The 123737-nt window shown below is 33.7% G+C and overlaps 3 protein-coding genes across 3 annotated transcripts; 2 read left to right on the top strand and 1 right to left on the bottom strand.

Annotated features, from left to right (window-relative positions):
• The first annotated feature begins 20868 nt into the window (after positions 1 to 20868).
• Positions 20869 to 86602, top strand: LOC147067215 (uncharacterized). The gene is made up of 20 exons (XM_085954925.1): positions 20869 to 21025; positions 25325 to 25840; positions 28082 to 28418; positions 31122 to 31327; positions 32818 to 34294; positions 35472 to 35735; positions 37185 to 37908; positions 44545 to 44764; positions 48051 to 48387; positions 49136 to 49341; positions 49678 to 51148; positions 56730 to 56993; positions 60757 to 61489; positions 65213 to 65324; positions 71102 to 71438; positions 73007 to 73212; positions 79693 to 80755; positions 83663 to 83923; positions 85126 to 85440; positions 86591 to 86602. The coding sequence occupies exons 2-20, from the start codon at positions 25500 to 25502 to the stop codon at positions 86600 to 86602; spliced, it is 8886 nt and encodes a 2961-aa protein (XP_085811051.1). The 5' UTR covers positions 20869 to 21025; positions 25325 to 25499.
• A 290-nt stretch (positions 86603 to 86892) lies between these two features.
• LOC147067216 (U3 small nucleolar ribonucleoprotein IMP4) lies at positions 86893 to 94482 on the bottom strand. Its single transcript, XM_085954501.1, has 5 exons — positions 94195 to 94482; positions 93387 to 93549; positions 92155 to 92287; positions 88304 to 88564; positions 86893 to 87131 (listed from the first exon to the last, which is right to left on the bottom strand). Exons 1-5 carry the CDS (start codon positions 94379 to 94381, stop codon positions 86937 to 86939), a joined length of 939 nt encoding a protein of 312 aa, XP_085810627.1. The 5' UTR covers positions 94382 to 94482; the 3' UTR covers positions 86893 to 86936.
• Positions 94483 to 96683: 2201 nt separating this feature from the next.
• Positions 96684 to 120786, top strand: LOC147067217 (ubiquitin thioesterase trabid-like). The gene is made up of 16 exons (XM_085954503.1): positions 96684 to 96914; positions 98892 to 99477; positions 100671 to 100841; positions 101480 to 101648; positions 102182 to 102354; positions 102970 to 103180; positions 105646 to 105753; positions 106555 to 106702; positions 107883 to 108079; positions 111542 to 111670; positions 111773 to 111914; positions 112523 to 112767; positions 114413 to 114557; positions 115599 to 115707; positions 115826 to 115986; positions 120150 to 120786. Exons 2-16 carry the CDS (start codon positions 99328 to 99330, stop codon positions 120232 to 120234), a joined length of 2343 nt encoding a protein of 780 aa, XP_085810629.1. The 5' UTR covers positions 96684 to 96914; positions 98892 to 99327; the 3' UTR covers positions 120235 to 120786.
• The last annotated feature ends 2951 nt before the right edge of the window (positions 120787 to 123737 follow it).

Consider the following 123737-nt stretch of genomic DNA (forward strand, 5'->3'; position numbering starts at 1 on the left):
AAAATAATGCTCTTAAAATAAATGCTGCAAAATATTTGATGGAACATCTTTGTCAAAGATATTTTATTTTGTAGTCAAATATCGACCCGGTTCTGGTTGAAACTAAGATTTAGCAATAGGTATGTATAATAATTATTAAACAGATTGAATGTGATTCGAAATGATTTGAAAGAATATTGCATATATGCATTGATGTGTTAGTCTTATTTTGACGTGGCGATGTTTCTAATCTTATTAATACCGTGTATTATTTGTATTGTAAATATGAATAAATAATAATAAATATTACTTCACAAAACTAATTTATGGTATTATTGGTCGATACGATATAGGTAGGTATAATACGCCCGAGGCTGTTTCCATGGATAAATTTAAACCCTTGTTGATACATCCTGTTTATTGATATCAGTCGTACGAGGGGTCCAGTCGTCAGAAAATTTAATAGGTCGCCTTAATACAGTTCAAATCAGTCATATAATTATTAAATTATCCAAAAATCTAGAAAACATGTATAGTTTTCACAATTATTGAGTAAGTATAACATTTTACATCATACAGAAACAAATAAACCACTGCAATCTTCAATAATATCTAATTATTTTTATTGTTATAAGGAAAGCGATACAATGTTATTTTTAGTACATTGTGAGTTAGAGTTTAATTTTTTTTATCGGGTGTGGCCTAGTTGGTCAGTGCATCGGGCACTGAGTCAAATTGTATTAAAATTTAAATTCATTTTTTTTTTAGTTTTACGCGAAACTCGACGCAACCGCAAAAAATCAATGTTATCTTATTTAATAAATGTGGAATTCACAAAAGTCAATGCACTGAACATTATTATTATGGAAAATAATTTAAAGTACAATTAAATTGGTAGCGCCTCAGCATATTTGTCGCTTTGTATGAATCTCGTGACCAGTCAATCGTAATAATGTATTTTTGCCCAAAATGTTGAGAATGAACCATTTGTTATTTAATATACATAATTTGCAACACCTCAGAAACATGTTATTATCTATGTGAACAATATTTTTAAAAAAATGTAATAGGTAGGACTATTTATGAGGTGTTGCAAATTGTGTAAATACTCTTGCATTAAATAATATACAGGGCATCCGTATTATTTAATTATTTATTGACGAATGCGACCAATATTTATTTCTACCTAATTATAATTTGAAATTTAGCACCGGTTATTCGTTTTATGATATTTACCAACTTTGAGTGTTGATATTTGATTTTTTGGAAGAAATCTGTGTATATTGGGAAACTATTTTTTGTTGCATTTCTCATTTCAGTAAGTTGGTGTCGCGTTTATTCTCCGTGCGCGAAATTCAGTTAAGTAGTTTTTTTTTTATTTCGGTAAAATTTAATAACAAATTATTAATTAACTATATAGATATTTTTTCCTCTTAAAGCAGTAGCACTACACATAATTAATTTATGAATAAAATAATAACTTTGGACAGTGTATGCAGAAATAAAATAATTAATTCAGAATATTGCCCACTAATATAAACATAGGTGGATTACAATACGTAAATCGAGTATTTCAAGTTGATATTAATTATTTGGTATTTACATTTTGTATCGTAAACATAATAATATATCTACTGTGAAAATACTACCTAATGAAGATGTGATCTACGTAGGTACCACAGAACAGATTAATAAATCGAATTCCGATATGCTATATCTACCCACTACACTACATTTTTAAGCAGAGTTTTGAATGTGTGAGTGTCCTATGAAAATGAAATACACATTATACGTGCAGTAGTGTATGTTGCAACCTTTAAATACACCAATATCGAATGAGTATCAGTGCATACACCGAGAGCAGTTGTCAGAACGAAGGACAAGGTTAGAATGACGTACGTATTCTTGACACGTTTTAAGTTTATCCCATATTATTCCACACTCGAGATCGTTTGCCTGTTACTCCACACCCGTTAGGTATTTCAGTTCCCATTAATTCTGTGTTCCCTGGTAGGTATATATATCTAATATAAAGTTGATAAATAAGTATGTACATACTTCATTTGGTTAGTATGTATGTGTCCAAGTGGATGGCGTTATCGAAAATTGTACCAACATAATTAAATACGTAGTAGCGGCTCCAACCATCTGTATGAATATACAAAACTATATATATATATATATATTGTTTTAAATTGTCCAGACCAAGGGTCGACAACCTTTTTATGTTTATCGGCCGCATTCAACTTTAAGTATTAAAACATTAGAACCTTATATATTTTATAAAAAATAGGGAGTGCAAAAAATACTTGTCAATAGGTACAATTATTTCAATCTTTAATAATAGGTACGAAAAATAAAAGATAAGAAACGAACATGATGTATTTTGAAACTGAATGATTTTTTTTATTGAAAACAAAATACAGTAGTCTGTCTCCGTCAATAGTAAATATGACTTTTGTGACTATTTCCCCACTGTTAAATCAATATTCACTCAAAACTATAGGTGAAAATTTGAATTGAGCCATGGAGTTGTTTATCAGTCAGTCTAGAAGAAAGTTTCTTATTTCCAAAACTCATGGTAGAAAATACTACTTGTATACTTAATATTGTAAAGCCCAAACATTCTATATATATGTTTTTTAGTACCTATGCCATTGATTTTTACAATAAAATTATTAAAAATCTTGTATAAAATTCTGTCTGTAATGTGCTTTTTGTATTTTTCTCCCAACTGTAGATACATAATTGCAACATAACACGAAGTAGATTCTGTTTAATCATGTTACCTATTTATCTAAAAAGATATTGCTGATTTTTTTTACATCATTTACCGGGGTCGATCCACTGCTAGATGAATGGCTCCCCTTGCCCTTGCCCTTGCTACCTCCACTCTTTCACCCATTCAGCGGATTTTAGGGCGCTACAACTGCAAGCCACTTTTATAGTGCCCATGATGCCACCGTAAGAAGTATACTAATTTACATATACATACTCTTTGTCGCAAAAATTTACAACTCCTGTAAATTTTCTCAATACACCGCTAACAGTCGAAGCTATTTTTGGATATGGCCAAAATTATACTAATGCTTAAATGCTTTGGAGCACAAGACAACGAATTGAGTGAATCATTTTAATGGTATCAAAAAATAAGTAAAAAACTTGTAGAGTCAATGAAACGCGTCTTACGTTGTAAATAAATGTATTGTCAACAGCAAACATTCCGCAAGGAGCAAATTCAGGTTTTTTGTGAAGTATGTGCATTAGAAACTGATCCACCTGAAAAATATGAAATCGTTAACTAATTGAGTTTCCACATTTAACTGCAGATATTTTTAATCAATCGACTATATTGTCACCTTTTTAGAAATTTTGAGATCTCTTGTTTCAACTGACAATTTGCTTAACAATACAGTAGTTCTTTTGGCCTAAAATGAAAACAGAAAGCTAACATTACAACGCGCGTAACAACATCGTATAATTTCACTTTAATAATAAAGCAGAATAATTTGGAAAATCTTAAAAATGTCAGATGTCCAATTAAGTCATTTTTATAAAAATAATATAAATTACATAAAATATTGATTTTTCAATATAAATAAGCATATAATAATACGAAATCTCTCCCCGGAAAAGGGCAATCTCGAAACTCGAGAAATTAATTTTCCGAAATTTCGAGAATAACGAGAATGAACGGAATTTCATAAATTTCTCTATCCAATTTTTTTGGGTGGAAGATCTAGAAAATGAAAAACAATCGGCAAGAGGTAATTTCGTAACAATGTCGATTTCTCGTAAATCTCGGAAATTATCGAGAAATAAAAAGCTCCAATTTTCGAGAATACAAATATTCTTTATTTCAATAGTTCTCGAATTTTGAAAAATTTAAAAAAAAAAAGTGAAATCACAAGCTCTAATCATCACCACAGTTCTAACCAATTACGATTTATTCATTTAGAGTTTAATTGAGCTTAAAGTTTTAATAAATAAAGAAATCGGTGTATGTACTTATGTATTCGCGTTATAAGTTATACTTATTTGGCGTAATAAAACAAAAACAAAACTTGTGGTAAACTAGATTCTTTGACTAGCTCTTAATTATCTTGTTAAATTACACACTCAAGAAAAAGGACCGCTTATTGGAACGCCGTTGGTTTATTTCTATACACTTTAATTTATATTACTAAATTATATAATGGTTTCTCGTTGTTTTTATTTTTAAAGTACCAAATGTCAACCTGATGTGTAATCGTTTGTTTACGTAAGGAATTAAGGAAGTAAGTAAGTAAGTAAGTAAGGAAGGTAGTACGTTCGGCTGATAACCGAACAATCGTTGGTTCGAATCCAATCGAGTGCGTTTTTTTTTCGTGTGAAAAAATAAATTGTGTTACATGTCATACGCCAAAAATACACTCTGATCTGATTTCCCAAACGCGCCAAAAGAAGTATAACTTCAAAAATGTGATAGAAATGGGGTGACAAAAGCTGGTTAAGAAGTTAAATAGTATGAGTCAAAGTGATGTAGGTATGTCAATACTAATTTTATTATTTGATGAATAGATATTGTATTAGAAACAACTACTTTATAATGTTATTCATTGTTTTTCAGAACGTATTTCCGTCTTTTAAGTATATACATATAACACGGCCAGTTTCTTGAATAAAGCAATAATAATTTAAATTAAAATATGAAACAATCAACAAAAATTGTCTCTATAGGTACTTGAAATATGTAGGGACATTCTTCAAAATTATGTTGCTTAATAATATAAACGATTAATTAACTTATTTTTGCATTCGTGGAATGTGTTAAACAGAAGGCAAACGTTAAATATATAAACTAAGCAATGATACATATATACTTGTAAAAAAATTAATTTTTCGATTGATATACTCTCAGAGAAAGTAGATAGTAACGTACTCATTACATTAAAAATGCAACCGTCACACAGGCAATGATTTGAACAGAAAGGTTATCCGAAATCATGTCAACTATGTCACAAAGCTTGTCATAAATTCCATGAATAATTACTGAAAATCTTTACATTCGGATTAACATTACATTTTAACAATTTTGATTTATTTATGACTTTTGCGATTTCACTTTTCGACGATATATTAAGACAATGTTGACTCTGACACAATTTGAAAAGCTCATTGTTTATTTCTTCAAAATTTTCCAACACTAATCGCACCATGGACGATAAAAAAATAAAAGTATTCGAAATTAAAACATTTGGCATAAACATTAGCACTCCTAATAAAAATCCTGGTTTATTAAGCAACATAATGACTTGTATTGCACATGAACTAAAGAATATTAGATGAAAGAGTAGTGAAAATAAAATTAGACACAAATGAAACATAATATTCTTCTTGTAATGTTTTACAATATATAATTGCGCCAATTCAGCGTCAATTTTATTGATTAAATTCAAAATTACGTTGAATTTATCGTTTCGTACAAAATTTAGTATGCTAATGTAAAACGATGAAAAGAAATGTATTAAAGCGGTTGTCCAATGAAGGAAAACGAGAAGAGGAGAATTGTTAAAAACATTTAATAAAATAGCCTTATTCATTGATAGTGCCACTAAGCTAAGGCTGTATATAATGTTCCAGATAATAATGCATAGTAATAGTCGTTTATCCAAAACAGACTCTGAGATTATACCGTTATTCTTTATAATGAAGGGCGAGCAAAATAATGTTTGAATAAAAAATCGCAATAGTTAGAGAATTTTGATACAATTCGACGCATAAGTGAAATACATAATATAATTGTCATCAACAGAAAGAACACGATCAAATATAATACAAAAAGTGGTGTATTTAGCGATGTGAAAGAGTAAATAAGTGCCTAGCAATGTAAAGTGACCCACATAATAATTATAATATGTACAGCGAAGGACGTATTTTCAAATATGCATTTTTAAATGTCTTTTATTGGTGGTACTTTAATGTTAACTCTGAGAATACATCATTTTATGAAAAGCTTTTAGTGTCACTAATGACGAAAGAGCTTTCTTAAAAGCAATTATATTCATGAACACAATACATAATGATTCTTTGCACTAACGGACTCAATAAAACTTTATTTCAAAAAATTGAACCTAATTTACATTGGTCATAAAAATACCACTCCCTCTATAATTTTTCAAATGCATTTTAGATGCAAGAAAATTGTCATCGTCGCAACATTGGTTAAAACCTTAACTATTATATGTCATAGTAAAAGTGCGGAATTGTACATAGGTATTATATTGTATGAAAAAATGGCTAATTTCAGAAAATATTTGAATAGTCATTGTATCAAAAAATCTCTAAAACCGATGCTATTTTTTAAACATACCACTAGCTTCGTGCCATTATGTTTAGTTATTCGGAAAGATGGATCGACTGAATCAAAATTCAGTGTCATTTTTACATGTATTTATGCATTAGTAGTTGTCGACTTATACAAGGTATAAATGAGAACTCTGCCATTCTGGGCAGTGTTGACCTGTGTGTCCCTGATAACTATCTTAGAAATAGAGACCACCAGTTGTTTATTCTCCCAAGGTACAGAACCAACCTGCCACTGGTAATGCCAATTGGGAGAGTGATAACTATGTTCAACGAAATTGCTTCGGGTGTTGATATATTCCACCTACGTGAGAATGAGTTTAGGTGGATGTTGTTTTATAAAATCTTAAAATAGGGTCTGCTTAACTCATCCGGTGTACTTCCTTGTACCTATCTAATTCATCTACTGATATATCTCTTTTTTTATGTAATACTGTTATATTTATATATCTTTCTTTCTAAATGTCATGTTGTGAACGTCTTAAACTTATAATTTGTAATGTCCACAATATGTTAAAAAAAATAAATGAATTGAATTGAATTGAATTGAATTGAATTATATCACAATTCAAAGAAATGAAACAGTCGTGAAAATTATCTATTCTTCAATATTTCTCTACTTCACTCAATGGTTAAAATTATCATGCAGTATTATTTGTTTTGTACATTATGCTATATTTTATTGTCTTTTTTAAAAAGAGACAATACTAAATCCATGATTGACATTTTAATCTCAATTGACAGCGATTTCAAATTCTTTGGCGTTGTTAAAAATTATAAAATACAAACGCTAGCACACTCTCTCGTGTTTATTGTTTTCTATTGCATTGCTCTTGTTTCCTTTGTATTAAATGGACATGTTTGGAAAGATCAACATAATATAATGGCTTTGAAAATTACAACTAATGTTCCGATTGTATTGGCTACCAGTACTTTTCTCTGCATGATGTGTTGGATTCGTATGGGATCTGATAATATATCAAAACTGAATGATTATGTGCTTATGACAATGTTGAAAAAGCAGCAGATATCAACCATATAATGTCATGATTGAAGGTTGCGTGGAAATAAATGAAGAGGCATTCTTGAAAATGGTCGTAAAAATATACGACAAAATTTGTGATTTCACGGATGAAATTTCTACAAATATTTCAGTGAGCATATTAATATTACTGATGTTCAGTTTCTTTAGTGTCGTAATAAATGTGTTTCACATATTTTATGTATCAACATCGCACAGCGACGAAAGTATCCATAACAATACATCACATTTTATTCAATACTAGCTGAAGATGGTTGTACTAATTCAGAAACCTTTGCGGGTGTTACCACAACAACTGACGAAGGTTTCATCGCAATCGGATGAACGGTATAGGAACCATGCATATAAAAGAAGATATAATGATGATGATGAAGAAGAAGAAGATGGCTGTACTATTCAGAAACCTTTGCGGGTGTGCGTACAACAACTGACGAAAGTTTTGTCGCAATCGGATGAATGATGTAGGAACCATACGAATAAAAAAAATATAATGAAGAAGAAGATGCTGATTTTTCTAATTCAGAAACCTTCGCCGGTGTGCATACAACCACTTACCAAAATTTCATCGCAATCGGATGAATGGTATAGGAACGCATACGGGACAGACAGGTAGACATACAGACATTCATTTTTATATATAAGCCTATACTCTTCGCGCAAGTGCAAGCAATAAGTTGACAAAGTTTTATCGCAATCGGATGAGCGGTATGGCAGCGCATAACATACGAACAAACAAACAAATATTGATTTTTATATATTAGATTGGTCGTTCCAAAGTACGATGCTCTTTTTTACTATTTTCATACTGTCTAATAGCTCACATTTATGTTATAAATAGCTCACATTTATGTAATCAATATTCACATTATTAAATATTACAAAATATATTCTATTTCATAAAGATACAAAAAAATCAGCTTGGCTTGTATTTTCAGGCAAAGCAAACAGCAGTAATTTTAAGCAAGTTGTCGATGGGCCGAAAGGAAGATGACATTCTTCAAGATGAGGTACATACCTTACTAATTATAAATATACATGTGGGTCTATTCTATACTTATCGACCGCTAAAGTGATAAAGTGATAAATATTGTCAAACTTAGGGTAGGTTTGTATCAAAGTATTAGCACTTATTGTAAGAATTACAATAACTTGGTTGTAATTGTTGCAATAAGTGCTATATTTTAACAGCACCTCTCTCGCTGCTGTTAAAATATGACACCTATTGCAATAGTTATAACCAAGTTATTATAATTGTTATGCTAATACGTTGATATAACCTACCCTAAGTTTGATAATATTTATCACGTTATGACTTTAGCGGTTGATAAGTATAGAATAAACCTTTTGATAACCCTATTTGTCTACGAATATAAGTTCATACATGAGTCAAATCTCGTATTAGTGCGGTGGCATCGCTAAACAATTTCAAACTTTTGTATAAAAGAATTGAATTTGGCATGATGAATAAGCATATTCTATGAGTCATTTTAAATTTTATTGAACCTCTTAATTTTTTTTCCAGGTGCACTTAAATTACAAAATGGCTGAGAAAATTTAAATGGTCTTTAATTGTAGTCTGATTTATTAATATCTTTAAAGTGAGTCTTAGAATATGGCTATCCATCATGAAAAAGCACACTTGGTCGAATTTTTCGAGCTATGCCGCCTGATGGAAAAAGAAACTGCTAAAGCATTAAATTTTATCACGGAAATGTTGACATGGTGCGATAGAAGATATTTGTACGTTTATGGTCAACTACGCTTAAACTACGAGCGATTTGATCCACTAGCAGCAATCCTGAAAAAACTGATTTGCCTTCTGTTTCAGATTCAACGGATAAGTTTACATTTGTTTCACAGAAAACCGCAGTTTTCTCTTTGTGGACTGTTTGAGATTAACAACCAATTTCTATACACGGTTATACATTACATTATACATTCTACGGTTCATTTGTTGCTTATTGAACTTTATTTGTATTATGATTGATATTATTCAATTACAGATGACAGGAGCAGGAGTCGCTTTATTGATCATCTTTATTCAATTTACAATCACTTCAACACCACTTTTTAATGTTACCAACTAACAAAAAATAATATAGGTAATATAATTTTTATCTTGCAACAGTACAGTATTTACCCATGGCTAGTACAAACAAACATTGAACAAATGTTTAACAATGTTTTATATTTTAGACTCAGTTAACATAATCGATGTTGACTAATAGCGCCTGTACACGTGCATGGATTTACTGGCACTAATAGTGTGTAAATTAAACTATCGCGATAATAACTGTTTACACGCAACGGTCCTCACTGTATCGGCAATATCATTTTTCAAGCGTAAGCGAGACGTGTTGTTGTAGGATGTTATTTAACAGTTTGTAAAAAATTAGTAAACATCAAAATGCTCTACGCGGCGTAGTTCGTATTTTCCTCGCATATTCGCCACTATCGTTCTACTGCACATGCGCATATTATGTCGTATTACAAGCAACTATCGCGGGAAAATTCAGAAACCGCTAAACTTTTTTGATTCATGCATGCAATTTTGCAACTTGCACGATAATACGTGTTTACTATTGCATTTTATTGTTATAGTCATGACAATACGTACTGCCACCAGTAAATTCATGTATGTATATGGGCTATATTGGTGTTACGCAAATCATTTGTAAATTCACATTCATTCATTAAAATACTTCTTTCAGATGGCAATATATTTCTTGTTTTGGCTCCATATTCACCAATAATAAGGACCGCTCTTATATAGCTCCTTTACCCTATGATAAATCCAGACCTATTTGACAATCATTATATGTATATACATAATGAATTACTTCTATGCACGCGTAGATCGGTTTTTCTCATTTTATTGGTCACAGAAAATTTTTATCTCAGGATATCGTCATACTAGGCAGTCGATAAAATTAATTTAGACCGTTGTAATAAGCGAACTTTTCCAGATAGTAAGTATATAAATAAAGATATTTTAAAATCCAATTTTTTATATCTTTCTTTCAAGAGTACGGGAAACTGTGGGAAAATCTCGTGTAAATATCATTTCAATATCCATCTAATATTGAGTGTTGACTATTTAAATATACTATTATTTTGTAAGTGAGTAGGTATATATTTATTTATAAATGACACATGCAGCTTAGAATACTGAATAACATACTTACTTAATAACCATATACCTTAAAATCTTAATATATCTACGTATGACAGTGGCGAGTGGGTGTTAATATTCGACATAAATAGTGCACACTAAACTTTGATAGTCATTTTTATTTGTTTTTATTAAATTAAGAATACAATTTGCAGATGGTGCTGGTTAGTTTTTGAAATTCAATTAAACCCTACCTAAACCAAATCATAATAGTTTATGTATGCTATGGACGATCCGTCAAAATAGTGCACAATTTCGTTGAATTAAGAATACACACCCATTACAGATAGTGATGGTTAGTTTTTTTGAAATTCAATAAGCCCTGCCTAAACCAAATCACAATCGATAAAAATATTCTTCTATCTACAAAATATCTAAAATTATGTTTAGTTTAATGGCATAATTTTAGATATTTTATAGATAAAGGAATATTTTTTAGTGTAATATCACTATGGCTTGGATTAGGCAGGGTTTTGTTGAATCTTAAAAACTAACAAACACTCACTATCTACACATTGTATTCTTAGTTCAAAGCAAACAAATACGTTTGACTGTCAAAATTTAAAATGCACTATTTATTTTATGTCGGATCTTAACAGCCAACCTCCTTACCCTTCACCACTAATGTAAAATGTATTATTATAATACATGAAAATGTCAATAGTAGTAAAAAATGTAATATAGCTTTAAGATGGTTTTTTTTCTCAAACCTAAGTATAATTATTGTAACTATAATTCCATAAAAAATAATATCGGTTGCGTACATAAATGTACTTCATGTAACTATGTATATTTTCCCGGGTATTTTATAATGTTTTTCTTCATTAAAAAAAACAGAAGATCTTTGATTCTGTAGAATTGTCTCACCAAGTGCACAGGAAATAAATCGATATAATTATCCAACTATGTGTTGTGTAATTCACAATGAGTTAGGTAGGTACTCATAACTAGTTTAACAAGTATGTAAGTATATAAGTAACCTTCTGTTTGGAAAATATAATTAATAATGCAAAAATGATGTTCTTATTAATTGTGTTTTAATAATGAATTATGTCGCAACCATTAGTTTGCAATAGTATTGTATTAATATAAATCTGTAATAATAAACTTTGTATTGATAAATGTTAAATTAACAAAAATATGTTTTTGTTTTTAATTAGGAACCTATGTGTACCTTATATGGAGGTTACGAGAAATATAGTTATGTTGAAATACACAAATTTAATATTATATTGAAAGATGATTCAAATACTGAACATATTATATTATTCGTCATTCGGATGCATAATAATTATTCTATTATTCATAATACTATAATGGTTGCAATAATTAATATTCCAATTAAAAGAATTTAATACTTATTAGAACTGGTACTACTGGTAGAGTTGGGTTTCGGGAATTTCCCGACGGAATAATCGAGATTTTTTCGAGATTTTCCATCCCGAATCTCGAGAAATTTTTAACATTTCGGGAAATTCCGGATCTCGAGAATCTATTCTCGGGATTCGGGATCTAGACAAAATGCCGCCCCTAGGCAGCGCCAAAATGCCATCCCATTTTTATACAGTTTTTTATCATCTTTCTATGACATATATACCAATAAATCTAATTTAATTACCACCTCTACTTCAATAAACAATATTGTGGGTCCACGCTTTTCAGATACATTTAAATATACACCTGACAACTTTCAAAACTCGCGAGTGACTGGCAAAAATATTTGGATAAATTAATTAGCTAACTATGTACCTACCTATAATTCAAATATAATTCTCAAATCTGCACGTCAAGGATGTGACGTCCAAGGAGAACGAAAATAAACTAGACATCGCAAACCCGACAAAAAATACAATCGTGTTAACATTCTATGTTAATTAATAGGTATATTTTGTTTCCAACCAGCGAGCTGATTTTTTTAATGGAGAGATATTTTCGTGATTACTAAGTTTATGTACCTATTTCTTTATATGCATAATAATTCTTCTCGATTTGCCGCCCTTCGAGTAACTGCCGCCCCCAAGCGACGCTGAATCTGCCTACCCCCACGGGACGTCACTGCATCGCACAGTGGTAAAACAAATCCCTGGTACGCCAATAAAATGGTTGATAGGGAAACAGTTGTAATAATAAATCGCTTCAAAGATGATCACTTCAATCTTTCAACATCCTTGGCTCACTTAGGTATAACAAATGATCCTAAATATAAATGCGGTAGCGATAATTAATATATATATCATGTTTATCAATGTCCGCTTTATTATAGTCGAAGTCGTAGGCTTCTTGAAAATGGAAGAAGTCAAAATTATCATATTCCACATGGTCTTGAGATGTTCATAGCTCAGCCAAATATCAAAGCATTTTTGTATATTCAATTATTTCCGAGAGAATGTAACCTTCATGTATAAATTGTAATACCACATGGTTGAATCTACAATGCTGTATTATATACCTACCTATTATGAATAACATGTTCTTTAATATAATATCTTGTATAACTAATGTAATCTTAGCTGAGACTTGCAGCTTAATTAAAAAAAAAAAAAAAAAACAACAACAACATCCACCGCATATGATGGTTATATTTATATTATAACATAACATAGATATAAGTAACTTAAATGAATGTGATAGGTAGGTAGTATGGAAAGATATTGCTATAATATTTGAAGTGGTTATAATATAATATCTAAATACTTGCTTTTATTTTTTATTTCATATGTTATTAGAACAATATAAATTATGAACTAACTTTATTTTAAATATTATTTTCAGGCTCAGAAATCCGCAATTCTTGTTGGTACACTCACGGTGGAAAGAACAGATAATATTATTCTTGAAAAGGTATTAAATTGATGCACTGGTTATCAGTCATGTTTATAGTTAACAGAAATATCAATGAAAATATTTGTTTTGTTTACGTGGCAATGAAAAGATGAATTCACTTCTAAAGATCAAGGATTTATATACTACGGAATATTATACTATAAATACTGAAAATATGTAATTCATTTATAATATTTTAATTGGTTGCATAGTCTCGTGCCATGTGACATTTTCTTTCAGATATATTATTCATGTAAAACTTAGTCAGTTAAAAATATTAATTTTAGGGGAGAGCACTTTCATTATGCATCATTTAAATACTCCACAAAAAATAAGTATATTGGAAGTAAATTAAACACACCCAGAACTATAATTATAAAACACTATTTTACAACGTTTTTATTAGCTCGTATTCTTATTTGTCCGGTACAAATCTTGCAATCTATTTTTAACTAACTTCCCGACTAGCTAGATATTTGTAACTTTTAGAATATATCAGAAAACGATGCCAATGCATTCTTTTAATACTTTTAGCCATCTTCAAGTAGAATTGAATTCATTTTCAGTTAATTATGTTTTGTATGAAAAGTTACTTCGGAAGAAATCCGTAATCCAGTCCACTATTATTGGTTGCTAAGTGGGTGGTCCTAGCAACTAAATTATTAATATATACGTGCGTTACTATGGAAATCAAAATGACATTTCAGTATTCTATATTTGTTTGTTTGTTTGTTTTTTATTTACTTCATATCAAGTACAAGTTTGAGTATATTGAGCATAATAATTCAACTGAAAATTTAAAAACGTTGTATATAAAAAGTTCTTTTTATCTTGTAATTATTTAACTATTATAACGAGTGAAACAATATAAAGCCAATTTATTCTCAACACAAATATATAAAAAAAAGTTGGTTATATTTTACTGGTGAGGTAAGTAGTAAACTTCATATTCGCCAAAAGATAATATAGATATATATACTTAATACAGTAAAAACGTTGAAACCCATAATCTGATTTAAGAAACATACCTTTTTATCGAATATTTTAGGGTTACCTAATTGGGCAATATCGTAATTTAAATTATTCAAAGTATCTTTCTTTCAGTTACGAAAGATTCCAAGTACATGATCCATCGACGCCCAAAATTTTCCCCATGCGGAATGGTTGAGATCGACAATTCCTTGCTTTTCACGGTAAAGGTGGCTTCATAATAATATACCTAAATTAATTCACATTAACGTCGACAAGTTTTAATACTGTACATGGGGTTAATATAAATTTGTATAGTCGATATGTGACAATACGTTTGTAGCGAAATCGTTTAATTACTCAATCGAAAAGAATTGTGCAGCCATACTTACGGGATTTGAGTAGATGTTACTAGTATGTCAATAATATGACAACGTACACACTTAGATAACAACAAACGAAATCGATGAAATTGTTTAAATTCATATTTTTTTACAGATGACTGGGGCAGCTGCTACGTATCTGGTAATACTGGCTCAGTTTGCTATGACACCAAATATCGGATGAAAATCAAGAGATCTTAACTATACAATTCACATAATTATATTTCTATATTACTTGCTTAGTTTTGTAGTTAAATTTTAACTGAGTTATTGTATAAAAAAATGAAAACAATAAAGAATCACCAACTACAGGGAATATTTATGGGGAAATAGAGGAACACAGATGACCTAGTTGAAGGTGGACATCCTAGCTGGGAATATTGAGACTGGAGTCTTGACCGTAATTCGAAGAATCGAATAACCATCTAATCCACATTGTGCAGAACGGAGACACCTTGGCCAAACTAAACGCTAACGTACTTGGGGTACTTACTATGGTACATAAAGATAAAAAAGAAAAATTAATTTAGAGATGCAAGGACTTATGTTAATTATGTGGATATAAGATAGTAATATGGTAATATATCGGTATACTATAAGTATATATTTTCTAGAACATTTAAGTAATATACGCAATGTCGCATAATATTCATAGCTTTTTAAAACCATCAATAAATATGGTTGATAATTAATCGCACTCGCAATCTAATATATAAAAATTAATATTTGTTTGTTTGTTTGTTTGTTCGTATTGTATGCGCTGCCATACCGTTCATCCGATTGCGATAAAACTTTGTTAACTTATTGCTTACACTTTCGCGAAGAGTATAGGCTATATCTTATATATAAAAATGAATGTCTGTCTGTCTGTATGCCTGTCTGTCTGACAGTCTTTCTGTCTGTACTGTATGCGTTCCTATACCATTCATCCGATTGCGATGAAATTTTGGTATGTGGTTGTATGCACACCCGCAAAGATTACTAAATTAGATAAATCATCATCTTCTTCATCATTCTATTTTCTTTTATTCGTATGGTTCCTATACCATTCATCCGATTGCGACAAAACTTTCGTCAGTTATTGTACGCACACCCGCAAAGGTTTCTAAATTAGAAAAACCATCTTTTTCTACTTCTTCTTCATTATATCTTCTTTTATTTGTATGGTTCCTATACAATTCATCCCATTGCGATGAAACCTTCGTCAGTTGTTGTGGTAACACCCGCAAAGGTTTCTGAATAAGTACAACCATTTTCTTCTTCTTCTTCTTCATCATCATTCTATCTTCTTTTATTTGTACGGTCACTATACCATTCATCCGATTGTGATGAAACTATCGTTAGTGGTTGTTCCAACACCTGCGAAGGTTTCTCAATTAGTACAACCATCTTCTTCTTCTTCTTCATTATATCTTCTTTTATTCGTATGGTTCCTATACCATTTATCCGATTGCGATGAAACCTTCGTCAGTTGTTGTGGTAACACCCGCAAAAGTTTCTGAATAAGTACAACCATTTTCTTCTTCTTCTTCTTCATCATCATTCTATCTTCTTTTATTTGTACGGTCACTATACCATTCATCCGATTGTGATGAAACTATCGTTAGTGGTTGTGCCAACACCTGCGAAGGTTTCTCAATTAGTACAACCATCTTCTTCTTCTTCTTCATTATATCTTATTTTATTAGTTCCTACACTATTCATCCGATTGCGATGAAACTTTCGTCAGTTGTTGTGGTAACACCCGCAAAGGTTTCTGAATTAGAAAATCATCTTCTTCTTCAATTCGTATGCGTTCCTATACCATTCACCCGATTGCGATGAAACTTTTGTCAGTTGTTGTGCGCATACCTGCGAAGGTTTCTAAATTAGTATTATATAAAATACAACGTTTGTTGTTTGTTTGTTCCATGCAATTTTGATTTTTTTTACTGCATATTAATAACATTACAACGTTTGCATGTCTTTTGTTTGACCTTTACTCCTATTAGAATTATTTTCATATTGCCATATTGTATAATACAGATATTTTAATATTAAAAAAATAATAACCTCTTATTATTTTTTAAACATCTAAGATAAATATAGCCACGAAGCGACCCTGTGCGAATCCGGGTACTTCAGCTAGTTATTAATAAAAATTACTGAAAATAATGTATTAAAATGGTTTTAAAACAGTTTTCAATAAAATCTATTTACTGTACATACAAGCAAATTAATTCAATTAGAACAATTAAAATATGTTACTCGTACATAAAATAAAAATCAATGCACATTTTTAAAACCACAAGTAGTAAACATTGACGTTTAACTGGTCAAATGTGTAAAATTTTTGAAGAAAAATTTATTATATAGAGATGGAGCCTAAATGTATGAAAATGGTGGCAAAAAAAAGTAACTATAATTTTACGATTGCTTACTCATTTAGCAGGATAATGAAACACTACCTAAACAATCTGCTGTAACCAATGAAACTATCACCACAATAATGCATCGGTAAGGGATATGAATATACGTATTATTAAAATCATCGGTGTTTAAAAACCTGTAAAAACGGCTTGTGCTGAAAGTTCATAAAAGGATAATTTATTATAATTTAGTACCTACCTATGTCAAGTCACCCCGCTATTGTTTGGGAGGAGGAAAGACAAGCCTTATTTCGGAGCCTTCTTTCTGAACTGTTATAATTAGTTATTTATTAATTATTCTTACTGTATAATATTGTAGATATATTTGGTGGTTTTGTCAACTATACAGAATTTGTTTACACGAATACCTACCCCAATTAAAATCCCGCTTCGCGACTTTCTGTCTAGTCACTAATGGAAAGTTAGCCGGTGGAAACAGTTTACAATTTCTACATACATTTAGTGTAGTTTTGTAAACTCTAGTTAAATGACCATAATAAACTCTATTTCATATTAATGCTATATGGATGTTGTCAACTAATTAAAATACATATTATGCAACAAAAATTATTATTTCGTAGGCAACTGAAAATCTGTTAATTTAACATTGTAATTCGTGTTATACTGTATTATAGGTTTTACATGAAGATGACATTCATCTATTGAACGCCTTTCCTAATAGGTACTTTTAAATGCTTTTATGTTGAAAATAGTGTGATATTTCCACTATTGTATACAGATTCAAGAATATCAAGGAAAAGTGAGACAAATTAATACAATGAGTTAAACATACTATCTGTCATGTTTAATGTTTATTTATTAGAAAAAAAATCCTAGAACAGGGATGGCAAACGTTTTTTTCTGAAAGTGTGTCAAATGATATGCATTTTTAAGTAATGTGTTAGATAAATATAATAAAAATTCGTAATATGTTGATTGTAAAGTTATACTAAAAAAAAGATTTGATAAAATAATTATATTTTCAAAGTGTACATACCTATAGGTGTGTTTTTAATGTGATATTTGTTGATGTTTATCTGATTTATATTATAATTTATATATTCGCGTTTTATAATTGGATACTTAATCATACACATGCTTCAATTAAAGCATTACCAAGGCGATGTTTTATTTTCAAATTTACATCAATCATCGACGAATATATTGCCAATCATGTCCCAAATATGGTCAAAATACCACTTGCTATTTTTTCCAATGTACCTACGTGTAATGAGTTCCATTCATTTAAAAGTACATTCAAAAAAATATTATTTTTGTATTCACAAACATAATATAATTGCAAAGGGTATATCGATAAAAATAGTATTTAAAATTGTCACGCAAATCTGTTTGGACGCCGATCAAACAATCCAGTATTGCCAGGTAAGGGACATTTAAAAAAGAACAGTAGATTTTAGGTCCATATAAAAAAAACTACTTAACTTTTACAACATTCTAACTTTGTTCCATAAAAAAGGTCTATGGATCTTATAAGGTTTGCCATCTCTGCGTTAGTACAGAAGCAGTAATATTTGTCTACTGTACTTACTAATTAATATATCTGGAGAAAAAATACCGCGTTGACTTACAATAAATACCTCATTAGTTTTTTTAATATCATAAGGACGCATCTCAATGTCACTATATCAACATTTTTCCCTTTTTCTTGAAAATACAGAATTATTGATTCGATAATATCCACGTGCTTAGACTATCTCTATAAAGAATCAAAGTAATTAAAAGTACTAACACTTCCAGTGGTGTCCTAAAATTTTCTAGAATCGCAGAGCATATAATATATTAAAATTATACCTACCTACCTAACAATAAATTATTAATAGTAATACATAATAGCCGAGCGTGTCGGTTAATGTCGTGGGTCTGGAAAAAAAAACATTTTTTATGTGTTTTGGACCCAGAGTATGGATAAAATAGGTTGAGCAAGTGGTTAACATTCATTTCTCGTAAAAACGAAAATCTGTTAAAATAGGTGTCCCAATAAGGGTTCTGGATTTAGTTTTTCCTTGCAGCAAGTCGGTGTGTAACATATTATTGCACCGTCTTGATGGAACCACATGTCTTCAAGATCCAAATAAATCAATGCCAGCCAAAATAAATCAGTTATAATCATCCATGGAACCATTCACTGTAACCGCACTTACAGAACTACGGCCCGGCCCATCCACTCCGCCAGCCTAATTTTGCTATTTACATAGTCATAGAGTTGAAAAAGTGTTTCATCACTAAAGACGATTTTCTTAACAAAATTGTCATTCACCAGCTGAAGTTCCATCAACCAATTAACCAATTATTCTCTTCGTTTAAATGATCTGCTGGTTTGAAATCTTGGGTCAATTGGATCTTGTAGGCATGCAATTTCTGATCTTCGCAAAAAAACGCTGTAATGAAACGTGTAATTCTTGTGAACGATGAAAAATTGATGTCCCTTGGGTTTCAAAAACACTTCCTCTCACTGCGTCTCTGTTTTCAAGTGATCACCCGCTTCATGGACGCATGGGTGACTTATTTTCCAGAATCAAATCAGTTTCCTCAATTTTTTAATTAATCTTCGAATGTATGACTCATTTGGACCGTTATTTTGACCGAAAATTCCACGAAGTTTCCGAACCATTTCAGCAAAACTTTCCCTACTTTTATAATGAGCTATAACAATATAATAACGCATTGTAACTTCGTGTAGCGTTCCATATTTACTAATCTTAAAATTGTCAGTTAGTACATCATAATATAATATTTTTAGAGCTGCCAACCTTATGCTTCAAATACACTCTATGACGATCGGTCATATATATGTCGAAAAACCTGTTTCTTATGTTGGCGTCCTGTGTCACAGGGTGTCACAGAGTGTAAATACGATGTCATAGCTCTCATACAATATGTATTTATAATATGTCGGAGTGGCATAGATTTGATCATAGACACTAAAACGCTCTTAGCATATATGTGCCCGATCGTCATATAGTCTATTTGAACCTTTATAAAGAATGGCGCGAAATTTAAATCCAACGTTCTAATTAATTGGGACGCGCGTTACAACCTCCATCAGCGGAGGCTCATATTATCTATAAATGATCGAACATATTTAAAAAAATATACAGGTACAGCATAAATAAAACTAGTTCACTCGCTCTCGTCTATAATTTTACATTATGGTTGTCACATTGACGTGAAATCTTAGACTATAGATACGTGAAATACACACCGTTACCTCGTTTATTACGTCTTGTTAATAAATATGAAAATACTTTTTTTGAATTACCTTCAGTTAATACAATTAATGTGAATAATCTTTTATCTCTCTTCAGTAGGCATGCCAGTATTATCTCAATCTATTAACCGAAATTTTACTACACATATTATTGGATATAACTATAGAAAACTCGATTAACTCAAAACTAATTAATCTGCATTTAAGTACTTGGGATGACATACTATAATAAATAATTAATTTATCTTATTCATGTCGCTTTTGTTAAATACTCGTAATTGAAAATAAAATTAAACGGTAAATAATCGCATACTTAGAATTCTTAGAGACAGGTATATTGTTAAAGCGTAACCGATTTTAACCATCGTTACGGTGCTTCCTTGCTGTTAAATAAAAATATATAAATAGTAAATATCACGCAATTTCTACGTCACTGACGACTGATTAAAAATGACCGGTTATCCTTGAATTCGTTATACTCGGTTTTACCAACTGTCGAAAAAATTTATTGTTCTTATATTCTAGTTTTTTCTCTCAGTGAGTCGGTTGACTGACGATAGTCAACAACAAAGTGATATTATTTTACAGTTTTAGTATCATTTATATATTTCCTTTGATATCTTGTTTGGCATATTATAAGGTTTCAAATAATATACCTAGTTGGTGTGTATAGATGTATGTATCTTATCTGTTACATTTACATACCTTCATTAATTTTGTTTGGGTTCAAAAATCGCTCAACTGTTTTGAAAAATAATGAAAAGTGCGAGTGTTTTGTGTATTAAGCCGAGTTCAGATCCAATATACATGACGTGCCCGCTAACAAATAAAATTATACCATGGTTCATATTTTTTGCCGCTACAGTTACTACCTACCAACATGAATGTTCAGACTATTGTAAAAATTGTGCTCGTCTACAATCTTGTAAACATTGCTATCCAATTAAATATAGTTTGGATAATCCATATAGTACAAATTTGCGCGCTTTAATAAACAACAAAATTCAACAATAGCTTGCAGATGCTATACATATAATATAATAGCTTACTAATAGCTTTTCAGATGAAACAACAGTTAATGTTTTCCAAAATATGGTAATTTGTATAAAAACTTTTCGAATGTATTTATACAAATGTTTGTGAACAGTTTTTATACAGCTTTTAAACACATTTTGTTTAAATGTTAATTTGTTTACGGAAAGATGTACCTAGGACTCTGGACATTATTTATAGCGATTGTGTGATGTGTTTTGTGTTTGACACGGATAGCCCATTATCTATCTATCAGATTGAAGAAGTCTCTCTCGACCAAGCGTATTGTTGCTAATAACTTATTAGCAAAGTTATGAATTAAAAAGACATTATACATTATCACAAACATTGCGAAAAGTTATAAATGATTAGCCTAGCGATTGTAATCCCGGGATTAAGAATGTAAGGATTCCGAAATTTAGTTTTATACAATATTAATTTGTCAAAAATAGCATAATAATAATGTTTGTCAGCTAAAAAATCTTGATTCAATTAGGCTGCTAATTTATTCTATAAAAAATAAATGAATTGATAAAAATTCACTTTTCTCCTAATTTACTTAGCTATACGATGTTGGAAAATTATACATCGGTAACTATAAAAAAATACGTTACGGGCCTTACGATACTTTCAGCCATGCGGAATGTAGAGATCGTTGGTTTAATAAGATATAACGAAGGAAAGTTTTAAATGGATTCACGATCCTCAACAGTACAGCAACAAAGAAGAAACAAAAAACAAAAAAATAATTAAAAACTTATAACATTATTTTTTCGTTATCATAATTCTTCGTATTATTACGTGCGTAGACACTAAAAAATTACAAAATGTAGGTTGGTTTTGTCTAGTCAGAAATTATAAATTTTCCGTTTAAAAATAATAATTTAATTAAAAACAGCGTTTTATTATGTACCTACTGATTAAGTATTATTTCACCATTGATAAGATAAGTCCAACTTTATCAGCTGACTAATGTACGCTTTTTACGCTCTTCACCAATAAACTGTAAATATTGACCTGATTACTAATTGTGTCGCTATAGTTCACAAACCATATATACGCATACAAATGACAGAACACCATAGCAAATTTATTTTCTAATAATCTAAAACAATGTATCGATATGAAAATTTATGAATCCTAATAAAATGTCAAACATTGAACGCACGAACAAGAAAAATAATTGATTTAATTCGACACGCCAACGCCAGGAATTATAGGAAAAACTAATTTTTGATATTTATTTGAAAGCCCGTACTTTATTTTTTCCGATCCGGGAAAAACACTTTTCGATTGTCACCAGGACCAGAGTATGTAGATGTTGTGTTGGACATTGACAAGAATAGCCAAAAAGACTGTCGAATTTGAATTTAAACAGAAAAAAATGAATATTGGGTAAGTAAAGGAATTAAGTCCATCTGTGGAGGGAAAACATCATTAACATTCCCAAACTTATTTAGCCCGCCACCGTTGTTTTTTTTACAAAAAATGGAAACCCCCTGGAAATCTACTTCACTACTAACTGCAACAACAAATGCATTCGGTAATTGTGCCGCAGAGGTGGACACGAGCTTTTATATATATATATATATATTTTTTTTTACGAAAACAGTTTATTCCATGTAGACTATTATAATAAATACCTTTTTCATAGAAGATAAATAACTAACTTTATCACATAGATAAATAACATTATCACAAACTAAGCTGACTATATGAGGTAATATTAGGTTGGTGTAGGTTAGATTAGGTTAGGTTATGTTAGGTTAGGTTAGGTTTGGTTTGGTCTAAAAAGAAAGTTGTAAAATCTTATGTCCACCTCTGCTGCACTGTATTCATTCTGCACCTTGCATTTTTTTATATAGGTACCTATGTTTAAATTATAAAATTATTTATTAAAATCGACCACAGTAATATTTTCATTAAACACAGAAAATTAAGAAACGAAATTACAAATACATTAAAAATAATTTTACTGAGAATTATGCCCTGCTACTAATTTATTAATGTTTGGTTTTATTTACGTTAGCAGCGTTCCTGGTTAATAGATTTGTGACCATGTAAAACCCCATGTTTCGTTAAATATTATATATAAAGCGTAAAAAAAACGCTTGTGCTATAGCCGATAATCCAGGATAAAGTGTCGGTATCTGCCTCTGCAACCAAAACTTTTTATAGACGTCTTTAAATTTCAATTCCTTATTGAAATTTGTTATTACTTCTATAAGTTATTCTTATAATTTTAGATAATTTTCTGTAGTTCTACTCGAAAAAGGGTCTCTAAGCCAATCAATCGATCAATATGTATTGGGAATATTATCAAATTGTTGATTGAAGTTAATATAGAAAGAATCCAAGTGATGACAATACGTAATAATGTTTTCTATTATTGATAAATTCTGAAACAGGCTGAATACCCCTCGTCTACATATCACCTATTTATAGTAACGTACCGTAAACAAGCAATAGTATGCACATATTCCTGTCGACACAATCGTCATGTTATTTGCTTGTTAAGTTTATAGAATATTGGTCAATATGATTCTTTTCTTCTGCGTTCCTTTTCCTAATCACTCTCTTATATTTTATAGTCGACACCCCCCGCCCCCCATTGCTTCTTGCAAGTGCCTTACTAGGTTAATACCGTTCCCCGATATAGCTCACTTTGGGAAACACTGATATAATACGTTCAACTTTGAAACCGCGATAAAAGTCATATTACATTTATTTTATCATGTTATCAACATTATAATATAATATTATAATACCTACTAATATTCTTGATTTGTTTGTTTTGGGTATTTTACTTAGAAGACGGCAGCAATCTTTTATCACAATTTACCGACTATGTGTTTGTACAATATTTGATATTCAAAATAACAGTCAATGTACCTAATTTAATATTCGCATATTTACAATATTTTATTTTTTAGCATTAAATCTGCTGGTAATCGTTCATGATAATTTATATAATGTATTAACTTCTATTTGCCACATATTACAACTGTTTTACGCACGTGTTTTGCTCATATAACGAGTTTAATAAGTTATTAAGAAATTTTGTTTCTGTAATATTGTAAGACGTATTGTTAATTGTGTATGGTGGGGATAGACAAAGAGGTACAGTAAAAACAATACAATGATTCAGTTGGTCGATGGTGTGCGTACGGATATATAGCCCTACTAGTGCTACTTATTACCTGGCAGTCGGTGTGCCCGTAGCGCTAACAACGGTATACGTATTCGCACGCATAAAATCCACGAACCGAATCATTGTTTTGTTTTTACTGTAGGTATGTATTGCATTGATAAAATTACAAGTTACAATTTTTTTGAGAAGAGGGGGCGGGTTTTTTATTATAAAAATCATCTACTAGAAAAAATCTAGATGTTTTCAAATTATCTATGTTCACTCTCAAATATTATGAATTATTCGTTGAATAAAAAAAAATAGTTATTTAATAATATGTTCAATCAATGCAAATTCCATAAAAATATTACCTTTTAAGTATCCGGAATAGTACGTTCATTTACATTAATATTGAAGGCCCGCATAGTCTTTCCGATGTAGATCCGGTCGCAGTCATTGCATGGTAATTCATAAATGTTTTAAAGGTTTATTTTTGTCATATTTGAAAGTATTTTACCTAGTTATTAATGCCAGTTATAATTATCTTATAGTAAAGTATTAATTTGTGAATGATAAAAGTGATTCCCACAAACGTTAGCCTTCGTTGGCGTTAATATTCATTTGGATAAGATTATGTTTGATATTTCGTTAGTTTTGAAGATTCTGCATTCAGTATCGACTTTTTTGTACACTGTAGGTACGTGCACAATTGAAACAATAAACAATATTCACACATATTTATGTATACACAAAAATAAACCATTTATTGTATTATATGTCATGGCTCTATCTTCAATAATAATTATATTTAGTTAAAGGTTGTGTTTCAACAAAAAAGACATGGGCGACCATAGAATCATTCAATACGTTCGACCTGTATGTCTCTAAACCTGCCACTATATTATGTGACTATGGAGTGTTTGGTGTTAGTGAAGAATTGGAGTCACGGAACATAATCAATAAATTTGACAATTTAAACGCGTGAAGATGGAGAGCGACGATTCCGAAGCTGAAACGCTGCTCAAAGTACAGACCAAGCCGGTCACCATTGACATGGAGATGAAAAACATTCATCCGACTAGTAAAGTGCCAATAAATGACACAGTATTTATAAAAAATGAAATTTCGAAAAATGATGGTGACAACAAGAAATGGTCAAGAATATCTGCACCGTTGGTCAAAGAGAGCTGTTTTGATCACGATCGCGAAGAAATGAACGTAGACGAGGCTGACGGTGTATTAATCGAAGAAATCGATTCGGAGAGTGCCATTTATAACACAGAACTTTTAAAATGTGTGAAGCAAGACCTGTTCAAATCTGCCATGCAGTAAGTATCCCTTATTATTTTAATAATATAACTAGCTACCCGCAAGATCTCCCACTGTGGTGAGGTGTTAGATTTGTTAGTTGCTAATAAAAAAAAATGAAATAGGTATCGTGGAAACTTAAAATGTTTGTGTTAATAACTATTACACAAAAGTGGAATTATATATATATAAGTATAGGTATCTGTTAAAAATCAATATTTAAATAAGTTAATAAAGTTTAGCTTGCCCAATTTACACGCATTTTTGTTAGATGGCAATTCTTAGATTTATTTAGAGAAAGATGAATATAATTAATGTATAATGTCATTTCACAAATAATATACATTTTAAAATTTCTGGGGGCACCCAAGTTATTCTGCTGAACCGATAATACTATTACATGCCTACACGTAGGTCCAATCACATCAATATAATAATTGCAAATGCTGCTGTAGTACATTCAGTGCTGGAAATAGGCTGGAGCGCACCGGAGCGTCGTTACGGTTAATGAAATCCAAAAAAAATTCGCTCCGCTCGTGGAAAAAATAATTTGCCTATCTGAACTAGATAGGCCATATAACAAAAAATCTTACATTTTTATATAAAATCTACATAAAATTAGATAACTGTGTTAGGTAATATTTTTGGAAAATTATCGAGCCCTCCGGTTCGTTAAATTTTCCATTTCGAGCGCTGAGTACATTTGAATTTATTTGAAGCAGGACTTTTTGTTAGATCAATTTTGTCAATTTTGTTAGATAAGCAATAATTCTTAGATAAGCTATGAACATTAATTGTCATAGGTGAGTAGACCGATATAATACATTTTTACAATTCTCAGAGCACCCAAATTGTTCCGATAAGTTTCATAATTAGTAGCAATCAATATACGAAAATTCGTTTTAAAAATGACATTAGAGAATAAATTCTCATAGTGACAGAAGATGGGATAGGTATTCGTTTGTTTTTTAATCTTTTATAAAATGAATGGATAGTATGGAAGTGACAGTATTTGAGGACCTTCTTTTTCTTTTTAAAATTTTGTATAAAATGAGTGGACTTCAGAATAAGGCATTTTGAATTTCGAATGGATACTCATCAATAAAGAAACATACATCGGAAAATACCCCTTACCCGTTTAATATATTTTTGATGGGACTTGTGTTTCTCGAAGACCTCATGGCCCTTGGTCGTAAGTATGAATGGAAAAAATAAATATATTATAGTATTATACCGTGGTCTTCTTCAAATTGGCATGATCAGCAGTGCGAAATGAGAAAAAAATATATCTATGCGGATAGATAGGGAGCTAAATATCCACACTTGTGTATCCTACTGTAATGAAAATGGACTATGGAGGCTTTAGAAATATTTTTTTTTGTGGTTTCAAAAATTCTGTGAAGAGGGCTGGATCGTAATTATTTAGATCTTATCTCGACTGGTTGGGGAAGTCTGCTGCCATGGATCTGTAGTTTTTTTTGTAATTCAACGTCCAAAAACATATAATTTGCATATTATATTGAAATATTTTAAATTTTATAATATAGTAAAATTTCAGAAATATAGCCGTCATTTTGTTGGGGTATAATTTTTAAGTGGGTCACCTTCCCAATGGTCGACAACGGGTGTGGACATGACGTATGTCAATTGGTTACATGTAAATTGTTAGTACGCTGTTCGCCATAATACAATTCACCGTACCGGGAACAGATGGTCGTATAGCATTGAGATTTAAAAAAAATGTAAAACATCGTGTCGTGGAACATTTCTTTGAGAATTCTATATAAATATATACCATTTGATTTTATTTCTAATTCACCCACCAACCAATTTTCTTCTGTCTTTCTCTTGTATTCCAGTTGTTTTTATTGCGTATGTTTAACGTATTTTGTGAAAAATCACGCGTTCATTTTGTTACAGTTTGAGTTTGATTTACTATATAGGATAGGCATTTATTTAAATTCACATACATTTAATGCACCTACATAATATTTCCTAATAGTTCGAAAATCATTCTGAGTTACTAAACTGGTCGGCATCTTGGTATTAAGAGGTATGCAGCCTGACTGTTTAGTATGGAATAGTTTTCAACCAATGAGATTTTATATAGAGTTTTTCCAAACTAATCGTGGGCAATGTATGATTCTCGTTTGTAAGAACGTTTCCATTAACGCAGCGAAAAAATTAAGCCTCATTGGATTAAACACATATTTTAATGTACCTAACACATATTTTTAATACACAATTTAATATAATTACAGCAATCTTGATTGTGGAGCGAGTCCCAATGCGACTTGTCACCTGCGACGAATATCCGTTTGTCACATGGCTGCTTACTATGGATCTCACCAAGTCCTTCGACTGCTGCTGCGACGAGGAGCAAATCCCTTCCGCAGAGATAGCTTGGGGCGAACCCCGTTGCATTTTGCTGCTTGGCGCGGAAGGTCCAGCTGCCTGCTCATATTACTTAATCACGCTCTCAATGATCCAGTAAGAAGAAAAAAAAATATAGAAGCAGCGGAAGGCGCTCCCGATTTGCCTGATCCACTCTGGCTCGATTCGCCACATCTTCATAATTGCGTCGGAACAACATTCATGGTAAATTTAAAAAAATATATAAATAATTTCTTCTCTAATGTCTAAATAATGCTATTAATAGTCATTTGTGGTGTGGTATGCTTGGGGACGAGCGCGCACACAAGGAGACAGAAAAAAATACAAATTACGTAGATAAATGAACTATATAATATAATATCTTCATCTTTGTCAAACCTCATGACTGAGATCTTAACCCGGATGATCTGGCTGCCTTCTCAACGCGTTGCCCCCCCCCCCCCCTCCTTTCGGCATTCCACAACACGCAAGGCAACCGTCTGAAACATCCAATGTTTGCTTTAATATTTGGACGCGGCATGTCTAAAAGACAAGACACACGTACTGACACTAATGATCCTAATAATAATTACGACCGTTAGGTCACGCGCTTTCGATAACGACTCGTGGATGCGACCAGTCGCAATAACTCGTAAGTAAGCACCTTTATTGATGGGGAGTATCTGGGTATGGGGAATGTACCTATAAAGTGGTGAGTCTACGGTTAAAGCGATGATACGCTAATAAATAAAAAGGATTCCAAGTTATACACATTTATATTTTTATAAAAATCGATGTTTTTTTAAATAAATATAAAAAATATTAAAACGATGAATTAGTCAAAAATCTACGCGACGAAAAATTGAAAACTTAATAAACTAAATTTTAATAATAAATATGACCATAAGATAGGTATAATGTAATAATAAGATGTGACCCTGCAACGAATTCACATTTTATTATATTTTTTTACAATAATTGTAAGTTTATCTTTGAATTAAAAAAAATAAAAAATCTTTTTAATCTTTTCAGATACGTATTTATTAATTAATACAGTTGAAACTGTAAATTATCAAAAAAAAATCGCAAATTGCAAGCTTCGTATTTTTCCGCTAGGTTCTCTACTGGGATGCCTCTCCCCCTCTGCTACATTATGTTAACCCCGCCCTCGACGCCTTAAAAAACAATAATTAATTATTATGGATATTATTTTTAATGAACCCTCTGCCATACCATTCTTCTGTGTGCGCGCCTGATTTCCTTCACCTTCGCGGTCAATAATAATAATGACTGATGTGTTTATGTTTATTGAAATATGATTTTCTAGCCATTTTTGAATTTTGTGAAAATCTGGTATTTTTGTCATCTAGCTTATTTTCTTAATCTACCTAGCATATCTAATATATAAAAATTAATATTTGTGTGTTTGTTTGTTCGTATTGAATGCGCAGCCATACCGTTCATCCGATTGCGATAAAACTTTGTAAACTTATTGCTTGCACTTGCGCAAAGAGTATAGGCTATATTTATATATAAAAATGAATGTCTGTCTGTGTGTCTGTCCCGTATGCGTTCCTATACCATTCATCCGATTGCGATGAAATTTTGGTAAGTGGTTGTATGCACACCCATAAAGGTTTCTGAATTAGAAAAATCATCATCTTCTTCTTCTTCTTTTTCTATTCTATATTTTTCTATTCGAATGGTTCCTATACCATTCATCCGATTGCAATGAAATTTTGGTAAGTGGTTGTATGCACACCCATGAAGGTTTCTGAATTAGAAAAATCATCATTTTCTTCTTCTTCTTCATTCTATCTTCATTTATTCGTATGGTTCCTATACCATTCATCCGATTGCGATGAAACCTTCGTCAGTTGTTGTGTTAACACCCGCAAAGGTTTCTGAATTAGTGCAACCATCTTCTTCTTCTATTCTATCTTCTTCTATTCGTATGCGTTCCTATACCATTCGTCCGATTGCAATGAAACTTTGGTGAGTTGTCGTGCGCACGCCTGCGAAGGTTTCTGAATTAGTATAACCATCATTTTCTTCTTCTATTCGAATGCGTACCTACACCATTCATCCGATTGCAATGAAACTTTGGTGAGTTGTCGTGCGCATGCCCACAAAGATTTCTGAATTAGAAAATCATCTTCTACTTCTATTCGTATGCGTTCCTATACCATTCATCCGATTGCAATGACATTTTGATCAAGTGTTGTGCCCTTGCACGCAAAGGTTTCCGAATTAGTACAATCATCTTTTTCTTCTTCTATTTGTATGCGTTCTTATGCCATTCATCCGATTATGATGAAATTTTGACCAGTTGTTGTGCGCACGCCCGCGAAGGTTTTTGAATTAGTACATCCATCTTCTTCTTCTTCTATTCGTATGCGTTCCTATACCATTAATCCGATTGCAATGAAACTTTGGTGAGTTGTCATGCGCATGCCCACAAAGATTTCTGAATTAGAAAATCATCTTCTTCTACTATTCGTATGCGTTCCTATACCATTCATCCGATTGCGATGAAACTTTTGTCAGTTGTTGTGCGCACACCTGCGAAGGTGAAGGCGAAGGTGAAGGAAAATTATATAAAATACAAAGTTTGTTGTTTGTTTGTTCGATCTAATTTTGTTTTTTTTTTTTTTACTACATATTAATAACATTAATAACGTTTTCATATTTTGGATTCGATTTTACTTTAGTGTTCTTATGTTTGACCTTTACTCCTATTAGAATTATTTTCATATTGCCATATTCTATTACACAGATATTTTAATATTAAAAAAATAATTACCTTTTATTATTTTTCAAATATCTAAGATAAATATAACCACGAAGCGACCCTGTGCGAAGCCGGGTACTTCAGCTAGTCTTTTATAAAAATTTTCGCTTTATGTTCTATTTATTTATTTATTATAGGTTAGTAATATACCAAGTAATCAAACAGCTCTTCAGTTGGCCCTGTCTCAGTTGAACTTGACGTGCGCTCGCCACTTGTTGGAGGCAGGGGCCAGGATCTGCACTTGCAAAGTGATGGCAAAACAGGCCGATGCTCAGTATTGTTCATCCACTATGGACGCTTGTGGATCAGCTCTACAAGACGATAATCTCCCAGAAGACAAGAGGTTTCCATGCATTCATTACTTGTAGTGTTCATAGTCCTGAAAATTTCAATACAGGCATGCTGCACGATTTGTTGAAAATTCTATATTGAAAATGTTGGCACCCCGGGATGCTTGAATATTTGGTTGAGTTATTTCAGAAAATGTTCATTTAAAAAAATATAAATATGTCGAACTTTTTCCAAGTGGTCCCTTATGTGGTTTCCTTATCAAAATTACGATTATTTGTGATTGTTTCACTTCTATTACTAATCAGACTACTGATGCATTACACTACTATCATAGGGTCCCATGTTGTAGTGCGAAAAAGAAAAAAAGGGGGTTAAATATAGTATTTTTCTTTGACTGTTATGTTGTTATTCTTATTAGTGATATATAAATTACAGATTATATTAGTTGTTTTTTTTACAATTTTCGCTAGAGGAAGTGAAAATTTAATATAATATGACAGGCGAGGGTTTTTTGAAAAGAATACAAATATTAAATAATATTATGTATGTATATTATGTAATAGCTTATGTGTTTTTTATAGCAATTAATATGTAATGTGTCAAATAATGTACCAAGGCAACGTTCCACTATTATGCATATTTAAAATGGCTATTCTACACCCACGATGGCCGCGTGGCTTAAGCGCCGGTATATAGTGTCGAGGGTCCTAGGTTCAAATCCTGGGTCTGGCAAGTACACACATTGTTTTTCAATTTGTGTATGAGTCAGAGGTATGGACCTAATAGGTTGAGCAAGTGGCTGACATCCATTTCTCGTAAAAATAAAATCTGTTAATACAAACCTCCACTCTGTGGAGGCCCATATGATCCTATTAGGAACGGATATGGTCAAAAAAAAAAATCAAGTCAATTTTTCTCAAATCAAGATTCATTCTCATTCAATTTTTTCTTCTCGGCTATCTTAAATGAACATAAATACAATAAAAACCTTTTAAGTTATTATAATATAATATACTTAATATTATACACCCTCAGTAACAATAGGCATAGTCGTAAAATATTTAATTTCCACGGAAAATACTCACGGTAGTTTTTGTATTCATATTCTTTTCATTATTTGGCGTTTGTCACCCCTAAACAGTCTGTGTCGTGCCTATCCCCAGAAGGTGTCACACTTGTATATTATACTGTTATAATATGCGGTAACATTATTTAAATCCAAGCGCTAGTCATATGTATAAATAATATTATGCGAGTGGGTATCTAACGATTGGATTATATAAATTGGATTATGTCAGCTTATAATGTCGTGGGTCCTAGGCTCGAATCCCAGGTCTGGAAAATTCACATGTTATCTTTCAATGTGTGTTTGGACCCAGAGTATGGACCTAATAGGACTGAGGAAGTGGCCCACATCCATTTCTCGTAAATCTATTAATAAAACATCCACTATGTGGATGTCCATAATCCTCTTAGGATCGAACATGGTGATATAATATTATGTTTATTATGTATTATTAAGAACTGAAAATTATATTACAGATATGCGGAGGCAGTTAAAATGCTTATAGAGTATGGCAAAAGGAAGACCAAAATTCCGAAGCGGCGACTTTGCATAGGATATTACAAACCCGAAGGAAAGAAACGCACGGCACTCCACAAGGCTGCTTCAATAGAGGACGGGGAGGTGACAAAACTTCTTCTAGATGTTGGCTTCAGTTCTCAGCAGATGGACGATTCCAATGAAGCCCCCATTTACTACGCTGTGACTCATAAAAACATTACGCCACTTCAATATTTGACGGAGGCATCTGACATAAATAGCGACGTACTACATTCCATTTTGAAACTTGCTGTTAGAAACAATTGGATTCCTGGAGTCCACATAATTTTGAATGCTCTTACAAAGATGAGCGTGAGCATTGATAAAACATTTCAAAATGGAGACACGGCTCTACATTTCGCCGCAGGGATAGGTAACGAGGAGATAGTAAATTTAATGGTCGCCACGTTTAGAGCTCAGCATCTGTCGATAGATATAAGAAATCTGTCTGGGTACACCCCGTTGCACAAAGCGGTGATGGCCGGGGCCGCGTCTTGCGTCCGAGTTTTGCTGCATCAGGGCGCCGCGTTTGACATTGAACTCAACAACGGGCGTAATGTGCTACACGTGGCCGCCAGAAGAGGAGATCACGAAGTACTCGCCGAACTGCTTGAAACAACGAAACTATTCGAGAAGAGTTCAGAATTTATTAGCAAGAAAGACGATGATGGACTGTCTCCTTTGCATTGGGCATCGTTTGCAAATAGTTACAAATGCTTAAAACTTATTTTCGAAGCGGGTGCTAATCTTTACACTCTCGGATCGGAGGGTTGTTTTCACGGCTGTACAGTTCTGCACATGGCTGCGATGAACAATAGTGTTAACGTGATCCGAATGATCTTCACAATAAACCCATCGACAATACAATGTATAGATGGCGAAGGACTGTTACCATTCCACAGGGCCATAATAAATGGCCACCGCGAGACTACCACCCTGTTTCTTCTGAGACAAGCGGACCTTTCTGACGTTATATCCGTGCGTGGCAAGCGACGTTCTGCAGTGGAAATAATATCAAAGAATTGGCGACATCCGAGAGAATACCTTGAACAACTCTTCGATATGCATATTGTTAAAAATGAATACAGCCTAGACGACTCGAGATGTGTGGTGACGCTAAACTACTCGTTGCTTATTCCTCATAATACAGAAAAAAGTCCAAGGCGAATGAAAATACTTGAGAAAATGTTTGGGGGTGAATTGGGATTCGATGAACTCCTATTGCATCCTCTCGTAGAGAGTTTTTTACATTTGGAATGGAAGAGATTAAGGAAGTTTTTCACAGGGATAGTTGCAATGTACGCCCTTTTCTTGTTTTTTATTACATGTTTAGTTATTGATAGGTATGATGGCAATACATTTTCCATCGTTTGGGAAATACTCTCATGGATTAATATTATCTTTATAGTTTTAATGGTGAGTTCATATTTTTCTAGATTATATGTAAATTAATTTAAATAACATATTACACGTAATATATCGAGATCGATGCTAAAATTTAATTAAAAACTATGTAATATAATGTAAATACCATCCAAAATATTAATCGACTTTACTTATGACTACATTCTTAACTCAACAAACCTATATTTAAATTAGCTGTTTATTCAAAAAATCCATTAATCATATTTAAAATGTAATGTACTAAATATTATATAGCATAGTTACGATATGCCAAGCTTTTTCTATTCCCGATCTCCCCTCCTGGGAAATGATTAATTAATATTCGCACCCCCTGCTACAGTACATAATATCAGCATAAGTCAATTAACGTTTATTTTTTGAACAGCAGATTTTAACTCAGTGCATAAAACACTACCATAAATATTCAGCAAATAATAAAGAAAAAATAAATAGTAAAATCAATCCCAACTGTAAACATAAAATTCAATGAGTTACTTCGTTGTTTCTGTTGCACATCCATAATTTTGGCGCGTGATTTTTTTTTAAATTAGTAATAACTATGTCCTTGCTTTTTCATACAAGGTGGTTGTTAGTAATTTTGAAAAATCAAAAACACCCAGGCTTTGGGAAAAACACATAAATATTAATAGTATGTCCTCACCGGGATCGAACCCAGAACTCTCGGGTGGAAGGCCAGCGCCTTACACACTGCACCACGCGAGCTGGAGAGAATTTGCTGCCATTTGAAACTCTTCAAGACATAGATTCCTAGATATTATCTTGATTGACTAACTAAAGACTATTGAATTCACACACACCAGAACGTTATTTTTAATGAAATGAGGTTACGGAATGTTTTTGCACTAACTCTTCGGAACATACCCAATTCTTATTGCTTTCAAATTACATTTCAAGACCTTCAGTCTTCATCGTCTAGCATTTTTGATAAGTCGTATTCTTGTAATAAATCAGAAGTTAAAAATAATATATATATATACCTACCTACCTTTTCCTATTCTCGCCGAATATATTATGTTTACTGTACATTCTTTCCAATTTTGTCGAACGCCCTGAAATGTTAAATCGGGGGGGGGGTTTGAAGGTTGGTAATCAATGACATATAGTATTAGATATGAGTGATAATATTCAGACAAAACGGGAGACATACTAATGGCATTGTACTTTGCAGGAATGTTTACTAATAAGTGAATCGAAATCGATACGGTACCTGGGAGAGTTGGAGTGCGTTGCGAAAGTGACCTCACTGGTACTTGCAATAGTGCTCCTAATAGACTGTAGCGTCCTTAAAAGTGACCACGAAAGAGATGCCTCCCGCGCAATGTCTTCCCTCGCCGTCCTCGCCGCCTGGACCCAATTGGGAATTCAATTCTCCAGACTTATCGACGGATTCTACTTTCAAATGTTTACTAGAGTGGCTGCCAGGGTGGCAAAGGTGATTTAATTACTTATTATAGTACTCCTGCCCTTGTGCTCAACCGTTAACTACTCTTACTAGTTAACCCTTCGCGCGAGCTAACCTAGAGCTATTTCTCGCATAATTCCCCACTTCGCTTTTAACCTAACCTAACCTAACCTAAGCTAAACTGACCACGTATTTGCCCATATATTTGCAAAATGGCGAACATTTTGAATATTTTTGCACGACTGACGAAATCCTTCACTAAAATTAATTTTCATTTTCCAAAATTTCAAGCATAGTAGAATGGTGTTAGATTCTTGTAGCAGTGCAGTCGACTCATTTAGGTATTGGTATCGTTACATTCAAATGCCACTAACACTGTTGCAAAGTGGTTTCGCCGTTGCCGCAATGCTGAAGAATCTGTCCTTGCTCTACCACAATTTTGCTATCTTGTTATGTATTTCTCTTCATTGGCTTCGGCGCTACTTCCCGTAAAAGGATTTGGTCTTATATATTGACTCTTTTCCTTTGTCAAGGCCAATCGTCCTCCACACAGACACTCTACCACATTCTTGGCCTCCGACTAAGTCGCTTCCGCAGAGACAACAACCTGGTCAGGATCTTTGGAGCCCTGTCATAATTCGCTCAATATGGCCCACCTAGTACAGTCCTTAACTGGGTATAGATATCAACCAAACGCCAACTTGAAACAGCTTCTTTATTTATGCAATGTTCGGCTGCGGGATAGCGAATCTAATAAATGACGATTAAAAAGACGACTACAGCGTATACAGAAATGAATAATAATGTAAATTTATAAATGCAGCTGGCCTGCTATAAGGACAGGGTCCGACAAGCCAGGTAAGCGGCAAGTGACGATCAATCTCTAATCATTGCCCCTTCCCGCTTTTCCTTTTACCTAAAGACGCCGTGTCGCCGAATTGCCTTGTGCTATTCTCCTAATAGCTGACTGGCAGCACATTTTGTCTTAGCAGGTAATCCGTTACATTATTATTTGATCCAATCCAGCGCTCGAATTGGAAAATTTTACGAACCAGAGCGCGTGATAATTTTACAAAAATATCAGCATAGTTATCTAATTTTATATGTATTTTATAAAAATAAGTTTGTTTGATTTTTCGTTATATGGCCTACCTAGCTCAGACGGTCAATTTATTTTTCTCACGAGACGGAGCGATAATTTTGAGGATTTTATGAACCGGAACGGCGCTCCGGTGCGCTCCTGTCCATTTCGAGCCCTGGTGGATTCAAATTAATGTTCACACCAACATAAAAAAATACAACTATATCTGAATTGTTTCGTATTAAATGTAAGGTAGTTATAGGACCGATAGAAGTCGGTTCCGGCCTAATCCTCGAAGCGGAGTCATTTAGTTAGATGATATAAAGTATTGAACCACATATTATTATCATCGGTACAAAAATTAAATCAATAACAAGATAATTTATGTATATTTTTAGGTTATGGTTCTATTTGGCTGGTTTCCCATCGTTGGATTTGGACTGGCTTTTTGGATATTGTTCAAAGGAGATGCACCATTCCAGACATGGACGGATTCCATTGTGAAAACTATTGTCATGATGACTTCCGAATTCGATTACTCAGATATATTTAAAAACAAGGACATGGATCCGTTTTGGATTGGCCGCATTATTTTCTTAGCATACATTGCTTCGGTCTCCATAGTTCTAATAAACCTTCTCATGGCGTTGGCGATCAGCGGCACTAAAGATTTGGAAATGGAAGGTAAAACCCAGAGATTGTTACAGCAAGTTCACTTCTTGGGAACTCTAGACGGCTTTGCGTTCAATATTGTTTGGAAAGTACTACCGACATTTATTTCCAAACACATTTCCAAGATACAATTCAGTCAACTCACATTATATCCAGGAAGAACGGGAGTTTGGAAATGGAAACACAACAACATAAGCGAAGAATCTGCGGTGAAAATTTTTAATCATTTGTCCTCAAAAGATGGCACAAAACAAAACTGTGTAACGTCAGTTGGTGTAGAACAAATTAACCTTTGGAAAAAGGAGATTTTAACTGAATGTGGCCATGCATTCAGTGGCCACATGGAGGCATTGAATAAACGTTTGGATGATATGACTAAGCTTCTGAAAAAGCGCAATGGTAATTCCTTCGGGCAATTTGAAAAAAGTGGCCGACCACGAAAAGGGAAAAAAACTAAGAAAATAAACTGAATTAGTGTAATGTCATTACAACTAAAAAATTACTCCTCTGCAGCTAAAACCAACCTTTTACATTTGAGAACATATTAAATACTCTTTACAAAACAGTGACCTTTCTTTTATTGTGGTGATTTATTCATTCATAGTCCTAACATTACGATTATATAGGTACATATTTTACCCATAGAGATAATCAATTATTACTAATAGGTACCTAAGGTATATTTATAATATTAATCAATTTGCGTTTACGTGGTAGATTTCCAATATAATGAATGGCTTTATAACAAAGCTTTTCTTAAATCTACGATAATTGAGTTATTTAAAGTACAGTAAAGTTTTTCCGGAATATGAGCCCATCTTTAGAGTCATCTTACTGCTCGACATGGCTATCAACATAAATAACTTAACTATCGTAGAATTACTTAACAAAAAGAACAGCTTTGTTTTAAAACCACCTTTATAATACTTTTAATTAAATCAAGTTTTAATTAAAGAAACTAATAAATAATTAGGTAGGTGTTGCCGTCAGCTTATTAGCATTGAAACAGGTGAGATACCTCTTGGATACCAAGTTGCAACTCTGAGGGTCAGACCGATTTTAAAAGCACTTCCCTTTCAGCCAACATTTGGAGACACTCATATTAGATGTGACATTGTGACGGCATCTTGCAATTTATTCATGTTATATCGAATACTGCTGCGATATTACTATTCTACCAATCTGTCTTACCTAAATCTTCGTCTTACTAAAAATCATTTCATGTCCGTCGAACTACAACTTTCTAGTAAATAAATGATAATAATAATAATAAATAAAGTAAATGTAACTACACCACTCTTGTGTAAAAGAAATAACATAGATTAACACTGTGCAAGCTCTTTTTCTGTTGTATCTTGGGAATCGCAAGCGTTCAGTTTTTATTTATTAATATAAAGTAACTAGCTGACCCGGCAAACGTTGTTCTGCCATATAAATTATTTATAGTGAATATGTTGGTTGTTAAATAAAAAATAACGAATGTATCGTAAGTGTGTAGGGATGGGATCTATGACAGAAAGAGGAATAGAGCGCTGTAGACGATGACCGCCGATAAAAACAAAAAAACATCAACCATTCATTTTCTCAATTCAAAATGAGTAATGATGTTCATAATGAATGAATTACCTGTGACAGGATCTCGTTGTTTAATGTTTATGCAATATCCGTCTTGTCCCTTCCACAAAATTAGCGGATATTGGAGAGCGTCCTATGAACGGTGTGTGTCAGCGATGAACTCCAGATTATTGTTTCTTCTTCGAATCACGATTTCTCGCGTCGATGTGCGGTCGCCAACCATGATTCCAGCAATGTCGTCAACAACAGTCGCATTGAATCGACGTACGTGCTCTCCAGCTGGTGTTTTATCAGGATTGATGACAATAGCGTGATTGTCACTTTGCAATTCGTGCATGTGTGCTTTGAAGAATTTCAATAATTCATTGTGCTCATTCAACAGGGCGTCCAGTTCGCCGACGATGCGCCTGGCATTAGGCGAATTGAGGCTATTGTAGCCGCAACGTGCATCCACATGATTGATGTCCTCACCGCCGCGCCCATGAAGTAGATTTGTAAAAATGTATGTGGTTCGTTTGGCATTGGCAGCAATGAGCCTACTTTGTGGTATACTTGGCCTTTGATTTTGAACGTAGAATGGAATTGTTGACCATTTGCCGCAGTATTGTGAACTATTTCTGTTGCTCCGGACGAAGTCATTTGGAAGCATGAATTGAATGTGCGAATGTACTTCAGGAACAGGTTTGAATCTAGAACCGTGCCGATGAGCAAGCCGTTCAATGGTTCTGGTGGTATCCCAATTTCTGGTAGTTGCACTTTTCCTGATGCGCAACATATCCCGGCTGACTCATGTTTGAATTTGAGCGCATGGCAATGGGGACATTCTTTGTCCATAGCACTAATCAGCACTTTCGGATGAGCGGAATATTCAATATCTGGCTCGTACTCGAATGCGAGACGAAGGAACGAAGCGGATGTAAATGTTCGATGTACTTGCTGGCGTTGTCGGTCATTTGCTCTGCGTGTGTTAACTACGAACCGGCGCGCTTGGCTCCGTTCCAATTGTCGTTGTTGATTTCGTTCAGCTCGTGCCTCTTGTGATTGAGATGCACGCAATTGAGACATGCTTACACGCACGTTTTTGTTATCTTGTTGGATTTGTTCGTCTATTCTTTCTGCTCTACTATTTCGCATGTTTATTGCTTTATTCGTTCGACGGCCTAAATGGCCCCCCTTGCGTCTTGCTGGCATTGTGTACTGTAATACACGCACATAAAAATAGATAAATTAAAATAAATCGTACAAAATTTTGCACGCACTGCGTTGTGATATGCCGAATGAAATGTCAAAATGACGTGACGCTTCTCTTGAATTCTTCTCGGACGTAGCGCCATCTGTCATTCAACAACATAAATAATTTCGTTCTGTTTGAAATACGAACGACGGTTAAATTTGTTCATACAAAAATAATAAAATCGCGATTAAAAAATGGGAGGGTGGGGGTAGGAGGGTAAAAATTTGGGGTTATAGGTAATTTTTTATGCCAAATAATAAAAAAAAACAAAAAAAAAATTGTCAAAAAAATAAAAGAAAATTTTTCTGGATAGAGATACCCTAATCACCTAGCGGTATGAAATATACTTGTTGACCTATTCTCATACCTAAAAAATATACATTAAAAAAATCATAAAAATCGGTCGAGCCATTTCGGAGGAGTTCGACCACAAACATCGTGACACGAGATTTTTATATATATAGAGATAAAAACAGAACTGAATTGTAGGTACGTTGTTACGTAGGTACATATTTCAACAAATAACAATTTACAGTAGTTACCTACTTATTAGTTAAATTACTTCTCACCATCTGAATGATATATTCAAAAATGATCCCCTGTTGTCCAGTGGCGCACTTAGGATTTAATATTGGGGGGAGCCAAGTAGGAGGGTTAAATATATTCTTCGTGCAAATGAAAGAAAACATTTAAGTAGTAGGGTTTTAAAATTTTATTTACAGAACAAGATCAAGTTTTCTTTTCTTTTTACAAATCTCTTGAATTACTTCGGCCGTGGTTACTTTAATCTTTCTGTGTATAAAAAGTAATACCTGTCCATTTTAATCTTGACTGCGTCATGGTAGACATTAGGTATGTTTTTAAAAGGCGTAAGGTTGAAAATGATCTTTCACTGACGCATGTTGTGACGGAAAGTGTTCCAAATATTTAAAGTAAATTAAAGGTGTTGGGGTAGGTACCTAAATCGTTTTGTCGCATTTTGAAATGGCATCAACAGCAATTCTGCGTGGAGTGACTGCATTTGATTTATCGAACTTTTTATACCATAATTTCAAATCGGCGTTCAAGATTACTAGATTTGTAGAAGGCATATAATATCACGGTCATAAAATTCGCACAGCTCACGAAATTCTTCCAATGCACTTTCTGTTGGAACATCTTTTCCGTTTGGAAGAAGAGTTAAAAACTGCTTCAGTACTTTGCGATGTCGCATGAAACGTTCATTGAGCTGATTTAATATTTGGTCAATAAATAGAACAAAGTTAGTTCTTCTGAAATACTCTTCACTGAATCAGCTGGAACATTACACCTCACTGTTTGTTTCCGTGTAGCTCGTGGTTTTTTTTTTATTTCAACGTTCAAGTTATTGGCTTTTGCACACGCTTCATCATAAATAACTTTAAATGAAGATTATGTTGTTTTTCGAACGGTATTATTTAGTACACCCACAACATCATCAACAAAAGTTAGGGCAGTTAAAAGGTCACTGTCTTATTTTTGCAATATGACAACAGTGTTGTCCATAATAAACCAAGTGTCTAGTAAGTACCACCACCTAAAGATAGGTCCATAAGCTTAGAATAGCACATCGTCGTATGAGGAGACGCATGCTAGGACGTTAGGTGTAAATGCGTGACGAAAAACGATATAATTGGTTAAGAGAACAAATCTGAGGTATACGATGTAATAAAGTTTGCTAAAACAAACAGTTGAAATTGTCCCTCTGAGGCGGACGAAACCGGTCCTAATCTATTGATTAAAAGTGGAATAAGTACTACAAAAAAAATGCGTTTTCTTAGATTAAAACAACAATCAAACTTAAATTATTAACGTGAAGCCTAGTCGTTCGGTGGTAAGTACTCAAGGGGTAAAATAGTTACGTTTGTCAGGTTAATCCAAAAGCCACTAGATGACCAAAATAATAAAGGCAACGCAACGCATACGACCGAATAGAATGGAATCGAATTCATCCAACAGGGAATTGGCCAAGAATGATGAAGGTTGATAATAGAATATGTTAGACCAAGAGACTTGTTAAACAAGTTAAACCCACCAGTCAACTATCGTGAGGAGCAACCATCCACTTTAAAGAGCAATTACAAAGAACGATTCAGCTACCAACTCAATCGTGTTAGCAGTTGATTTGATTGGCCCATAATACACGCTTAGTTGGTGGTGTGAACAATTATAAGTAAAGAAACAAATGAAATGTAGACTATATTCTAGAATTTCAAGTTAAAAGTTGGTGATTGTATTTACTAGAATATTATTTTTGTTTTGTATTATTATTGTCTGTTAAAATAATAAATATAGTCATTATGTAAATGTCAAAACTGTGTTGTTAGGTATGTCAAACGCAACCCAGGACAAGCTCGCGCGTATAGCTCGCGTGGCCACTCATGGAAGCTCAAGGTTACGAGGATATTTTCGTATGTTTCCGGTAATCTTGAACACGATCGTGCCCAAAAAATAGGAATTGTTCCAATTCCCTCACAACTGCTCACGAGTTCAGTGAACGACTTAAAAGTGACTTTTCAATATCGGGGGCAATCGTGGCAGACAGTCAGTTGGCCTGAGAATCTATCGATGTAATTTGAGCTTAAGAGTCGTTCGGAAGATATGTCTGTCAAGAACTGTCAACTTACTCAAATATAGTACGTTTAACAAAAAACTTTATTTTTAAAATCAATATAATCGAGTTCTACCACGTAAAGGCCAATTCGATTAACTTAGTCATGTTAGGTGTCCTTTGTTTTAATGACCAGAATATGGTTACTCTCATTTAATACACTATAATATTACGTAGATGCATACCTATCTTTCATCAAAAACTTCGGAAGTAAAATATGTCTCACTGTAATGTGGTGACCTAAACCACTATCGTAATGCATCCTTTTCCGCAATATTCTCAACCTGTGTGGTAACGAGAACGAATAAACTATGTTTGCATAATAAGTTTCCCTTCTGGGAAACCTTATAGTATGTACAATAAAATGTGTGATTGGTAGAAATTGTGCGATCTATTATAACTTGGGAGCTTAAAAAAATAGATTTAATTTAAAACCATCTCGAAATTTATCTGTAACGGCGAACGTTAAAACAAAATATGTCGTCACCTCAATACTACACCTAGATAACTTCGATGTTACATTATTTATTTTAAAATTAATTAATATCTACTGTGTATATATCCTCATGGATTTCGTCATCGTAACCGAACCTCCCTTGATGCTACAAAAGCGATCTACATGCTGCAACTCTCACATGATACGAGACGGGGCGGGGCCGATGGTCTGAGGAAATTGTGAGACTTTGTAACTTCGTTGCTGGAGCGTTATTAAGCACACACTGTTATGACTGAGGGTGGAAGAATCCAATGATCAACAGGAACCAGCAGCAAAGAAGTATTTTTATTTTAAAAATGGATGACACAACATAGGACATTTAACAATAATTATTATATAAATTAGATGTTTAATTAAAATTCATTGATATCTCCATACAATTTTCTTATAAAAGCTATTTTTTCTAATGACTGTATCGATCTGAAACATTCACTGATAAGATTTCTCATAGGCGGTTTTCAGAAAATTAATTTTATAAAAAATGAGTATCGTCGGTTTACTTGTCGAGATAATGAAATTTAAATATTGCATTAGTACATTTCATCGTTTCGCGAGAGTTGGGTCTCTTTCGATAGGTCAGGGCGGAGCCCCACTGATGCAATATAAAAGAATTAATAAAGAGACTACATATCAATATAATATGGCCGTGATCAATATCATACTGCATCATAAAATCAAATTTGACATGCCTACACATTTTTTTTTATAGTGCCTACTATAATAGTAGACATAATTATCGTAACTTTGGAAAACACTGCTTTATGCGGTATGGTTGATAAAAATAATCTAATTACTATTTGATAGCTCGTTATTAGTGACATTGCGCAAAGTAAATACTTTCATAAGTTTACCTATATAATAAAATGTTTGATTCGCATTAAAGTTCAGTTTTCTGTTAAAATAATATTAATTTGTGATAACGAATTATTAAGTCTATGAAAAGGGACAAGGCTACTAGTGATTAATAGTAATTAAATTGAATGCAATATGCAATAATTGAACTACAAAATTTGACAATGGATAGCGAAGTCAGTGAAGATGAGCAAACAGAATTTCTCCCCAAAATTAACTACCAACACGACAGCATTGACATTGAAATGGGAAACGTGACTAAAAACACTGGCACTCATTCAACAATCATTACTAATGCAGATCTTGCAAAGTTTGCTAAAAGTGACGGTATTATGATAAGCATTGTAGATACAGATAGTCTGAAGAAAAATGTATCATTCGGTGAGGAAACTTTCGAAGAAGAAGAAATACAGTCAAACGTCGAAATTATCAACATGGTAGAAATGAATTCGGAAACTGCCACTTACAACACGGAACTTTTCAAGTGTGTCGAGCAGGACCGTCTAAAATCCGCTACTTGGTAAGGATGCATAAATTTGATCAAGACGTTCATTTTTTTCTGATACTCGTGCCATTATGCAGTGCTCCATCATTTGAGTTTATTCTAGACAGATTCCTAGATGAGAGTTTTGGTAGTTTTTTTGTTTTAAAGCCCGATTAGTAAAAGTTTTAGGCTGGGGACTCAAGGTTAATAAATAAACTTGATGATATTCATAAGTAGGCTTCTTCTTAGGTATTTAAATTTTTTTTGAGTGGTCCTACAACAAAATATCAATGTTAGCACCTATTTTTAAATATTTTTGGATTATTACATATTCTAGGTTTAAGCACATAATTATTGACAAATATTTCGTTTCATTTTTGGAAAAACACACTAATGAAAAGGTGCCAGATGAATCGACAATCAGAAAAAAATATATGAGAAGTTTGAACGAATTGCAAATCTCTGAAATAAAAAAAAAAATCGGTCTACAACAAGAATCTATGGATATCAATTAATTGAAGTTAAACAACAGACGTTAAAGGACGATACATTGCCAATGTTATCATTGGTATTTTGGATGTAGTTGAAAACCTCTACAAACAAAAATTTCTTTTGAATGTGGCTGAACTAGAAAAAACCAATCATTCTACAATAGCTAGACTTTTCGATGACTCCGTGAAAATATTGGGTGAACATTTTGATAATGACAGAATATTATTGTTTGTTTTTGATACCGCCCCTTACATAGTGAAAGCTGCAAAAGCTATTAAAGTATTTTATTTTATCCAAAGTTATTACGTGCTACCTGTATCGTTCACGGATTGCACAAATTCGCTGAAGAAATCAGAGGAATTTTTCAAGAAGTAAATCGTCTTGTATCCAGTATGAAGAACGTTTTTTTAAAGGCACCATCACGAATTCAATTTTTCAAACTAAAAGAACCAAGCTTTTCACTACCCCCTCAACCCGTGATAACAAGGTGGGTAACTTGACTTAGTGCAGTAAATTACTATACTGCGAATTTGGAAAAATTACAAGAAATTATGGAGATTCTTGATGAGGAAGATTCTAACTCTATTTCGATAGCAAAATAAATAATGGGAAATCATAAATTGGCATTCATCCTTTCAAATTATGGTCATCTGGTAAACACAATTGAAATGTTAGAAATTAGAATCATCTATAAAGTCACTAGTGGTGCAAATTAATATTTTAAACAATACTGTTGCTAAAATAAGAAATGTTCCTGGACCAATTGGAATCAAACGCTGCAGAGCATTAAAGCTGTTTTGGAAAATCCATCAGATGTCTCAGATGTTTCATTTTTTTCTACTTCAGAAATAGTTTCATTTACATACGCAATAATAACATCGGTAGAAGTGAAAAGAAGTTTAGCTATGTATAAAAATTTGCTAAGATCAAATCGTCAAAGATTCACTTTCGAAAATTTGAAGCATTAATTTATTATTTATTGTAATAAAGCGTTTTCTGTTTCTGAATAAATATTAAATTAAACTGTTGACATAAATATATATGATTTATTGTAATACTTACTTAAATTTTTAGCACCGATTTTTGTTTTTTAGCACATAAATATGAAATTTTAATAACATATTTTCCAATTATACCTACATATTTTAGGTAAGTTATTCATTTTTAGAACCTAAAAATTCCAAGCCTACATAAGTGAATAGTACATAATATCATCAAAACTGATTGCAAATATTTATTTGTTTTTTTTTTGTATGATTTTACCCAGGCTTTGACTGCGACTCGCTGTCATATGGCCTATACTCATCTAGAAAAAGATCCGCCGATCAGGTCCTCACTCCAATTATGTTAAAAAACTTTACAATTTTGCCAAGCTCGACGGTCGACATTCTCAAAGATATCCGCAATTCTCAGCTGTACTCTGTGACTTTCATATTTAGGGCACTGTAGGTACCTTTGAACATGATCTTAGTTGCCCATAGTTATCGCTTGGAAGACATTTTATAGAAACCGGTTAGATACATCTCTTGAAATTTTCGTTTTAGTATGTTATCACGCCACAGATTAATCACTTATAGTAGTATCAGGTCAGAAAATAATTATCGCCTGAAAACTTGGTGGGTATGGAGATTTCACAATTTTCATTTTTTGGAAACATACTCTGCGTACTAATTAGAAATTTTAAAGAGTTCAAAATCTAAAACCATTTTTAATTTCTGGGTCGTACCAAAAGAGGCAACAGGTAAGAATTGTCAGGCTGGTCAGGTTTGGCGACCTTTCTTCTAGAATCTAGACACTTGACTGGTATTTGGTACATTTGTAATGCTCATGGCCATGTGTAAGTCCTCATCGCTATAAATTCTATTCCCACTGACCCAAAGAAACTATCCGACATTGACGCATGCTTGAATGCAGTGACGTCCCGTGGGGGTAGGCAGATTGATTGTCGCTTGGGGACGGCAGTTACTCAAATGGCGGCAAATCGAGGAGAATCATTAGGTATATATAGAAAGCTACCTAAACTTAGTAATAACGGAAATATCTTTCCATTAAAAAAATCAGATCACTGGTTGGAAACAAAATAATATATCTATTAATTAGATAAGTACTATACAATTTTCAACAGGACTTTATTTTTTTGTCGGGTTCACGATGTCTAGTTAAATTCCGTTGTCCTTGGACGTTACGTTCTTCACAGTCACTCGCGAGTTATGGAAATTGTCAGGTGTATTTTTAAATGTACCTATCTGAAACCGTAGACTTGTAATATTGTGTATTGAAGCAGAGATGCATTTCAGTTAGATTTAGTAGTATAGGTACCTATATTTTGTTAGTAATGTATCCATACAACACAATTCTTAGATATTGGAGTCATGAAAGGATGATTAAAAGTACTGTATAAAAAAATGTGGCGGCATTTTGTCTAGTGACGTCACTGCTTGAATGCTCACGTTTGAACTAGACTGCAAACATAGTTTTAGCAATCAGAAATTGTTCAACTACCAATAAACTGTTTTGGTTTAAACTTTTTTTACCCAAATATTATGACTACCCAAATATATGACTGCCCAAAACTAGTAGGTATGCGCATCTCCGTTGGATGCATTCACCCATCCATTATCTTTTCAAACAAATCTGTAGTATCAGTATAGTAGGTAAGTGTTTATTGCAATGTATAATATCTAGTAATGTGGAACCTTTCAGCTTTCTAAAGGAAATGAACTGTTTTATATGAACCCAGTGAAATATAGTCGTAAACCGTACAAAACGCTAAAAATGTGAACTTTTATCATAAAGACTGGGTACATTTTGTAATCTGATTGAATTACAGTAATCTTGATTCTGGAGCAAGCCCTGACGCGACCTGCTATCTCCGAAGGATATCCGTCTGTCACATGGCTGCATACTTTGGATCTGAACAAGTCCTCGGCCTGATCCTGGAGCGAGGGGCGAACCCGTTCCGCAGAGACTGCTTGGGCCGCACCCCGTTGCATTTCGCCGCGTGGCGCGGAGTCTCCACCTGCCTGCTGATGCTTCTCAACCACGCTTTCGATGATCCAGCGGATAGAATAAAATTCATAGAGGCTGCGGAAGGCGGGGCCGATATAACTGATCCACTTTGGCTGGACTCACCGCATCTGCATAACTGCGTCGGCACTACATTCACCGTCAGTATAACAAAAATATTATTTTGAAAAAGTTAAATATTTTCTTTTTAATAACATTAAATACCATTGACGAGTTTGAACTAAAAACGAGTATTTAACTATTCTTATTAGAATCATTGGCATGTAGAATGTACCTATCGTTAAACACTTGATAGCGGGTCTAAAATGTTTTCAGCATGGTCGAATTGGTAACTACAAAAGGGTTAATAGTATCTGTATTAATAATGCTGAATATATTGTAAAATAAAATATAAATATATGCCTGCTGTTGAAGCTCTTGCATCAGTTAATAATTAATAAAATATACTGTTGTTTTCGATTGTATGCGATTGTTCATACACTGCTCTCGAATGCGGTCCACCCCGGTTCTCTTATTCGTGATTTGACTTAAATTAAAAAAAATATAGTTCAGATCCTAACAATTGACTTTGGGATCTAATTAATGAAAATTTAACATAATATTTGGTTCAACTTACCTGTGTAATTCGGCCTATTCCACGATGAATGTGTAAATTGACAACCACTTAAAATCCTATGCAAGATTAGCAGTTAAGTATTATACCCAATCAGAACGATTTAAATTAGAAAACAGTACGCAGTGCAATTCTCCGTCGACGACATCCACTCTTCTTTAATAATTTATATAACTCATTCTTGTTGTTTCAAATCAATGCTAATTCATATTACGATTTTCTCTTGGATCACAATATTATTTGCATTAGGGACTTTTTCTAAATCTTTCTTATAGGTGAGCAAGGTGAGATGTAATCAAACAGCCCTTCAACTCGCCCTGTCTCAACTACACTTGGAATGTGCCCGTCATTTATTGGATGCAGGAGCCAGAATTTGTACTTGCGAAGCGATGGCAGACCTGCCCGATGCCTATTTTTGCCCGTCCACTATGGACGCTTGTGGATCAGCACTACATGATAAAGATATAAAGGCAGATGAAAGGTTGACAATGATAATACATTTATTAATTAATAAGTACATTTGTATGATTGCCAAACATTTCAAAATTGCATAACCACATTATTTTTTACAATACTTCACCTAGCCAATTCCACTATAACAGTTTTCTGAGTTATCTCTTTCCAGCTGGACACATTGACCGTTGCTACCACTTGTGTAAAAAGTAAATGTTTTAGAAAAACACAACTTGTTAATTATTGTTTTGTATGGAATAGTTGCCATATATATTCACAAATTAAAAACTTGACTATGCTGGTTGTGGATATAGACATTAGACTAGACAATAGTTACTCTAACAGCTTATAATTATATTTTCAGGTATGTGGAGGCAATCAAAATGCTTATAGAGCATGGCCAAAAACAGACCAGAATTCTGAATAGGAGCTTCTGCGAGGGATATTACAAACGGATAGGAAAGAAACGCACAGCACTCCACAAAACTGCTCTATTAGATAACGGAGAGGCGACGAGATTACTTCTTGATGTTGGCTTCAATTCTCAACAGCTTGATCTATTGAATAATCCCCCAATACACTATGCAGTTACACATAAAAACATTATTCCACTTCAGCATTTTACCGAGGCTTCCGGCATCGATACACTAAAGTCCTCACTGAAACTTTCAATAATAAACAATTGGATGCCCGGAGTTATTTTACTTTTAAATGCTCTAAATACAATGAATGCAAATATCGACACAACGTATGAAAATGGAAACACCGTTTTACATTATGCCTCGCGGGTAGGTAACCAGTCAATTGTGAATGTGTTGATTGACACCTTCCGTTCTCAACATCTTTCGATAGATACAAAGAACGACTTGGGATTCACCCCGTTGCATGGAGCGGTACGCTCTGGTGCCGCCACGTGCGTCAGAGTTCTGCTGTACCAAGGAGCCGCGTTCGACGTAGAGCTCTACAATGGGCGGAACGTGCTACATGAGGCCGCCATGAGAGGAGACCATGATGTTCTCGCCGAGCTCCTCGAAACCACTAAACTGTTTGAGAAAGGTGCAGAGTTCGTAAGCAGAAAAGACTATGACGGCCTGTCCCCTATACATTGGGCTTCTTTCGCAAACAGTTACAAGTGCTTGAAACTACTGTTCAACGCTGGGGCTAATCTTTACACTCTCGGTTCGGAAGGTATCTATTCCGGTTTCACAATTCTGCACATGGCTGCGATCAACAATAGCGTTAACGTAATCCGAATGATCTTCACAATAAACCCATCCATAATAAAATGTACGGATTGCGAAGGACTGTTACCATTTCACAGGGCCATAATAAACGGTCACCGCGAAACTTCCACATTGTTTCTTCTGAGAGGAGCAGATCTTTCAGACATTATATCAGTGAGTGGCAAGCAACGTTCTGCGGTGGAAATAATATCAAAAAATTGGCGGCATCCAAGAGAGTACCTCGAAGACCTGTTCGATATGCATATTATTAAGAATGAATTCAACCTAGACGACTCGAGATGTGTGGTGACGCTAAACTATTCGCTGTTTATTCCTCAAAACGCAGAGAACAGTCCAAGGCGAATGAAAATTCTTGAGAAAATGTTTGGAGGTGAATTAGGGCTCGACCGACTCCTACTGCATCCCTTCGTAGAGAGTTTTTTGCATTTGGAGTGGAAGAGACTGAGGAAGTTTTTCACCATAATTGTTGCAGTGTACGCACTTTTCTTGTTTTTTATTACATGCTTAGTTATTGATATGTATGACGACGATACATCTTCCGTTGTTTGGAAAGTGTGTTCATGGATAAATATCATCTTTATAGTATTAATGGTGAGTTGTTATTTCTAGCTACTATATAAATGAGATTAAATTAGGTATATAATTAACTTATTGCAGATATTCCAATTTAATCAATTCAATCGATTTAATTTTAAACTGTCTATGCAGTGTTCACCTAAGGCTGCGCGCACACGGCAAAGCGAAGTTTCGGATTCATCCGCCAAACGACGTTTGCGTTTTATTTGCGAGCCGATTGCGTTTTATTTACGAGCCGATTGCGTTTTAAATGCGTTAATATTTCGACAATGCTGTCCAAGAGAAAACACGGTTTTCAAGGGGATTCATAAACGCCTTTTTTTGAAACTGCACCCTGCTGCGAGAGTATTTATCTTTCATTACAGTGGCGTACAAGGATAAATAAATCAATATAAAATCAGTACATAATATTGCATTATACCTACATTTATTTTCCCACTATTGCTTCTTTTGGAGCTGGACTGTTTTATATTGAAAGCGTTTTGAAAATTACCTATTGTTGAGCCTATTATATACCATCATCATCAATACTATCGACCGAAAGCCATAATATATTATAGTAAAAAAAATACGAAATCTAACATAAATTTGGATATTTTATAGATATGATAATACAATTTATCTATTACAGTTTGGTTTAGGCATAGCTTGATGAATTAAAAAAATGAACTTACAATATGTGTGATACGTATTTTTAATCTAAAGTTAAAAAAATAAGTAAGAATGAAAAAATGTGCACAATTTTGTCATGTCGCCTAAAATATACCAATACTATTATGGTTTGGTAAGACAGGGCTTAATTGATTTTTAAAATCCAACCAATACCATCTGTAAATTGTAGTCGTATTTCAATAAGAACATATACAATTTATGGCGGACGACATAAAATCAGTACATAATATTGCATTATACCTACATTTATTTTCCCACTATTGCTTCTTTTGGAGCTGGACTGTTTTATATCGAAAGCGTTTTGAAAATTACCTATTGTTGAGCCTATTATATACCATCATCATCAATACTATCGACCGAGGGTACTTGATGGAGTTTGAATTTAAATTCTAATTGATTTAAGTTTTGTACTATTATTATTTATTAATAAAATAAAAAAAGATTATAAGTTAATACACGAAGAAAGGGTAAAAACCTTATTACCTAGATACCTACTAAGTAAAGGATTAAGTACAAAAACATAATATTTTGAATAATTTGAATATTTGCAGTATTTATATAAACCTGTTGTAAATACTATTAAATACATTCGGTAGGTAAGCAGTTTTACAAAATATAATAAAAAGTTGTGACACAGCACAGCTATGAGAAGAAGTATTTCACGAGAAGAAAGGCTCGCCATATCTTTACGTTAAACTAAACTATTATTATTTATTTTGTAGTATGTACTTATTTAATTAATTTTTTTATTAGTTGACACTGTCATCTTCTATAGATACACTAAAATGGAAACGGGTACTAATAATAATATATTGAAGTGAGAATAATGAATACCTACCTACTACTATTGATTAGTACTACTACTAACACGAAATTACCTGATATAGTCTCATTACAATAGCTATCTTTTTAATATGTAGCTATTTAATTCTAAGCAATAATATTCTATTGGAAATATGAACAGATTTTAAGGGGAGATATTTCAAATGTTTATGAATAATATGTTTTAAATGTTTATTTAATAAAAGATACAATAGGTATAATAATATATTACATTGTTCTAACAAATTATATACAAAAAACCTATAAAATATTTTAATTAAATTATATCTGTTTTCCCCATTGCATTAACGCCACTGTGAAATTCTTGATGACACTAATTAAGAAAGAAGGAAGATTTTTTTAATTTTTTCGGACTAAAGTAATAAATTATCTCATACAATATGTGCCTTATTGTGTTCGACAAACAAGAATTTATTTATTGCACTATCCGAAGAATTTGTCGCCAGTGGCGAACTAAGAAAAATAAAATATAAAAATATAATATGTAAACATTACCTACATAATTATTAAGTATTTCTTTTTACCATTTTACCTATATTTATTTTTTCCACTATTGCTTGATTTGGAATAGAATTCTGTTATATTATATCGAAAGCGTTTTTTAATTTGATGATATTTTCATAGTGTAGAAATTATTTTTAATGACTTTCATGCGGATTTTTGTTAGCTATACGCAAATGCAGACATAGTCCAAATAAGCATTAAGCATTCAAGTGAATCTTTCTGGTTGCAAACAATTCATCATGACTTCGACAACAATAACAATACAGAACATGATAAAACAGAACAGCCAGGTTTTCTCCAGGTGTTCTGTTTTGTCACTGTCCTGTTTTGTCATGGAACCATTTTTTTAATGAAAAATACCCACTCATCCGGTCATGAGTTTGTCATTGGTAAATAAAATTTATTAGGCCTTTCTGAACATAATTATGTGGTTAATCAGTAATATTTCTTAATACGCGCCCCCATAAATTTCAGCTTTCAAAAGTTCGGTCCTGGCCTAAATGGGAAGATTTAAAAGAACATGTGGTAGGTAGTATATTCATGGCACGTATTGTATGACATAATTAATTACTCCATTGCTTCAGTGGCGTTCATGCAATGTAGAGCAACACATATAATTTAATTAAAATATTTTATAGATTTTACTGTAGCGGGTGAATAGATAAATTATCTAAATTTTGTTATCAATTAATCGCAAATAATATATTATAACACGAAAATAATAATTAATATAAATATACATGTACCTACACAAGTACACAGGAACATACCTATCGATAGTAGTAGGAAGGTATTCATTATTCTCACTTCAATATGTTATTATTGGCACCCGTTTCCATTTTAGTGTATCTATAGAAGATAAAAGTGTCAACTAATAAAAAAAAAAATTAAAGAAGTACATACTTACTACAAAATAAATAATAATGGTTTAGTTTACCTTATAGTTATGGCGAGCCTTCACGCTTAAAAACAGATTAAATTTAATAAAAATATTTTATAGATTCGATACCTACATAAAGATTCTACAATCATAAAAAGGAGGCATGATTCTATTAAAGATACATACTTATTTAATATCGAATATAACCAAATGCACACCTACTTGTATTCTTCCCAAAAGAATGGTGTTATTTTAAATATGTATTTCATAATAATATGAATAGGTAGGTGGGTAATTCAATACGTATCTATAGGTACTTATATAAATATTTTCGGTATAGGTATATAGGTATTCATCAAAAATTATTTAAATTTGCATATTACGAACTATACCTTAACATTGTTTATTCGTTTTTTTTATTTAGTGAGTAGTTACAGTGTGGTGACATCTCTCATTAGTTAATATTATTAAACTCCCAACATATTGCACAACGAGAAAACTATTGTTTACGAGAAATGACATTTTAATACGCTTACCTACCGAATGTATTAATCGTATTTACAACGGGTTTTTTTAGAAACACTGCAAATATTCAAATTATTCAAAATATTATGTTTTTATACTTCATCATTTACTTAGTAGGTATCTAGGTAATAAGGTTTTTACCCTTTCTTCGTGTATTAAGTTATAATCTTTTTTTATTGTAGCTAGAATTTGATGTCAATGTGTATTTGCCATTGGCGAGTGCGCAAAATGTTGAAAGGCAAAAGCCTGATCGCAAAAAATACTCAAGTGGAATAGTACAAAACTTAAATTAATTAGAATTTAAATTCAAACTCCATCAAGTACCCTCGGTTGATAGTATTAATCAGACAAAGTTTATGATGATACATACAAGGCTCAATAATAGGTAATTTTAAAAACGCTTTCGATATAAAATAGTCCAGTTCCAAAAGAAGCAATAGTGGGAAAATAAATGTAGGTACAGTGGCGAAGGGTGCAGGTAAGCTGTTAAGGTCCGCCATAAATAGTGCACATTAACCTTTTTCAGTCAATTGTATATGTTCTTATTGAAATACGACTACAATTTACAGATGGTATTGGTTGGATTTTAAAAATCAATTAAGCCCTGTCTTACCAAACCATAATAGTATTGGTATATTTTAGGCGATATGACAAAATTGTGCACATTTTTTCATTCTTACTTATTTTTTTAACTTTAGATTAAAAATACGTATCACACATATTGTAAGTTCATTTTTTTAATTCATCAAGCTATGCCTAAACCAAACTGTAATAGATAAATTGTATTATCCTATCTATAAAATATCCAAATTTATGTTAGATTTCGTATTTTTTTTACTATAATATATTATGGCTTTCGGTCGATAGTATTGATGATGATGGTATATAATAGGCTCAACAATAGGTAATTTTCAAAACGCTTTCAATATAAAACAGTCCAGCTCCAAAAGAAGCAATAGTGGGAAAATAAATGTAGGTATAATGCAATATTATGTACTGATTTTATATTGATTTATTTATCCTTGTACGCCACTGTAATGAAAGATAAATACTCTCGCAGCAGGGTGCAGTTTCAAAAAAAGGCGTTTATGAATCCCCTTGAAAACCGTGTTTTCTCTTGGACAGCATTGTCGAAATATTAACGCATTTAAAACGCAATCGGCTCGTAAATAAAACGCAATCGGCTCGCAAATAAAACGCAAACGTCGTTTGGCGGATGAATCCGAAACTTCGCTTTGCCGTGTGCGCGCAGCCTAAGTTAAAAAAAAAAAAAACTATATTATAGAAAATTGCCTGTCATAATTTTAGCCAAATTTACTCATGGCTACATAGTATATTATAAAACGCAACTTAAGCCGGGTCGCACATCTAAGTTCGTCTCGACTGCATCACGTCGAATATGTCGATGTGATTGTACTTCCGCACACAGCTCGAATGCGACAGTTATGTGTGAAAAAACAGCTGGTATCGCAAGCAACAAATTTCACCCGACATAATGGCGCAGGTATACAAATATCCAACTGCGTCATTCATTTTGAGTAGCCGCAAGATATCACTGTCCCGGTATGCCATCACCCATGTGCCCGGAATGCAACATTGCACCCAGTTTTGATTTACCACTATATCCCAGTGGAAACTATTTTCAATGTGCAACTGGGCTAAAACGACACTTTGTATTACTTCTCGTTTTATTAGCTAAAAATATTTATCTGTTTGAATGATGTCTATTATGTAGTAATCTTTTCAGTGATTCTCATCCAGGACCGTTTATCGATAGTTCGAGAGAATTTTAGTATAAGTTTAGTCTTGTAGGGAATAGAAAGCAGTGACTGCATGATAATCAGCTAGATCTTCTGTCTCCTTACGCATATTGAGGATGATCGCATTTTCTGGACTGTTGGGATATCCTCTTTATGTTTAAAGGTTTAAATACCCAGGCTTTGAGAAAAACACATAAATGTTGTGTCCTCACCGGCAATCGAACCCAGAACTCTCGGGTGGAAGGCAAGCGCCTTACGCACTGCACCCTGCACCACGAGAGCCGCCTCCAAGTGAGGTTACAATAAATTCTCTTGAGCCTGGGTTTTTGCGTGATGTGTTTCAACTACCTCGTATAATTGGTGTCCTCGTGTTATGTTGTCTTGGTAAAATAAAACAAATTATACTTTGCAGGAATGTTCACTAATAAGAGAATCGAAATCGAAACAATACCTTGGAGAGTTGGAGTGTATTGCCAAAGTGATCTCGATTTTACTTGCGTTGATGTTTTTACTCGACTGTACCGCCCTGAAGAGCGACCACAGGCGACAGTTGTCCAGAGCCTTAGCTTCTCTCGCCGTTCTTGCTGCTTGGAGCCAATTGGGAATTCAATTCTCTAGGCTTGTCGGTGGATTCTACCTTCAAATGTTTACTAGAGTGGCCACCAGGGTTGCACAGGTTATATAACTACCTATCTATTATTTTATATTACCTACAGTGATGTCATTAGTCATATGAATCGTCGGAATTTAATGAAATGGGACTCATTGGAACATAAGTCAACATTCAGACATCGAAGTATATATATTATTGCAGTTTTCGCATAATATCAAATACAATTCCGAATTATATACCTATTTAATTAACACATATAAATATACATGCATATATATATTTATGCGTGTGTATGGCATCGGTTTTGTAGGTGACCAGGAAACACGTGTTTATTTGAGTTGGTTATACATACGATGTTAATTTCGACATGTGTGCGTTGCACACGGTTACATGTAAATTGTACATATTAAATTTCACCGTGTCACAGTTCGCGGAAATGCTCGCGTTCTTAACGGAAAAAGATGACCGCATACTATACGGTCATCTCTATAGCACCAAGATGAAAAAATACGCGTTGTTCGTGGAGCATTTTCATGGCCGATTTTGGAAAAAAATATGAATTCAAGAACAAAAACCTAATCTTACCTAACTTAACCTAACCTAACAAATAATCCAGTATATCGGCTATTTTCAAAATTTATTTGCCGCTGGCTTCCTGTAAACCGACAAGAACCGTGTTTTATTTAGACATGAATTTTATGTCAGTACTATACGACCCAAAGAGGTTGGACGGTCTTTAGTATACGACCATATATTTCCGATAAAACATTTCACGGTGAAGGATGATACGGCGACATACATACGCACAAATTTCCGGACACGGTTGCACACAGGGCAACTTTGTATGACTGTGTAATGTGCGTGTTACTTCTGCCAGGGCCCACAAAGGAATGCCTGTGTCGGTGATGCTATATATATATACAAGATGGAAACCCAGTGCTTAAAATGGAAATTTGAAAATGTCTAAAGTTTTCTAGATATTTCACATTGCATTAGATACGTTTTACTATGTACGTACATCAGTAGCGACGTTTGGAAAAAGGAAGGCTGTGGAGATCAGAGAAAAAGAGCACATTTGTCAGGTATACTTACGGGAAATGAGAAAATAATACGACATTACCATTGATTAATAGGTACACAGTAATAACAACGACACACTATTTCGATGAAATTTCAATAACTCACTGACAATATAAAATTGGGCGATGAATTTAAATTATGTATTTTCTTAAACATGTATACACATCAAAAATCATTAGATAACATTTATTTTTAAAAACAATGCAAACTTATGTAATTAAATGCCGTAGTAATTCTTTTTCATAATAATTATCTAATTATTAATTATTTTGGACAAAGCTGCAGTCATATACAATAATATTATTATGTACCTATACGCAAAGATTTTAAAGTGGAACTACACCAGAAACTTTTGTCGCCAACCTCATAAAATTTAACGATAATTATCATATTTTATTGGACCATAAATTACATTAATCGTTTGTTGAGCTAAGTTGACAAATGTTGGAGTTGACAACATCGTCCTCACTGAAATAAACTTGTGGCGACATTATAAAATGAGGTCAGCCATCATAAAAATAATCACTTTAGTCCGTAAGTTTTAATTGCTTTTATCGTATTGAGGATCGAATTTCTGTCGCTCGACACGTCGAGTCACCACTTGTTTCGAGGCTAGCGGTAAAAATCAAAAGAGTTAGCAACACACTTTAATGAAGGATCATTAATAGTTGATTTTAATACGAAGTGCTACCTAAGTAGGTAGGTACAGGAATTTAGTGATATCGACTATGTATTTTTTACTTTTTATTCTCCCGTGTAGGTAGCGATTGCCAAACAATTGGAGCATAAATATGTCTAGCACTTATTTTGATTACTTATTTATTACACATTTTGTGACATTTTTTACAGAATCAAAATAATAGTATTTTCGGACTCTCCGAAATCTCGAAAAAAAATTATGAGAAACAACGCGTACGTATTATAAAGCAGTGGTTTCCAAACTTCATATTACTACGCCTCCCTTTAAAAAAAAATCCAATCTTGGCGCCCCAGCCTTTATTTCATTAAATAATACAGACACCTTGTTAAATATTCAACAATGTACCAATACAAAAATAAAAAATAAATATAAAAATAAACAATGTTTTAGGTACTACTACTTAGGTATATTATATTCATTTTTAAATTAATTTGTTTTTCACGCGATGAATGTGCTACACACACAACAGCACAATCAATTTCAATAGTAGTCAATCCGAATTCATCACCGTTCATTGACAAATGGATTCTATCATGGGCCGCAAATCCTGAAGGATCTTTGGCGGGCCCAACTACCTATCGCTGAGGCTTATGGTAGTATGGTGCTCCAATGTAGTGTTTAATAAATTATACACGGGAGTTATCATTTAAGTATATCAGTCATCATATAGGTATCACATGAAATTGCAACGCATAAGCAAATATTTAAAATATGTATTAGCCCTGAAACAAAGCACTACTTGTAGCACTACAAAGCACACTTAACTATTAATAAAATAATGTGAAACATGCATTTGCAAACTAACCAAGAAATAGATTTTTGTTGCTTCAATATATCTGGCGCAAAAATCATTTAAAAGTGTTTCTACATGACGAACTTATTTTTTTTTTAAATTTTGATTTCCAAAGCTCCAATTTTTTATGAATGCCTTCACTTTGTCTTTTTAAATCAGTGAATGCATTAGTGGTCCTTGCATTTATTTATTCACGTTATTTATCGTTTATTATCGTATTGGTATGGTTTATCTTTTTATTAAGAATTTATAGTAAAGTAAAATAATAATTTGGATGTCGTTTTTTTCTCTAAGGTTTATATCGACCAAATTGAAGTAGGTACTAACCTACATCAACCTATTTTGGGTTAGCCGTGTCAGATCACCAACGCCTTTGAGATTTCAATATAGGTAGCTATAAGTACCTATAATATTTATTTCACTGTAATAGGTACCTACATTTTAAAGAGTGCATGAGTCCCAGCCGCAAATATCGAGGCCGTTTTGATAGGTAGGTATAGCAGGTGTCCCGCACTCGCGACAAATGCGAATAAATAATAATAATCAGGCGAACGTTCCGTGGCTTACAAGAAAAAATGACGTTGCCGCGACACGTTGCCTCTCTGTGTGGACAAATGAGCAACCTCAACAAGTAGCAACACCTTCGATTTTATTACCCTATTCCGAGACATAGTCGTTAAATTTTATGAGGTTGGCGACAGAAGTTTCTGGTGTAGACCCACTTTTAGGCTTTGTGATCGGAGCCTACCATATTACATACAATGCGATAGACAGACAGACAAAAAACATCAGCATTTCTCTATTACGTGATTGAATGCCATAGAAATTATTTTATTATTAATTATTGTGGACAAAGCCGCAGTCATAGACATATTATGCGAAAAAGTTTTGGGCTTCACCATTCGAGCCTACAGTATTGCATACATTACATTACAGTATATAGACGGGACTACACATAAAAAAATTGTACAAGTAAATTGTAAAAGGTAAGTCATGTAATAGTTTAGGAGAGATTGCGTTGAGGCATATTTTTTTAACCTTTGACAGATGGCTCTGTATGTATTTATAATACATTTCTACATATACGACAGTCGTTGGTAAATTAAATTATTTTTGTAGAATTTAAAATAACCAAGTTATTATTTAAATACGTTAATATGCAATTTTTCTTAAGGTAGGTTTTAAATAATCGCCTAGTATGGAGTCTTCACCACTGACGTACACATAAAGCATATACTTACGTTATGTTTCAGGTAATGATTTTATTTGGTTGGTTTCCCATCGTTGGATTTGCATTGGCCTTTTGGATACTCTTCAGCGGGAATGCGCCATTCAACACGTGGATGGACTCCATCCTGAAAACTATTGTCATGATGACTTCCGAATTCGATTATTCAGATTTATTTCAAGATAAACCCCTGGATCCATTTTGGATTACGACCCGCATTGTTTTCTTGGCATACATCGGTGCGGTCTCCATAGTTCTGATAAACTTGCTCATGGCATTGGCGATCAGCGGAACTAATGATTTGAAAATGGAAGGTAAAATTCAGAGATTGTTACAACAAGTTCACTTTTTGGGTACTTTGGACGGCTTTGCGTTCAATATTGTGTGGAAAGTGTTGCCGATTCGTATTTCAAAGCTAATTTCTAAAGTACATTTCAGTCAACTCACATTACATCCAGGAAGAACTGGAGTTTGGAAATGTAAATACGACAATATAAGTGAAAAATTTGCGGTGAAAATCTTTAAACGTTTGGCCAAAATAAATAACACAAAACAGGATTCAAAACAAGAACACTCAACCTTAGTTGATATCGAACAAATTGCACTTTGGAAAAAAGAGATCTTCAACAATTGTTCACATACATTCAATGACCACATGGAAGCATTAAATAAAAGATTGGATGACATGACACAACTTCTAAAAAAACACAGCAGTAATTCCATCCGGCAGTTTGAAAAAAGTGGCCGAAGAAGAAAAAGTAAAAAATATATTATAATAAATAAAAAAAAGTTTTAAAAATAAATATTCTTTTCATTCGTGTCAAACCCGCAACCGATGGCAGCTAGCAATGCGACCCAAGTAAGGAAGTGTATATCGTTTATTCGAGAGGAAAGTCCTTTATTCTTGTTTTCCATGAAACCTGTTCTCAAAAAGTGTGTTATTATCTTTTCGTCCTAAATTTGGAATTTCTAGCAATGTGCTACCCATAAAAAATGCATGTCCTGGTTACCTTCGCAGGACGTCACTGTGTATTCCTCAGGTATTCGTAGTATACCTACCATTAACGTTATCAAAAATTAATATTATTTTAACTGTTATCAGTGTGCACATTTCTATAAAAACATGATAGGTATAATCCGTTATTCAAGGATTACTAATTACCTTATTAACCATTATATCGTGCAAGTGTGGCTTCAGTTTTAAAATAATGTAGGTTGAAAAATAATATAATCATATGACGATAGTAAAAATAAATAAGAAAAACATTTTGATCAAAAAGAAAAAGATATTTGGAAACGACATCACAAATAAATTCACATAACAAGTCATATTAACAGGTCACCCACGCAAAAGTATAGCTGAAACTCTGAACTCTGAATAAATTACTATTTACAAGAAAGTGAAGTTGCATTTGAAACAAAACTCATTAAAAATCATTGTCGTGAGATGAATATCCTTTAATGACTAACGTGCCTTGTTGGTAAAAATAATTACAGCAGGGCCGATGACATGTCATATTGAATTAACTATAAATTAATTACACTGAAGTTATGATTAACATTTCCATAATTTTGATCTAAATAGATTCTTTTCGAATGTAAAGTTGATAAAAACTCTCGTTTTTAATTATGGGTGGAGATTTTTTTGGAAGAATATCAAATTAAGTTTCGCTAGATTCTGGATTATTTTTTAATGAAAAGTTAAAAATCTCTTGATGTTGATTCTGGAAAAATATATTTGCTTTTTTTATTTACCACGGGGAAATGGTTAGAAAACTGCCTAGCCAATGGCTAATGGGTAAAATCTTTGCGTTATACTTGTAAGAAAAAAATCTCGAAAAATCTCGAGAATCGAAAAACGCCAAGAATATATTATTATCCCAATGAACTCTACAATGTATTTTTGCTTGAACGTTAGACAGCGTACTTACCAGGCCGGTCAATTGTCATGGGGTCCCCGTGACTGAGGATGATGACTCGGATGATTTAACCATCGGACAATTGCCCTCTCCACGGTTTGGCTCCACTTTTTCAGGTTTCACGCTGATTCTGACCTCTGACACAGACTCCAATACATTATCTTATCGTGCAGAGAGGATGATAATCCGGAAATGTATAATATTTATCAAGTCTCTAAATGAACGGACCAAATCAAATAAAAGTTCTTCGGCATTTTCACTAGTACCTGCGTGCACTGGCTCTGCTTTCCACATTATACCTATAGGGATGTCACTAAATGAGAAGGCTGTTGCCCAATGACCAAATCTTACGAGTCACAATCCTCAGTCATCTGACGGAGAAGAAAAATGGTGTTGGCACAAAATAAACATATTTGTAATATGCACTTCATTTTACTACTTAATATTATTTGTACGCTGTTCTTACTTTGTTTACGGGCCTCGGACTATGTATGGTATAAAATAGATATACCTTCATATCGTCATATCAATCATCAGATGTTCGAATTTAGAATTAAGCTCGTCACATTATAAAAAGTATTGAATTAGCACGTGGCGCCCTCACTCAGCGGACTGGTGGATCTATATTATTTATTGTATTAGGTACATTATAATATTATATTTATCTTCATTTATCTGTCTGTAATGCATGAGAGACAGCGAGATATGAAGAAGACGTATTGAAAGAGGTAAGGTAAGAGAAGACATACACGTAAACGCAAATTCTAAATTTAAAAAATAAGCAGGCACTAAAATAAAGGAATCGTTCATTTTAAACGGACTCTGAAAGAAAACAAATGATAGGAAACTCTCATAATAGTTTGATATATGGATTCAGTGAAGTACTAGCATATCGAGTATATAGAATGTATTAAAGAACATTACAATTAATTTATAACAGATTGACGAAAAAATATAAAGAAGTATGTATGGTGTCGGATAGAAAACACGATTTTGAAAATGATATATATCTGAAATCTCTGAATATGGTTTTAAGTGAAAATGCGATTTCAATCAAAACAATTTATTGAACATACTTATATAATTTAAAAACCCTTCTGAGATAACCACTAGAAAAAATATTCGGGATTCAAACCTACGCCCACCGAGATTCGCACCTATGTGCTTGACCACTAAGCTATACATGTTCTATCTATTTGCGACGAAGTTAACTAATGTTTTTACAATACTCTCTGAACCGCTTTCTAAATTTATTGCGTTACTTATTGGCAATCGACTTTTTATATTTTAAATCAATGTATTGAATTAGCTTAATTACCTACCCTGTCTGTAAATTTGTGAAATATATCGTTATTGATGTTTTTTGGTATTTTTTTTTATATTATTGTATTTATCTAACACGTTTTTTTCAAGATTGTTGCATACAATTTGATACACTTCGTCAAAAGAAAAAGATTCGTCACCCCTACTATCCATGGCGAAGGGTAGAGGTAGGCTGTTTAGATCCGCCATAAATAATGCAAATTAAATTTTGTCAGTCATACGTATTAATTTGTTTCCATTGAAATAAGACTCCGATTTACAGATCCTGATCCGATCCAGACTCCGATTATAATCTCTGTGATCCCAAATTTTACAAGAATTAGGCATTTTATTATTCAAAAAATTGGCACGATTAACACATTTGAAGATAATTCTAAAGATTACTAATTCTAAAGGACTGATTATAAGCTATGTCTTTGAGCATTCAAATGTGATAAACATCGTACGAATTATGATTGTTTTATAATAATTATTGACCTAAGAATATGGTAGTGTATTTTTGAAATACGCCATTTCTATTGGCATTTCCCAATGGTTAAGCTACAACATACGGCCGTAGCCATAAATTGACAAACGATAAATGAAGTAGGGAGTAAGAACATGTTAACTTGTGTGTTTAAACATGTCCCGTTTAAAAAAAAAAAAAAAAAAAAAACGATTTTTACATCGGAATACGAGCTTTCGTCATTTTTGGGTAGGTGTGGAACTATAGAAACTGTAGATAGGTAAAATTAATTGAAAATAGTGCTGCGAGTAGCGTACTGACTGGTTAAATCCGCTCCTGCTAATAAGTATCAGCCCAATGTCACTGTGGTGATACACCTAAACCACTATCATAATGTATTTTTTTATTTAGAAACGTTTATCAAACTATACTTAACATAAATTTACATTTATATATGTATTTCCGTGTGGACACCTTGATATCTTAAAGAAATCTGCGGTTGGTGGAAATGCGCTGTTGTTATTCAGAATTATTTCGATTAATTTTAAAACCACGTTATCATAATAGACACCATCGTTTAAAACAGTGGTATGCAAACATAAAGACAATATTAGAATCTAGGTATAGCAGTAGCGAAGGGTGCCCGTTAAAGGAAGGAATCAATAGCTTCTTCAAATCCTTTGACTCATTACTAAGGATGGTGATCGGAGAATTTACAAGGCTTGGCAACAATGTTTCCTTCCATCTGGAAAGATCCTGCGCTAATCTTGTTACTTCCGTTATTTTTGATTCAGTCGTTTTCTTGATAGTGTCACTCCATATGGAAGGCACACGCCCTCGTGACCTCCTTCCTTCGGCGCCACCAGAGATAACTCTTCTCTCCAAGCTGCACGAATCTCTTCTTTGGTAGGTAACTGAAATAAATGTCCTAGGACAGCCACGTTTACGGGACTTGAATTTAAATTTTGTTTTATCTTCAGTATTTATTTCACTAAAAAAACAACATGCATTAAAATAGATAGGTATCTATTAGGTACTAAAAAAAGTGATGCCTAACCATAAAAAAAATCTACATAAGTCCAGCCTTATAGGTGGAACTTCTTATCAAATAAACCGCTAGGACAGAGTACATTGCGCGAAAAATAACAGTCATATTATATTATAATATATTATAATATGCGCAAATTTGTAGTCGTTAGAGGCATGATACGTTTTATATAGGTAGTTAATCAGACAAAACATAAATATTGCCAAGTCTTCATTTATATTTTTAGTAGAAGATTCTATAGAACCGGATACAGTGTGTAGGTGAATCCTAAATTCAATTGTTTAAAACTTAGAGACAGATGGGTTTGTATGTATTTTTTTTTACTTTGTCCATTCTCTCTACATGATTCGCCCATCGGAGTCCACCAAGTTTAACGAACGTGGAGATACGAGTACAATCTACTTGGCTTCGCTATTTAAAAAAAACGTGTTATAGTTTCATTCAGGGAATGCGTGTCTTCATCTGTATGATCGTTAAATGTGTCCATTGCCATTACTGTATCTCGTGTCAACAGATCGCCATTTAGGATATGATCGAAGGATGCCATCCATATATTATTTAATATTTTTTTATTTTTCGGTTATTATGGAACTATCAGTGCATATATGCATAAATCGTAAAAATGTCTGGTATTATTTCTTTCTCTCCTAGTTTCTATGTCGCACACATTTGTTGTGTAGTTTTTCTTTTGTGGATGCTCTAGTATGTTTTCTTTTTTGTATTATAGTTCGTTGGCTTTAGTTTTATTTTCGGTTGACTGATGACATTTTTATTGAACCAATATTCGTGTTTTAAGTTAAGTCTCTGTAATATCGTATACTGTAGGGTCATGACTCATGACTCATGATGTATTCATCGACTTTCATAGATACGGTTCACGGATGTCGTCAATCTACTTTTTGAGATAATTGAACTTAAATATTGCATTAGTGCAAGTCGTAGTTTTGCGCGTGTAACCATGTGATGACGGGGATCTAGGCGAGGGGACGAGGCGCCGAGCACCAATGGAGATTAGAACGCCGAAAGTGCGGAACCCACTAATTAATATATATTATGTTATATTGCCCATTACTATAATGATATAATTTATACATATATGCAACGTAACGTTGAGAAACACTGAATACTATGAATATTATGATTAATTGATAAGATTTTTAAACGTAATATAATAAATATTAATTGTTTTATTAGTTAGTAAAGTAGACTACAGTTATGTTAAATTCAGTATTAATCAAACTAGTGACATTGTGGAAAGTTGAGAGATATAAGCAGATTTTATAAATATAAGAAACTGGGGTAGAGAAAAGTTTAATTCCCATCCAATTTAACTTTTTTATTATATACGTATTCTATGGTTACGAAGTGTTGGGACCAAAAAAGTGGATATTTCGATTATTGATACCATACACTGAACTAAAAACAAAGCCTGATGATGGAGAGCGAAGATGAAGAAACGGATGTTCTACTAAAAATGAAGTTCCAACAAGAAATTATGGACATCGAAATGGGAAACATAGCTCATAAAACTCAGAGAAAACATTCTACGTTTTATGTAGACTCGGTGAAAAATATAGAATTTTGCAAAAATGAGGATATTCAGAAAAACATTTTTAATAATACGTATAGTCTGAATGCCGGTACATCATTCTCTGATGAAAATTTTGAAAAAGAAAAAGAAATAAAATCGACGGTTGACATAATTAATATTTCGGAAATCAATTCGGAAACCGCCACCTTTAACACAGAACTATTCAAATGTGTCAAGGAAGATCTTTTTCAATCTGCCAATTGGTAAGGATACGTCAATTTTATCAATACCTACATAATAATATAAAAATCATTTTATAAGAGGTATTTTCGGATAGCGACCACTTCCGTCGCGCCGGATATTCCAATTTAAACAAATTAATGAACTTAGTAAAAATGTACGTAAGATATTGCGTATTCAATTCTCCCTGGATGGTATGAATATGTCTTTTATTAATATGGACAACTGATCCACAGTCTCCTCTGTGTTAAAATATATAAAGAAATTATTTACCAAAACTACTATTCAAACAATTATTATTCTTCAACAGATGAATGGTTTTCGCAATCACGGGCTTTTAAATGTAAAAAATTCTTGTGTGACCATTTCACTGAGTTTCTAACACTCAATGGCGGATTACAGCATAGGCTAAAATTATAAGCACCTTCAAACATAAAATATGAACAAATAATACATGAAACAGACACGCACGTAGACGTTGTGTTGGAGAAATCTCGTATCGAGAATTCTCAAAAATTTGATTGGTTCTATCATCGAGGGACCTTTAAATTAGTCAACACCTGGGTGCAGTGGCGCACCCAGGGGGGGGGCAGGGGGCCTTGCCCCCCCCCAAAATATGAAAATCATCAGAATGATTTTACACATTGAAATCGAAAGCCAATAAGCTATACCTTGGGCTTAGACAAACAACACGGAAAAAAATGATTTGTAATTCTCCAGCACCCTTTTTAGTAAAATATCTTAGATTTTAATTTCTAACACAAAAATTTCGAAACACTAATGTCAGGTTTTTTTAGAAACCCGTTCCCTAATGAAATTCTCGGTGTCCACCCGAATTCCAGAGTGGTATAGGTTATGGCTGGGAAGGGTTGACAGGGCTCTAACCTGGGGGCCCGGGCTGTGGGGGGCCTGGCGTGTCGGGTTGACCAGATAAGTGAGATAAACACACATCATAAATTAGCTTTAATAGTAAAAAAAGTCGCCTGCGGCGCTATTATACTTCATGACTATGAACATTTTAATTTATATAATTGCCCAATATATTTTCTGATTATTATGTGTCGATACTTGACAGCTCCATTATTAAAGTAGATGTATTGAAAATCGCCAATAATTCACTGTATAAGTACCCTCAATTTGAACTAAAACACAATTTGAAAAACGTTAATGTAGTATTTCACACTGCCTTTAATCTAAGCGGTGGATAGGGGGCCCGTCAAATACCCTAGCCCAGTGGTCGGCAAACTCATTAGTCAATAGAGCCAAATATCAACAGTACAACGATTGAGATATCTTTTGAGAGCCAATTTTCTTAAACTTAAATTATATACGTAGGTAGTAAGTAGGTACACTGCTAATTTACTTAATAAACTTTAGTTAAAGTTTTAAGTCCTAATTAAATTATAGGTAGGTACACTGAATAAAACTGAATATCATACGTAATAATGATCTTATTTATTAATAAAAATTAAATTGTAAGTCAGGTATCCATAAAATTGAATCATGACAATGACTGACAAACTCAATGTGAATAATGGCCTTGCATCTCCTTGTAAAGTTTGGGTAAGTCAGGTTCGTATGTTGTTGATTTAATTTTAAGCACGATTCCAGGTTCTCATCAATAAATCGATTTCTTACTTTACTCTTGATTTCCTCTCTTGGAAATCTTTTTACTAACCACAAAACTTGCAATATTAACATTGTTGACAGATTTTATTCAGTACCTAATTAAATACAGAACTTTATTTTTATTGACTCTTCTCCTCAGCTGCTTTCTTCCTTGCATCATCGACAGAATATTACGAGTTTTTAGTTGTATCTTTCTAAATTTCAATGCGCCAATTTTTCCCGACACATAAATACATGTCGGTAAGCCATTTAAGTTTTGAATAAACGATAAGTCTCGGTCTATTCAACATTACATTTACGGTTATCCTCTTCCGTTTTCTTTGCTTCTTCTTTGTAGCCATGTCAAATATGGCAGAGAGCATCTGTGGCAGAGCCGCACTCAAGGGGCCAAAGAGCCGCAGTTTGCCGACCACTTCCCTAGCCTGAGGGCCCGTTTCAGGATGTGGGGGCCATGGTGTAGGTACACCGAGTGCAATAGACAAAAGACCGATAAACAACATATTAGGCTGTGTTGTATTGAGTAGGTTGTGTATAATTTAAATGCAATAATACTTTTTTGTCCATTTTCGATTAATATGTTGGAACCTCAATATTGAAAAACCAAAAATCTACGATAAACATTCGGCGAAAAGAACGACTACACCCACTACGGTGGTGGTGTAAATCAAGAGAACATTTTTTTCGGTGGAATTCGGCATAAATATTGTAGCTCTCTAGACTAGTGTTCCCCAAACTTTCGACATCTGTGTACCCCTTCTATAATTTTCGTAACACTGAGTACTCCTCGTCAAAGAAAAATACATATAAGTACTTTAATAACAATCAAAATATATTTATATATTCCTTTTGTAGTACATAAACAAAATAATAATAAACGAAAAATAAAATTCATTCATAATAAAATATAAATAAAAGTTATATTATAAAAAATAACATTCATTGGTTATTAATTTTAATCTGAGGTGCGGTTCCACACCCAAAAGGCTGTTCCTTTTTTTTACGTAATGTCTACAAATGCTGAAAAAGCAACTTCACATAGATATGAAGTTGGAAAAGGCAAGATGTATTTCAGGAATGTCTCTGTTAAAACTGGATACACATGTTGCATTTGCAAACTAAATGATGTTTAAGTACACTCCTTATATTTATTTTTCAAAAATCCGTCTGAAGCTAATAATTCCAACAATTGCTCTTCTTCCGCATGCGATAAACCTTCTAGCATGGATATTGTATTAATGCTTGTTGCACCAGGCGTAGCCATAGCCCGGTGCAGCGCATACCCCCACCAAACTCTTCCCGTACCTCAGGGGGTACGCGTACCACACTTTGGGAAACACTGATCTAGACCAAGCGGGTAGCACAGCCGATATTATTTTAGTAATCTTTTAGCATACTAGGTACACATGTCCAGCATGGTCGCTGTTCACTTCCAATCCGCCAGTCGCTGATGACACGCTCAACGGTTACCGCCACTATGCCTCCAATTTAATAAAAACTAGGAGAAACTGTACAAATATATCGCCGTGTATTGTGAAAATATGTAAAAATATTTATATGAAGAAGAAAAAGAGCCTATGGGACTAATTTACATTCTCCTCCTTGCCCCCCCACCCCAATAATAAATCCTGGGTACGCTACCGCCTGGGTATCTCTAAGTACTAAAGCTTCTCAACCGGTGTGTCGTGAGCGATTGGGAAGGTGTGGGAAGTTTCATTCCATTTCCTTTATAACACACAAAATGTCGGTAATATTTTCGAAAACTTTTCTCACAAATTTGTTCTATTCGTATGTCAAATTTAAAAAAGTCACCTGTTGTGAAGAAATCTCTTTGGCATTCATTATCATTAAAAAATGTACTTTCTCGATACTACCTACATAAAATGTTGCACAAAAGATTATAATATGATACCCTTTAGTTTTAGTCCAAACTCTTTGATTTGAATTTTTTTGAAGTAAAACAAAAACAAATTATTAATTTAAGTGTCCAAAAAAATAAAGGTATGTATGTACGTATGTTGCAGTATAGGTACCGAGAAAATTTAATGGTTTTGAAAGTGTGCCGTTACGTAAAAATTGGTAAATATTGTCTTATAACACCACTTATATATGTGTATGTATACACTACAATATGTGTATAATCCGTCTGAATCCATCTGTATAAAGTCAAAATGGTAAACGAAAGATTAGGAAGGATTATACAAGCTCAATACATTTTGTTATTTATTTGAATTGCAGTAATCTTGATTCTGGAGCAAGTCCTAACGCGACATGCTATCTCAGAAGGATATCCGTCTGTCATATGGCTGCATACTTTGGATCTGACCAAGTCCTCAGGTTGGTGCTGGAGCGAGGGGCGAACCCCTTCCGCAGAGACTGCTTGGGACGCACACCCTTGCATTTCGCTGCGTGGCGTGGGTCATCCACATGCCTGCAAATACTTCTCAACCACGCTTTCGATGATCCAGCGGAAAGAATAAAATTCATAGAGGCTGCGGAAGGTGGGGCCGATAAAACTGATCCACTTTGGCTAGACTCACCGCATCTGCATAACTGCGTCGGCGTTACGTTCACCGTAATTATAACAATTAATCAATTATATCATATCATATCACTCTCAGTAGATAGTAAACTAGTTAGTATGTTTGTTAATTTAAAGATATCTGGTGTGGGTATTTGGATGTTTAAAATAGCCGAAAATAAATAATAAGATAGGTAATTAGGTGGGTGCCTAATGAATTTTCAGAAAATTTGTAATTCAAAATGAAAGGGGGTGGCATTCTAAGTCAGCTTAAGGGCGATACTTTGCCTATGGACTCATTGCTTTCGCATCGCAATTAATCGATTCAATAAGTATGCGTTTATGTTCAGATAAGCGTCATATTATATTGGATCACATTCAGGGCTTTTTTTTTTAAAACAAAGGTGCCGGAACTCACTTTTTGCCAAACTTCTTACCAACCAAAGAAAATTATATTCAAATATCATTTAAAGCAACTTTTCCTATGCCACGAAGCGCATGAAAAAATAAACAACTAAAGTTGTAAAAAATAAAATTGTAAAAACATCATTTATATAGTGATTTCCATGGCCTGCATCCTGAAGCGGGTCCCCGGTCCAGGATCTTTGGCGGCCCCCCTACCTATCACAAACGTTAAAGGCGGTGTGATTTTATGATTAGGACAAATTTGTGATGTGCGTTTATCTCACTTGTCTGTTCGATCTCACAAGCTAGAGCCCTGTCAGCCCCCCCTTTGTGGGAGCCAGGGCTCGAAATGGACCGGAACGCACCGGAGAGCCGTTCCGATTAATAAAATCTTGTAGGAAAATAATTTGACCGTCTGAGCCAGATCAGCCATAAAACAAAAAAACCTAACACTTATTTTTATAAAATAATCATAAATTTAGATACTCGTAACTATGTTAATATTTTCGTAAAATCATCGAGCGCTCCGGTTCGTAAAATTTTCCATTTCCAGCGCTGGTGGGAGCCATGGTGATTTCCAAAGTTCAGTCCAATTCTCGTCCGGAAAATCGTCTCGATTCCTTTTCTTAGTATTATAGTCTATTATAGCCGAATGTCTTCCACTGAGTAACCACCGATCAACGTATATTGAAGGATCAAAAAGTGTCAAAGGTGGTCCGACGAGTTTGATGAACAAAAGTGCCGAAACTGTTTTGGTCTTCAACGAAGCTCTTAATGGGGTAATAATTAGATTCAATTGCGAAAATTCGCGTTCACATTCACTTGAAGAAATGGTAATAGAATTCAATGCCTATATCAAATGCAATAGTTTTTCGTGGTATGTCTTTTCATACGAGATGATTCAGGAAAATTAACTTGTAGTCTGTAAGCGCAAACATTGTTTCGTCTTATTGCTTTTGAAACAATACAAATTAAGGGTGCTGGAACGCCGTTCCACCGCGTGACATGACAAAAAAAGCCCTGATCACATCAAATAATATAATTTGACAACATGAACTACGGTAATAAATAACAATAACATGTCTTATGACTCATGAAGACTGTCGAATCAAGGGGCGGTCAGTCCAGAGATTCAGTACATTCAAGAAGCGTCCTGTCAGCGCCCCTTGATCCACATTACTTACGCGGCGCCCCTACTTCCAAGCACCTTTTTTTAGGTGAGCAAGGTGAGGTGCAATCAAACAGCACTCCAGCTGGCCCTGTCCCAACTGCATTTGGAATGCGCTCGTCAGTTATTGGATACGGGAGCCAGGATTTGCACTTGCGAAGTGGCGGCGGGTCGGCCCGATGCTCGTTTTTGCCCGTCCACTATGGACGCTTGCGGTTCAGCACTCCAAGAGGAAGATCTCAAGACGAACGCGAGGTAAACGATCATAACTTATTTTTAATGTGTTTATAATATTACGTAAACGAACAAAATGTCCGAACAAGTAATAATCATAGAAATATACACAATACAGAATCCAGAGCTATACACTATACAGAGCAAACCGAAAAAAAGTTTCTCTCAGTTCATAAAACTATTTGAAATATTTCAATTTTAATAAAAATTAGGTATGCCATTTTTTATTTATACTTAGTCCAATTTTAAAAGCTAAACAGAACAAACTTAGGCGCCTATCTTAAGACGATGATTTCGATAACTGAGTACGCTACAATTTTATTCATATTGTAAGGTAAAGCAATTTGAAATTATTAGGTTACATTACCTACAGGTTATTTAATACCTCTATGGTTACACAGGTAAGCGCATATTTTTTAAATGATTAGATAAGTAACGTGCGCCGCAGAGGACATTTTTACTATCTATCAAACAAATTAATGATAAAATTTGCCTTTTGCTAAAATTATCTTTTATCATAAATCAGGCCCATTTTATGGCTCCTTTTCCTTTTTCAGAAGCATTTTATTTGTAAGCTATTAATACTATCAATCATACTGACTATTTTTATTGATACTCATATAATGCTTTTCAATATCTGTGTCGCTTGATCACCTAATTAATAAAAAGGCAATTTGATAAATTTTACTGATATTTTTTTTTCTTTACTTTTAGTTAAAAAAATAAACTTGCAAATACTTGAAAATACAAAAAACACGAAATAAAAGATGCGGTCATAGACAGTATGATTATTATTAACAGTGGCGCACCCAGGGGGGGGGCAAGGGGCCGTGCCCTTCCCCTCCAAATATAGAAATTGAAAGCCAATACATTAGACAAATAAAAACACGGCAAAAAAATTATTTGAAATTCTCCAGCACCCTCTAGAAAAATTTCTTAGATTTTAATTTCTAACACAAAAATTTCGAAACACTATGTCGGGTTTTTTTAGAAACTCAATCTCTAATGGAAATGTCAAAAAATTCTCGGTGTCCACCCGAATTCCGGAGTGGTGTACACCGAGTGCAATAGACAAAAGTCCAATGAGAAATTAGGCTGTGTTCTGTTGGGTAGGTTTGTGTACCTATAAGTGCTCGGCCGTAGTGAATTGGCGGGCGCGACGCGGCGGCGTCTTGCGAAACTCAAACGTATAACCGTGCGTATTATGCCCCAAAAAAGACACTGTCTACGAACATTTTACACACGGTTATACGTTTGAGTTTCGTAAGACGCCGCCGCGCCGCCCCCGCGCGACCACTACGTTCTTGCACTAAGTTAAATGCAATAATACTTTATTTAAATTAATATTTTGGAAGTTCACTATTAAAAAACCCAAAATCGACGATAAAAATTCGGCGAAAAGTACGACTACACCCACCACCATGGGCTGACAGGGCTACAGCCTGGGGGGCCCGGGCCTAAGAGGGCCCGGCGTGGCGGCTCGTCTAATTGTGAGATAAACACACACCAGAAATTTGTTATACCATAAAAAAATCGCATGTGGCGCTATACTACTTCATCAAAATTAACATAAAAAATATGAAGTATGATGAAAATTTGATACACGTAACTACATGATAATAATTCACGTGTATCATTTTATATTACAATTATTTTTAGTGATTCTATAAAAATAAAAATGGTTATTTATCCAATATCGAAGGGTCGAATGCTACTTGGCTACCACAAGAGGGGGTCGCGACCATAGTATGATAACGATCGATAATAATATGATATGAAGTCCGACAAATCAAGAATTCAAGGGAATTATTAAACAATATAGATAAATCCACGGAATACCATTTGGGAACACTACTGTAGAACATCACATTCCCCTTAACTCTGGTGATAGGTAAGGGGGCCCGCCAAACATTCATGATGTGGGGGCCATGCCCACCACAGTCGGTGGTGGTGTAAATTAAAAAAAAAAAAAACATTTTTTTTTGTGGAATTCAGCATAAATATTGTGGCTCTAGACCAGTGGTTCTTAACCGGTGCACCGCTGGCTTGTTGCAAGTACACCGCGAAAGTAAGGATAAAAGCAGAAAAATCCGCGAAATAGCGAAAATCGAAAAAGTCCTTCGTGAAATTATGAAAGATCTAATGTGATTTCGATGTTGCCGAATCGATCGCACGCGTCTACCGTTGGCCTCACAGGTTTTCGTTTCATAAATGAAAACAAAATAGTGGATCAATATCTGTGCTGCAAAGAACTCACCAAGCGTACGACATGACAAGGTGTTTTTGATTCTATTTCTTCATATTTAGAACAATCTAAAATATCATGGAGGAATTTGTATGGATGGTGCTCCGTCAATGTTAGGCTCATTTAAAGGATTTGTTACCCTCGCAAAGACAAGAAACCTTAACATTATATCTACGCACTGTTTTATTTACACAGGGAATCTATAGTTTCGAAAACATTACCGCAGTGCCAATACCTGTATTGTAAATTTCATCAAATCCAGACCTTTAAAAACAGGCATTTTTTAAAAAAACTTTGCATTTCTATGCAAGCTAAGTAGGAATGTTTGCTTTTTCACACTGAAGTGAGGTGGTTACAGTGGCGCACCCAGGGGGGGGTCAAGGGGCCCTGACACCCCCCAAACATGAAAATTATAAGAATGACTTTAACCATTGAAATTGAAAGCCAATAAACCTTTGGGCTTGGACAAATAAAAACACTGGCAAAAAAATGATTTGTAATTCTCCAGCACCCTTTTTAGAATAATTTCTTAGATTTTAATTTCTAACACAAAAATTTCGAAACACTAATGTCAGGTTTTTTTAGAAACCCAATCCCTAATAGAACTGTCAAAAATTTCTCGGTGTCCACCCGAATTCCGGAGTGGTGTAGATCATGGCTGGGGAGGACTGACAGGGCTCTAGCCTGGGGACCCAGCGTGTCGGGTTGATGAGATAAGTGAGATAAACACACATCATAAATTAGCCTTAATAGTAAAAAAAAGTCGCCTGCGGCGCTATTATACTTCATGAACATTTTCAATTACTTATTTAATTGTGCAATATATTTTTTGATTATTATGTGTCGATACTCGACAGCTCCATTATTAAAGTGGATGTATTGAAAATCTCCAATAATTCACTGTATAAGTACCCTTAATTTGAACTAAAACACAATTTGAAAAACGTTAATGTAGTGTTTCACACTGCCTTTAATCTTAGCGGTAGGTAGGGGGCCCGCCAAATATCCTAGCCTGAGGGCCCGTTTCAGGATGTGGGGACCATGGTGTAGGTACACCGAGTGCAATAGACAACGAGAAATTAGGCTGTGAAGAAGAAAAAGAGCCTATGGGACTAATTTACATTCTCCTCCTTGGCCCCCCCCCAATATGAAATCCTGCGTGCGCCACTGAAGTAGTACATACCTTTCCTACCTACCTATATTCTATTGTATCATTAATATGTAGTTTGATAAGTTCTTTAAAAGGTATCATAACGATCTTTGAATCAGGGCTTCGAACTGTAACTGAAACAAAAACCGAAAACCGGAAAACCCGTTATTTTTGTCGGAACGAAAACCAGAAAAAAATATATCGTTTTTTAGGTTCGGTATACCTTCGGACAAGCGCGTTAACATGATCTTACCGCACTTCAATTGTCGTGACGCATCTCGACATAATTTATAATATTATATTATTTTAAAAATGTATGGCTACCGCTATGCTGTGCAGCATAACCATTGGTTTCGGAGCGTGACGCCGGGCTATCATGCAGTACCATAAAATGTTTTATATCATGGTAGAAAATAAATTTGTACTTAATACAAATAAAAACATTTAAAAATTAATCACTCGGAGCTGAACCGAAGACCAGAAAAACAGTTATTTTTTCCGGAGTGAAAACTGGAACCAAACCGATATACTTATATTGTTTTACTTGAACCGGAACAAAAGCCGAAACGGAAAAAAATAACGGTTCGAAACCCTGGTTTGAATAATTGAGGGTATTTAGAGTTCGCAGACGTCCCTTTTTCCCGGACAAATCCTCTTTTTTGAGGTCAATGTTCGTGTCCAGTATCTTTTTTCATTTTTAATAATGTAACGTAATGCTATTTTGTAAAATTGATTGACAAAATATTTTTTTCATTCATTCATTTGAAAGAAATGTGGTAGGTACCTACTATATTTATTTTCTTAATTGCAATTTTCACTCAATGCTAATTCGTGCTTGTTAATAAAAAATATGACTTAATTATTAAAATAATAATAATAAAATTATTACATTTCGGGGTTAAATATCGAGATCTAACAATCATTGACATAGCATGGGTTCAATTACAGTGGAAAAATACATCACAGAAATACTCAGAATTGAAAAAATCGCACGTATGAATTCTGAGATCACCGGGGATCGAACCAGGAAACCCCGTACGGCATTGGACTGATTATGAAATATGTCCTCTTTTTATCATCGTCAAATATGGGAACATTAAGGCCGTTAATTTCAAAATTCGGTAAACTATATATTCTGCCATTTCGAGATAAAAGTAAAAAACCGTAAGGCATATTTAGGATTGCAAAAGAATATTTTTATCAAGTAAAAGCGAGTAGCGAAATAAAATGTCATTAAAATTCATAAAAAATCATGTAATATTAGTCGTAAAATATTTTTAAGTAGCGGCTGATGAATATAAACAACTTTGTAATCAACCCCCGGTTTAATTATAATTAACTATCAAACGGCGATGATTTAAATAGTTTCTAAATATGCATACAATGCAAAAGTACCTACTTACAGAATCAGAATCAAGTAAAATACATGGAGGTTACCAACTTTGAAACTAATAGCCTCAATTCATTGTTTTAACATATTATTATTTTTTACTTCAACATTTTTTTTTAATTAAATTCCATCGAGGTACTATCAGTGCCCCGAAACCGGTGTGCCGCGAGACGGCGCTAGGTGTGCAGTGGTGTATTGCTTCCAAAAAAACACAAATTATTTTGTATATTATATAATACTTACATAGCCAACTTTGAGAACATGGCTGGTAATATATTGAGCACCTGAATGAACTTTAAAACAATGCAAGGTCAATTTATTAATTCTAACTTATAGGTATAAATTAACACAATAAAGTAGGTAAAAACTTTATCACCCACATATTAAGTCCAATAATCACAATAAAAATATAACCAACAAATTATGAATAATTGAAGTGTTTGTAAGAGACCCTTATCACTAATAAAACAAACAATAGGCGTATACATCATCAAACCCTAATAATAGATCATTAAATAATAATCAATAAATACTAGGTACATTCAATAGGTGTAAGATGCCGAAAGGCGAAACCCGGGTCGCAAAAAACGACTCAAATGGAATAGTACAAAACTTAAATCCATTATAATTTAAATTCAAATTCCATCAAGTACCTTCGGTCGATCGTATTAAGATTATGTATAAGATTGTTACAATGTTGTTAATGTTATCGTCCTAGGGTACGTAATAAAAAAAAATATTTAAATTATAATCTTCCATCTTATGGGAAGTAAAAAACGCTCAGGTAACTAATACTTAAGTTGAGTTTTTATTGTATTTTCAAACCATGATCCTGGACACTCCTTAAACGTATGTTCAAACACGCGCGTTAACATAATTTTACTCCCTACTTTAATTATAGTTTGTCAATTTATGGCTACGGCCGTATGTTGTAGCTTAACCACTGGGGAATGACAAAAGAAATGGCGTATTTCAAAAAACACTACCTTATTCTTAGGTCAATAATTATTATGAAGCAATCATTATTCATAAGATGTTTATCACACTTGAATGGTCAAAGACATAGCTTATAATAAGTATCTTTAGAATCATCTTCAAATGTGTTAATCTTGCCGATTTTTTGAATAATAAAATGCCTAATTCTTGTCAAATTTGGGATCACAGAGATTATCAATATAATTTTTTATCGTGAATATTTTACAAAAATTATCTCGTGATAAATTATACTAATGGTTTTATAAATGCGTTTAAAAATTAATAAATGTAAAAAATCTTAACACCACTGCACAGTTATGTACCGAAATATGTCTATATTCTAAAACATTAGAGCGAGAGGTTTAAAATAATACTATTTTATGTAACAAAAATACTTTATGCAGTCATCAAAAGTTTAAAATAAATATAAAGGATAATAAGGCTTCAAAATTATATAAATAGATTATCTACAACGTTTAAGGAGTGTCCAGGATCATGGTTTGAAAATACAATAAAAACTCAATTTTGACCTACGACGAGCATGTGGGCCGTTAATATAAATTATAAATAATAGTAATCTATGTGAAAGGCATTATGTATGGCTTTTAATCTTATCTAGACCAAACAACATACATGTTACAAAAATTCTTATGCTTGGTGTACAATTACATGCTAAAACTCAATAAACATGTCTAGTGAATATTATTATATCTATATGTAAAATATATATAATTTTTGCAGGTATGTGGAGGCAATCAAAATGCTTATAGAGTATGGACAAAAGCAGAGCTCAGCAATTCCGATGTGGAATCTCTGTAAAGACTATTACAAACGGAGAGGAAATAAACGCACAGCACTCCACAACACCGCTCTGTTAGAAAACGGAAAAGCTACAAAACTTCTTCTCGATGTCGGCTTCAGTTCTCAGCAGCTTGACCTGTCGAATAATCCCCCCATACACTATGCAGTGACACATGAAAAGATATCTCCACTTCAGCATTTAACCGAGGCTTCCGATATCAATTCTGACATGTTAAAGTCCTCCCTGAAACTTGCCGTCGTAAACAAGTGGATACCTGGAGTTATTTCACTCCTAAATGCTCTCAAAACTATGAAAGCAGACATCGGCACAACATATGAGAAAGGAAACAATGTTTTACATTATGCCGCATGGGTAGGTAGCCAGTCAATTGTGAATGTGCTAATTGAAACCTTTCGACATCAACATCTTTCGATAGACACAAAGAATGACTTGGGATACACCCCGCTACACGGAGCGGTACAATCTGGTTCCGCCGCATGCGTCAGAGTCATGCTGTACCAAGGAGCCGAGTTCGACGTAGAGCTCTACAAGGGACGGAACGTGGTACATGAGGCGGCCATGAAAGGCTGCCATGACGTACTTGCTGTGCTTCTCGAAACCACTAAATTGTTCGAGAAGGGTATAGAGTTCATCAACAAGAAAGATGATGATGGCCTGTCTCCTTTACATTGGGCTGCTTTCGCAAATAGTTTCAAGTGCTTGACACTTCTTTTTAACGCCGGAGCTGACCTGCACACCCTCGGTTTAAAAGGCTCTCACTCCGGATTTACAATCCTGCACATGGCTGCGATCAACAACAGCACAAAAGTGGCCCCGATGATCTGCAGGATAGACCAATCTATGATAGATTCCAAGGACAGCGACGGACTTTTGCCGTTTCACAGAGCCATATTAAATGGCCACCGGGAAACTTCTACTCTTTTTCTTACGAAGGGGGCCGATCTTTCTGATGTGTTAAATATAGAGGGCAAAAAACAATCTGTACTGGAAATAATCTCAAAAAAATGGCGGCATCCGACAGAGTACCTAGAGGATCTCTTCGATACGTACATAATTAAAAATTCATTTAACTTGAGCAACCCAAGATGCGTAGTCATTTTACATTATGCACTGTTTATACCTCACTACACAGAGATGCGGCCAAGGCGTATGAGAATTCTTGAGAAAATGTTTGAAGAAGAATTAGGATTCAATCAGCTTTTATTGCATCCTCTCGTGGATACATTTTTGCATTTGGAGTGGAAAAGATTGAAGAAAATTTTTGTCGTAATAGTGGCGATGTATGCAGTTTTCTTATTTCTTGTCACGTGTCTTATTATTGACATTTACGATGACAGCGAAAATTCTATCATTTGGGAAATATGCTTATGGATAAATATCATCATCCTCATTTTAATGGTGAGTTTGTACAGTTTAAGAACAAACGTATAAAAGTGATACACATCCTTTTAACAGTGCGTCTGATTTATCATTAATTATATAGGTAGTTTATTGTTCACGGACCACACATAGGTATATTAGAAAGTAAAATGGAAACAAAATAATCAAAGATAAACTTACAGTCTAATAGAGATCTAATAGAATGTTAAATCAAAATTGAATTAAAATTAAACATTTTCGTCTGGCGATTTGTTCATATAATAAATACATATCTTAATATTTACCTAAGTAGACTAGACCAGGGGTCGGCAGAAACGGCTCTTTGCATAGACGTTTGCGGTTCTTCAGACATAAACTCCAATTCCCTACATTTTCCGTAATGATTTGAATATATTGTTGCAAGGGAAAGGAAACATTGCATACCTATACATTATTGGAAGACAATTATATAAAACAACTGCCTTAAATAGAAACAATAATATTTGATACATGGAATAGTTTGCCTGAAATATATGACGCGTTAAAAAAACTAGCTTTTGGTATTCTCATAATCTTCGGTTCTACATATTATTATATATGCGAACAAACATTCTCATCTACGAACCAAATAAAAAATAAAGAAGCAGAATAATGTATGAAAATTTATAATCATGTATTCAATTAAAAATAAGTAGCTTTTTGCCAGATATACTAAAGCATGGCCCCCAAAATGGGGGGGCTGACAGGGCCCTAGCCTGGGCGCCCGGCGATGCGAGTCGACCAGATAAGTGAGATAAACACACATCACAAATTTGCTTCACTAGTAAAAGGCGCTATTTTCCTTCACTAATATTATTATTTAAAATTATATGGTTGTACGATACAATTTTTAATTGTGTATCAATACTCGACAACTCCATAATTCAAATGGATGTATTCAAAAAAACACAAAATATAAACACTAATTTTACCGCATACACCATTTGGAAAACGCTACTGTAGAGCATCACACTGCCTTTATCCTAAGCGATAGGTAGGGGGGCCCGCCAAAGATCCTAGCCTGGGGGCCCACTTCAGGATGTGGGGGCCATGTACTAAAGCTATCAAAAGCGACGCATGGACGCCGTTCCAATTAATTTTTTTAATAAAAAATCTTGAACTTTTTTCACCCTAAAAATTCCATATACATATTACGTATATTACATATTATATGCGGCTCTCTAGTACTCTTATCCTGTTTTCTTGAAAATTTGGCTCTTCTCACTTGACAAACTGCCGACCCCTAGACTAGACTAATAAATTATACTTTCATCCATTGATATAATATAAATGTTATAGTTTAATGTGTTTCAAATCAATATACAGTCAGACCGTGGATTGAGATCATAATTCGTTTCGGATATGTGTTTGTAATCCAAATCACTCGTAGGTATATCAAAGTGATTCCACTGTGTCTTCGTTATACATAGCTTGGTGCGTAGCGTACCTACATACGTCATACATAACGATGAATGTATGTAAAATTGTGAGTTAAAGGTTTCATTCAGATAACCAAACATACCCCATATTTTTATAACATTCATTCAATCAACTAGTGTTACTCACAATGATATTCGAAAAAGGGGGATCATTTATAATATGCCAACAGAGAACCTAGCGGAAAAATACGAAGCTTGCAATTTGAGATTTTCTTTGATAATTTACAATTTCAACTGTATGTATCTGAAAACATTAAAAAGATTTTTTTTTAAAGTCAAACATAAACTTACAATTGTAAAAAAAATGTAAATTTGTCACATATTTGGTACATAGGTTACGTTATTATTACATTATTTCATTTTAAAATTTAGTTTAAGTTTTAAAATTTTCAACGTTTAGATTTTTGATTTCAAGTTCTACACATTTATATTTTTTATAAAAATCAATGTTTTTTAAAATATATATAAAAAATATTAAAACTATGAATTAGTTAAAAATCTAAACGCTGAAAGTTAATAAACTAAATTTTAAAATTAAATATAACCATAAAAATAATGTAATAATAACGTAACCTATGTACCAAATATGTGACAAATTTACATTTTTTTTACAATTGCAAGTTTATCTTTGACTTAAAAAAAATTTTTTTTTAATGTTTTCAGATAGGTACCTACATATTTATTAATTAACACAGTTGAAATTGTAAATTATCAAAAAAAAATCTCAAATTGCAAGCTTCATATTTTTCCGCTAGGTTCTCTGTTGGCATATAATATAATCCCCCTTAAAACGTGAATGAAAAAATGTTACTTCTTAACAATACTCTAATGTTTTTATTGTTCGCAACATTTTGGGTTCCGTTAAAACATTTGAGGAATGCCTTATCCTATTTTATTAGATATGTTATACTAATTATGTTTCTTATTCCAGACTTATGTTTGTCTTTAAAATATTATATTATTAAAATAAAATGAAAAATCATGTCGGGAAATAGATTTTCGTAAAGTAATCGGAATTAAAATGAGGTGAAATAATGATTGTACTTTGCAGGAATGTTCCCTGATCAGCGAATCTAAATCGGGACAGTACTTGAGAGAGTTGGAGTGCATTGCAAAATTGATCTCAATGATACTTGCGTTGGTGCTGTTACTTGACCACCGCATCGTCAATAATTCTGAAGGATCCTTCTCTCGGGCCTTGGCTTCCATCACCATTCTTGCTGCCTGGACTCAACTCGGAATTCAATTCTCCAGATTATTCAGAGGATTCTACTTTCAAATGTTTACAAGAGTAGCTGCCAGGGTCACAAAGGTGATTGGATATTATTTTTTTCTTATGTCCACTATAATTTACTGCAAGTAAACCTCTCAACATTCTTGTTCTCGTGTTATTAACGTTATTATGGTGCAGATAGATAAAATGAAGTACTAGTTTCAGTCTGAATAATTGTATGTAAATTACGTCATTTACGTAGCTATTTTCAATGAAAACATCCATAGAAAATCTATGAAATTCCAAATTTTTGTGATTTTATTCCTTTCCTAATTTGCCGATCCCAAGCAACGCATGATATGCCAACCCGTACGTGATGTTACTGACTAGCAGGGTTAGTAAACAATAATAAATTCACTAATGATTTAGTAAATAATATTAAAAGACACACTTCGGATACACGAGTTATATTAAAATATTTTCATATTGTCTAAAACTAATGCAAGACAAATAAAACATGGTTATCGATAAAATTAATAAGACAGCAATAGATGAATACTACGCTGTAACAGTAACTTTAGAATACAAATGCATAATTTACAAGAAACAAAAGGAAGAATGCATATTGCCAAGTTGTATTTCTTCATTCCTTGCTGCTACAAAAAGTCACTCTCGCATCACTACTTCAATAACCAAAGCTCAACCTTCAAAATACCTCATTGTTTAAAAATTGGTCACATTAAACCTATTTTTCCAAATTTTAACCAAAAAAATCTTAAGTTGTACTTTTTAACGCAGCTACGGTTGAGCTACATGTATCTACCTATAGGTACAGTAATACTGAAACTCTGCCAAGATGATTATCTTAGGCGCATAGGCTACAAAACAGCTACTGCAAGCTCTAGGGATCTGAACATTGAAGATTTCTAGATAAATACGATTAGTTTGAGATCATTACAGATATTAACATTATGGTTAAACAGAACACAGGAAAAAAACAATGAAATGGTATCAAAATTCAAATTTATCGATGGACCTAATAATGTGTATTCTCGTATTAATCACCAACGTTGGTAACCAACCAAAAACATTGTACCTAACTAACAATGTCGAAGTTACCAAGTCATGTGAATTTGATCCAATGCCAGATTCGAAACTGTGACCTACAGATTTAGAGGCGCGCATTCGGTGTTTACTACTCCACTACAGATTTTATACTACACTAAAAAAAGCACACAACTATGTATATTATATTAATTACAAATAATAATTAAATTAATACTGTTATGTCTCATTTTTAGGTGATCGTCCTATTTGGCTGCTTTCCGGTTATAGGCTTTGCATTGGCCTTTTGGGTATTATTCAACAGTGAAACTCCATTCTGCACATGGACAGATTCCATTATGAAGACTATCGTGATGATGACGTCCGAATTTGATTACAAAGAATTATTTGATAAAAAGCCCCTGGATCCGTTTTGGATAATGACCCGCTTTATTTTCTTGGCTTTCATTGGTTCAGTCTCTATAGTTCTGATAAACCTTCTCATGGCATTGGCAATCAGTGGAACTGAAGAATTGGAATTGGAAGGCAAAATTCAGCGACTGCTGCAACAAGTTCACTTCTTAGGTACCCTAGATGGCTTTGCATTTAATATAGTGTGGAAAATACTGCCGAGATTTATTTCTGAACGAATTTCTAGTGAAGAATTCAGCCAACTCACACTGTATCCGGGGAGAACCGGCATTTGGAAATTTGACAACAATAATATAAGCGAAGATTTTGCTGCAAAAATCTTTAGACATTTGTCTGAAAAAAATGGTATCCAGCAAGACTCTGGCCATACTTCGTCGGTTGATGTTGAACAAACACGTATTAGGAGAACAGAGATTTTCAACGAATGTACGAAGGCAGTAAGTGTCCACATGGAAGCAATGAATAAAAAAATCGAAGACATGACTGACCTATTTAAAAAAATGCATCAATAATTATGTTGTAGACTCATGACATGTCAAGATCAGGCGCACACAACAGAAAAACGGTTTGAGGAGGTCCATTTTGACAACAAATCCAAAATATTTTTTGTGATTTTTCAAAGGGGCGGGGCGGAATTAACAAAATCTAGCAGGTGGCACTGACTTCCACTTTCACATTTATCCCGCTTACTGCTTATAACCTCTCGTCGCTACAGCTACGGAATACCGCACTTTTCCATGTACATTCCCCGTACCGACACTCCGCATGTTGAATCTGCCGATAAACATGTGGCATGTAGGTATAACTGAGGATGTTCACCAATGAGTTATTGAGAGTTGTCGCATTCACAAGCGGTTATCGAATTCACGCAACTTAACGCTCATCGGCCGCATTGGAACATTAAAGCAAACGTTGGATGCCCAAGATAGTCGCACCGATTCATCAGTGTCACGGGTCTTTCAGTGGCCACAGGCCTTGCATAGATGTCGTGGAATACCGAAAAGAGTGGGGCCAACCCGTTCAGAACCAACCAACCACATCAACCGGTCCCGATCCTCAGTCACGAGGTCCTGGTGAAGAAGTAATATTACATTTGTATTTTTTTCATTTCTGGTGGAGGGGGGGTCGGGACCAGAACCCGTTCATATAGATACATGTCGAGTTTTCAGTAACATAATATATTTGAATCTTGGCTAATATTAAGATTAAAATTATGTATAACAAGTGATCCTACATTAAGAACACAATATTATCTGCCATGAATAGAACAATGATAATGATAATATGTAGGTGAAGGCGTAGGCCCCAAAGCATTGTAAATGGTTTTATAATAATTTTATAAAAATCCATTAGTTAAAATTTGTCACAATTAGATAAGATGCCTATAGCATTGTGGTCGATGGGCATGGGCGAAAATCTCGAGAAAAGCAGGTTCAATTCCTGCTGAGTGTCGTATTTTTATCAAAAATAGATTTTTTCTATTGGTTATATTCAAATCATGTATGTTCATTGAGAAATTTATTGAAAGTGAATACGTCCAAGGCCTGTAGAACGTTCTGAAAGTAAATAAACTGTTAAAAAAACAAGAGTAATTTAATTAATATATTTTTTATTAAAAGAATAATTTTTATAGAACTTAATTGATGTCATCTTCAAATTGCCAGCCATCTTCCTGACTGAGGAACCGTCTCTTAACAGCAGTGTTCATATAAGGCCGGAGCACCCATTCCTTGTCAGCTGCCTCCACAGCATCCAGAGTACCAAGTTTGATTTCATACAACTTTAACTGAAATCGTGGACCCACTTCTTGTAGCTCTATATTTCTGTCAACCTAAAACAAAGGTTAAAATGTTAAACGTACATACATAATATTATGTATACATATTATCACAAATAACTACGCTATAAAATAATTGGGCTTTTAAAAAGTTTAATAGTAATTGTAAGAAGAATTCAGTCAACTTATCATACATAAAAGGGTGGATTTACTGGTTTTTTGAGTGTGTGCAGGAATAGGGCTCCACGCTAACAATTTAAAAAAATAGCCAAATTTTTGGCAACAAAGTATATAAAACATGAAATTGCTGTTCTTACAATATTATGGAAATTGTCATTTATAAATTGGTAGAAGAATTATTCTATCTTTGACAACATTATCACCAAATTATGAGAAGATTTAAATTATTGTCTATAGATAAAGTATATAGATAATCTCGAATACGTACTATTCAAAGGACAAAACGTGTAATAAAACATAAAAAGATATTCAATGATGCCGAAGAATTAAGAAGCTCATTAAAGGGGAAATAAAAATTTATTGTGGAAACAATCAACAAGATCCTCTATAGAGGACCATCATAATATGTGACATGTTGTGGAATTGTAGAAGAGATAATAATTAAATAATTAATTGTTATAATAGTGGAGCAATAAGGTATGCTTTTATCGGTGCAGCCATGGATACATTCTTACGAAATTCATACATTGCCTACTTTCTGTTAGGGCACACACAATATAAAATCTCACCTGCGGAAAACCACTAAAAAACTAATCAGTTCATACCTCATTCGCTGCATACTATTTAATACCAATACGCAGAACATTGTATTGCTCCGAATGCTTTAGGAACTGTCAGAAATTGTGTATGCATCAAATCTATGTGAATTTAGCTAAAGGCCTATTTTATATTGGTAAATCCATGTATTTCATCTCATTTTATGTGTATTGATGAGGCGAAGAAAAGTGGAAGCATTACCTACATATACAGAAGATATTGATTGCGTCAATTTAAGAAATCTACATTTAGACAGATGCGGATTTTAACTCCATTTTTCGATAGACAAATTTTGTTTGAAATATAAAATAACTATGTATTTTTATATGCGTAAACCCCCCCACCCTGCCTTGTGGCTGCAAGTGAGTGAGCCATATCTGCAACTGATACAAATATTATACCTAACTCTGTAAGCAAAAAAATATGCACATAAAAAAAGGACATCTTACCTTCTTATATGTGTGGTGCCTAAAGCAAATATAATCATCATGGTTGGCAAATGTGATAACTCGTTTTGAGTCTTCCTTAGGCACTGGAAACAAGTACTTGAGGATATTGGATGTTCTCACTCCCAAATCGGTCTTGAAATTGTGGAACAATAGGTGCGGGTATTGCTCAGACATGGGTGCCATTTCAGGAACATCGTGGCGCATTATAACATCAGACATTTGGAAAAAAGCCGTGGGACCATACGGCAGATGACACACAATCTAAAAAAATATATCACCAATGTATAACAGATTTATATCAAGATTTGAATCAAAATGATAATTTATACACTTCTCCATGCGTTTGAATCAATCTGAAAAGCATTTTTGCCACTTTGCAGAAGGTAACTCCAAAACATGGTTTTTGAATGCATCAACCTTCTGGTGTAGAAAATCGTTGACCACGCAATTTATCTTTGACTGTCGGGAATAAAAAGAAATCATTTGGTGCCAAATCGGGGCTGTACAGCGGATGACCCATCAATTTGATGTTTTGAGTGCTTAAATAGGCGCTTGTTTGAGCCGATGTGTGAGAGCTCGCATTGTCTTGATGAAGGATAATTTGACGTCGACGGTTGCTTTTCCTTATTTCACCAAAAACTTCTGGCAAACAAATGGCAAAAAAATACACAGCTCGTCTGTGAGCGAACGACGGCTACCCTAAAATTCGCTTAGCCAGCAATATACCGTAGTTTTTGATGGTGCGTCATCGCCATGCACTGTTCCCACGATAATCCACATGGAAAGATGTGAAAAATAATCGTATAAAAATTTTCACGAGTTAATTCTATTTTTTGGCCGAGATAAATTTTTCAAATGAATTTAAAAAAAAAACAAAAAGCGTCTGTTTGTTAAAACGTTTTAAGTATTTTTGCCGTTAAAAATGTCAATCTTCAAAATACAGAAGTCAAATTGCACCTAGCAACCAGTGTTGCCAATTCCTGAAATATAAACAGCTAGGTAAATATAGTTTCTTAAATCATAATTATTAGTGTACATTTCTAGTATCACCTCCGAATGGACGGGGAGGGTCGCGTAGGTTGCGCTGGACCCCCCCCCCCCCCCCCCCCCGTGATGAAGTGATGAAACAAGGTCAAGGTTTATCGTCTGCTGGCTTCACTCTCCGGGATATGCGTGCTTGATTGACAACACATATTTGCGGGCGAAAACAGGGCGTTTTATTCGACGAAATACATTTACACACAGTTACAGTACAGCATATAGGTATGAACATTTAACAGAAATATTTAAAAAATAAATAAATTAAATTTCGCGGGGACGTCTCAAGAGTCCGAAACCCGAATGATTCTAGGGGCTAAAATATAGTCGGTAATAAATGTAATAATACAACATTTATTTTGTCCTGACAATTACAAAAAAGGCGCTTCACACAGGGCATACTACCTAGCTTGCAGGTACCTTGGCTCTCGCCGAGAACCCTCTGCTGTGGCCGGGCGTATTTCTCGGAATTTCATCTTTCAAAACAGACCCTTTCTAGCTGCTGATGAATGTCTTTGCTAGGTAAAATCGACCCCAGACATATTTTTACTAAATAATATAAAAACAGTTTTGAGTTATTAAGACTAGACACTATTATATTACAGTGCTCCGCAACCGGTGTGCCATGAGACGATGCAAGGTGTGCCGCGGCGCATTGCCAAAAAAAAAATACAAATAATTTTGTACATTATACAATACTTACTTAATAGCCAAATTTTTGTACATGGCTGGTAATATATTTGAGCACCTGCATGAACTTAATAAAACAATGTAAGGTCAGAATGAAAGTATATTGACTTACTCTGATAAAGTAGGAGTTAAGACAAGGATCTTTACAAATGTACCAAAGGACCTACCAGACCACCATTGAAAACAAACAATTAATTTTGCATCCGTCTCAAAAACTTTTAACTTTACTGCAAAATAAATTTCATCATTACTTTCATACAATCAATATGATTGGATTCGAAACCCTTTTGCAACCAATGCTGAAAATTCTATAGAAGCGCTTTCCCTATAAATTCGAGAGGAATTGGTTGGATTGAGCGATGGGACGCCAAAACTGACCTTCGCCGATGTTCCATTGACTATTTTCTGGATTTCGGTTAATAAAGACTATCCTCGGATTTCTGACACGGCTATCGCAGTTCAGCTCCCATTTCCTATGACATATCTAGGTGAGCAAAGTTTTTCAACTCAAGTTATAATTAAAAATAATTAGCAGTCTTGCTTGAAGGGTCTTGACCGAGAACTTCGGGTTGCTCTTTCAAATATCAAGTCAAAAGATATAAAACTTTTACGTTCATTGAAACAAGCTCAGTTATCACATTAATTAGTTATTATATTGATAATACAAATACATGGAAATATGTACATTTTTAGTTCTTCGTCATGTGTTATGTTTGTATATTTAATCATTTATCAAATAAAAAACATAGATCAATGTAATTTTGGTGCATGGCCCCCACAAGGGGGAGCTGACAGGGCTCTAGCCTGTGGGCCCAGACTCAGGTGGGGCCGGCATGGTAGGTCAACCAGATAAGTGAGATAAACACAAATTACAAATTTGCATTAATAGTAAAAAAAGTCACCTGCGGAGCTAATTTACTACGCTGGTTTTAATATTTTAAAAGATGCGATTGTAGGATACAATTTATTATTAGTATGTCAATACTCGACAAATAATAAATTATTCTTAACCGGAAAACTATCCATAATTATTATTCAAGTGGATGTATTAGTGAATACAAAAAATCACTAAACATACAATCAATACCATTAATTTTACCTTGAACACCATTTGAAAAATGCTATTTTAGAGTATCACACTGTCTTTAACCTTAGCGATAGGAAGGGGGGGCCGCCAAAAATCCTGGCTTGGGGTCCATGTTTTGGTGTATAAATTGTTTTAAGTGTGGTGTGCCGTGGAATTCTGGGAAGACCTTTGGTGTGCCGTGGGTGAGAAAAGGTTGCGGAGCACTGTCATATTACATGGCTTGGGATGAATGAATTATTTATATTTAATCATTATGCAATGAATTTAATATAAATGCTGCTATGGTCATTATTAAGTATGAATTTAATAAAGCTTTCGAGTTTAGGACAATGATTGTAATGCTAGGCAGGTAGGTACGATTTTAATGACAAGGCTGCTGATAAAATTATTAAGGCTGAGAAAGTAATTATCATGTATATTAAATAATACCTATTTAGTTTAGACTCTGTTGGCTAAGTTTCAAAAGGGTGACTATAAAATTTCTTACGGACTAGAAATTTCTGTCTCGTAGTCGATTTGCTCATATTATCATTCTGGCCTCATGAAATTGGATCCTCTGAGGATGCCATGCTTTAGGCGGTAACACTAGTTATCCCTGTTTTTTAAAATATCTCCATGCTTACCTAGGACAAACATTAATTGGAATGCTTTCTTTTCAGTCATGTTTTTGTAATTTTACTAACTATATATTACAATCATGATCAAACACATGTAAACTTTTTTCACCTAAATCTCATCATAAAACAATGAAAATATATAAATAAACCAAAAAATAGAGCATGTGTTACTTTCCGAGAAGAGCCAAATTGCTCTGCAGTTACTGACAGGATTAATGTAACATATAATGTAATTCCACAAATTCAGGGCTAATGTTACGGTATTTATGTAGGTCGTAGGTGGATGACACATTGCAGCTAAATTACATTCTGCACTGTTCAGTGTGGCCGGACCATATAATGCATTTCTGCATAGCTACATTCGATCATTCATTATGTCTAAGTAGGTTGAAAATAATAGAAAAACATTCATAACTCACAAGGCTGGAAGGAATGCCCCTGTGCTCATGAACAACGATGAAGTCGGTAACCTCATTTGCTCGACAAGCATGTATTAACTGCTTCATCTCATATTTACCTCTGTTCATCCTTTGAGAGTTTGGAAATATTAGCCTGAAATTCAAATAATAACATCAAATTCAATCCAATTGAAATATAAAACATACAATATAAAATTGTACCGCTAACTTCATTAAAAACAAATGCAGTGGAACCATTAAGACTATACCTCAGTTGAGGCACGGTCTAAAAAGATCGTGGCTAGGCGATGCGCGGATTGCGGGTGCAAATGACGCATGTCAAACGAAATATAATTTGTCATATAAATCTAACATGTGTCCATTTAATGTTCTATCAGTAACAATAATAATATATTCATTGACATGTTTTCTTTTAAAAGTAAATGGATAACGTTTTTAGTCATCTTTACACGATTTAAGAATTAATACGCCCGTCGCCATCACGAAACAAATCGACGTGTTTCCAGCTCGACGTTCTCTCTCCGAATGGCAGCGAGTCCAAAATTTCGTCGCGCCATTTCATTTAAGTACATTCAATAATTGGTTTAACGTTTTGATTTACCGCAATTTACGTTTGAAATATTCAAAAATCAATTGATTTTAACATAACCTATTCAATGAAATGTATAACCATTGAAATTAATATTTAGATGCCACAAAGGTGTCCATTTCTATTACAGATGCATCAGCAGTGCCCATGGCCAAGGTTATAATAATGCGATCAGTGAGCAATCTTTTATTTTATATTATAACACAGTCGCCCACGATTCGAACCTGTAACCCAAGACTTCCTGAGCAGTCACATTACTATTTGTTTGGGAGCACTTAATTTGGAAAACTTGTAAAACAACGTTCTATTTTATCATATTTTATTTAATATTACAAAGGAGGTAATAGTAATCATATATTTTTTTTTAATTGGCTCTACATTCTAATGCATGTCTTGGCTGCTTCACAAGAGGTTTCGTAACAGATTTTTGTTTTACAAAAATTGAATAATAGCCACTTGTTCAACATATTAGGTCCATGCTCTGGGTCCAAATACACCGAGCCTGACATCCACAACTTTATAAGGTGATTCGGTACCGCTCAGCCATTGCAGGTAAACCATAATTTAGTGGCATATTACTATTAATATGGCCGCGCCATGTGTAATTCACACATGACATTAAACAACCAAAAAAAAATTTCACCTAAGTTCTTTTGCAAACATCTTAAGCCTAGCGCTCGGTTCTCGAGATGTGGTAATCATAATTTTGGGATCCTGCACTCCCGCCCATCGATACTCGTCATCTTGAGAATTTAATGTGTTGGCACCGCCTCCTATTCCTCCGATGGCAGCTGCCAGCTCAGGACCTATAAAATCAACATCTTAAGCATCAACACAATATTTTCACACTTCGTACCTCTAAGAAAGTATTCCATTTTTAAATCTTCTTCCATGTGCTACAACTCTATGTGGTTCGTAGCCTTCTCCAGCATCTGCCTCTATCAAGGACTGTCTAAGGCCGCTTCTCTCTAATTTAGGGCACCTAACTCGACACAATCCCTCCATCTCGTACAAGCTCGACCAGATCTTCGTTTGCTTTCCAACCGACCAGGTCGGACGGCCCTTTTCGTACTTTTTTCCGTCTTTCCATACACATTTCAGGACATTCCCAGAGGATGTAGTTTGCATCCTGTGTTTTTCTGCTACATGGAGATGTTGGTCGGGTAATAAGTCCAAGCTCATAGAGCTTGGCAGCAAATCCACCGTGGCCAGTCAAAATTTTACTGGTGTATTGGTCAGGAGTCAGTGTGATTATCTATCCATTGAACAGTAGGTAAAAACAAATATGTGTGCCAATACATTTACAACGAAAATTTACGTAACAGTATTACTAACGAAAGAAGAGTGAAGAACATTTTTGTATCATAGTTTGGTGCGCCAACTCTTTCTTGCTCTATCACTAATCTGCATAGGTTCTCGAGTACGCATATAACTAATATTAAATATCTTACCCTGATCCTCCCATTCAATTTTCTTTTGAAGTTTCAGAGCAGTTTTTTGTAAGTCACCGTGAATTGGGATATTTTCTTCTAAGCTTCGCTTTATTTTATCTTTTTTTGATTGAATATTTTTGTGTTTATCCTCGACAGCTTTCCTGTATAAATATTCCCTCCGTAGACGTGCTTGGCGTCGCAACATTTCGAGGTCGTGAAAGTAAATCTATTACAACTTTAAATTTTGTGGAATATTCGGAGAAACGATGGTCAGAATGGTAAAAATTAAATATAAAACATAACCTCAATCACGTTTGACACTTGACAGGTTTAAAAAAACACCATGCCGTACTCGTAGTCAGTGTTACCAACAAAAATTTTCAAAGTTCAGTAGTTTTTTTTTCTTCAAAATATCAGTAGATTGACAAAAATGTATGAAATTCAACGATTGTGTTTGGTGAAAGCGTGCATATTGACATAATCTTAAAAGTGTCTTTTAAAAAATCATGTAAAAAGTGACTTTTATTCATCACAAATATCATAATTACTTCTTTTCCTGACAAAAATTTCAGTAGACTACTGAAAATTTAGTAGATATGGCAACACTGCTCGTAGTCAATAGTCATAGACTAATATTTTGACGAACCATAAACAGCAGGCATAGACTAATAATATAATAGTCTATGTATCATGTCATCATCATCATCACCAGCCTGAATCTGTTCACTGCTGGATGAAGGCTTCGCTAATCTCCAAGCTGATTCCACTTCTCTCGTTCCTGTGCGTTGCGTTGCCAAGTTTTTCCGTAGAACTTTATCATTTCATCGATCCAGCGGCCTCTAGGTCTACCTTGCGGATGTTTTTTACCTCTTGGATACCACTGGATGAATAAATTTGTCCAACGATTGTCTTTTCTTCGAGCCATGTTCCAGCCCATTTCCATTTGAGGTTTTTAGCAAACTCTATCACATCATTAATCCTTATCTGTTCCCTTATCCACTCAGTCCTTTTTTTGTCCTTTTGCGTTATGCCCAGCATGCACCTTTCCATACCACGTTGTGCTACTCTAAGTTTCTGGATCTCTCTTTTACTTAGGCTCAACGTTTCACACGCATGTGGTTACGGGAAGTACACACTGGTTGAACACTTTGCACTTTAGGCATTTTCGAAGAAATTATTCGGCGGCTAATAACAGGCGGCCAAAAGCACTCCAGCCTAGCTTTACTCTGCGAACAATTTCATCAAATATACATCCATCTATAGACACTTATTGTGCCAGATAGATGTAGTTTTTCACCTGTTCGAACTGAATGCCATTGATGAGGATCTCTTTTTGGCCCGCAAAGCAGTTGAACATGACTTTATTCTTTGATACATTTATTTTCAAGCCTACTTTGTTGCTTACTCCAGCGAGTTACTGCATTCTGCTTTGGAGGCCTTCTGAGTCTTGCAAACTACTATTTATTGTCATCGGTAAAGCGTAGATGACTCACGTATTCTCCATTTATGGGGATCCGTGTCATTCCAGTCAAGTTGTCTAAATAAGTCTTCAAATGTAGCTGTAAATAGTTTAGGTGAGATTGTATCACCTTGTCGGACTCCTTTGCTGATAGGAAATGCGCGATGGTTTATGGAGATGTTGTTGCGCTACAAAATAAAATATTTATATAGCGCCCGGGGATTGATTCCCTTGAATGCCATTGATTTCTGAGTGCATCGAGTATTGAAAATTTCTTTATGGAATCGAACGCTTTCTCATTGTCTATAAAACCCATCGATAGCGGCAGCTTGTATTCCTGTTACCGCTCTGATTTCTCTGATGACTTGTATAATATGGTCCATAGTGCTGTATCCTCCTCTAAAGCTCGTTCTCCTCCTGGTTCTCGTCTAGTACATATTGCAGACAGTTTGAGAGAATTTTATCTTAGTGGATTATTGGATTTGCATCCTTCTGCTTCTAATGTAGGTATGGCATTTGCATCTTTATGCTATGCATATCTTGGACTAGGACTTTCATCTCTCTGCCACTAATAGATAAAGCCTTTAGCATGACGATTCTTAAAAAAACTCATTTTCCCCAAAAACGGAGTTGCATCCATCTGCTTCTGAGGTAAATTATTTACCTTCACGGAATACCAATGGAAAATAAAGGATTTCTTTTAAATTGTGTGCATATTGCGAATAACATGATGGCATTGTGTATACAATGTAAAGTGTAAGCTCATAAAAGTTGGTAGGTACCTAGGTAACGTTACGCTACGCAAACCTCTGTAATATTTATTTTTCAAAAATATTTTTTATTTGATTGCTATTCATTACAACTCGGGGAAATTTACTGAAACAAAGTTGAAAAAGGTAGGTACCTATTTAAAATTTGATTCGACAGCAACGGCATAAAAATTTAATACAAGGAATATTTTATTTATATGAATGACCACACCATTGAAGATATTTTATCTTTGGGAAAAAGAAAATAAGCTCTTCACCTGGCAACTGTGTTTATGAGTGACTTCTGCCACTTATCAAAATAGAACGTGCCTATGTTTTCGTTTGCAAATGACACAATTTTGTCAAAGCATCGGGAAAATAGTTTTTCGCATTCGAGTTCTAAAAAATTGGAACGAGGGGTGTCCACTTTTCAGTGATATGTGTTAGTTGAGAATGCAATTTCAAGTTCACGAACGCAATAGGGAAGTTGCGAAATATTTGGCAACTGAAACGTTTTGATGGAGAGCCAGGTAACTGGCTTATTTTTTTCTTATAATGACCTTATACACATATTCTATTGTGTAATGAGTTTATATACACAATATAAACATCACTACAAACAAATTATATGAAAATTAATTGGTGAAAGTCGATCGAAATGTAACCATTGTCATTCAGCTCTATTAATATAATCTATTATTGTTTATTGTACAGACCTACATAGCTAGTTAATTGTTTACCAATAAATTTGATTTTGTACAGGCTTCCGTATTTTGCACGTAAGTGATGTAATTTAGTATACTTATAGGTATTAATTTGGAATATCATCTTTTCATTATGAAACCATACCCAGCATCCCTACCTACTTTCCTTTGTCTTCATGTTTAATTAACAATATCTTGAAAAATCGCTCATTGTAGTGTCAATAACAGGATATTTTGATAATGATGCAGTAGTCTATATCGTTTTTGTGGTTGAGGTTTTTTAAGGCGAAAAATCAAACCAAAACCCAACACTTCTCATAACCCAAAAATAAAATATAGATTGTGTTTGGTTTTGGTTTGGTGTTTGGTGTTTGGTCTCAAAATACATTAACCACACAAAGAATATGGAGTATTGTATAGTACACATATTTTATTTCATATCCTAGATAATGGATAATATTATATATTGATGCTATCCATCTTTATTGTAGAAATACAATTACTATGCCCAGTTGTATAATGTTCATGCGGGCTGTCACTTGTATCCATCCACCTTGAGATTTTAAATATTGTAATCAATTTGAATTTAAATTAAAGGTTTACAAAGTACCCCGAATCAATAATAGTATACACGCTATGCGAGTAGATATCGTCCTTTCGTGTCAGTCACCTTCTCAAACTCTTATAAACGCAGAAGTTTTAGAAAAGGTACATCTAGCTAATAATTATGGTTGCTATTATTACAAACAAAGGACCTACTTACACGTTCCCTTTAATGTGTGAGCTTGTATATAATTATCCGCACAACAGTTTGCAACCTCTGCATACAAAAATTTTGTAGAAAGTAGTAAGTATGCATAATCAGATTTTTTTTTTCCTAAATAAATTAAACAATGACCAACCCATCAAATTTTTAACATTTTTCACAGATTCATTTCTCACCGAATGAATGTGATTATGTTATTCTATTTTAGTTTTTTGGTTTGAAGAGATTTAAAAACACTTCAAAAACTTTTCACCGAAACTAGTTTGATATATCATATAAGTAAATCAGAAAGCCAAGTGACTGAAAAAATTATAGTAACTATTGTTAGGCTTACCATAATACATCCCGGTTTGAAGGTATGCACCTGGCTAATTATATGGAATACATATAAAGTGCTGAATTTACATGCTGAATTTTAGTTGAGTTCTGTCAGATTGTTTAGATAATTTACTCGAGTCAGTGTTTGTTTTTGGCCTGTTGTTTGCTTTTATTATTTTCCTTTTTTTATTTTCTAAATTATTTTACCCCCCAAAATACCAAAAAGAAAGTGTATTTACGGATTAATTAAGAAAGAATTTTCCGTTTTTTAAAGAAACTTCACACTAGTGATAAATATTACTTTATAACTTTTTAATAATAAGTTATGTTCAGAGTAATTAAAAATTATTACTAGATAAGTACCTAAGTGTTGTGTTTTGTTAACCACTCCATTACTTATATTGAATCGTAAGTTCTTCTCTGAATATACGTCTCTCTTTCTAAAATCGCATAGAAGGCGGTCATTTTCTGTTTCGAGCAAACTTTCGAAATTGTCCTGGTTTAACAAAAAAAAAATATTGTATATGTAACTATAGTATTACCTCGTATAAAATATTGCAATCTTCAATTTTTTTTATACAAAGTTTACTGCTCAGATAAGTTTATGATCATCACACATAACAGAAAAATTAGAGTAAACATTGCTCCCAAGTAAGTACCCATGGAATGTCTCAAAACTAGTATTATTGTTCATTCAAAGTGTATTGTTTTTTTTCCAGATACATTGGATCCTTTGAAATTTATAAATTATTGCAAAAACTCCCCCTGTATATAAATTATTTTCATAATGGTATGACATTAAAGAAAAATCTTAAAAATTCAATAATCTACATTCATTACGACCCAATTATTTAATTAACTCTTGTATTCATTCCATTCCGATATAATTTTAAGAAATCATTGAGGATTTTCTTTTGTCTGATTTTATATAATATGGAAATCCATTAGACGATACGTTTATGAGCATGAAGAAACGTAGTATAAAATTGCATCGGCCATAATTAAGTGCATTACATACTCAAATATAATTAATATTTTCAAATCTACTGCGAATGTATATGTAAAATATAGCCGCGGAAGAGGCTAGTTTTTAAATTCTTGTGACGAGACATCGAGTTGTTCCCGCTGTCGAGTTGAGCCGTGTCATTGAATATAATGAGTGATGAAATGCATCAAACAAACAAAAGCAAACAGCAGTTAAAAAAAGAGACTCAAGATGTCTGCGGCCAGTCCCCCGTGCAGCGACAGATGTCAGCGCCCTCCACTCATCCAGGAATAAGCGATACCACTCCACACTTCAACCAGGTGAACCATTTACTTCATGCTTTATTCTTGCCATGATAACAACAAATACATTCACAAAAAAATTACTTCACACCATTTTAGTCCAGGAAACTCAGAAAAAAGGGAAAGTGGTTTGCTTTCAGGATAAGGCTGTAACAAGGTGGTGAGATGAGATAAACTTAAACACGTGTTAAAGAAAATGTTATTTTCAATAATAATCACGTCTGTGTCAAAATATGCATTAAAGTTTGTCACATAATTGAAATGCCCGTTCAATATTAATATTATTTGAGAACACTCAGTGCGTTCTGTGTTTCTTGTGTTTTATGGTCTGATTGTTATAAAGTAATAAACCATATCTTCAAAGTCTTGCTCCATAGCAACTGGCTTTCGCATTTCTCTTATTCTGTTCTGTGCTTTTAGTTGAATAGAAGAGCTTCTGTATATAGGACAGAGACTAAATATATGAAAGTAAAGCTATAAAACGCTGTAATTTATTTCGCATTGTAGATTGAAACCGTAAGCATTGCAGATTTCATCAGAGAAAAAATAGTTTTTAAGAATTCTATTAAAAAACTTTAAACATTACGATTGACTTCTTGAGATTCTATTTTTCATCTTGTTTCTAGCCGAAACAATATTTTTTGTTCTTTTAATAATTTTTTCCTGGTTTTTTAAAGTTTTCAAAGAGATTGTGGGCTACTTTCATATATTCCCTATCATTATTTTTACTGGTTTTCCATTTTTAGCGATTATTTTTGAGGCAACATACCAAGCAGCTGATATAATATATCAGCTGCTTGGTATATATTATATTTATAATATATTATATTTAAACGAATGCCGATAAATTTCATTAGGTTTGTTGATTGAATATTTTTTAATACCATATTTTATTTGTAAAACTTTGTAAAAAATATTTTGGTCCTTGTTGGTTTAAAAGACTTGAAGGGAAGCCAGCGGCAAACAATTTTTGAAAATAGCCGAATACTGGATTATTTGTTAGGTTAGGTTAGGTTTTCATTCTTGAATTTTTCCAAAATCGGCTATGACCGCCAGGCTTCCCGTAAACCGATTTGTACCAAAATATTTTTTAAATTATAGGTACTTTTTTCCTCTTCAAAATAAAACATTCGAGTGCCATGATAAATCATCACGCATTCCATAGGTTCACCATCACTAACCTGTAACATTATATCACATTCATATTTCAGGATTCTTCACTGACAAATGCGAGTGCTACTTCGCCATCGACACCGAATTACCTCAATTCCCCTCAATGTCAACTATCACCACACTCTCCACTCGCGTCATGTGATGCCGTAACAGGGAAAAAATGGAACTGCGATTACTGCACATATGAAAACTTCCCTCTTTCTTTAAAGGTTTGCCTATTATGTATTCTTTGTTATGACTGTTTTTGTACATAATATATACTAGTGAAGAAGACTCATTGATTTGTAGTGGTTTTCAAAAATTTTCAATCTTTAACGACACGTGATCCTGCTGTACTCCATACAGTTTCTCAAAACTTAGAATAAAACTAAACATACTCAGTGGCATACCTAAGCAAAGTGCCACTCTTAAGTAGTCTTAAAATGGCATGCTACATGGACCGTTGCACCGCAGGCGAAAAACTTGTTGACTCGGCGGAATCTACTCTCAAATGTTGTATTATTCACATTCGTGCCTTAATTTACCACCTCTAAGCAACTCATTTCTGTCAGATCTTAAATCCATATAAACTTCTTAAAAGTACTTTCGCAACCTGTTGGTATGAAAACATCAGTGTTTTTCAAAAAGAATTATATATCGTAAGAGGAAATATTGAAGGTCACATAATGCAACAATGGAATCAATCATTGTGATCATACTTCAGCGCATTGTATTAAGATTTTCTGGAATTTATAAATTTTCCAAGCATGTTGCGGTCCCGCTGATCATTAGTCGCACCACATAGTTTGAAAGCCACTCTAAAAATTTATTTGGCATCCTCAGAGAACCTTTTGATGTATGTTTTCAGTGCACAATGTGCCGAGCTGTGAAACCGCTGCTGAACGAAGATATATTCAGGCTGCAGGAGGCGGAGGAGGGAAGGGTGACGCAGGCAGAGAGCATTGACTGCGCCTGTCCTTTGCCCCAACTTCACGATGACGATTCATTTCAACGCAGACCTTATTCCATTCAGAAAGGTACTACACTCTGACCCGCCATGCCAATAAGTATTCTGCCTACATACAATGCACAGCGACCAGTAACCAGTGGCATGCACTTGTGAGGCATGACAAATTTTCAATTTAAAAATCGGAACATTAAACCTACAACGATGAAAGATGTGAAATTACAAAAATGTCACTTCTAAAACTTCATACCCATAACATGTTGTTTTAATTACTATTTATATTGTGTAAGGTTTTCAAAATTAAATTCACAATCTAAAATTTTATTAGAAACCTGTTCTCAAACCTACAAATATGAATTTTCTCTACAGTTTGTCGGATTAAGTGCCTTATGCATTGGACTATGACTGCTGAAATTCCTATTCTGAGGGCGCCATTGCTCAACTCCCAGCCTGCGTAGTGCCTCTCCGAGCCTTTTCCACTCTGTCAACGGATTACATAATCCTATGTTATACTACCTGCGTGTTCTGAGACTCGTTAAATAAAATATTTAAAATCATAAACATTGGCTTTGTTAATTGTAATATCTATAAAATGCATTGCAGATAAAGAAATAACTGTACAGAGTATAGAGGAGCAGCTGGCCCCGCTGAGCATCTCTCGCTCGCTCCCCCTTCCCCAAGACGAGCAGCCACAGGCCCAAGCCGACAGTAGCTTTCCCAATAACACCCCCACGCTATCCACGTCTCTCGCCAAGGCCGGGAAATGGGCTTGCACCGTAAGCTATCAATCTTAGTTTACTACTTTTATTGTTAAAATTTTAATAACCATTTCCTCCTAACTTAAAATTTGAATTCTTGATGTATTACCTGTTTTACTTATACTAAGTCAGCTAAAGAAAGTGTCTGTAGATCATCCAGAAACTCTTGATACCAGAAAAAATTATGTGATTGTCGCCTTCAGTTAATACATACTATTGTTAATTATTTGCTTTTTTATTGATAGACAATTTCCCACCATGTCTTTGCATATAATATAATTTTTGGCTGACAATGATTTTTCTCATCTAATTTGACGACGGAAGAATGGGTCCGTTTTCTTGCATATGTCTGCAATTATATAATATATATTATTATCATTCCATTATGCCCCACAAAAAGAATATTTCCAATTGTCAAGTCGTGAATGCCAAGATCGAGCCTTGTTTATGATTAAATACAAGAAAGCTATAAGCTATCATCGGTTGTATCATTTTAAATTTAAACCATTTCATGATCAACTTCATTTTTAAATTTTAAATACAATCTTGGAGATCTTCAAGATTTTGATTTTCGAATACCTTTGATCTCTCTGTATTTGCTTGCAGATAAATTGATATTGTTCTGTGTTGTAGACTTGCACATTCGAAAACTGGCCCAAGGCTGTGAAGTGCGCCATGTGCGCCACAGCACGAGGACAATCCCCGCTGCATCAGCCCCAAACGCATTCCCAACAATCACAGCTGTCGCCTCATACTACCGACAGGGACAGAGAGAGAGAGAAAGATTTACAACATTTGGCTGCTTATGATTCCACTAAACACATCGTTCCTCGATCGCCCTTTGGTAAGTGCCATGTTCCCCCCAATAGATATAGTTCTATCATGAACTGCTGTTGACAAAAATATGCCAGACGGGGTATGTGACTAGAAAAAACGCTAGTTTTTGTGAAAATACAATTGCAAGTAAATTTACTTATTGTACCAAGAACGAAGTTGATACTTTGCTTTCGCATATCGAAAATAAAAGAAAAAATGTCGATACGGGTAAAAACCACACATTTTAACAGAAATATATTTCAAAATTGACAACAAATAACTATATTATGTCAACGGCGTTCAAGTTTCGTTTCATGTTTGAAGACGAGAGCTTCTTTGTTGTAGGACAGGCATAGGCATAGAGAATTAAAGAACATACCTACCTTTTATAATATATTGTTAAATTATTATTTTACATACGCGGAGATGGAGATTCGCAATAATAAGTTTACAAAAACATTAAACAATGCATGAAATTGTTTCATCGTGTTTTATTTATCACTAAAATAGGTACCGACCTACCTGCATTATGTCAGAAATTTAATGCGCATGAAAACAGATAAACTAAATATCTAGCATTTTTTCAACACATTTAGTTAACCCGATCGGCGCGTTAAAGATGTGCTGTCCGCGGTAGGTTTTTCGAAATGTTATTCTTCGCTGTATTATAATAAATACGGCAGTTAAAAATTGTGGCTACAACTGTTATCATGCCTAGATACATAAGGATCCAAGTGCCACACTAAAACACATAATGGAGTGTTTAATTTCACTGTGTTTACTTTAACAAAACTACCGTATTGCTTTGTTCGGATAAACTCTGTAGCCATTTTCTATGACAAAGCACTCGACTTCAAAACAAGTGCGCCGATGAAGGCAATTAATCACTGACTAATTTTATTTTACTCGTGTTAAAAACACTTAAAAATGCCATAAAAATTATTGAAAATAATAGCTTTTATTGGTGACTTATGAATTATTGTTAATTAGTGTAAGTTTTATTGATGACAAATCCATTAAAATTGGATGGTAGTCACCAGTTTTATTTCGTGGCATAGATTGTGTCAGCATTTTACATGTTTTATGGGCCATTCTAATTTAAGCGTAAAGGTGAGTCCACACTGGTTGAAAATATTATAATAATTTTTTTGATTTTTTTTTTTTAGTGAAACTTGGATTTTGTAGATTACTTTTCAGTTTTATTGAGCATTGTATTATGTTAGTGATTGTCATTTTATGTTTTGTTAAAAAAACCATATTTATTTTTTGAATTGCGTAAATTTTTCCAAGTGCTATAAAAACTTTTTTTTGGGTAAGGTTTAAAAAATTTATAAGCATTAAATTGTACGCGAAGATAATATGTAATATAGTTGAAAAGTCAATATTCCATGATTTATATTTTATATTATATTTTATACCTACCCGTGTGTGTTTTTTTAGCAAAAATTTATACGTTTTATATATTCTTTCATAGTAATTCGTAATTTATTGGTAAAACTTGCAATCCTCTAAAATATAATAATATATATTTTTTCATTCCGTGTGGACGCATCTTTACTAAATATTTACGACTTTCAATAATGAGCACGATTTATGACTTTGAAACAATTAGGGAGACACATGAGTAATAAATGACATAATCCAGAACACAAGTTCAAGTACATTTTTAGAAATATTACAAAAAATTTCTTTTCATTTTTTGGTTGTCTTTTTCGTATTCCCGCACATGATGTAAAAATCGCGGTGAATTCAACTTTACACGGTAAATACTCGGCGCACACTCAACTCGAATGAAATATATTTTGTATACCTACTGCGCAGCCGCGAAAAATACCGCGTAGATTTGAACTGATGCAATCGTACCGGCGAATCTCGATAGATCGAGGGGGTTCGAAAGATCGATGTTTATGAAATTAAAACAACATATTTTTGACAAAGTTATCGATATGGCGGTACGAACACGAATCAGAGCATTTTTCAATACAAAAATTAATACTATGCGTGAAGTATTTCCTACTTTACCGACATTTCAATTTTCGATATCAACAGTTGCGACATCCGCCCAGTATCAGAGCTTATGTAAAAAACAACATATGTCCCATCCGCGGCGATCGGGTTAAAGAGGCATCTAGAGGCAAGCTATTAGAGGCATCAAGAAACGCCACAAGCCAGATGGGTTTTTTTGCAACCTAGACGTCTATCGAAAAATGCTAGAACTGGCAAGAAAAACACTAAATTGGCAATGCTGATCATGAATATAATATGACAATCTCTTATTGTACCAAACAATATCCCAAAATGAAGTTTAAATTTGTGTACTAAATGTTCTGCAAAACACATAACATTATTCCAATATATTTGAGACACACATCAACATCACTTTTGTGTCCTATCACCAAGAAATAACAGAGAAAAAAATAATAGTATCCTATTTTACAAATGTGTAATGCACATTCCTGCTTATTGGTATATCTTAGGATCTTTCTGTTCCAGGTATCAATGATCTTGTTAGTATGAACAGTCCCGGTCACGACGTGGATTCAAATAATCGACGCAAACGACATCGTCAGACTGACTGGGCTTGGCTTCAGGCCTGTTTGGGTATACATAAGCAATCTTTATTGTAATTTTATTTAGAATTTGGATGTTGTCTACAAAGAAATAATAATCAAAAGATTATAGTGGAAATGGCCAATTGCGATATTACGATTAACTCATTACATACATAAATTAGTCACAAGCTAAATAATATTATTTGGATATTTTTTAAATATTCTTAGAACTCCCTAGCTTTAAAGATTACATCTCACATGGCAGTGTTTTAAGTTTTGTTTCGTATGGAATCACAGTGTCAGATGGATGTGGTGCAGAACAGATTAATATGATAGAAATGCGAAAGGCAATCGCCATCGACCAAGACTTTGAAGCCAGTTTTGGTTTATGATTTAATGAGCCAGGCCATAGAACACAAGGAATACAAAACCCACATAGTGTCCTAAAATATTACCAATATTGAATGAGTTCTGTTATTAATAATTAATAATATATTAATAATATATTAATAATTAATTAATAAACTTTTGCATATTTGACACAAACATAAATATTGAAAACAATATATTTCTCCACTTTCAGAATTGTACCTTCTTATAGCCACACCCAGAAGATAAGCCACCTCTCCTTTTGTGTTCCATGCTGTTATCCATAAACATTTTTGTTTCAAAATGAATAGATACCATGTAACTAAATTATGAATAAGACTGCAATTGGCTTGTTGGCCATACCTGCTGTAGAGCATTGGCCATGTTACATATAATATTTTACATTTATGTTTTTACGCAAATGCATAATATTACTATTTCACATTTCTATTATCTGTAATAAAAATTTATATTGTTACAGGTGTTGTGGATGGCGACATTGTTCCAGTGGAACAGTACCTTTCTAGTGGAGGAGACCCTGCTCGCCAGTTGACTACTTCTGAAGTGAATTTGCTTAACAGGTCTTCGGCTTTTGACGCAGGATACACACTTATACACCTTGCTATCAGGTAAAAACATTGGATAAGTAGCTAAGCTTTTGAGAAGTATCAGATGTGATGATGATGTGAAATCCAATATGGCGACTATTTGACAGCTCCAGAAACTAAATTGTACATGGATGGTAATTTACGCATGGATAATTTGGAACACCTCAGACCTATAGAAGATTAATAGTTTTGACAGAGAATAAATCATAATCGGAACGCCGCTGCGCAAGAGAAAACGATGAATAGGCTTGATATAGCAGTTGTATTTTTTTTTTTAATTTCAGCATGATTATCGAAATTATTTTAATTTTATTGGTAAATCGCATCGGCCGTATTGTGATATTTTTAGATTCATGTTGTATTCGGCATAAATATTTATTATTTTGGTTATGTGTTTGAGATATTCCAAATTATGGATCTAATAAAATCTTATATAATTCAGAGTATGTATTATGAAAATTGTACTGTATATTGTTCAGTCTTTTGATGACTGTTCGTCGCTATAGGATTGGTTTGTCGAATAGACCAAATGTCAAATGTTCAGGAGACGAAAAGCAAATTTTATTATCCTATATTTAAATACATGAAGGTATATAAATTGTTGTTTTTACAGCATATGAATGTTGTTTTCATTACAAAGCAATTTAAAGAAAAGAATGGTTCTGGTCCATTTAGATACAAAAAATCATTCTGCATTAAAAGGTTGATTTCGTCAAAAACGGATATTCGACAAACCAATACTATAGCGACGTGTTGCAATCCACTGTTATTCATGGAGGAATCAAATGTGTGCTTCTAGAGCAGTAGTTCTCATGTGCGGCCACCAGAGGATTTGCTGTGGCCACCAGCACTTTACAGATTAATATTTCAAAAATTTATTTATAAAATTATGAAATTGGTTGAATACACATAACTTGTCTTAATCCTTTCCACGCGGACGGCAGACCTGTTGTGTCCTCATAATAAAATAAATAATTCTATCAGATTTATTTGTAGGTAATTTACATGATCATTAAATTTTTATCTAGACCAAAAATATTTTTTTATATAATTTTTGTTGAACATCATGTTTATATTAAGTACACAGATTGTTTTATTTTTTCATAATAAAGCTTTTGAAATAAATATGTTTTAAACCGTATGAGAAAAGGTTTGGCTTGTATCATCATCACAAATTATTATGTTGTTGTTTTGATAATAGATTTCAGAGGGAAGAGATTCTGTCCTCATTACTATCCGGCATCTCGGGAGGTGGACCAGGAATAAAAAGAGCACCGTCATACGTGGCGCCCGATCTGGCAGGAGCCATTCGCCGCCACGTCGCTGCTAGTATCCGACACAAGAAGGGATTCCCCTGCCGATACATGCAGGACATCACGACTTTCTGTTTACCAGCAGGTAATTTGATAATCGCAGGCTTTCACTCCTTTCATATTACCTATTAACTCATTATTTAAGAAAAATTCTCATTGTTAAAAACAGTATTTCTTTGCTAAGTTGGGAATGCTGTATGATGATGAGAAAGGTCTCGGCATATTATATTCTCAGCTTGATTAACAAAAATAGAGATTCCACAATGAGAGCAGTGTTTCCATATTTTTTGCACCATAATTATATGTAGTACCGACCAGTGGCGGCCGGTGGTCTTCAGAATAGCATTTTCTGGTAGTGCGCAATGGTTTACCTTCTATACCCAGCATTGGAGCATAGGGCAAACACAAGTTCGCGCCACTTCCCTCGGTCCAACGCCAACTCTTGCGCCTCCCGCGATGTCAGACCTGCAGCACGTAGGTCGCTTTTGTTGCACCGCTGCAGGGTGAGGGAGGGCCGGCCATGGCAACGGAACCCTTGAGGCTGTGCCATAAGGGTACGAAGTGTCACACTCTTTGGCGGCATCAGGAACACTTGTCCTAGCCACGTAAAGGTCGTAAAGCGTCTCTCCATGATTACCTTAATCACCGAAGGCTGCCGTGTCAATAAGCTAAAATAATATCTTAGTGTAAAATGACTGAAACATCGAACTTCTCAGAAGGTAAATTAAATATGTCTTTGTTTATTTATTCTATTTCTTAAAAAAGTTTTTAAACAATTAGAATGATTTAATATCAATAAAGAAAAATAAATGTCACGGTTTATCGCTTTACGCTCCGAACAATGGATGTGTCAGCCAAATATGAACCGTCGTAAAACGGATGACGTACGCTGGGTCACTTTGTTAACCCGATCGGCGCGTTAAGTTTCCATACAAAAGATGTGCTGTCCGCGGTAGGTTTTTCGAAATGTTATTCTTCGCTGTATTATAATAAATACGGCAGTTAAAAATTGTGGCTACAACTGTTATCATGCCTAGATACATAAGGATCCAAGTGCCACACTAAAACACATAATGGAGTGTTTAATTTCACTGTGTTTACTTTAACAAAACTACCGTATTGCTTTGTTCGGATAAACTCTGTAGCCATTTTCTATGACAAACACTCGACTTCAAAACAAGTGCGCCGATGAAGGCAATTAATCACTGACTAATTTTATTTTACTCGTGTTAAAAACACTTAAAAATGCCATAAAAATTATTGAAAATAATAGCTTTTATTGGTGACTTATGAATTATTGTTAATTAGTGTAAGTTTTATTGATGACAAATCCATTAAAATTGGATGGTAGTCACCAGTTTTATTTCGTGGCATAGATTGTGTCAGCATTTTACATGTTTTATGGGCCATTCTAATTTAAGCGTAAAGGTGAGTCCACACTGGTTGAAAATATTATAATAATTTTTTAGTTTTTTTTTTTTTAGTGAAACTTGGATTTTGTAGATTACTTTTCAGTTTTATTGAGCATTGTATTATGTTAGTGATTGTCATTTTATGTTTTGTAAAAAAAACAATATTTATTTTTTGAATTGCGTAAATTTTTCCAAGTGCTATAAAAACTTTTTTTTTGGTAAGGTTTAAAAAATTTATAAGCATTAAATTGTACGCGAAGATAATAAATGTAATATAGTTGAAAAGTCAATATTCCATGATTTATATTTTATATTATATTTTATACCTACCCGTGTGTTTTTTAGCAAAAATTTATACGTTTTATATATTCCTTCATAGTAATTCGTAATTTATTGGTAAAACTTGCAATCCTCTAAAATATAATAATATATATTTTTTCATTCCGTGTGGACGCATCTTTACTAAATGTTTACGACTTTCAATAATGAGCTCGATTAATGACTTTGAAACAATTGTGAGTAATAAATGACATAATCCAGAACACAAGTTCAAGTACATTTTTAGAAATATTACAACAAATTTCTTTTCGTTTTTTTGTTGTCTTTTTCGTATTCCCGCACATGATGTAAAAATCGCGGTGAATTCAACTTTACACGGTAAATACTCGGCGCACACTCAACTCGAATGAAATATATTTTGTATACCTACTGCGCAGCCGCGAAAAATACCGCGTAGATTTGAACTGATGCAATCGTACCGGCGAATCTCGATAGATCGAGGGGGTTCGAAAGATCGATGTTTATGAAATTAAAACAACATATTTTTGACAAAGTTATCGATATGGCGGTACGAACACGAATCAGAGCATTTTTCAATACAAAAATTAATACTATGCGTGAAGTATTTCCTACTTTACCGACATTTCAATTTTCGATATCAACAGTTGCGACATCCGCCCAGTATCAGAGCTTATGTAAAAAACAACATATGTCCCATCCGCGGCGATCGGGTTAATAGTGCACAGCAGTATGTTTAGTTTTTAAATCTCATATTATTATTGATTTAAGTGAACTTATAAAATAAACTAACATTGCGTGGGTAATATTTATATTGTAAATCAGCGTTCCTTCGAACTCATATTTATTTCTGATGTATTTATATGTCATTAAAAGTATGTTTCTCTTATATTATCGTTCTTATTTATTATTCAGCTACGACCTACTACTCATATAGTGCTGCTGTGTTTTTTTTTTATTATATTGAATGTATTTGAGTGGTTTAGAAATAAATGCGTTAGTTTGTATTTTCGTATAAGTTTGGCGATTCATTAAATCTTAAATGTGAAATTATTAAAAATTAACTCGCCAACATTGTTATAAAACAGAAACTGGCGTTTTTGTTTCTAGAGTTCTAATTTCGTGCACCGATCATAAAGTGCGTAAAAAATGCTACACAAAACGCTACCACAGGACATTGGACTACCGTTTAAGAAGTATACAATGACCCCATTGTAATCCTGTGCAAACTGAAAATCCATTTGGATCACAATCGCTTTGCGCACATGAACGGAGTATTGTTCATAATACTGCTACATGTTCTACTTCGCGAAGTGAGTGATACACATATGAATAACAATGAAAAGTTGAGTGATGTCTTCAAAAATGCAGGGAGTGCGTAGTACTTGGATGGTATTAGAGGAGCCGCCGCTGGTACCGACATCTATTTCCACAAAAATTAAAGTACACATCAGCGGTATACATTTGAGATTTTTTCTTAGATTATTGGCGAGACCCATTTTCTCTTCGGAACCAGATTCGATATCTTTTTTCCATGACAACCACATTAGAGACCTTTTTTTGGTTTACTAACTAGCCAATCTAAATTTGTCCAAATTTCCACTTGATACAAATACAATAATTATAGTACGGTTGGCAACCCTCACTGAACAGAAGCATAGGACGATTTTGTTGTATGTGTGCCATATAGAAATTTTAAAATCCTAGTTCAGATCAGAATTAACGTGTCAGCCAAAATATTAAAGTTGCACTATATGCCATCATAGATGGATCGATTCAAAATTGTATGTTTGAAAAATAATGTTTCTTAGACTAAGTAAAAAATTAATCATTTACAGATGTTGAAGAACTACCTCAACCTATTCAAGAGCAGCTTTTTGAAGAATTACTGGACAGAGATGCACAACAACAATTGGAAGGTGATCACGCTGTCATCAATTGGAGCTTGGAACTCACTGTCAGATTAGGTAAGTAACTAGGTTCACTCAATTTTTTTCAATGATAGTTTCATTGACGAATGTTACAAAAAAAAGAAGCATTGAAAAAATATAAAAATATTTATTTTTTAGGATCTCGTCTGTATGCATTATGGAACCGTTCAGCGGGAGACTGCCTACTAGACGCGGTACTGCAGGCAACTTGGGGAGTATTCGATCGGGACAACACTTTGAGGCGCGCCCTCGCTGATACTCTACACCACGCTGGCAGAGCGTAAGTCAACAAATATATTATGTCATTTAATAATATGATATTGTAGTATGTAGTCGAAATATTTTTATTACATGCTGTGTAGTAGGTTTTTTTAATTTTTTTGTCACTCTGAACCATTTGTTGAAAAAGTTTTAAACCAGATAAAAATAATTCACGACAAATAATATTAAAAACTGATGTTTCCAACCAATTTCTGATAAAGAGAAATATGGCCAAGTGGCTTACGCGTCGGCTTATAATATTGTGTGTCCCAGGTTCTCTTCCTGGGTATGGCAAATACACAAGTATGGTTTGTCAATTTGTGTTTGGAGTCAAAGTATGGATCCAATAGGTTGAGCAAGTTGCTAACATCCATTTCTCGGCGCAAATGATCCTATTAGGATCGGACATGGTCAAAGGAAAAAAATTACATAAGACACCCTAGGGCAGAGGTAGTGAACATTTTTTAGTTATGTGGCAAAATATAATAGTACAAATACCCATTTGTAGGTGGCATGCATGCCAAGGGTTTCTTAAAAATATGTAACAGCATTTTTAACTTCTGAAAAATCGTGTGATATAAGTTAGAATTCAGTTTTAGTTAATGTGTTGAATTATGATTTTTGTAGTTTCTACGGTCGTTGGCGGTCCCAAGAGCTGGTGCAAGCGGCGCGGCTTGGCTTTGCGGTGGACGAGCGGCAGCTTGAGAGCGAGTGGGGGCGAGCGCTGCACTCAGCGGCGCAGCCTGGCAGGTCCTTGAACCACCTGCACGTGTTTGCCCTGGCGCACGTGGCGAGACGCCCGTTGCTCGTCTATGCCGTCGATGTCGTCAACTCTTTTCGGGGCGAAGCGCTCGGATATGCATGCTTTCAAGGTGACTTATTTGTCAATATTTTTACTCCATAATGCTACATACTCACTGCGCCTTGTCTTGCGACTAAAAGAAATAATATTTTATCAACTAAATAAATTCAACAAAAGATGATTCAATACTTTCATTTGCTGTCGAGTGATGACAATACATACACGTGATTGTTGCTCGCAATTCTTATTATTTTCATATACGTTTATTAGCCGCTTAGCATATTTGTAGTTGAATTAGGGTCGGCAGACTCAACCAACCAATGGGCAATAGCTATTAGAAACTTCAATTTCTCAGTGAGCGATTGGCGCAGAATGACAAATTATTTTGTTTATTTTTGATGTAGAAAAATTTGTAAAAACGACCCGGATAATGATTGATACTCTGGCGAAATTGTATGTCCCTATGAAAATCGCTACAAAGGTAAAGACTGACGGCCAATTCAACTTAGGAAGTTAACTAGATTATTATGTCGAAGAATACCTGCACTATTTTTATAAGTACTAGGGTTGTCCGTAAAATAAGGTCTCCAATTTTTTTTCACAAAGAATAACACATTTATTTGCAATGAATTATACATTGTTGGAAAGCCTGGACTTTCTACTATTTTTCTATATAATCTCCATTGCGATCGATGCACTTTTGCATGCGGTGTTGCATTTTTGTATACCTGTGTCATAGAACTCTCCCGCCGCAGCGTGCAGATAGCGTACGACCTCTTCTTTCAACTCCTCGTCCGTCCTAAAATTTGTCCCACCAAGGTGTGACTTCAACACAGGAAAGCGATGATAAATACTTGGTGCTATGTCCGGGCTGTAGGGGGGGGTGTGTGACGTTATCCCATCCAAATTGGTTGATGAGGTCGGTTGTTGCACTTCAACTCGTTGCCGTTGATGATCTTCGGTGAGCATTTTGGGGACCCACCTTGCACACACCTTGTGATAATGCAAATGTTCTGTCAAAATCTAGTCAATAGTAGTGGTACTAACATCAAGGATCAATTTGCATAGCTCCCGAATTATCACCTATCGATCTTCAAGCATTACCCTCTCCACTTTTGCAATCGTTTCGTCCATACTGATGGCCGTCCGGCACGCTCTTCATCATGGACGTCTGTACGCCCGTTTTTAAACTCTGCACCATTTTCGCACGTTTTTGATGTCCAAACACTTCACATAACTGTAAATAAATTTCTATAGGTGTAGTGTCCTTAGCACACAAAAAACGAATAACAGAACATAACTCACACCTGGCGGTAGCGGTGACTCGAAGCTCCATCGCGAACGGCTACCAAGACTAAGTGTCGTTGACAGCTCGGAGTGGTGGGGATTTGTACGCGGCAAACCAAGCTAAACACAATTGTTGCCAGATCTTGCATCAAGGCGTTCCTCGCGTCTCCGGCGCCTTGGAGACCTTATTTTACGGAGAACCCTTGTATATTATACTTATATGGCAATTGGATTTTTGATATGGTCAAATATTGATACTCCGTCATGGAAGTGTGCTAATCTTCAAATAGTTTAAACTTAATTGAAATCAGATGATTATAATAAACATTATAAGCCCATAATAATGACAAAACATTTACCTAGAGCAATCCTAATTTATCATCGTAAATGTACATGATTAACCTCATTATATTGTGTATTCTTTCCAGGCGTGTACTTACCTCTGCTGTGGGAGCACACATTCTGCTCCAAGTCTCCCATCTGCTTGGGTTACACCCGAGGCCACTTCTCCGCCCTGGTTCCCATTGAACCGTACTCGCAGGCTTCCGGAAACACCGCTGGATATATTTGCAGGTAAATTAATACCCCTTGCACTTCACTTTTGATTTTGTGCCAGTAGGCGGGAAAACTATTTTTATGAATATTTTTGTATAACTCAGTCATTTTCGAAGTGGAGGCATTGTCCCCTTGGGATTATAGAGAACTCTATAAGACGCTGTGCTGGTAAAAAGGGGGCCAAAAATACAAATACAAAAAGATATTATCTTAATGCATAAACTCGTATTTCCAAATGCTGATTTTACAATAATGCTGTTTGAGGTTCAAATATCACTTATTTGACTTTATGTGTAAGAGGTAATGGGCCAAAGAATACAAATCAATACCCCTCACCTTCACCCGTATGAATCATTTTATGTGATTGGAGTTATGAGGGTTTATGCATGTAAAATAACCGACAATATCTTCAATAAATTCTTTCTCAAGTAGGTATGTGCCATTTTTTATGTTTTTGAGTGTTGAAACTTCTGCTTTTGTATGAACAAAAATAATTTAAAAAATGGGGTTTTCACCAGTAGCTGTGTCATCATTGTTAGTGGTTATCGTTCTTGTATCCGAATTAACATCACATTTAATATATATATCGACACCCCCTATGTATGTAATAAGGTTGGAACTGCAAAATGATACTTTTCAGTTGCGCAATTTTAATAAATTTTAATGACAACACAATGTTTATTTTTAATGCTGAAATTGTAATTTTTTATTTGATTAATAATACCTATTATATTGATTGAATTTTTTTTTTTTTTCGATTATCATTATTGTACCTATTATTTTTTAAATTATTTAATGAAAGGCAATGGAGTCAAAATAGCCAAAAACGCAGTTCCGACCTTTTATGTAGGAGGTGTCGATATACGTACTATTGTTTACTGATATTATGGGTGGATGCTTTGAAAGGGGGCAGTAGACCGGAAAAGCTTGGAATATAAATGGCAAATTTTAATGTCTCCTCGTTCAGTATTATAATGAAATTTGGCATGTCTCGTACACGATAATCATGTTACATATATAATAATATGTATGTGTAATTAATTTTGATTTAATTTTCAGGTCGGGCAACACTCGTGAAGAAGAAGAGGACGTCCAAGATGAAATTTTTCTTCCTTTGACAGACTCTGAAGGGAAACTTCTCCCAGTACATTTTCTCACTTGTGATGAGGTAAATACATATTTAATGAAACCTGCAGCTAATATTATTATGTGTCACTTGGTGGGGATTATTTCTTCGAACAATAAGTAATCATGACTTTCTGTACAACTCTGAATTGTTTTCGCAGGTGGGTCACGAAGAGGAGATCCTACAGCAGTGGATGTTGACTTGCAGCACGGGGGCGGGGGCTGGAGGCGGCCTCTTAGTGGCTCGACAGAGAATCCGACAAAAGCCTTTATTAGTGGCACAGATGTTAGAAGAGTGGCTTAACCACTATAGAAGAATTGCGTAAGTATATGTCATATTATTATTATACTTTTTTAACATGGACTTAGGAGTAATGGCAGAGCGCCCTGTAACTGTATGTGACAAAATTTACATTTTTTCAATGTGTTTAGGGAAATGATTATCAACACTCGTTTCTTGTAAATTTTTTATTAAATTTAATTGAACTGTGGAGATCCATATTGTATATTCTGCAATTCCTGCCTGGGGCTTCATTTTTGAAATAAGCAGTAGCATAAACGACATCACATTGCTTTAAAACGCGAGACAGCTTAAAAAGCACCTATTGTACTTTGATCGCCGTCCGATAAAAGCCTGAAAATCTCCATACATTTATGATTGCGTAAGATTTTGCATTATATTTTAGTCTGGACTCCACATGTTAACATGTAAACTAGAAAATTATCTAAAATTTGGTAATGACATTATCATATTCTATCAGTAGCCATTATATCGCACCGTGAGTGTAAAACCAAGGTATCTGAAAAATTTTAAATTTCGAGATTAAATGCAAAACAACTGCAAAAGTCGTGAACTTGATAATGTAAAAGTGAAGTAACTGAAATAACATGCAATATAATGTAGATAGAAACTAAATATTATGTTTTTTTTTAGAAACTCTATTTCTCCTAACAAAATGAAGACTTCTAATATATCCAATAATTAATCTTAAAGAAGCTGCTTACATCAATTATATACTCAATTATAACTCCCTATGTATTTTACAAACCTAATATGAATAAAACATGTACCTACCTATGTACTTATATTACAAAATCACAATAAATACATAAATATAAATTTAAATACAAAATAACACAATGATAATATTTAAAATAGAAAAAACAAGTATAACTGAGTTTTGCAATATTAGTTGGCTCGATACTTCGTCAGATGGCTGAAATTTAGTTTAAATTCTAATGGATTTAAGTTTTGTACTATTCCATTTAAGTCGTTTTTTGCGACCCGGGTTTCGCCTTTTGGCATCTTCAGGCGCCGTTTACACTCACCAAAGGTAAACACACACTGACAACGAACACTCTTAACCCTGAACACTCGAGTGCCGCCATATCAGCGGCATTAGAAGTTTCCCGTATTACTCGAGCACGCCAATAAAGTCATTTTTTGTAATATTTTCAGCAATTTTTATAATGCGATTTCAATCAAGTTAGAATGAATAATAATAGGTTATTACATTTATCTGAGAAAGAAGTCGGCAAAAGAATACTGCGTGCGTAATTTCTACATAGTATTTTTATCGGAATCTTCTCTTTTTTTATTCGTAGGTCGCTTGCTTGCAAGCAATGTTTTTTTGTCACATAAATTTTATTTATTGAACGTTCCCAGACTAAAGTGAACTGAAGTTGTTTGTCACGCATGATTTTGAAGTGTGTTTATTTTTTTTATTGGTTCTCGCTTGCGCAGGGGCGTCTCGTATAGTTTACAGTTTTATATTTGAATAGACTGTTTTTGATGACAATACTTACTATTATATTATGCCGATTCAGAATCTTACAAATATAATGTGAAATACTCTAATGAGTCAAATGAAAATTATTACGTATCGATTTATTATTTTTTGAGAAATCTTTTGATAATGTGTACCGCACTGGGAATGAGTTGTTATGAGCCCGAAACTAATTTAGAAAATTTACGAGACGGCTGCTTATATTACAAGTGTATTTGAAGGCAAATCATTTGGATCATATTTACAGTCATAACTATATGTATGGACGATTTACACTTTATAGCCACTTCTCTACATACCGCTATTTCATTACGATTATGTGATAAGCCAGGATTACATATTGGAGATTGCTTTGTGAAATACCACACAATGAAGAATTATAAATAAACTAAAAATAAGTACAGTATATTCATTATAAATCTATTTTTTTCACCAATTAAATGTTTTATATTGAAATTATGCTTTTTACGGAAAGAAGTCTTCGAGTGGGTGGTATGTACCTATAAAAAAAATTTCGAGTGGAAAAGGTTAACTCTAGCTTATATAATAGGTCAATACAATAAAGTAGGTAAAAACTCCATTACCTACCTATCAAGTCAAAGGTCACAAAAAATACAACAAACAAATCTTGAATAGTTGAAGTGTCAGTAAAAAACCTAATTAGTAAAAACCGTATCTTATTAATAACAATACACTTATTCTTTATAAACAATAAAAATACTACACTCAAGAAGTGTAAATCGTCAATTCTAAGAAAAATGGTCATATATTGGAAAATAATTAATGGAGATAACTAATGAGGTATTAGTCTTTAATAATACTCTTACATGGTATGTACCTACTTTTTATAACATTATTTTTAAAACTATACATATAAACTCACCTAATTTAATATATATGAATATACACACCTACACATACCTAAACTCTCATCCATACATTCTCATACATACATATATAAATTTTGTATCAATAACACTGACCATAGTACAGTAAAACCTCATTAGTAAGAACACTGCTAATTCGAAAATTTTACCGAAAAAAAAGTCCCTTGAACATTATTTTCATATAAAACCATACCTTTAATTTGAATTTCGTAATTCGAAATGATTTCCGAGTCCCTGGCACACAAAAATATTCAATAAATCGTAATAAAGTACACTATTTCATGAGCCAGTCATTGAAAATTGTGAGACTTTTCTTAAAAAATCAAAAATTACTTATTTTAAGAAGGTAATAAAAATAATCCTGACATGTTATGACCCAATTCGGTAGGCACATCTATGATCGGAAACAAAATTAATGAAAATCAAAAAAAAAAAAAATTTCAAAATTTAATATATATACATTTCATAATTCGTAATTCGAATTTTTTTTCGATTTTCGGTCCCATGGAATTCGTATTAAGCCGCGTTGACACGGTCCAAGTACGATCCAAGCCTACTTGGATAGGAATAATTAGTATGAAGATGTCTCATCCAAGTGGCAGCTTCATACTATTTATTCCTATCCAAGTGCACTCGTATGTGACATCTACATACTAATTGTTCCTATCCCAGCTACTTGGACCGCGTCCTACTCATCCAAGTTAACTTGGATAGGAATAAATAGTATGGAGCTGTCACTAAGTCACTTGGATAGGAATAAATAGTATGAAGCTGTCACTTGGATGAGACATCTTCATACTAATTATTCCTATCCAAGTCTACTTGGATCGTACTTGGACCGTGTCAACGCGGCTTTAACGAGGTTTTACTGTATATGACCATAGGAAATATAGTTTTATTCGCTGCTTATCTTCTCAAGTCAGATTGTCTTTTTATATTTATTGCGAATTAGCACATAAATATCATTTTGCTTCAATATCATACATTTAGGCTAGACTTCGACTTATATATCGAGACGTATGTACATGTCACTGTGGCCATTTCTGGAACTAAAACTGTTGCAATACCGCCAGCATGTTAAAAGCGCGTGACGTAATACTATCATCTACTATCATTGCATACAGCACCATGTTGTAGATGTCAATATATAGAAGCCGAACAGTACATCTCTATAGAAGAAGGTTTTTCAATATCTTGATCATCAATGTTTCTTGTATGTACATAATACATAGGAAATAAAGCGCAAATAGCAACAGCAAATGACATTGATTTTCAATATAATTTTTGGTTTAGAGGTAGTCCCTGCACCAAGTAAAAGTCATATTAACTCATTTAGTGCTAACACCACGACTGGTGCATTTCGAGTAGTGGGCCATTAGATATAATTAACATGTTATTTATAATTAAAAGTTCAGCAGTGATCGTGATATTAACACAACCACTGCCGACCTTTTAATTGGAAGTTTAATTTAACAGACTTTTTAGAAGGAATGGTTATTAATCCTTATACTATCCAATGCTTTATAGTATGAAAATGCAGTCCACAATAGCAACTGTAACAATTATCACATTAGACCTGCCTACTCCACTATAGTCATTTATTCAGCAAATTGGGTCTTTACTCTGTTTCTAACACACTGGAAGAAGCATATAATTTTTGTCAGGCGCAAGATTGAAAATGCAGTCACGACTTCAAAGACAAGTGCCCAACCAATTACGCCTTCGGGTGATGGGTTTCTCCTGGTTTGCAATCAATACAACAATACTTGACATTATTTCAAAATATCATAGTTTATTAATTCTTCTTTCAGACAACAGACTAGTGGACCGTACCCCCCACGATTGCCGACGCAGCTCCACGACTTCTCCAGTGATGGCGAGACGGACGAAGAATAATCTCTCAATTTTGAAAAAATATTAATGCAAACTAAAACCAAGTTCCACCCATAATACCCTTGTAAACGGTAACTTCTGAAATCTAATTTTACAGCATTAAAAATAATTTGTGATGTGTAATAATATGTATGTTTTTTTTCTATTTATTTTAAACTAGCATAATAATTATTTATAACAATGATAATTTGTTAATATTCTTGTTGATTTTTTGAAAATGTTTTTGTTTGCAGCATAGTGCTATCGATACCCATTTGACTCTGGGTTGGGTACTGCCATGCCGTTACATTATACGCGAATTGTGAGATACCAATCCCTCATTAAAGTCATTTCGAATGACATATTCACCCTCCAGTGTGATAGTGTATAATGTACATATTCTATTTTATAATACAACCATACCTACTTCTGCAAGATGATTTCGTTTTATATGGTGTCGTATAACAATAGATATCATTTTGTATTTTCATTGAGACCGAACACGGTTATGTGCATAAAAAATGCAAAGTACATTCCAAAAACATAATATAATAATTATTTTAATGGTTTCAACACAAAAGAAAATAATTTTTGATACACTATATAAAAAGACACTCGAGGTTAAAAAAATGCTGAGACATATTTTTATTATTAAATATAGAACAGAAACCACATCACCTGACAGCAATTTAACAGTCTATATTATTATTAGTCAGTCAAAGGGTAAAAATAAATAGAAACTGTAGTATTTTATCGTATGCATATTATTATGCATTTTTGTCACAAGTAATGTCAATGGTCGGTAATATGTATTACATTCGCTCTGTTCTGTTCATTACTGTGAACATTGAATATTGTCTTTTTTAGTGAATAGGTAATAACATTGATATCACCTAGATTGTCATGATTGTAGCATACGGTGAGAGATGTGTTGGATTTATTTGGGCCACATTTGTTGTTCACTCAAATACTTTGAAGTTAGCCGCAATGACACACTATCACTAACAACACTAGCAATGTCGTTTGGTCACAATTTAATCTGAATATGTACCGCTACACGCCACACCCCTGTCATTCATTACAAAGGCATATTCAACCATTTTTAAGACCTATATAAGTTTTATATACCTATGGTTATTTAATTTGCCATTATCATTGTATCATAAGACACCCCAGTTATTTTTCAGTATAATTTGTCTGATATTATCTATTTTGTCAGTTTTACCAAACCAACCAAATTCTATTATAGAATGTTTGGCCTTCCAAAGATTTTTATCATAGTAAATTATGGATTTAACCGACAGCAAATTCTACAGTTATTGCTGTAAAATATTTCATTGTAAATTATATTCAATCTCCATCGATGATTGTTCCTCAATTGAGCGGTAAAATATTTTGTTTCTCTGTAATGAATCTGTGTTATATTTGAAATTAAGTATGTGAGAAACCGATATTTTTCTTTTGCATATAGAGCATAACAATGAAACACGTTTAGTATTAATTTTTAATACAAATTTTGGTTTGTATGTAGGACTATCTTATTGGTTTTTAATTATTGTAAAATATATTGATATAATACTATCATTATGTTTTAATAAATTTATTGTTATATGTATAAATTAAAGAGTAAATTACGCTTGTTAAAATTCACTTATTTTCAAATTGTTACTGTCTATAAAAAATATAGTGTATGCATTACGTTTTGAAATAATGGTCTTTTCAAAACCTTTTATTTTATCTATTATGTGTTTTAATAATCGCAGGGGAATAACTAATTTTCCACTTTATTTACGTAAAGTACATAACATCACAACATAATAAAAAATAATTAGTTCCGTCCAGAGATTTTACAGTAGCAGTATGTACATGTTTAATTATTAAATTTTTTGATGAAGAAATAGTTACATATTACTAATCTGTTATCTTGATCAGACGTCTTCAATCTGTCAATCAAACCATTTGAGGTCAGAGCACATCCGGTCAATCCTCGTCAACGTACATAGACAATCCGGCTAGGTTTTTGTTCATTGTACAATTGAATGATGAGAGTTGACCAGTGACTGTCTCCGCTTGTGGCCAACACAGTTTCCATTTAAACATCCCTGTTTGCTTCCTTCCTCGCTTGTTTTATTTGCATCATTTGTAATTATGGCATGTCATTATGCATATGTAATTGGCACATTGTCATTGATTCTGCAATATCAGCTATATGTATCTTTTGGCAGCTTTTATTTATATTTTTTCTTCGCCAGTTTATAAGAATGTCATTAACATCATATAAATATAATAAAATACATCCTTTCTGTCCTTATAAAGACATAAAACATTGTTATGGTATTTGTTTTCATTCATCAGTGAAGATTTTCTAAACCAATTGTAAAGGTTATACAATTTTTTTCTATCCAGCTAACTCATCTTTCCATATTATATTTGAATTGAAGACTCAACAATGATAATATTATATTCATTAGTTCATTCATTAATGGAGGGTCATGGATCTCAATCAAAATTAAGTTTACCCCTTTTATTTTGCGTTTAAATACAAATGTGTAATAGAGTTAGATTTATAAGACCTTTATTTTGTTACGTGTGCTAATATTACAAGAGTGATGTTACTCAAATAAAAGTACATAATGATAATAAAATAAAATTGTTTGTTGATTTATCAATGGTGTGTGATCTGTAGTTTTTTATCACTAGTCATTTAATTATTCCACATTGTTTCTAAAGCTTATCATAGTCAAAGTTATATTTTCTGAACATGTATTATTTATTTTTGTTATTTTGATATTTGTAGAGGGTCATAGTTCATTTGATAGAAAAATTAATGCAAGGAATAGAAATCTATATTATTGTGTATTGTTCTTGTAAACGGAATCTACATGTTGAAAAAATATGTACCATTCGGACAACATTGAAATTTCTGTAAGTGATTGATGCAATAACAAACACTATGAGAAACCACTACACGACCAAACTGTCTTATCGTTAAAAATTATGGTATTGTACACGTACGCATAATAATTGAAGCAAAATTTTCTGTGCAATTCGATCGATGGGTCATTCTTAAATCTATTTTGAAATTGTTTCCATAAATATAAGAAACAAACTTTTGGTAGTGTGTAGTGGTTAATAAATACATCTCTAAACGAGGTGTTGTATTTCAAAGAGAATCCTTTAATTCTTTTTGTCGCTGATGCAGAGTATATTCAATAATAAATTAATATTGGTGCAGGCTTTTCTGTGCAAATTTATGGGGATATTATTATCAGTTGAGACAGCATCGGCTGAGGCTAATATAATTAATTAATGATTTTCTTTTTAAATTAATCTTTGCACTTCAATCTGACGAATTAAATTAATTTAGAAGAAATCTTTGAAAATCATTTGAAAACAATCAATTTATTAAAAAATTTAACTCGCCTATTTAATATTTAGAGCTTTGATTATAATAATATAATTAAACTATATTTGTAAAATGGATATTGTTATTGATAAAATTCACAATTGGAATGTTATTCACAGAA

This window comes from Rhyacophila brunnea, unplaced genomic scaffold, assembly GCF_057557595.1.
Source record: "Rhyacophila brunnea isolate RB1 unplaced genomic scaffold, BYU_Rbru_1.0 scaffold_4, whole genome shotgun sequence".
NCBI classification, from domain to species: Eukaryota; Metazoa; Arthropoda; class Insecta; order Trichoptera; family Rhyacophilidae; genus Rhyacophila; species Rhyacophila brunnea.

What these genes read in the sequence shown, in the direction of transcription:
- LOC147067217 (XM_085954503.1), top strand. Translation starts at nt 99,328, where the DNA reads ATGAGTGATGAAATGCATCAAACAAACAAAAGCAAACAGCAGTTAAAA. An exon ending in TTGGCTTCAGGCCTGTTTGG is followed by an intron (nt 105,754 to 106,554) that starts GTATACATAAGC and finishes ATATTGTTACAG; the next exon opens with GTGTTGTGGATGGCGACATT. An exon ending in GACTTTCTGTTTACCAGCAG is followed by an intron (nt 108,080 to 111,541) that starts GTAATTTGATAA and finishes AATCATTTACAG; the next exon opens with ATGTTGAAGAACTACCTCAA.
- LOC147067216 (XM_085954501.1), bottom strand. Translation starts at nt 94,381, where the DNA reads ATGTTGCGACGCCAAGCACGTCTACGGAGGGAATATTTATACAGGAAA. An exon ending in AATTGAATGGGAGGATCAGG is followed by an intron (nt 93,550 to 94,194) that starts GTAAGATATTTA and finishes TTGATTTTATAG; the next exon opens with GTCCTGAGCTGGCAGCTGCC. An exon ending in GGCACCACACATATAAGAAG is followed by an intron (nt 87,132 to 88,303) that starts GTAAGATGTCCT and finishes CCTTTGTTTTAG; the next exon opens with GTTGACAGAAATATAGAGCT.
- LOC147067215 (XM_085954925.1), top strand. Translation starts at nt 25,500, where the DNA reads ATGGAGAGCGACGATTCCGAAGCTGAAACGCTGCTCAAAGTACAGACC. An exon ending in GCGTCGGAACAACATTCATG is followed by an intron (nt 28,419 to 31,121) that starts GTAAATTTAAAA and finishes TATTTATTATAG; the next exon opens with GTTAGTAATATACCAAGTAA. An exon ending in TTATCTTTATAGTTTTAATG is followed by an intron (nt 34,295 to 35,471) that starts GTGAGTTCATAT and finishes TGTACTTTGCAG; the next exon opens with GAATGTTTACTAATAAGTGA.